We start from the raw sequence: 122,128 nt of genomic DNA, 5'->3' as shown, positions 1-122,128 counted from the left end.
CTGTATCCTCATTGCAGAGATATAGAATCAGATTCAGAGTGGTCAGGGAGATGTGCTTTACCCAGGCTGAGAAAAGGGTCAGAGGGGACTTAGGCCTAGGAGGGAATGTTGGGAGAGGAAGAAGCTGAGGCTGGAGTCTCCAGAGAAAGAAGGGGCCAGAAAGAAGTTTTACCTGTAGTGCAACTTTGCTCAGGGTCAGCCCTGCTCTGAAGATGAAGCAAAGCAGGTGGCCATGGTCATACCCGACTCTTCCACCTCGGGCTGATGGTCAGCCATCACTGTGGTGATCATAATTTTATTATACAATAGTCTTGATGATGCCTTTACTGTTATTGTGGTTTTGTAGAGGAGCACAGCCCACTCTGACACACAGCAGAGGTTCTGGGGAGGCTCCCTACTTTCCCTCTCTTGACCTTGGGATCTGCTAAACCCCATGCAACACCCCCACTTCAAGTGCACATTGTCCCCAGAGTATGTCCTGTCCCCAGAGCCACCCTATGCTGGCCACTCTGGCATCTCAGGACGTGGGCACAGCCCTCTGCAAGACCTTGCAATGGGACAGAAGCCTAGCACAGGGTTTGAAGCCAGGAAAACACCTACTTCTGAGCGGGTAACAGGCAGAAAGGCTAGGGGTCCCCAAGCGGAGGAAATAGACTGCAAGTGTTAGAATTTTTAAAAAATATCTCTCTTAAGTGGCAGGAGGGAACAGACTACAAGTGTCAGACTTTTTTTTCCTTCTCTATACAAAATTAAAAGATTGCTTTTAAAATTCTGTGTTGCCATGATGACATCTGGTTTCACCTGAACTTAACATTTCTCAAACCTTGAGCTAACCAATGAATTTTTCTTATGGAAATGTTTTTCTTAGGCTATGTTAATGAACTATATATTTGTTTGGAAATCTGCCTTTCTTCAAGATTCATGTCAATTGTTTTATGGCCCGGGATGACTCACGTTGTGCCAATGCTATCTCAAAAGACATGTTGTGGGTGAGGGGCCTGGTGCCACTTTCTCAGTTTTGAGGCTATTCCTTTCTCAAATTAGCATCAATAAACTGTGGAAAATCCTCAAAGAGATGGGAATACCAGACCACCTGACCTGCCTCTTGAGAAACCTGTATGCAGTTCAGGAAGCAACAGTTAGAACTGGACATGGAACAACAGACTGGTTCCAAATAGGAAAAGGAGTACGTCAAGGCTGTATATTGTCACCCTGCTTATTTAGCTTATATGCAGAATACATCATGAGAAATGCTGGGCTGGAGGAAGGACAAGCAGAAATCAAGATTGCCAGGAGAAATATCAATAACCTCAGATATGCAGATGACACCCCCTTATGGCAGAAAGTGAAGAAGAACTAAAGAGACTCTTGATGAAAGTGAAAGAGGAGAGTGGAAAAGTTGGCTTAAAGCTTAACATGCAGAAAACTAAAATCATGGCATCCGTTCCCATCACTTCATGGCAAATAGATGGGGAAACAGTGGAAACAGTGGCTGACTTTATTTTTCTGGGCTCCAAAATCACTGCAGATGGTGATTGCAGCCATGAAATTAAAAGACGCTTGCTCCTTGGAAGGAAAGTTATGACCAATCTAGACAGCATATTAAAAAGCAGAGACTACTTTGTCCACAAAAGTCCGTCTAGTCAAGGCTATGGTTTTTCCAGTAGTCATGTATGGATGTGAGAGTTGGACTATAAAGAAATCTGAGCGCTGAAGAATTGATGCTTTTGAACTGTGGTGTTGGAGAAGACTCTTGAGAGTCCCTTGGACTGTAAGGAGATCCAACCAGTCCATCCTAAAGGAGATCAGTCCTGGGTGTTCATTGGAAGGACTGATGTTGAAGCTGAAACTCCAATATTTTGGCCACCTGATGCGAAGAGCTGACTCATTAGAAAAGACCCTGATGCTGGGAAAGATTGAGGGCAGGTGGAAAAGGGGATGACAGAGGATGAGATGGTTGGGTGGTATTACCGACTCAATGGACATGGGTTTGGGTAGACCCCGGCAGTTGGTGCTGGACAGGGAGGCCTGGCGTGCTGTGGTTCATGGGGTCACAAAGAGTCGGACACGACTGAGCGACTGAACTGAACTGAACTGAACTGAACTGATAGATAAATAACTTCTTGCTTCAAACTAGCAAGGGGGCAGTCTTTCTGCCCCCTTCTGAGCTCTATGTCAGAAGCTTTCTCTATCTCTTTCATACTTTATTACGCAAAAGCACTGAGCGATCAAGCCTCGTCACTGACCCTGGACCGAATTCCTCGTCTCTGGAGGCCAAGAATCCCAGCATTACTCACTGTTCATAGCTGCAAACTTTCCCTTCCATGACAGTTTGGATGGGGCAGGTCATGCTGATTTCCACAGTGCAGTGGCTTGAAGTGGGATCTTAGTTTCCTGACCAGGAATCAAATCCAGGCTGTGGCAGTGAAAGCACTGAATCCTAGCCACTAGACCATAAGGGCTGCTGGGCTTGAAACAGGAGCTGGGCCTTTGTCTTCTTTGTATAAAAAATTCAGCAGAGAGACAGAAGGTGGTGAAGCAGGTACAACTTATTAGAAGAAAAGTACATGTGGAAGGCTAGAGTCACATTTTTGAGATGGCTTAAATTGCCTACATGGGGGCAGTTTTCCAAGTTCCCTCTAGCCAGTCATCTTGCTTTGTTGTGCTTTTTGCTCATATTTGGTCTGACTCAGGGTTCTCCCCAGTGTGCCCAAACATCTTTTAACCAAAATGGATTCCAGCCCGAGTGTGACTGTGGTTATATAAGTCTGCATGGATGGACCTGTATGTCTGAGTTTCTGTGTCTGTGAGGATATTGATTGTGAATGTGAATTTTCCACTGCACAGGTATTATTGAGTGTCTCTCTGTTTTTCTCTCTATGTACTTGTGTGTCTGCATCTTTGTCACTAACTGAGTGTACATTGGTTGTGTAAATCTGTGTGTGTCTGTGACTCGGGCCTTACATGTTAGATATGTGTGTATGTGTCTCAGGGCATATGTGTCCTTGGAGTTGTGTTTGTTTTTAATATGTATGAGAGTGTGTTGTATGTGAAGCTGTTGTTCATTTGGATGTTCCTTTTTGTATCTATTTGTCTTCTTCATATCTACTTGCATGTGTCTATGTTCTGTGTTTGCATCTGTCTCCGCCTGCATGTTTCTGTTTGTGCCTCCATAAAATATGTGTGGGTCTGTCCTATGAGATTGTTTCCCATGGCCCTGAGTATTGCACCTGTGTGTGTGTGTTCCCCTCAGAGTGTCATTCATTGCCTTTGTTAATCTGCATGTGACCCGTACATGAGCCCACCACCTGAGTCCCCAGCGGAGGCTGGGGGGATTCCGTGCCTGAGTGTCTCCATGTTTGTGGTGTCTGTATATTTCCTCGTGAGTCTGTATTATCTGTGCACCTCAAAAGAGGGCAGCTGCAGAGGGGACCCCCTCTGCCTATTGGTAACCCCCAGGAATGGGTGAGAAGGGTGACAGTGTGTCCTTCTCTCCGTCTCAGATTCAACCTTTTCTGCCTCCTGCTTGCTCCTTGAAAGAAAAGCTATGGCCAACCTACACGGAATATTAAAAAGCAGAGACATTACTTTGCCGACAAAGGTCTGTCTTGTCAAAGCTATGGTTTTCCCAGGAGTCATGTATGGATATGAGAGTTGGACTATAAAGAAAGCTGTGTGCGAAGAATTGATGCTTTTGAATTGTGGTGTTGGAGAACTCTTGAGAGTCCCTTGGACTGCAAGGAGATCAAACCAGTCAACCCTAAAGGAAATCAGTCCTGAAGCTGAAACTCCAATACTTTGCCCATCTGATGCGAAGAACTGACTCATTAGAAAAGATTCTGATGCTGGGAAAGATTGAAGGTGGGAGGAGAAGGGGATGACAGAGGATGAGATGGTTGGGTGGCATCACCAACTTGATGGACATGAGTTTGAGCAAGCTCCATGTGTTGGTGATGGACACGGAAGCCTAGTGTGCTGCAGTCCATGGGGTCGCAAAGAGTTGGACACAACTGAGCGACTGAACTGAACTTCCTCCCCTCCTTCCAGTCTCTGGTGATTCCATCTCAGTCTGCATGGATGAATGACGTGAAGGATTAGTTCACAGAATCACAGGCCAGGGGGATCAGAGGGCCCTGGATGGCACAATAAGGAGCAGTGTCTGGGGAGGACTCTGGGCCCCTGGGAAGAGGCTGGGGAACAAAGCTCCTGTGTCCCTTGGAAGAACTGGTGGAGTCCTGCAGGACTCCTGGGTCCCCAGAGGGTAGGACTCTCACTAACCTGTGCTGACCCCAGCTGAACCTGCAAGCACCAGCATCAGCGTTATTAGTGGGAGGAGAGGCAGTGGATCCACTGGGTGGTGGAAGGAGAGAGATGGTCTGGCAAGCAAGTGTGGTCACCAGGCTGGGCTGCCCTCCCCTCTGCTCCATTCCTGAGACACCACAGATGCCCTGCCTCCTGCCCACCCTCCAGATGGGGAGAGGCAAGCCAGATGCCTGGGGCCCCACAGACTGTCCTCCTAGACCTCCAGCTCCTGGTCATTGAGCCAGTGTGAGGGGTCACCCAGAGTCTCTGGAACCAGGAGTGAGAATCAGGCCCTGGGGCAATCTTTGATGCGGATTCTGGGAGTTACAGAGGGCCAGCATTTAGCTGTGGTATTGGAGAAGACTCTTGTTGAGTCCCTTGGACTGCAAGGAGATCAAACCAGTCAATCCTAATGGAAATCAGTCCTGAATATTCATTGGAAGGACTGATGCTGAGGCTGAAGCCACCTGATGCAAAGAACTGACTCCTTGAAAAAGACCCTGATGCTGGGAAAGATTGAAGGCAGGAGAACAGGATGACAGAGGATGAGATGGTTGGATGGCATCACTGACTTGATGGACATGAGTTTGAGCCAGCTCAGGGAGTTGGTGTTGGACAGGGGAGCCTGGCGTGCTGCCGTCCATGGGTCGCAAAGAGTGGGACATGACTGAGCAACTGAACTGAACTGAACTGAACATTTAGCACCAGATCTCTCACAAAATAAACACACAACAGAGTCACTGTTGACGCTAACTCAAATATTTTATTTCCTTTAGCCCCATTCTGCCCACTCACCTGGGCAATCTTAGAGGAACAGGGAACTTGAAGAAAGGACAGTGACTGATATTAATTTGAAAGTACCAAAATGCTGGAATGTTGTCCCTCCTGGTTCTCTTTCAAGTCATCTCTCTCAACATTCCTCTCCTCATCCTCACCATCATGAGGAAACTGAGGCAGTTAGGAATTTGGCCAAGATCGCAGGACGGCTTCTGAGTTTTTTGCCAACTACTTCTGAAACTCCTTCTTCCGAAGCTCACTTCTTTTTATCTTGCCAGTGATGGTTTTGGGCAGCTCTGAGACAAACTCCACCTGGATGAAGATAAAGCAAACCCATTCCAGTTGAGTTCCCCTGACCCCCGTCATTTTCTATCAACTCCCAGCAGCTCTCCTCCTTAGCCCCTTCATAGACCCCCAGACAGGTTGACACTATGGGACAGTCTGGTGCCACCATTTTGGGGGTCCACCATTTGTTAAATTCTTCTCCTACCCTCTGAAGTTGGATGCAGCCCTTTGATGTACTTTGACCAATGAAATATGAGGAGTGAAGTATGCCACCTCTAATAAAAAAGTTGGGAATCACTGAGACAGGCCACCTTCTCTGTCCATCTCTTCTAGTACTCTGGTAGGTACCTACAAGGCAGTTGTTCCTTTATCCTGGTCCCAAGGTGAGGAGATGTGGAACAAAGGCCCCAGGAAAGCCATGGTGGACAAGTGGCATGAGCAAGAAAGACATCTTCCTTGTTACAACCCACTACAAATTTGTTATCCACAATAACATCAAACCCTTCTTAACTGCTATGCACCCTATATTCTGCTCTTGAAAAAGCATCAGATCCTAATCTTAGTAGCACGAACTCTGTTGTCAGATACACATGGCTTTTTTATTTTTTTAAATTTTTTTTTATTTTTTATTAGTTGGAGGCTAGTTACTTCACAACATTTCAGTGGGTACACATGGTTTTAAATTCCACCTTTTATTTATTCTAATCTCAGGCAATTTACTTTGAGTGTTTGAGCCTCAGCTTCCTCTTTGTAGACTGGGAAGATTATCTCAGGTTATGGAGAGGATTAAATAAAATAAAAATGCACGTAAAGCATTTAGTCTAGGGTCTGGTACACATAGTAAATGCTCAATAAATGTTAAATATATAGCTTTATAATATGTATGGATTATAAGCATTCAGACAATGCAGCAAAGTATTATTACAAAAGAAGGAAATATTAACTTTTTGTTTTAAACAAATAGTATAGTATTACATATATTCTTTTATAACCTGCATTATTATCTCAATAATATATTGTCATGATATTTTTGTGTTAAAAATAAAAATCACATTTTAAGTTACAGAATAATATTAGATTTCTTGAATAATTTAATCCTTTCTCTATTGTTGAACATTTTTTGTAAGTTATTCATGGAGTTTAAAACAAATGAAGTTGAATAAAAAGAATCAGAATGTATTACACATTGTTAGGATAAATATCATTTTGCTAATTTTTGTTTGTTATGTATGTATATGTATACTGGATTGCAATATAAAATGTATTAGTTAGTTAAGTCACTCAGTCGTGTCCGACTCTTTGTGACCCTGTGGACTGTAGCTCACCAGGGTCCTCTGTCCATGGGATTCTCCAGGCAAGAATACTGGAGTGGGTTGCCATTTCCTTTTCCAGGGGATCTTCCCAACCCAGGGATCGAATCCAGGTCTCCCGCATTGCAGGCAGATGCTTTAACCTCTGAGCCACCAGGGAAGCCCTAATAAAATGTATATCTCACTGCAAATAATGTTTTTTAAAAGTTTGGAAGTTGCTGATTTGGATGTCGTTTTCAAATTTTGAAAGATTATAAATAACTTACGTGGATATCTTTGGACAACTAATATTTTTTCTTGAGGTTGACATGCCAGCAATGGATGAGTTTCTGACACAGGGTAGAGGTTCTATCCAATTAAGTGGGCTCCCCTACACCCATAAGCTGAAAAGCTTCTTCTGGAGACAAAAATTTTAGTTCTCTTGGGTACTAATGCTTCACCCCAGCTACATTACATCCTATGGGACTTCAGGCATTGGAATTCCCAGAACCACTCAAAAAGACCAGACCCCATCCATCTGCTCTCACTCACTTTCCTCGGGTACTTGTAAGGGGCCGTCACTGACTTCACATGCTGCTGCAGCTCTTTGATGAGCTCATCTTGGTCACGGCACAAGAATTCTGGGTTCAGGACAATAAATGCCTTCACTACCTGTAGTGATGAACCAGAGGGGAGACTCAGGCAAGAGTTCCAAAAGTAAATGCTTGGCACTTCCGATGGTTAAGACTCTCCTCTGCAGCAGAGGGCGCTGTTCCATCCCTGGTCAGGAAACTAAGATCCCACATACCATACCGCACTGTGTGGCCAAAAATAAAATAAAGGGTAAATGCTCATTAAATTAATGGAAAAACAAATTGACAGTTGAGCTTTTAGAAATCCGAATACTTCTGATTTCCACTTTTTGCCTCGGAAAAAATCACAACTTCCCTTAATCTCAATTTCCTTTCCTGTGAAATGGGGAGAGAAGAGGTTCATTCTTCATCAGGTTTAGGTAAAGATGCCATGAGATAATGCATATAAAACATGAAGCTAGTTTAAATTTGTCTGCATTCCTATCATTGTTATCACCACCATTTTCACTATTATTGTAGATAGAGTTCTATGGACATTTAATAATTGTTAAAACTTGGCATTTAATAAATGTTGGTAATCTATTAGTTTCATATTATTACTTATGTCTTCATTTAATTTCACAGGGATTGTACACAGAAGGTGTTCAATGAACACTTGTTGAATCAATGAATGTATCCTCTGGACCCAGAGTCCTCAATTTCCCTTTTGACTCTACCACTCATTAGCGGCGTAATCCAGACAAGTTATTTAACCTCTTCATGCCTCTGTTTCCTTCTCTGTAAAAAGGTATAAAAAGAGTCCTTAATTCATTGTGCTCTGTGAGGGATAAATGAACTGGTGCATAGAAAGCGTTCATTAACTCCTGGATGGCATCAGCCGCGGCATTCCCAATCAGCATCATTTCAGTCACAGAAGCGGCCACAGTGCCCCCTGCTGACCACATAGTCTAAGTGCACATTACACTGACGGCCCTCCCTCCACCCAAGGCTGGGTCGGTATGGGCCTGGACCATACATGGACGAGTCTTCCCAGTCCCACACCCAGCCACGATGACCCCCATGTCCTCCTCCTCACCTCTCCTCGAACCGGGTCCGGGCTGCTCACCACAGCAGACTCGGCCACCGCTGGGTGCTCTGCCAGGGCATTCTCTACTTCTGCTGGCCCAATGCGGTACCTGCAGGACCAATGGTTCCTTCTGAGCAAATTCCAGGGCTAGGGTGACCCAGGCCCTCAGATCTCACCTTTTGGAGAGACATCTTCCCCTGGCACAGAGGGAAACGGTCACAGGGAGCCAGAGGCTTGTGCAAAGGCTGTGTAAGAGGACTGAAATGTGAATTCCTGAAGTCAAGCAGCTTCCTCTGGCATGAAAATTCTTTCTCTTTAACATTTGTTGAAATTTTATGTCCTGTTCCTAAACTATGTAATGTGTCATTTTATTTTCTTTATAAATTATTTAAGAGTTAGGAACAACAGAATTGGAGTCAGACCGTTTTTGTTAAAATCTGGGCTGCACCCTCTACTGCCTTTGAAACTTCAGGCAAGTTTTTTTCCACTGGTCACTGGCTCTGTTTCCTCATGTAAAATGGGCATAATCAAGGGAATTCCTTGGTGGTTCAGTGGTTAGGACTCTGCTTCCACTGCCGAGGGCATGGGTTCAATCCCCACTCAGGGAACTAAGATCCCTCATGCTGCACAGTGTGGGCCCCCTTCCCTACAATTTAAAAAAAAAACAAAAATAGAATGGGCATAATCACATCTACCTTCTAGCACTGAGAAGTGGATTGTATAAAACACTGCACAGAGCGCTGTCACATAATACATCTTCCATAAAGGTGAATTTTATTAATGTTATTGTTATGTTTTTTTGTGGTGTGTGCTTCATCAGAGGAGCACACAGAATAAGCTCCCTTGACAAAGAGGGACCAAAGTTAAGTTTTCCTTCCCAGTCCCTTTAAATTGCATGATGTCTTACCATGGCTCAGATCTAGTCTGAGAGTCTATCACCAATGCATGAAGGAATGTCTGGGCAAGCTAGATCCCACTAGGCATATGGGAGTGATACCTTCTGGCTCAGGGTCAGCTACACCTACCCGGATGCATTGATGACATCATCACTCCTCCCAAGGAACCAGAAGTAGCCCTCTTCATCAATAGTTGCTTTGTCCCCAGTGTTATAAAAGTCCCCACATTCCACTTCAGCTGTTTTCTCTGGGTTATTCTGCAAAGAGAACAGCACTCCCTTGTTGAAAGCAGTGAGTTTAGAGATGATGAGCCTCAACACAGGGTTCAGATACTGGCTTCAAATCCTGCTCTACCTGACTTGGGCAGTTTTTATCTCTCTCTATTTTCATTGCATGCAAGCACTCAATGCATGCTATTGGTAAAATAATGAACAATACTAAGCAAATTTTAAGAGCATTAAAAAAAAATAACAACTCAATTTTGTGTGGTACTCCAGTAGAATAAAATTTCTACTAGAGTATAACTCCATTTATTTTATTCTCTCTTCTAAGCTCAGCATTCACACAGTGCCTGGACAGATGGGAGGTGTCAATAAATGTTTGCTGAATGAATTTTCTTCTCAAAATATTACCTATTTGAGCCTCACACAAAGACTATGAAAATGGTGTTTTAATTAAACTTTTAAGATAATTGTATATTTGCATGCAGTTATGAGAAATAACTGGGCTTCTCTCGTGGCTCAGATGGTAGAGAATCCCCTTGCGAAGTGAGAGAGGTGGGTTCGACCCCTGGGTTGGGAATATCCCCTGGAGGAGGAAATGGCAACCAACTCCAGTATTTTTGCCTGGAGAAACCCCATGAGCAGAGGAGCCTGGTGGCCTACAGTACATGGGGTTGCAAAGAGTTGGACACAATAAACGACTAAACACAGCATAATAAAGAATATGGGTTTCCTTGGTGGCTCAGATGATAAAGAATCTGCCTGCAATGCCTAGGTTCAATCCCTGGGTTGGGAAGATTCTCTGGAGAAGGAAATGGCAACCAACTCAAGTATTCTTGCCTGAAGAATTCCATGGACAGAGGAGCCTGGCAGGCTACAGTCTATGGGGTCCCAAAGAGTTGGACATGACGGAGCAACTAACACTTCCAGTTTCATATGAAATAATAAGAGCGATCTTACCTACCTTTTACACAGTTTCTCCCCATAGTAACATCTTGCAAAAATAATGTTCAATATCACAACTAGGACATTGACATTGATACCATCCACAAATCTTACTCAGATTTCCCTAGTTTTTTATCTGCACTCATATGTGTGGAAAAAGATATTCCCTTCAATTAGGAGCCAAAAGAGAGCTGAGGTAGCTATCTAATAACATTAGACAAAGTAAACTTGAAGTTAAATCTGTTACAAGTGATAAGAAAAGGATATTACATATTGAAAAAAGGGTTAACTCACCAAGACAATATAACGTTTAGAAGCAAGTACACATTTAATAGCCTAGTACCAAATATTTGATGCAAACACCGACAGAATTAAACGGAGAAATCAGAATTATATAAAATAAACATTGACAGAATTCAAGGGAGAAATACACAGTTCTATATAAAAATTGAAGAGTTCAATATATTACTTTCAATAATGGACGGAACAACCCCATGGAAGGGGAGTAGGGAGCTACAGTTCAATGGGAACAGAATTTCTTCCGGGGGTGGTGAAATTTTTCTGCAGATGCATAGTGGTGATGGTTATGCAATATTATAAATTTTACTCAGTGCTACTGAATTGTATGCTCAAGAATAGTGAAAAGAGTAAGCTTTATGTTACATATATATAAATATATATTTTACTTCAAGAAAAAGGAAATGAAAGAACAGAATATAAACCAACAAATCTTAATGGAACAGTGATGTCTCTTTGCCACGAGAGCATGTGAAATGGGAGAAATCGATGTGGCCATATGTGAAGACACTTTTGCAAAATAAAATACGTCATGTACAATTTTTTTTAAGTCATTTCTCTTGACTACCCCAATTCAATTCAACAAAAATCTCTGTGGTTGGATCCTACCATTTAAAAAAATATTTCCTCAAATAATTCTAACTTGTAAGCAGGATTAAGAACTGATGATCTGTATGCCTGTTACTCTGTGTGTATTTCTCTTTTATCCAACCTTTAAATTGTGCTACTGAGAATGAAGGCTAAGACTTGCATAATTGCTTCTCAACATAGCACCACAAGAGAACCAGGATTCCCTTCCCACTCCAGGCCACAGTGTGAGGACAACAGTGACACCAATGGCTGTGACCTTATAGAAACGGGATGGAGTCTGAGATCAGTTTCAGGGCTTGTCTACACTTCCACAGTCAAGCTTGGAAGCTGAGAATTTCCTTTTCGTGACCACTGCTAGCTAGAGTTTGTCTGATGAAGAGTTATAGCAGGTTTCCTTATATTTTTTGTAGATTCCTTTATTGTAGATTTCTCTAATCACTGAATTTCTCATTTAGAGTTTGGGGCCTAAAACACATCACTTTGAACCCTAATCCTGCCATTTAATTGTCTTGGGGAAGACAGGTCAAGCTTTCAATCTGCAGTTTCTTCCTCTGAAATAGGGGATAATGACACCCCTGGAGGCTCAGCAGGATTTAATAGATTCGTGTGCATTCTGTTGGCAGTAGGTTGGTATGATTTGGACCCATTCAAAGCCAACATTCTTAACCAGAAGAGACAGTTGGACTTCAAGTCTGTTGGTTCTGAAGTTAAGCTGTTATCTACTCCATTAGCCATCCTGTAAGTGTCAGATGGGTTATGATAAAAAGGGATGTAGGACCACATTATGAGCTTTGAGATTAATTAAAGCAGATTTCATTGACTTGGCATGAATAAAGGAAGACGGAAGAAGTTTCAGGATGCAGAGTTGAGCCCAGTCTGTTATCACCTACACAACTCCCTGTGAGGATTCTTGGAGCCTGTTTGGCAGCAGATGGTGTGTTCTTACCTCATAGTACATGAAGAGGCCAATGGGCCTGGTGGGCTTGATCCTGATGCCAATGTTTCCTTCCGTGTTGGGAGGCTGGATATTGCCCTTGTCATCAATGATCTGGAGCAAGAGATCTATGAATCCCACCCTGCAAGGATCCCCAACATTCCTGCCCCACCCAAATATTGCCTGGCTTATTGATGTGACACAGTAGAGGTAACTGGGGAAAGGGTTTGGGATAGAGGAGCCATCTCAGAAAATAATAAAACTGTCAGAAGTCTTTGAAGCCAGCAAATGGTGAAATCCAAGTCATGGGTGAATCTATTTGTTTCATAGATAAACACACATCCCAAATGTGTCTTCAAGCTAGAAAACATGGATCAGGAAAGACTAATAGCACCAGTAGTGGAGACAGCCTCCAGTGCTGCTGTAAGTACTCTTTCTCCAGACTGGGTGAGCGAGGCCTCTTGCGTCCTGGCAAACTGCACTCGTGCCCAGGACATTGCAGTTCTCAACAGAAACCTCCCCAGGAAATTAGAGGAAATGTAGGCAGAAAAGTAGAAAGGACAACTGGGAGGCATGGCTGGTTCTGTCATCTCATGCCACACGATGGTCTAATCTTAGCCAAATACTAACTGCTCTCTGCCAATATCTTTCCCATCAAACCTGAATGTCAAAGGGTGGGATGGCCTTCCCCATGGAACCTGGCTTGATCTTCATCCCCCGGAGAGTGCCACAACCTATTCCCTGTTGACAAAAGAAGAGAACTGGGGTTGGCCAAGAGTCTAGGCTGATCACAAAGCCGCAAGAATCAAACACAGCATCCACGCTCACAAATGTCATTTAATGCTATGCAAAGAGCCCTTGTGGGGAAGCTGGAAGGCATTGACCCAACTCTAGTCAGCAGGCATTCACTGCATCTGACATGAACTGGGACTGAGCCTGATGCTGGGTCTGAGTCCAGTGGGAGAGGCCAAGAAGAAGCAGAGGAGTAAGCTCCAGGCTGGGGGCATGTAATGTAGGCTGTGGAGTTCACACTGTATACTGGACATGTGTCAGTGTGCCGGGAGAAGGCCATGAATCCATTTAACAAACATTTACTTGGAGCTGCCTCAACTACTTTTCAGAGTTATGTTGCAATTATTCACATTGTTCATGTTGTTCCCTTTGCACTGCCCTACTCCTTCAGTCTTCCTGATGAAGCTTTTTCCTTCTTAACAGTTCTCTAAAATATCATTCTTCCTAGAGTTAAGAGCTTTATACCCAGATAGACCACAGGATGAATCTTGACTCCACCCTTGGCTAGCCATGTACCAATTAATCCCCCTTGATTTCCTCTTCTGTCAAAGGAGGATAATTACAACATTTATCACTTTGAGTGCTTTTGAGTGTGTGCCAGGCACACACCAAGTATTCAATAAACAACTACTTCTAACTATCATTCAGGTCCCAAGAAAAGTAAGTTGGAAGATTCTCTTTCTGTAGTATTTTCCCACACACTTCCATTGTTGCCAATAGGGCATTATATTTGTTGTTGTTAGTCTGTTTCCCTCAGTAGATAATGAGCATTCAGAGAATAGAGATGTCCCACCCATCTCTGCACCCCCAGCATCTAAACACAATATCTACCTAAAAACCAACAATGAAAACCATAAATGCAGTAAGAGTTGGGCACTGTGCCCAGAGATGTGTATAGTTTCTTTCATTTACCTTATCACAACCTGGCAAGATTGGCATTGCATTTCCATTTTAGAGATGTGAAAGCTCTACTGTGCAAGACTCAGTAATATGCCTACAGTCTTGAAACCTATAACTGGAAGGCTGAGATCTGGACGGGGGTCTGAGCTCCTGGAAGAAGAAGCACTTTCTCCCCGGCTGTCACTGCTCATACTATAGGCACAGATGCGTGGACAGGTGTGAAAACTTTTGGTGAAATGAAGCACCATCTAGGTATCGGAGAGTATTCTGTTATGAGTCATTGAGAAAAAGGGTCAAGTGTCATGGGTGTAGTGTGTAGTTCTAACCTCATTCTCCTTGTCCGAATAAAAACTGTAAACCAGCAAGGACATACCTAGAGTCTTAACATTTCTCAGACCTGGAAGCAGACCCCAAAACTGATTATTTAATTTTTGTTTTGGAAAATAATGTCAGACAAGTGAATTGGGTCTAGAACATCTATTTTGCTCCAGGTCCTGAGATGACAGTCATCCCTCTGTTGCCTAAAGGGATGATAGGGAGGTAGGGGAAACTTGCTTGGTCCAGCATGGGAAATGGATTGAGAAAGTGTTGGAAGAAAAGTACCTGATCACAATATCATGGATAAAGCCCTTGTGGTTAAGACATGCATGATACTATGAATGCCCTGCCCAGCTGACTGGTCAGTGATCCTTTTGGGGATCACGCTGTGTGTATATGGGGGTGTATATAGAAGTCTCTCCCCGTGCTAGTGTCTCACAATCAAAGCTGTCTGTTCTCTAAACAGGCAGAAATAAACTAGTGAACTTCTAGTACCAGTTCCTGCCTGCTCCTCTAGGTGCTGCCTAGGAAGAGATGGTGAAGTGGACAGGATCTGGGGTGGTGGCCTGCATGTTTCTGGGGAATGCCGTCGATCCCACTGCCCCTCCTGGGCTCCCTTAAACCGATTATCACAGGTACAGTGGCATGTCCTTAGACCCTTTTCTAAGTTTTTTTCCCAGTAGTTTTCAGCATGTTGGTCTTTTGACAAATGGATGAGCTGCGAATTGTCTTTTCTGTCAATTTGTTTGGGATGAATTAGCTAAGAGCTCTGAGGCCTCCCATTGGCTTTGAGCAATGCTGTGCATACAGTGGTGCCTCTGCAAGTCCTCAGCATGATTCAGCTTATCTCCTGAGCTCAGTGATGAGCACATCTTGACTGGTCCAGAAGGGACATTTCACCTACCGTTTCCGACTGTCCGTAGGCTTGGTGGAGCAGAACCCCTGTCTGTCTGTTCCACTGTTCTTGCTCCTCGGGCAGCAGGGCTTCCCCACCAGTAAGGCAGTGTTCCAGAGTGGGGAACCTAAGACTGAGGGGAAGGCAAGGTGTCAACAGAGACTCAGATTAGGCTTGGGTGCTCTACTTGAGGCCCAGGATGTTAACAGCACTGTCATCTGGATCATTCATGCTTCTGCTTCTTCACTTTCTTACTTTGCCTTCTGGGCATTTTACTAACGGTCAGATCCAGGTGGAAGTCACTCATTTCCTTTTGGTCCCTGTTAACTCCTCTAGAAGAAGCTAAGTGGTGGTGGTGGTGAGTCTAAAGGGTTAAATCACAGAGATCAGAATTGAATTTGGATGTTGATCTAATGGAGGTGGGGAGTGTGCTTAGAACTCATTCTAAGCATTCTGTGTAGCTAAAAGGGATATTTCATAAACCATAAGAACTGAGGGATAAGACCCCAAGGTTATGCTAGGATGATAATAAAACTCTACTGCCTTCAGTGGATTTATATGAATTGAAGAGTTTTTGTTTATTCTCTGGCTGGAGAACACGAATTGGGGGTTGGAAATGAATTGCTCAGGACATCAGGAAGATTGAGTTTTCTGTAAGAAAAGAAAAGGATCACAGGTAGCAGCCCTGAAGGAATTCTGGACTGAACAGAAAAGTCTGCTGTGAACATTTGCAGTAGTTTGCCAGGTACATTGTGTGTGTAAATCCTCTCATCCATTTCTCCATGACAATGTCCATAAATAACACAGAAACTATCACAAAATGATGGATTCCCTGAAGGAAGTGGGTAAATGTGATTGAGGTCTTAGTAGCAGTTGGCATGATGCTGAGCTGGGACAGCTATCACTCTCTCTTGGTACAAACAGAGCCAGTAGTAATGGACAGGATGACTGGTTTCATTGAGAGCATGTTTCTCATTCTTACTGAGCTTTATCCGAAATACATAAAATGGGCAGAGTGTCCAGTGGAGTCAATAGTTAAGCCCTGGTTGAACTTTAACTAGGCTTGGTCACCTTCTCAGGGTTGTCACAACAAGAGACTGTAATATAAGATTTGAAGTAACGTTGGAAACATACTTCAACCAGATTGAGGGTTCCTGAATAAAATCAAGCTGTATTTCAGTTATCTTAATAAACTGAACTCCTTAATATTTTAACTCATGTCTAAAACATATTAGCTCTGATTTTGAACTAGCCATTTCACTTTCAGAGTTATGTAAGTTATATAAGAGTTATATAATCGACCATAAGGTTCAAAGAACAGATTTCAAGTTAGTTAAAAAATAATCCACAAACATGTGAAAATGCAAAAACAAAACCAGAGAATATAAACATATTAGGTTGGCAAAATTTAAAACTTTGACAATAACTAATACTACCTATGACCAACCTAGATAGCATATTGAAAAGCAGAGACATTACTTTGCCAACAAAGGTCCGTCTTAGTCAAGGTTATGGTTTTTCCAGTGGTCATGTATAGATGTGAGAGTTGGACTGTGAAGAAAGCTGAGCGCCAGAGAATTGATGCTTTGTACTGTGGTGTTGGAGAAGACACTTGAGAGTCCCTTGGACTCCAAGGAGATCCAACCAGCCTATCCTGAAGGAGATCAGTCCTGGGTGTTCATTGGAAGGACTGATGCTAAAGCTGAAACTCCAATACTCTGGCCACCTGATGTGAAGAGTTGCCTCAACGGAAAAGACCCTGATGCTGGGAGGGATTGGGGGCAGGAGGAGAAGGGGACGACACAGGATGAGATGGCTGGATGGCATCACCAACTCAATGGACATGAGTTTGAGTAAACTCTGGGAGTTGGTGATGGACACGGAGGCCTGGCATGCAGCGATTCATGGGGTTGCAAAGAGTCGGACACGACAGAGTGACTGAACTGAACTGAACTGAACTGAACTGAATACTACCAAACATATGGAACAATGGGAATTCTCCTACCCTCCTAGTGGAAGCATACATTGGTTGAATACTTTGGAAAACAAAGTAGTAGGGTGCAATGTCAGTGTGACCTAGCAATTCCTTTCCCAGAGAAGTTCTGCAGAAATGTGTGTTTATGCATCACTAGACATGTACAAGAATTTGATGTAGCATTAATCAATAGCCCCCAAATGTCCATTAATAGAATTCATTAAAAATGTGGTACTGTTATAAAATGTGATATTTTACAGTAATGGAAATTGACTCCAGTATCAGGTGACAATGCAGACACATCTTAGAAACATAAAGGTGAAAAACTAGGTCAGATACTATAGAACAATGTATAATTACATGAAGTTCAAAAGCAAGTAAAATAGAACAATTTTTCTGGGGATATTTCCTTAGGAAGTAAACTAAGGGAAAAATGAGGAAATGAACGCCATAAAAGCCAAGACAGTAGATTCCTTTAGGGGAGATGGAGAGGCATGAGAAGAGCTTTGGGGGGCTGGCAATATTCTCTTTTTGTGACTTCAGTGAGTAGTTACATAGATGTTTTTTTTTCAGCAACTCATTAATCTGTAAATGTGTATCTTATGCATTTTTCTGTATGTTTATTTCACAACAAAAATGCTTGAAAAATAAACAAAATGATGAAGGTTCACTGAATGTTTCATTTGGTTCTCCGAGTCTTGTGTACAGAACTAAGATTAGCTGCTAATTATCACCACCAACACTCAGCATACACACACACACACACACACACACACACACACACACACACACAGAGTATCCTCAAAGAACCATAGTTAAAAACAGACTTCAGTTTATCAGATTACTTAAAATGGTACCCAAATATTCTTGTTACCAGCCACAGCCACTTCTACCTTACCTGGTGAAATTATGCTGCAAAATCATTCGATATACAGAGGGTGCAGCAAGGCATTGGGTAATTGGATATTTGAACAATGTCTAGAAAGTGAGGAGAGAAGAAACCTTATTTTCACAATGAAGATTTAAAATACAAATCTGTTATTAGCATTTTAATTCTGATCTTTCCTCTAGGGGAGCCCATTTATTCATTTGTTAATTCTTTCAATATATAAACTGAGCATGAATTTAATACATGGCATGTGTCAGGTACTAGTGGGGGAACACAAGAAAGCCTAAGTTGAGGTGTTGGTCAGAGAATGGATTGAGGGAAAGTTTTGTTTTGTGAATTTGAATAGTAATTTTTTAATTTAACACTTTTCATTTTAGTCACTATCTCCCATCTTCAATAAGAGATTGAAACTATTAATAAGTCAATTCAAAAGCTTACTATTAAAAGTTCATGAAAGTAACAAGTATAAAATAGAGTGAACAAACTTTCAAATGCAGTTTGGAGTAAATTTGTAGAGATAATACTTTGAAATAATTCAAGCCTAAAATACACTGAGACTTTAGGGACACCCCTTGTAGGGAAAGGAGAGTTGGACCTGGCAGGGGAAGAGGAAAGGTAGCAGATTGAGGTCGTTTGTGCAGCTTTATGCCTCAGAGACTGGTAGAATGAAGGGGGGAAATAAAGAAGGAGAGGCAGATAGTGATATAGGATCAGGGAAGGAGAAATGGAAGGGGTAGTTTCAGGTGTTGAAGGGATGATCAGATAGACCTAACCAGCCAGCAGAAAGATGTGGTGAAACTATCTGGGAGAGGAAAGAGGAGATAATTTTGAGAGCCACCTGAGTAGATGCACCTGCTGGAGAAACTGAAGAGAAGGAAATTACTTGGAAGGGAGGGAAAGTTGAGGGCAGGGTCTTGGAAGAGTACAATGTTCAGGAGTAAGCTGGGTAAAGAGGCTGTGGCTGTCGCAAGTGGAGAATGTTCTATGGAACAATTTGACATTAAGGAAAGAAAGATGGGGCTGGTCCAATGTGTACCAAGGTGAAAGGAAGATATTTTTAGGATGAGGAACTTTGAATATGTTTATTGACTGAGGGAGTAGCATCAATGAAAAGTGAAAGATTGAAAATACAGGAGAAAAGGTTTAGTGAGTTTAAGAGTAATAGAGAGGGGCTCCAAACGGAGGGCAGGGAAAAGAACAAGACTGGCAGCAGGTGTCAAGTGGGAGCTGGACTTTGAGAGGTGAAGAGGCATGTCTGCCTCTGAGATTTAAAGCAGGGGAGTGAGTGGAGACACAATTTTCAGGTGAAGAGAAATACAGAGAAGGTGTTCATGCAGGTGACCTCAATTACTATCATAATGTATACTTAACAGCAACTGCTACCATTTATTACTTTCTATGTGCTACTTTCAGGGCTAAGCACTTCACACATAATCTCATTAATACTCCCAACAATTTTGGAGATAGCAACCACTAAAACTCCCATTTTACAGATAAGGAAACTGAAGCTCAGAGTGCCACTAATAAATGTCAAACATGGGATAAGTAACTAGCTCTGCCATATTCCAAGGCCTCTGTTTCTAAACACATCATTAAATTGAGTATACACACACACCCCCACACACCCCCATGCACACACACACATTTACACTCCAGCTACCTGGCCCTGGTAGAGCCAGGATCCATGAGACCTGAGCTTGCTTTCATTTCTCAGAAATTATATTCTGGTTCCCAAGTCCACAAAGTCTGATCCATAGGTCTAGGGAAAGGTTTGCCATGTGTGTTTTCTTCAAGGTTACATCTTGATGTAATTCTGATACAATGATTGGTTTAGTGCTTCACACTTTAAGAAACCCAGAGCCAGGGTTGTGTTAAGAGACTTCTTTGCTAAATAAAATATTTCTCAATTGGGTCCAACTTTTGAGCTTGAAATGACTTTCTTCTGGGAGTTTGTTGATGTTGAAAGGTTAATCTTCTTACCTCTATAATGACCTTAGGGTCAAACTGAGGCAGATGATGAGCAAAGACTGTAGACCCCGATGTCCATGGTTCAAGTAGGCACCCCAAGGTAGCCAGAATCCAGCCTGTGTCTGACAGGCACCAGAAGACATCAGACGTCTTCAGCTGCAACAATTTCCTGCTATCTCCAAAATACAGTTGGCCTCAGATACTATTGTGACTACTATCCTCCCCTTCTTTCCACCCTCATTCCTCAGGGTTTTGCTACTTAGTTTTTATCATTAGTACAGATATCAACTGTCTCCAAAAAGCCTTCTCCTCCCCTGGTTTGGTTGAAAAGTTAGAAAATATATAGAACATGGTTTGGTCTGAATATTATTATTTGGAAGAGGGGAAGAAGAGGGAGAAGAGTTTGGTTTAACATTGATTAAACAGTTATCCCAGCTTCAGCTCTATGTTTGTTTCACGATAGGGAAGTGGCTTAGTGTGGATTAGTTTCAGACATTATTTTCCCTAAGAGCTCATGATTGGGAAACTCCATGCCCAGTTTGTCCGCAGTTGAGGAGGGAGAGGATCTGTCACGTAAGGTCACACTGCTGGAGCATTTTCTCTTTCCCGCCAAACCCTGGAGCCACTGACAGGGACACAGAGGCTTGTCATTTGTGTGGTTTTCAGAATGCCTTCTGTTTCTACCCATCTCCTCTGAAGGTGCTTAGGTAGGACCCAAAGGTTCCTCTTTTGACATTCAGAGGTCTCTGTCAGCAAACACTTATACCTAGCCTATACTCACACCCTTAGGGGTCTGAACCAAAGACAGCAAAAAGAATAAACAGGATGGGGTCAATTCCACCCAGAGTTCCTTTCCCAGCACATACACATGCACACTCCACCCCATATCTGTGGCCCAGCTTCTAAGTTGGTGCCCTCTTTCCTACCATGCAGGGAAATAGGATCGTAAAGCAAATCCGTGGCTGTGCTTTGCCATCTTGGGGAAGCCTGTGGTCCCACTGGTGAAGAAGATGGCCATTGGGTCCAGGGTCTTTGACTTAATACAAATGTGATCTGGGGAGGCTGATCTGCAAAGGAATTCAATACAAAAGGACAGAAGTCATGTTTCTTACTTTTTCATTCTCTGGGGCAGCAAAAGAAACAATATGAGGCTTTGAGTTAGAAAAATGGGGTTTGTAACTCTCAGTATTAGGCATCAAACAAAGTTTATGGGAGGCTCAGATAGGCGACCTGACATTTCTTCCTTTTAAAAAATGGGGAAAATATGATGGATTATTTCTTAATTTAACAAACATTGAAATAGTATTTCCTATGATTCTGGACAAGGCTCTATATGATTTACAAGTAAGAATTCATTCAATATTCAGAACAACCCTAAGAGGTAAGTGATGCTTTTATGCACCTTTTGCAGATGAGGAAAAGGAGGCTCAGAGTGATTACGTAACTTACCTAAAGACGCATAGCCAGCAAGTTGCAGAGCCAGGGTTCAAACTCAGTCTGACCCATATACTGTACTCTTAGTCAAATTGCTAACCTTGTTTTTTACACAGACTAGCTTTGTTGTTGTTTAGTCGCTAAGGCCCATGTGTGCTCAGTCGTGTCTAATTATTGTGACCCCATGGACTACAGTCCACCAGGCTCCTCTGTCCATGGGATTTCTCAGGCAAGAATATTGAAGTCGGATGCCACTTCCTTCTCCAAGGGATCGTCCTGACCTAGAAATCTAACCCACATCTCCTACTTCGCAGGTGATTTCTTTACCACTGAGCCACCTGAAAAGCCCCACAGACTACCTTTATAGGAATTTAACCTCATAAACTTGGTGTTGAGGGGTGGGGAAGAAAAAGCTAGGGAGAATGGAAGTGATACATATATATGACCTGGCATGAGTTTGAGGTGGTTGGGGTTAGGGCTAGTTTTAAGGTAGGCAGAATCTGTGCTGTGTTTAGTTGCCCAGTAATGTCCGACTCTTTACAACCCTATGGACTGTAGCCTGCCAGGCTCCTCTGTCCATGGGGATTCTCCAGGCAAGAATACTGGAGTGGGTTGCCATGTCCTCCTCCAGGGGACCTTTCTGACCCAGGAAGCAAACTGGAGTCTCCTGCATTGCAGGTGAATTCTTTACTAGCCGAGCTACCAGGTTCCTTCATATCCCACATATCGCTGCTTTGATATGTGGGAGCTTCTCCTAGACTGAGGGTCTCTTTCTTGAGCCTATTTTGATGGTAAATGAAAGTTTCCTTGCAAGTATTCAATCAGAGAGACTGCAAGTAATGCTGGGGGAAGCACTGGCTGATGTGGAGAAATGATACCATACTGACTTTGGGCAATTTAGGGGAGTTCAAACGAATATTCTTTGTTTAAGCGATTTTCATTCAATTTTCTTTGTAATCTAGCATAAGATGTGATTTCACTGGTATATTTGCCTTTTGTAGTTGAAGTAAAGAGCTTCAAAAACTGTGGAGTTACTTTAAGAAAACAAATCCAGCATGATTTGTGTGTGATATGAAAAATGCCTGAAGGCTTGCAGAATCAGTTTTGAGGGAGTCTTTGTTACCTCCAACACTTCCCTGACTTTTCCTTCAAGGTGTCCCTCTTGGCACCTACCCTAAGAGACGGAAAGTGCTCCCAAAGCTGCCTGTCAGCCACAGCCTCATTCTTCACTGTCTCAAGTTTCACCTTAAAAATTCATCTTAACTTTTCATTCAACTCCTGTAAATGTTAATTTTTATATAAAAATAATGTTTCAGATTCTCCACCTATAAGGAAAATGAAATACAATAACCCTCTGACTCTATGTATCTCTTTGCACAAGGGTATATATTATTAGTATATATATATATTAGTGAGAGAGGCATAGAAGCTCAATTTTCCTATTTTATAGATAAAAACACTTGCAGCTAAGAGAGGAAAATGACCTAACTGAGGACTGCTTAGCAAATCAGTGACATATCTGGAGAGAGAAGCTCAGACCTGGTGAGTTTCCTCCCACTGGCTGATTCTCTCCCAGCACTTGGGAGTGAGTGGCCTTCTGCCATTCTTCAGAAAGTACACTTGTCAGAACAGAAACTCACTTAATCAGCGATCGGAAGTCCAGCCACCCTTCACGGCTGTGGTCAGACACCAGGAGCTTGGTTTTCAGAGAAGGACACTCAGGTGCCACAGAATCCACCTCTGGGGCAAGGGTATCTGTGGTCACGATGGCTTTGGCTTCAGACACTTGTAGTCGGTAGAGAATGTCCTTGGCCTTCATCTGGGTGGTCCCTGGCATGTAGATGACCCCTAGGTATGAGAAGGAAACTGCTTGTTTTTCTTTCGGTTTCACAGCTCCACAACCATGGGCTTCAGCCCTGGTTTATCTGCATAGAAATCCGCTAGCCTCTGTTATGCAAAGTACGGTCCAGAGCATCAGTACCACCTAGGACACAGAATCTGACCCCCCACCCCAAACTTACAAACTCAATCTGCATTCTAACAAGATCTCCAAGTGATTTCTATGCACATTAAAAGTTTGAAAAGCCTACCCTAAACTTTTCTACTGTGGATGGATCTAGCCAGTAGAGTCCTTTACACAACTATCCATGGGATCTGGGAAAGATACAAGTAGGACAGTGTCCCTGCTGCTGCATCTCTGCCCCCATTTTTTCTCCTCTCACTTCCTTCTCTATCCATCTCTTGTGTCACCTTGAATTTCTTCTGTTTCCTTTGCTCCTCATACCCTAAGTTAACCACACTGTCTTTTCAACTTTCCTACCTTCCTTCTCCCATCACCAACAATTAATTTAAGTTTTGTGTGCTTCTATTGGATTCTAATTTTCCCACCAGGTGCCCTTTTCTGAGTCTTCCTACTACTCACCTTCCATATTACTAGCCTGTTTATGTTCCACAGTGCACTGACTTTTTCTCCTTCACAATTCTTCTAAATTGTGTCTAAATTCTTCTAATTGTGTCCTTCCCAAAGCACAGGTTTTGCTAACACCTGTGCCCTCTCTCCAGGAAAACCCTCTTCTCGTCATCCTGACATTGGAGTGAGCACTGCACACTCTTCACCTTTCTCTCACACAACTCTATTCTCTATTTCAAAATGACCATTCTCCATCTAGGCTACTCCTGACTCAGAATTGTTTTCATGTACTATGTATCTTCTTAAAATTTTCATCCTTTACGTCTAGTCTTCTTTCATTCTTTTTATCCCAGAGGTCTCAACTCATGTCTTGGATTTCTCATGTGTGGGGAGAGAACAAATCAGCCAAGACGGTGTGTTCAGGCTCTCTCGCCCCACGTTTTGTAAATAATGACTGCGTAGCAGCTGAGGGCATTTATCTCACGGCGCATGCGCGTCACGAGGTTCCCGCTTGGTCAGGGGGCTCAGAGTTGCACGCAGATAGGAGTTCCACCTAAAAAGCAGCAGCATTCCTGCTGGATCACGGCTGTGTCCAGCTGGGTCAGCCATGAGAGGAGAGAAAATAACGTGTCTGCTGCTACAGCTGCTTGTGCCAGGCAGGACAGAGGTTGTGTTGTGTTAGGTTATGCTATGGCTGCTGCGTCAGCCAGGAGAGAATAAATGTTTCTGCAGTTCTTATGGCTCCGCGAGTCTCCTTCCAGCCTCAGCTCATGCCTTGCCTACCCTAGGTTCAAGGAACAGTGTGTAGAGTGTGAACAGGATTAGATATAAATCATGGAACATCTCTTAACGATACAGAGGCATGGCATCTCCATACTCACTCAGCCATTGCTGTTAATTCTTGATCTTAATGGATTAAACAACTGTTTGTGAGGAAATATGAGAGAGAATATATGAACAAGAACATGAATTACTGTATGAACATGCATGACAGAACTGAAGTTGATTCAAAAAAGAATCCATGAGTCTCGTACTGTTTATATAGGTTAATGCATAGACAAGCATTAAAGGGAAAGGAAAATCTCTACAGAAGAATGTCAGCTAGTAAGTGTGAAGGGTATGATATAAATAGAAATACCTAATATAAAACCACCATTAAAATATTTAATTCAGTCAAGACTCATCAATGAATTTTCAAGTCATAAAGTGAAAGACAGCTTGGGAAAGGATTTCCACACAGTCCCATAATATTACATGACAGATTACTTACTAACTACAAAGGGAAAATGCACCTTTACAAAGGTGGATACTACCTTTTAAAAGTGATAAAACAATGTCATTGATGTTAGGACAAACCAACTGTGTGTATCCCCAATGTGGTGCACCAAGAAAGGCACAAGTCCTTCTAGTACTTGTGCTAAGAATGTTCATCCTGAATATAATCATAAAGAAGGAGACAGAAATACAAATTTTGAGGGATATTCTGCAACACTGGCTTAGGCATTTCAAAACTGTCATTGCACTGTCACATAGACAATATAGAATGTAGAGAAACATTTTATATTAAAGAAGACTGCGGAGATACAACAACTAAATGCAACACATGATCCTCAATTGGATTTTATACAGTTGTTTAAAAAAAAACACCAAACAGTAGGTTGTGCAGTGTGGCACATGGGATCTTGGTTCCTAGAAGCCGTGACCCCTGCATTGGAAGCATGGGATCTTAACCATTGGATTGCCAGGGGAAATCCTGGGTTTTTTATTTAAGCACAAAAATAATCCTATAAAGGACATTACTGGGATATTTGAGGAATTTTGACTCTGGATGTACATCAGGTAACTATATTGAATCAGAGTGAGATTTCTTATGTGGTTATGAGAAAGAAATGTCATGAATCTTAGCAGATACATATTTCAGTATTTATCTGGTGTTTATGGGTGTCACAGTGTCTGCAACTGATTCTTAAATGACTCCCTGGGAGAGAGAGGATCCAATATGGCAAAATGTTAATAACTGATGGATCTTATGAAGAAGTAAGAATGTCTGAGACTGTGTAGGAGAAAGTGTGTGTGTGTGAGAGAGAGAGAGAGAGAGAGAGAGGAAGGGAGAATTATCACGTTGTGCTTGATGGGTGTGAGTATAAGGGAAAGAGTGAATGAGAAGGAGTAAACTAGTATTTAAAGGAATTTGACAGAAGGAAAGACTATTAAGAAGAAAAAAAATTAGTGGAAGAGGAAGCACCTAATATTTCAGGACCAATTAGCTCTAGGCCCATCCTAAGGTCTCTTTGGTCACTAACCTGTTCGGATGCAGCCCACAGACACAAGCCACCACTCAGGCACTCGAGGCAAAATCAAGGCTAGACGGTCTCCCGTCTGAAGGCCGCAGGCCTGTGTGAAGACGTTGGCTGTGCGACAGGTTAAGTCTGTCATCTCTTTGAAGCTCCACTTCACTTCATCGCCTTGATTATTCACCCACCACAGGGCTGGGTTTGGACTTCTCTTGCCCTCCTGGTTAAGATCATAAACCACATGTTAGGTCCTGCTTCAAAGGAAAGGGCACTAATTTGGTCAGTCCACTAGCACAGTCATATTCCTGTGAGTGTAGCTCAAGGTCCGAGATCCCATGTTAAAACATTTATAGAGCCAAGAGAAGTTGGGGGAACGTGTGATCCAGCCAACTCCTGGTCTACTGTAACCCTCTCCTCTTAAATCACATAAAACCATGAATAACCTTCATGTCACTTACTGAAGACTTAAAATTTTATTCTCCTGTGTGTCTGCCTTTTTTCCACATGGACAGCAGGTTATTTTCTGTGCCTCAGTTTTCTCTTCTATGGAAAGGGTAGAATAATACTACCCAGAATATAGTAAAGTTTATTTAATTATTTTAGAAGGAAAAGTGCCTGGCGCATAGTATGTGCTCAATAAAATTTGTTGTTTCTGTTTAGTCACTAAGTTATGTCCAACTCTTTGTGACCCCATGGACTGCAGGGTGCCAGGCCTCCCTGTCCTTTACTATTTCCCAGAGTTTGCCCAAGTTCATGTCCATTGAATTGGTGAGGCCATCCAACCAACCCTAAACTTCATTACCCCTAGACTTTCCCTATAAGTAATGCTAAGAGGAGTTTAAGTTGAGATGAAAGAACTTTAGAGAGTAACTTAAATACAAAAATATAAAATTATTTAATATAGATATACAGACAAATATAAAAGAAGTATTGTTATAATCTTGGTTCATAGCTTCACTTTTTATTCTTTCACCATATGTAAAACACAAAAGCATAAAAAATAATTATAAACTATGTTAATGGGTGCACAGTATGTAAAGATGTTTTTTGTGAAATCAGTAACATAATATGGGAAGGTGTAAGAGAACTGGAAAAGAGTAGGGTTTTGGATGTGAATAAAGTTAAGCTGCTATTAGTTTAAAATAAATTGTTAGAATTTAGAATGTTATATACAATCTCTATGGTAACCATAAATAAATTATCTACAGAATATACACAAAAGGAAATGAAAATCAAAACATATCACTACAAAAAAATCAACTAAACACAGAGGAAGGCAGCAATGATAAACTGAGGGACACGAAAGCTGTGATATCAAGGAAACAACAATATAACAATAGTAAGTCATCTTTATCTATAATTACTTTAAATGTAATGAATGAAATGCCCCAGTCAAAAGATCTAGGTTGGTAAACTGGATAAAAAAACAGAATTCAACTAAATACTGTTGACAAAACTGTTATTTCTATGTAATGGGATATGATAAAACCAATCAAAAATGCTTTCAGAATGTTTCTGCAGTAAAAATCATACAATATCAATTTAGAAAAGTAAAATCATATTTACATTGAGTCTTCAGTTCTATAATAGTATTCATCCATCCATTCATTCATTCATTTACTATATATCTGCTAAGTTCTCATTATTTTTTGGGCACTGTTCTTAAACCAACATGATACAATGGTGTACAAGATATCCATCTGCACATGTAAATGAATGGTTTTAAGTGTTTATGGATAATTTTCATTTTCTTATTTAAGTCAAATCTTTAATTTTACCTAAGTAAAATGATTTAAGTTTTTTTAAATTCCCCAAAGAAAACACATTTGGAGTAAAAGTTCAGGCAACACACAATTTTACTAACAGAAAAATTTCTTTAAATTCCTTATCACAATTTCAGTCTCTGAATGTCAACACTGAAAATTGCTTGATGTATAATCTTCCAGCAATTCTTCCCACATAAGTGCAAACGTGATCATATCAGCTTTGCCTCATATACTTGGAACACTAGAGTGTGGCTCACCTGATATACGATTTATATACATACATGCATACACACATACCTATATAAATTAATATGTGTGTGTGTGTATATATATATATATGGAGAAGGAAATGGCACCCCACTCCAATACTCTTGCTTGGAAAATCCCATGGACGGAGGAGGCAGGTAGGCTGCAGTCAATGCGGTCGCTAAGAGTCCGCACGACTGAGCGACTTCACTTTCACTTTTCACTTTCATGCATTGGAGAAGGAAATGGCAACCCACTCCAGTGTTCTTGCCTGGAGAATCCCAGGGATGGGGGAGCCTGGTGGGCTGCCGTCTATGGGGTCGCACAGAGTCAGACACGACTGAAGCAACTTAGCAGTAACATATATGTACAATACACACACACACACACACACACACACACACATATATATATGGAAAAATCAGTGCTAAAAAAAACCACTCTTGTCCATTGGATTAAGGAATGTTAGCAAATATAAATGACTAGTTGTGCATTCTCTGTATAAGGGGAACAGAGTATGTAACATTTCTGTAGGATTTTATAAAATAATAGAAATTCTGGGGTATCAAAGTGAAAACAATAGTTGCTTTAATTCAGACAGAAATTCAGACTGAATTCTAGCAACTTGAAGATCTTGATTAAACAGTTGTAGGTTTTTGTGCTCAGAATTAATCTGATAATATGATACTAAGATTAGCATGTTATGAAGAAGATAAAACACAACCTTTAAATTTTATATGAGATTTAAAGCTTTATGCAGTGAGATATGAAGCCAAGGGAAGTTGAGAAATAGATTTTTAAAAAACCTACTAACTCAGCAATAAAAATTAATGAAGAAGAAATACACAAAGCAATATAGATGAATCTGAAAACCACACTGAGCAAAAGAAACCAGACACAAAAGAGTATATTTTTTATTATTATTCCTATATTATTTTTATTCCTATATTATTCCTATATAATTATTCCTATATTATTCCATTTCTATGACATCCTAATAAAGAGAAATATAATGCTAGTGACAGAAAATCAATGGCTACCTGGGGCTCCAGGTAGGGGTGGGTGGATATTGATTAGAAAAGTACAAAAGGAAATGGTGGTGATAGAAATGTTCTAAAACTTATTAAAATCTCATTAAAAATGTTTGAATTATATTATAGGCAAATTATAGATTAAAAGAGTTGATTTAAATAAATAAAAACTTACTCTTTGTTAATCTCTAACTAGAATATAGTTTGAATACGAAAATTAGAAAGGTAGACCAATTACTCATGTGATTGATGAATGATATGATTCTCTCTGAATGTTAAAACATGTGAGTTTACTGACTATAAAAAGACTTGCCTCAGTTTTAATTAGAATAAAATAAAAGTAGATTTTCTATAAATTAATGGTGGAATATGATAGATTTCATAGAATTTGAATCCTAATTCACATAGATAATACATTTCCCCAACAATGATATACTTTACATTTTCTTAATTGCCTTTGGAATGTTTACTAACCACCAGAAATTTCAAAAGTTTGAGTATGTGGTTTGGCCACAATTAAACTAGAAATCATTAACAAGAGGAGAAGCTCATCTCAACTATCAGGAAACTAGCCAATAAAAAGGCAAATAAAAATAGTTACCTAATGGTAACAAAATATGCCATATCAAAATTTGTACCCCAAAAGAATGTGCTTAGTGGGAAATTTATATTTTTAATGTATATATTAGAAAAGGGGAAGGCTGAAGGGTAGGGACATAATCTTCCAACTCAATAAGCTAAAAAATGAAAAAAGGAATAGAAAATTATATCAAGGGAATGTACATGAAAAGAAATAATAAAGACAAGAGTAAGTATCAATGAAATGGAAAGCAAATACACAATACAGAATACCAGTAAAACAAAAACTGGTTTTGAAAAGATTAATAAAATTGGTAGATTCTTAGCAAGATGTGTCAAGAAAAGAAAGACAATAAAAATATCAAAATAACTAGGAATAAAAAGTGTACATTATAATACTTACAAGACATTAATATTTATAAACTCACATCTATTTTAAAAAGTTAAATCCATTACCAAAAGCTTTCCTACAATGAAAATCCCAGATTTTATGGCAAAATATTTTGCTATGCATGTTAGTGTGTTAAGAGTTTGACTTGAAAAACTGCTGCTTTTTGTTTTTTTAAAGAAAACAGTGATTATTATATTTCAATCTTATCTCAATAAAACAAAAAAAATTAGTGATAACTTTTAAATTCTTTATCAAAGCACTTAGAAGAGCATCTTGCATAAAACAAATGTATTGAATGAATACATTTTAAAAAATTCTGGAATATAAATAGCTAATAATGAGGAATTACAGGGTTAAATTAAATCTAAAGATGACCACAGTCACTAGTAGGCCAACACCAGCTCTAGATAGCCACTGTTGGGTACCTGGAGCTATCCCACGATCCAGGTTGACCCACCAGTGTGCCAAGATCAGCCCTGGAACACACTAGGTCACATGGCTAACACCACTAGGAACCAGCCTTGCCCACCAGCTGGCAACCACTACATGTTACAGACAATGTCAGCCAACAAGTCTAGGGGCCAACCTTGTCTACCAGCATGCCCACAGTAGTTTGCCATGCCTTAACAGAAGAGCCCACATAGCTCACAGAGGGGGGAACCATAGAACATATAACTCTAGCGACCAGAGGGGAGTGTGCTGCTGAGCCCATAGGTTTCCTACATTAGGTCACTTCACCAAGAGCAGAAACCATTTGTAAAGCTAGGAAGAAGGTTAAAAGGCAAAAGCAATAAAATCATCTATATTCACAATAAGCAGTTAAGAGATATGTAAAAGAAAAATATGTAAAATATGTCATAAAAAACAACAAACATGGGGGGAACAGTAAAAATGCAGGGTGGTTAGAAAGCATCTCACTTTAAGGGATCATCAACTTTATATATATTGATAACCACAAGCCAAAAACGTGCAATAGGTGCACACACAAAAGAGAAAGAAATTCAAACATAATACATCAAATCATAAGGGAATAGAGCAAAAAAAGAAGGAACAAAAAAGTCATTACAAAAACAAGCAGAAAACAACAAAATGTCAATAAGTACATACCTAGCAAAACTTACTTTAAATATGAATGGATTAATATTCCAATCAACTGGCATAGAGTAGCTAAATGGATTTAAAAAAAGCAAAATGAAAAACACAAGACTGAGTATATCCTGCCTACAAGAAGACTCACATCAGATCTAAAGTCACACACGGACTGAAAGTAAGGGGATGGAAAAATGTTTTCTATATAAATGCAAGTGAAAAAAAAGCTGGGATAACCATACACATATCAGGCAAAATAGACTTTAGAACAAAACATGTAACAAGAGACAAAGAAGAGACATCATTTCATAATGATTAAGGAATTGATGCAACAAGAAGATAAACATATATGTACCCAACATAAGAATATATAATTCATAAAGCAAATACAGTAGACCCTTCAGCAACACAACTTTGAACTCTATGGGTCCTGTTGCATTTCTATCCACTAATAACAAACTCTCAGAAAGACAGATTAAGAAAACAATCCTATTTACAACTGCATCAAAAAGAAGACCTGTAGGAATAAATCTAACCAAAGAGGTAAAAGACTTGTATCTTGAAAACTGTGGCTTATTGATGAAAGAAATTGATGACAACAAAAACAAATAGAAAGAAACTGTGAACATGGATTGGAAGAATTAACATTGTTAAAATGACCAGACTCCCCCCAGAATCCATAGATTTAATGCAATTCTTATCAAAACATCAGAACTTAAAAAAAAAAAAATTCTAAAATTTTCCAGATAGCCAAAACAATCTTGGGGAAAAAAAAAAAAAAAAAAGAACAAAGTTGTAAGTATCATACTCCTATGATTTAAAAGCATACTACAAAGCCATAGTAATCAAAACAATATGACACTGGCACAAAAACAGACACATAGATCAATGGAATAGGATACAGTCCAGAGACAAAACCACACTTACTTGGTCAACTAATCCACAGCAAAAGAGACAAAACTATGGAACGCAGAAAAGACAATCTGTTTAATACATGGTTTGAAAAAACAGGACTGTTAGGTGCCACAGAATCAAACTAGAGCAACTTCTCATGCAATATACAAAAATAAATAGCATGGAACTAAGACTTACATATAAGGCCTGAAACCAGAAAAGTCCTAGAAGAAAACACAGAACAGTATGCTCTGACATTGATCTGAGTAGTATTTATTTGAATATCCTTAGGCCCAGGGCAACAAAAGAAAAAGTAAATAAATGGAATTATATCAAAATAAAAACCTTTTGCATGTTGCAAGAAACTTTTAACAAAACAGATGGACAGCCTATTGAATGGGAAAATACTTTTGCCAGAGATAAATCTGAAAAGATTGATATCTAAAATATACAAAGGGCTTGTACAACTCAACAACAAAAAAGAAAATAATTAAAAGTGGGCAAATGACTTGAATAGATATTTTTAAAGAAAACATACAGATGATCAATAGATACATAAAAAGATGCTCCACATCAGTAATCACCTAGGAAATGAACATCAAAATCACAATGAAATATCAACTCACACCTGTCAGAATGGATATTATCAGAAAACAACAAATAACAAGTGTTGGCAAGGATGTGGAGAAAAAGGGACCCTCATGCACTGTTGATGGGAATGTAAATTTGTGAAATCACTATGGAAAACAGTATGGAAGTTTCTCAGAAAGTTAAATAGAATTACTGTACTATCTAGTAGTTATATTTCTGAGTGTTATCTGAAGGAAAAAACACTGAAAAGATATGTACATTACAGCACTATTAGCAATAGCCAAAACAAAGGAGTCACCCAGAGGTCCATCCAGAGATGAGTGGACAAATACATATATATATTGTCCTGGGTTCAATTCCTGCCTCAGGAAGATCCCCTGGAGAAGGGAACAGCTATCCATTCCAGTATTCTCGCCTGGAGACTCCCATGGACAGAGGAGCTTGGTGGCTATGGTCCATAGGGTCACAAAGAGTCAGACATGACTCAAGCGACTTAGCTCATGTGCATATGTAGATATAGATATATAGATGATATAGAAATAGAGATAGTTGTTATCTAGTCACCAAGTCATGTCCAATTCTTTGAGGCCCTATGGACATGCCAGGCTTTTCTGTCCTCCCCTATCTCCCAGAGTTTGCTCAAATTTATATCCACTGAGTTGGTGATGTTATCAAATCATCTCATCCTCTGCCACTCCCTTCTCCTTTTGCCCTCAATCTTTCCCAGCATCAGGGTCTTTTCCATGAGTGCATCAGATAGCCAAGGTATTGGAACTTCAGCTTCAGCATCAGTCCTTTCAATGAATATTCAGGGTTGATTTCCTTTAAAACTGACTTGTTTGATCTCCTTGCTGTCCAAGAGACTCTCAAGAGTCTTCACCAGCACCACAGTTCAAAAGCATCAGTTCCTCGGTACTCAGCCTTCTTTACGGTCCAACCCTCTCATCCATACATGACTCCTGGAAAAATCATAGCTTTGACTATGTGTGCCTTTGTTGGCACAGTCATGCCTCTGCTTTTTAATATGCTGTCTAGGTTTGCCATAGCTTTTCTTCCAAGGAGCAAGCATCTTTTAATGTCATGGCTTCAGTCACTGTCCACAGTGATATTGGAGTCCAAGAAAGTAAAATCTGTCACCGCTTCCAATTTTCCCTCTTCTATTTGGCATGAAGTGATGGGATCGGATGCCATAATCTTAGTTTTTTAATGTTGAGTTTCAAGCTAGCTTCCCACTCTTCTTTTTCACCCTCATCAAGAGGTTTTTTTTTTTTTCTTTTTTTTAGTTCCTCTTCACTTCTGTCATTGGAATGGTACCATCTTCATATCTGAGGTTGTTGATATTTCTCCCAGAAATCTTAATTCCAGCTTGTAATACATGCAGCACAGCATTTCACATGATGTATTCTGAATAGAAGTTAGATAAGCAGGGTGCCAATATAAGCAGGGTGTCATACTCCTTTCCCAATTTTGAACCAGTCGATTGTTCCATACCCAGTTCTAACTGCTGCTTCTTGTACTGCATACAGTTTTCTCGGGAGACAGGTAAGGTAGTCTAGTACTGTAATCTCTTTGAGAATTTTTCACAGTTTGTTGTGATCCACATAGTGAAAGGCTTTATCTACTAAAGCAGAAGTAGATATTTTTCTGGAATTCCCTTGATTTTTTCCATGATCCAATAAGTGAAGTGAAAGTCACTCAGTCATGTCCGACACTTTGCAACCCCATGAACTGTAGCCAACCAGGCTCCTCTGTCATGGAATTCTCCAAGCAAGAATACTGGATTGGGTAGCTGTTCCCTTCTCCAGGGTATCTTTCCAACCCAGGGTTTGAACCCAGGTCTCCCGCATTGCAGGGGAATTCTTTACCATCTAAGCCACCAGGGAAGCCTGTCATTGGATTCCATGATCCAATGAATGTTGACAATTTGATCTCTGGTTCCTCTGCCTTTTTTAAACCCAGCTATATGTCTGGAAGTTCTCGGTTCATGCTAAACTTGCTAGCATGTGAAATGAGCACAAGCGTATGGTAGTCTAAACATTTATTGGCATTGCCTTTCTTTGGGTTTGGAATGAAAACTGATCTTTTCAAGTCCTGTGGCCATTGCTGAGTTTTCAAATTTGCTGATGTTTTGAGTGCAACACTTTAACAGCACCATCTTTTAGGATTTGAAATAGTGCATTTGAAATTCCATCACCTCTCCTAGCTTTGTTCAAAGTAATGATTCCTAAAGCCTAGTTGACTTCACACTCCAGGACATCTGGCTCTAGTTGAGTGACCACACTATCATGGTTATCCAGGTCATTAAGATCTTTTTTGTATAGTTCTTCTGTGTATTTTTGCCACCTCTTCTTAATCTTTTATGCTTCTGTCCATATTATTTCTCTCCTTTATCATGTCTATCCTTGCATGAAATGTATAGATCTCTAGTCTTTCCTATTCTATTATTTTCCTTTAGCATTGTTCATCTAAGAAGACCTTCTTATCTCTCCATGTTATTCTCTGGAACTCTACGTTCAGTTGGGTGTATCTTTCCCTTTCTCCTTTGCCTTTCACTTCTCTTCTCAGCTACTTGTAAGGCTTCTTTAGACTACCACTTTGCTTTCTTGCATTTCTTTTTCTTTGGGATGGTTTGTCACTGCCTCTGTACAATGTTGCAAACCTCCATCCATAGCTCTTCAGGCCCTCTTTCTACCATATCTAATCCCTTGATTCTATTCATCAATACCACTGTGTAATATTAAGGGATTTGACTTAGGTCATATCTGAATGGCCTAATGGTTTTCAATACTTTCTTCAATTTAAGCCTGAATTTTGAAATAAAGAGCCATGGTCTGTGCCACAATGAGCTCCAGGTCTTGGTTTTACTGACTGTATAGAGTTTCTCCATCTTTGGATGCAAAGAACATAATCATTCTGATTTTGGTATTGGCCATCTGGTGATGTCCATGTGTAGAATAGTCTCTTGGGTTGTTTTGAAAATGGTGCTTGCTAGATTGTAGCATGTTTTCTTGACAAAATTCTCTTAAACTTTGCCTAGCTTCATTTTGTACTACAAGGCCAAACTTGCCTGTTATTCTGGGATACACACACAATTCACACACACACACAAACACACACTCACACATGGAATATTACTCACCTATAAAAAATAATGAAATCTTGACATTTTTGAAAAATAGATATCTAGGGTATCTTACAGTAGTCAGAGAAAGTAAATACCATATGATTTCTCTTGTGGAATCGTAAAAAAACAAGTAAATGGCCAAAAAATAACAAACATAAAAAAACTCACTGATAAAGAAAACAGATAGTTGCCAGTAGGGGGAGATGAATGAAATACTTGAAGGGGATTAAGGGGCACTAACTTCTAGCTATAAGATAAATGAGTCACAGGGATGAAATGTGCAGCATAGAGAATATAGTCTATAACATTGAAATAGCTACGTATTGTGACAGGTTGTAACTAGTCGTATCATGGAGATCATTTTGTAATGTATGAAAATGTTAAATCACCCATGCTGTACAGCTGAAACTAATATAGTATTGTAAGTCATCTATACTTCAATATAATATCTAAATATAAGATTAGACTTTATTTCTTTATATAAAACATGATTTGATTTTTTAAATTTCACAGCAATTAAATTTTCTGTAGCAAACTATTAATTTTAAATATTGTTACATATCAGATTGATTGTAATTTAATATACAAAGAAGGTGGTTTACGTATAATTTAAAATCTTAAGCGCCGTGTTATGCTTTTGTAAATTGTTGTTGACAATAGGTATGCAATGAGTATGCCCCTTACAGACTCATCAAATGATCAATATGTGATGTGATATGTCAAACTAGGAGACACAGTCATGGAGTATCAATTTCACATGCATTAACTAATTGATTGATATACAGACTTTAAACTAATTTATAAAAGAAGATTAAAGTTCTGGAATTTAAACTTTTTGCATTGTTTAATTTGGAAATAATATGTATTACACCAGTAATATTTAGGTAAGCTGAGACAATCATGTTTTTAATCCCAGAAGTTGTAAACTTAGAGTGTATAGAAACTAAACAAATTACACATGGGATAAGTCTGCCAGATTCCTCTGGGACAAACTGGAGAGCCATGTGTCTCCCAAAGAGGCAGTAACCATTACTTCTATGATTGTTGCCATATAGGAATGAAGATTTTGTATTGTTAAAAAAAAAAAAAATGAACAGCGCTTCAATTAAATAGAGTTAAGAAACCAGGTTTTGGGCTTCCTAGGTGGCACTAGTGGTAAAGAACCCACCTGCCAATGCAGGAGACATGAGATACAGGTTCCATCCCTGGGTCAAGAAGATACCCCTGCAGGAGGGCATGGCAACCCACTCCAGTATTCTTGCCTGGAGAATCCTTGGACAGAGGAGCCTGGTGAGCTACAGCCCACAGGGTCACAAAGAGTCAGACATGACTGAAGTGATTTAGCATACACACAGGTAGGAGATGAAACAGGGGAGCTCTCACATGTTGTAGTGATATGAGAGTCCAAAAGGGAAAAGAAAGACTCTTTTTTCTTCACAAGGACTCAGCTGAAGCCATGGACTCTTTTTGCTATAACCCTCCCAATATCCTTTTCCTCTCTAAAAAAAATTTTTCTTCCCTTGCTGTATGGGGGCTTGCACACAGAATTAAATTCAAGAGCCAGAAAACATGGACCTATTGGCTCAAAAACAAACAAAAAAAAGCCCCCCAAAAAACTAGGCAAACTTGACCATGGTATATTAAGAAATTTAGAAAGTTCTTGAACACTTAATTTATTTGGGGAGATATTATAGGATAAAGAGTCAGACATTATGTGGCAATGACAATCAGCTGTTGCTTTCTTAAGCTTTGTGGTTAATAGATATTTGAGTATATTTATTGAGCAATGTGCTTAGTCACTCAGTCATATCTTTGCATCGGGAGTTAGTAGGAAGAATTTGCTCCTGTCATGATTTTGCCCAAATAAACAGAAGTCAGTGTCATAAATGTTGTATTCATCTCTCCTGAGACATGATGTGGCGAGTCATACTATCAAAATAGGAATGATGGAGAGGTGTATGTTGTTTACTTTTCTATCTGAATACATGATTTTGGACATGAATGTGACCTCTTGTGAATAGATTTGGGAGGCTGCTCCAGCAATCAATCAGAATGTAATATCCTAGGAACCTAGAGAAAGATAGTAACATAAGGTTTAATTTCCAAGGATAGTCAGGAGTTATAAATGGTCTGAATGTGACTATATTCCATTCCTGGACCTATGTTGCCTGACTTAAGCTAAAAAAAAAAAAAAAAAAAATTGCATTAAAATGTTGGATTTCTAACAACATTTTTATAAATAAAATGTGTTGAAAATTGAGTCAAATTAAGTTCTGCTGAAGAATTGATGCTTTTGAATTGTGGTGTTGGAGAAGACTCTTGAGAGCCCCTTGGACTGCAAGGAGATCCAACCAGCCCATCCAGAGGAGATCAGTCCTGGGTCTTCATTGGAAGGACTGATGTTGAAGCTGAAACTCCAATACTTTGGCCACCTCATGCGAAGAGCTGACTCATTTGAAAAGACCCTGATGCCAGGAAGGAATGAGGGCAGGAGGAGAAGGGGATGACAGAGGATGAGATGGTCCACTGACTAGATGGACATGAGTTTGGGTAAACTCTGGGAATTGGTGCTGGACAGGGAGGCCTGGTGTGCTGCGGTTCATGGGGTCGCAGAGTCGGACACGACTGAGCAACTGAACTGAACTGAACTGAAGTTCTGTCAATTTGTTGTGGTTTGGGTTGTGTTGTCGATTAGGCTATGGGTCAGATTCTGAGTGATGCCTGTTAAATTGTAAAGGGAGGCCCAGGAAGCTAGAGTGAACTGTAGTGACATGCCCTCTGGAAGGTTTTTCATAGTAGTAACATCAGTCCCTACAGTGTTCTTTTAAGGCAAGTTTCAAAATTATTGTATTCCACAAATACATATTGAGAGATTGCTGGGTGACAGATACCACAGGCCACTAGAGAGCTATTCATCATGATCAAGGCAATTGGAAAACTAGAAACAGACAGATCACAACTGTTATGAGGATGACTTTTAATGGGATGGGGATGCTGGGGGTAGGAGAAATTTGGAGATATGGAGGAACGGACAGTGACTGATAATGATGGTATTGTGAAATGAAATATTTTCTGCTCTATGGTCTTCTAGTAAACAAGCCTTCCCAGATGCAAATTTCTGAGCCCAGGTGAAACAAAGCCAGCTATTTGGAAGCCAGCAGCTACTTCCTCTTTGGTAAGTGCTAAGGAGCTGGAGGATATGAGAGGTGGCCATCTGCCACATTTACCATCTCTTTTGGTACACAAGAAATTCATATGTGAACAATAACAAAGCAGGATTGGTCCCAGATAGTTAGATACATGTGAAAGAAATGATTTCAAGCAAGGCTGAATGCTTGCATCTTCCCATACATTGAAGATCACTAAATCTCTTCATGTGAGATATTTAGTATTCTCTTAAGCAAAAGTAATCTTTTCATATTCAGATTACCTGCCCCTTGCTGCAAACTTGTATATAGCTTGGCTCCTCCCCTACCTCCTTGGAGTCAGCTTTCTCAGGGTCACCAGAGATACTGTCCCCTGGGCTTGAGTCCTAACATTCCCACCAAATAAAACCTAACTCCCACTTTTAGGTTGAGTGTATTTTTTTAGTTGACAGTTTTGGCAACCACAAAGGAATCCAGAGCAGCTTTCTCCCCTCCACTTGAACTCTATGAGAAGGCAAACCTATGGTACCAGCACAGGCCCCTTGTGCCCATCTGCTTCCTTGGGAGTTTGGGACAGATTTGAGTAAGTCTCTCCTGGTCCTTGGATCTCTCATATTGGTTGAGATCCTGAAGTTTTATTTGGTGAGGTATAGTAGGTAAGTGACACCCTCTCAGTTGAAGAACTGGAGGGGACCTGGTTGAAAGACAATGGAACATACCACCCGGGTCTAGATACTGAGTGGAGCTTGGTTGAAAGACACCTAGAAAATACCCACCTGGTTGAAAGGCACTGGTGGGGAGGGGCTCAGTTGAAAGTTGCCAAGAAATATCTCTTTTGGAAGACACCAAGGTGACTCTATTGTAGAAAAACATAAGGAACAGATCTCATACTTGCCTGTAACTAGTTAACTGGAGAAATTAAATCTTGCCCTAAAAATTGAGGGGACTCTTTAATGAGTGCACAGTTAAAAATTAAAAAGCCAGCTTGTTAAAACCTTAAAACCTTAAACAAGGCCTTCTAGGGGAAGCTCAGATTTCTCCATGTCTTTGAGATGTAAATGTTCTATCTGATCTTTCTATGTTTTTCTGTTGTGTGTTTGTTTGTTCCTCTTAGGCCTATAAGAGGTCTCACTTTTTGCATCTCAATTGGTTGCATCTCTGTGGAGGTATAATTTATTGGTGGCCAAATGATGACTCCTTTCAAAATTAGAGAAACTACCAAAATTATTAAATCGAGAACTCTGTCATTGTAAACAATTGCTCTGTTGTATTTATAAAACAAAAGTGAAATTAAAATAATAACTTTTTTTTTTTTTTTTGTAATGAAAAACTGGTTTAGGAAGCTTTACTGTGACCTTCGTCTCAGTGGGCCTTACAGATACTGATAAGATTATACAGTGACCCAGAGAACCATGATGGTGTGATCACTCACCTAGAGCCAGACATCCTGGAATGCAAAGTCAAGTGGGCTTTAGGAAGCATCACTATGAAAAAAGCTAGTGGAGGTGATGCAATTCCAGTTGAGCTATTTCAAGTCCTAAAAGATGATGCTGTTAAATGCTGCACTCAATCTGCCAGCAAATTCGGAAAACTCAGCAGTGGTCACAGGACTGGAAAAGGTCAGTTTTCATTCCAATCCCAAAGAAAGACAATGTCAAAGAATGCTCAAACTACTGCACAATTGCATTCATCTCATATGCTAGCAAAGTAAAGCTCAAAATTCTCCAAGCAAGGCCTAAACAGTATGTGAACTGAGAACTTCCAGATGTTCAAGCTGGATTTAGAAAAGGCAGAGGAACCAGAGATCAAGTTGCCAAGATTGGATGGATCAGAGAAAAAGCAAGAAAGTTCCAGAAAAACATCTACTTCTGCTTTATTGACTTTGCCAAAGCCTTTGACTGTGTGCATCACAATAAACTGTGGGAAATTCTTAAAGAGATGGGAATACCAGACCACCTTACCTGCCTCTTGAGAAATCTGTATGCAGGTCAAGAAGCAACAGTTAGAACCAGACATGGAACAATGGACTGGCTCCAAATTGGGAAAGGAGTACATCAAGGTTGTATATTGTCACCCTGCTTATTTAACTTATATGCAGAGTACATCATGAGAAATGCCGGGCTGGATGAAGCTCAAGCTGGAAACAAGACTGCCAGGAGAAATGTCAATAACCTCAGATATACAGATGACACCAGCATAATGGCAGAAAGTGAAGAACAAAAGAGCCTCTTGATGAAAGTGAAATAGGCAAGTGAAAAAGTTGGCTTAAAGCTCAACATTCAGAAAACTAAGATCATGGCATCCAGTCCCATCACTTCTTGGCAAATAGATGGGGAAACGATGCAAACAATGACAGACTTTATTTTCTTGGGCTCCAAAATCACTGCAGATGGTGACTGCAGCCATGACATTAAAAGATGCTTGCTCCTTGGAAGAAAAACTATGACCAACCTAGACAGTATATTAAAAAGCAGAGACTTTACTTTGCCAACAAAGGTTCGTCTAGTTAAAACTGCAGTTTTCTCAGTAGTTATATATGGATGTGAGAGTTGGACTATAAAGAAAGCTGAGCGCCGAAGAATTGATGCTTTTGACCTGTGGTGTTGGAGAAGACTCTTGTGAGTCCCTTGGACTGCAAGGAGATCCAACCAGTCAATCCTAAAGGAAGTAAGTCCTGAATATTCATTGGAAGGACTGATGCTGAAGCTGAAGCTCCAATACTTTGGCCACCTGATGTGAAGAACTGACTCCTTAGAAAAGACCCTGATTTGGGGAAAAATTGAAGGAAGGAGGAGAAGGGAATGATAGAGGATGAGATGGTTGGATGACATCACCCACTCGATGGACATGAGTTTGAGCAAGTTCTGGAAGTTGGTGATGGACATGGAAGCCTATCATGCTGCAGTCCAGGGGGTCACAAAGAATCAGGCATGACTAAGCGACTGAACTGAACTGAAGAATATCAACAAAAAACTTGAAAAATATCTAAATATTATTTAAGTGAGGTAAAAAAAAATTTTTTTAAAGCAGTTACCTCAAATGAATAAAAAAATTCTTTCGATGGTTATTTTAAATGGGATAAATAAAATAGATCTTAATGTGATTAAACAATATTTGATATTACTACACTACCTAATTGAGCCAAGAGTAACCTCCTACTGATCCCCAACATTAAAAGCCAAACAAGTCTGTTCTGTTTAAAGTTCAAAGTTATATATTTAAGGGTTAGGAAAATTTAACCTGGGATAGCTGACCAACAGTTATATTTGGACAGTTAGGTCAAAGGGACTGACTTCCTCAACTCTACCCAAATCTGGGGATCTCAGAGTCTTTTATATAAAAGTAGGTAAAACAAACAGGGAAAAAAGAGAAAAAGCTTTCTAAACTCTTGAAGGAGTCTTTGGGCCTAGAAAAGAAAACAACAGTCTCAAAGGCCCTTGCTGAATCATCAGAGAAAACAAAACCGAACTTTAGGTCTCACCCTGATGCTCCAGGCCAGTTGTATCTATCTGGGACTTATCACTCCCTGCCCAGAAGGCTTATCACCCCCTGCCCAACTACAAATGCCATCTCAAGAATCCCCAAAACATCCCACCTGACTAATGTTTCCCTTCCACAAACCTCCCTTTAAATATGAAGCCTCCCTGATCCCTCTTGCCCTCAGCCTGGTCATTAGACTGACTGTCACCCCTCCTTGCCTAAATAAAGGTGACCTACTTCCCTTGATGCTTTCTAAGGCCCACTTGACTTCACATTCCAGGATGTCTGACTAGGTGAGTGATCACACCATTGTGATTATCTGGGTCATGAATATCTTTTTTGTACAGTTCTTCTGTGTATTCTTGCCACTCTTCTTAGTATCTTCTGCTTCTGTCAGGTCCATACCATTTCTGTCCTTTATCGAGCCCATCTTTGCATGAAATGTTCCCTTGGTATCTCTAATTTTCTTGAAGAGATCTCTAGTCTTTCCCATTCTGTTGTTTTCCTCTATTTCATTGCATTGATCACTGAGGAAGTCTTTCTTATCTCTCCTGGCTATTCTTTGGAACTCTGCATTCAAATGGGAATATCTTTCCTTTTCTCCTTTGCTTTTGGCTTCTCTTCTTTTCACAGCTATTTGTAAGGCCTCCTCAGACAACCATTTTGCCTTTTTGCATTTCTTTTCCATGGAGATGGTCTTGATCCCTGTCTCCTGTACAATGTCACAAACCTCCGTCCATAGTTCACCAGGCTCTCTGTCTATCAGATCTAGTCCCTTAAATCTATTTCTCACTTCCACTGTATAGTCATAAGGGATTTGATTTAGGTCATACCTGAATGGTCTAGCGGTTTTCCCTACTTTCTTCAGTTTAAGTCTGAATTTGGCAATAAGGAGTTCATGATCTGAGCCACAGTCAGCTCCCGGTCTTGTTTTTGCTGATTGTATAGAGCGTCTCCATCTTTGGCTGCAAAGAATATAATCAATCTGATTTTGGAGTTGACTATCTGGTGATGTCCATGTGTAGAGTCTTCTCTTGTGTTGTTGGAAGAGGGTGTTTGCTATGAGCAGTGCGTTCTCTTGGCAAAACTCTATTAGCCTTTGCCCTGCTTCATTCCATATTCCAAGGCCAAATTTGCCTGTTACTCCAGGTTTTTCTTGACTTCCTACTTTTGCATTCCAGTCCCCTATAATGAAAAGGACATCTTTTTTGGGTGTTAGTTCTAAAAGATGTTGTAGGTCTTCATAGAACTGTTCAACTTCAGCTTCTTCAGTGTTACTGGTTGGGGCATAGGCTTGGATTACCATGATATTGAATGGTTTGCCTTGGAAATGAACAGAGATAATTCTGTCGTTTTTGAGATTGCATCCAAGTACTGCATTTTGGACTCTTTTCTTGACTATGATGGCTACTCCATTTCTTCTAAGGGATTCCTGCCTACAATAGTAGATATAATGGTCATCTGAGTTAAATTCACCCATTCCAGTCCATTTTAGTTCGCTGATTCCTAGAATGTCAACATTCACTCTTGCCATCTCCTGTTTGAACACTTCCCATTTGCCTTGATTCATGGACCTAACATTCCAGGTTCCTATGCAATATTGCTCTTTACAGCATCGGATCAATCCGATGCTATCACCAATCCCATCCACAACTGGGTATTTTTTTTTTTTTTTTGCTTTGTCTCCATCCTTTCATTCTTTCTGGAGTTATTTCTCCACTGATCTCCAGCAGCATATTGGGCACCTACCGACTTGGGGAGTTCCTCTTTCAGTATCCTATCATTCTGCCTTCTCATACTGTTCATGGGGTTCTCAAGGGAAGAATACTGAAGTGGTTTGCCATTCCCTTCTCCAGTGGACCACATTCTGTCAGACCTCTCCACCATGACCCAACCGTCTTGGGTGGCCCCACACAGCATGGCTTAGTTTCATTGAGTTAGATAAGACTGTGGACCTGTGATCAGATTGACTAGTTTTCTGTGATTATGGTTTTAGTGTGTCTGCCCTCTGATGCCCTCTTGGAAGTTATTTGAGCTAATTCAAATCCTGAAAGATGATCCTGTGAAAGTGCTGCACTCAATATACCAGCAAATTTGGAAAACTCAGCAGTGGCCACAGGACTGGAAAAGGTCAGTTTTCATTCCAATCCCTAAGAAAGGCAATCCCAAAGAATGCTCAAACTACCACATGGTTGCACTCATCTCACACGCTAGTAAGTAATGCTCAAAATTCTCCCAGCCAGGCTTCAGCAGTACGTGAGCTGAGAACTTCCAGATGCTCAATCTGGTTTTAGAAAAGTCAGAGGAACCAGAGATCAAATTGCCAATATCTGCTGGATCATCGAAAAAGCAAGAGTTCCAGAAAAACATCTCTTTCTGCTTTATTGACTATGCCAAATCCTTCGACTGTGTGGATCACAATAAACTGTGGAAAATTCTGAAGGAGACTGGAATACCAGACCACCTGACCTTCCTCTTGAGAAATCTGTATGCAGGTCAGGAAGCAACAGTTAGAACTGGACATGGGACAACAGACTGGTTCCAAATAGGAAAAGGAGTATGTCAAGGCTGTATATTGTCACCCTGCTTATTTAACTTATATGCAGAGTACATCATGAGAAACGATGGGCTGGAAGAAGCACAAGCTGGAATCAAGGTTGCCAGGAGAAATATCAATAACCTCAGATATGCAGGTGACACCACCCTTATGGCAGAAAGTGAAGAGGAACTAAAAAGCCTCTTGATGAAAGTGAAAGAGGAGAGTGAAAAAGTTAGCTTAAAGCTTAACATTCAGAAAACTAATATCATGGCATCTGGTCCCATCACGTCATGGGAAATAGATGGGGAGACAGTGGAAACAGTGTCAGACTTTATTTTTTTGGGCTCCAAAATCACTGCAGATGGTGACTGCAGCCATGAAATTAAAAGATGCTTACTGCTTGGAAGGAAAGTTATGACCAACCTAGATAGTATATTAAAAAGCAGAGACATTACTTTGCCAACAAAGGTCCGTCTGGTCAAGGCTATGGTTTTTCTAGTGGTCGTGTATGGATGTGAGAGTTGGACTGTGAAGAAAGCTGAGCGCCAAAAAATTGATGCTTTTGAACTGTGGTGTTGGAGAAGACTCTTGAGAGTCCCTTGGACTCCAAGGAGATCCAACCAGTCCATCCTAAAGGAGATCAGTCCTGGGTGTTCATTGGAAGGACTGATGCTGAAGCTGAAATTCCAATACTTTGGCCACCTCATGTGAAGAGTTGGCTCATTGGAAAAGACCCTGATGCTGGGAGGGATTGGGGGCAGGAGGAGAAGGGGACGACAGAGGAGAGATGGCTGGATGGCATCACCGACTCGATGGGCATGAGTTTGAGTAAACTGCGGGAGTTGGTGACGGGCAGGGAGGCCTGGCGTGCCGCGATTCATGGGGTCGCAAAGACTGAGCGACTGAACTGAACTGAGTTCCGCTGAGGTCATCTCTCTTTTTCTGCCTCGGCCTGAACTATACCTTACAATTCTCCCATAAGATCAAAGCTTGTTGATTGGTCCTTAGGAAAACTAAAGTTAAAGGTAAAGAGGTTGGTGGAATTTAGATAAAGGTATATCAATTGATATTTTTAAATGGATTTTCTTTAAGGTGGTTACAATTCTTATTTAATTATACTGTGGGATAAACAAGGCATAGAGATTGCCACTAAGGAAATATTAACTAAATGTACTGAGGAAACCAATAATTACCCGAGTCATACAAAATAAGTGAACAGGGAACTAACATACAAAAGTTAATTAAAGAAAAATAGTGATTTTGCTTTGGTTTAACTTATAAACTCAGAAAAGTCTTTGCTAAGTGCCTTGTACAAATCTTTGAAGACATGATAGATTCAAACTTTAAAGTTACAAAACATAGAACTTTGTAAATTAAATTTCAGTTTGATTAAAAATCTTGCCACTGATTTTAGTAACTTTAGGTGAAAAAACTATTCTTTTAAAAACTGAGCAACTGCCTTTGTCTCACAAATGTCTATACCAGAATATGAATACAGGCCTTTAGGAGCTGAGACTAAGCCCAATTAAACAGGCAAGACCTGGGAAACCTAAAAATGAGGAGGGGGGAAAGTGGCAGTTTTAAATCAAAACTGCTGAGAATGTTCCCTCAGCCAAACTTTACAGACAGTAAGCCATAATCATCTGAACAAGCAACTTTATGGTATTCCAACTGTTTGTTAACTAGCATCAGTAACTTTATATCAATATTGTACTTCCTGGTTCATATCTAGTGAGTGAAAGTTGCTCAGTCTTGTCCGACTCTTTGCGACCCCATGGACTACACAGTCCACGGAATTCTCCAGGCCAGAATACTGGAGTGGGTAGCCCTTCCTTTCGCCAGGGAATCTTCCCAACCCAGGGATAGAACCCGGGACTCCCGCCTTGCAGGTAGACTCTTTACCAGCTGAGCCATGAGGGAAGCCCAAGAATACTGTAGTGGGTAGCCTATCTCTTCTCCAGCAGATCTTCAGGACCCAGGAATCAAAACGGGTTCTCAGGTTCATATTTAAACTTTTAGTAAAGCTGTTAGGGGAAGCACACTGATTGAAACCACCCACCCTAGCCAGGCACTATAGTAACCATTTGCATGAGTTGTTTTATGACAGGAGGTCCTAGTAAGGAACACGGAATTAGTAAGTCTCCACCAACAGGAAGAGTTTGGAAAAGGTCAAAAGGAGACACCACTTGTCTGACCAGCTCCCAGAATCCTTCTCTCTGACATCCATCTTGGCTGAACAAGGCGTGCACCACCAGGAAGGACTCTGAGTCAGAATGATTGGCTAAAGATAACCGGGAAACTAATCCCATCACCATAAAACCCAAGACTGCGAACCATGTGACAGAGCTGTTCTCCTGGGTTCCCTTAACCTACTGCTCTCCACTCGGGTGCCCTTTCCCAATAAAATCTCTTGCTTTGTTAGCACATGTGTCTCCTTGGACAATTCAATTCTGAGTGTTAGACAAGAGCCAATTTTGGGCCCTGGAAGATGTCCCCCTTCCTGCAACAAAGCCATGAGATCTCCAATTTGCTTATGTTTGTATACACATTATACATATGAGATATCTCTACTTCTAAAAGGTATCATTAGAATTGAATTTATAAAGAACTCTACTTAATTTTAATAAAAATCACTACATTTAAAGAAAACTGGCCAAGATAACTTTCAGGTTCAGGTGAATTGGAAAATATTCACTGTTAAGCTGATACCTGATATTAATGTTTAAGTTTGTGGATCTAAATTAATATATGTCATGGGCTTCCCTTGTAGCTCAGTCAGTAAAGAATCTGCAACCCATTCCAGTATTCTTGCCTGGAGAATTCCAGGGACAGAGGAGCCTGGCAGGCTACAGTCCACGAGGTCACAAGAGTCAGGCATGATTCAGTGACTCAATCACCAAGAGTCATCAAAATTAAGTATAATACTCTATGTTACCTAGGTTTAATAAAGACCTTACTAATCTCTTGCAAGAAAATAACTGGACATGATGAAGATTCAAGGTAAATATAAATGAGATTAAAAACTTTGGGACAAAAGTTTTGAAGTAATCATATTTTAGAAATGTTTACTTAAAATGATCTTTCCAGTTTCTAAAGCTGTGCTGATTTAAGCCATGTGATGAAAGTTTATTTAAAAAATACTGAGACATTAATTACTAGATAGAAAAATTAAAGGTATTTGAAAATATTATGAAAATGGTATTACCTAAGATGTTTTCTATAAAAAAGAAATGTTTTAAAAATTATTACTGATGTTTAAGCTCACCAATTTATAAAATGCCAATGTAAAGACAGTGCATAATTGCTTACTTCTTAGTTTTACTAAAATTAAGGTTTTAAGAGTTGAGCACTCTAATTTAAATTTGAAATTAAGGCTATTAGAAATAATACCATAACTTTTCAGGATACAGTAGGAAAGATAAGTTTTCAATAAAGAAGATATGAAAGATGGAATTACAATTTAGTGAGGAAAAAGAAAAATTGGGCTGGTTAATTTTATTTGGATGAAAAAGGAGAAACAAGTTGGATCCAAAAAGGGATGAGAGATTATGAAGAGAGCCCTGAGGAAAAAGCTTTACACACAGTCAAGAATTAATGACGTTTAGATTGACATTAACTAAGTGTTAGGTAGTTATAATAGGATAAAAGAGTCCAGAATGGCAGTGGCTAAAAGGCAAGGAAGAGGAAAGCCTGTGAAAATAGAACAAAGGAAGGTCCAAGGACCAGAGTGATGACCTCAGGTAGAACAAAAAGCACTCCTGGCTAGCCCAATTTACATAGGGCAGACCCAGGGTGGGGAGGAAAAAACATATAAAAAGAGGAGTCAAAAGGCAGGGGGTCTCTCTCCCACGCTCGCACGTGCTCTCTGTCTCTCTTTCTCCCTCTCTCTCTCTCTCTTCTCTTCGCATTTTTTGGGTCAGCACACCCTCACACCTTGAGGATGTATTTTCTAAATAAAACTGAGCTGTAACACGGAGCTGTAGCACTGATCTGTCTGAGAGCTATAACATGGTCTGTCTGAGAGCTGAGAGCTGAGAGCTGTAACATGAACTGTCTGAGAGCTGTGACTTGCCGAGGGCTTTAACATCGGTCGCTTCAAATTTTTGTTGTGACGAGACAGAACTGAGGAAATTACATGCTCCCCACACATTTATGTTGCCTTGACTCCGATTTAACCTGGCTGAAACAACCTCGGTGTGGCCCCCGCAAGGAGGAGGCCAAGCACAGCAGGAGCCCGACTTGGCAAAAGCTCCCATGGTGGAAGCGGAACGCGAAGAAAACCCAGCACAGGGGAAGTGACAAGAAGCCCATCACGCTGGAAATTGGGACAGTGAAAAACTAACTCAGTAGAAAGCTCATGGGGCTCAGTCTCAGATTTGAGATGACCTCCGGTCTAGGTAGGAGGTCCTCACTCTTATGGCTGGAGGGACATATGCCTCATGAAATTTTAATTCCTTTACAATCTCTCATTTCTTGTTTCCTTGAACACTCGGCGAAAAGGCTAGTGGCAGTGGGCACAACTGAGGGACTCTGGAAAGGTTACTCCTCGGTATGTCCCCAAAGCACTATCTGCTGAGCCCCAGTAGCTGTTGCCCAAGCTGGTGGGGGTTCTTCTGTCCTTAATCTTTGTGCCAAGGACCAGGCCAATGAAAACTGTGAGCACAGGTCAGGTATTTAGCAAATTTTCTGGAAGGCTATGAAGGGGATTCCTTGGCACGTTTTGCCCACTGCTTTTTCCTCCCGTCCTTCAGCTCCTCTCTCCTGGGACTTGAGCCCGGCCAAAACCCATGATGCCTGGCTTCAGGACCTAGTGAAGCTCAGGCTCTGATGTCTCATTGCAAAAATTCAGTGCGAGACACAGCGATAGGTAAGAGGTGGATTTGCTAGGATTCAGAGAGAAGCACACTCTGCAGGGTGTGGGCCATTGCAGAGGGCAAGGGCTTAGGCCATGGACTTAGGCCATGGAATGTGGTCTGGCTAGGTTTTGCGAGTGGGGAGGTGAATTCAATTGCTAAGGAGTGGGAGGATCATTTCAACCATTGGGGAACCACCTACTCCTCGTCTTTTTGACAGTGCCTTGGAGCAGTCCTGCCACCTCTGGGTGTGTCATTTAGCTTACAGATCAGAGATCAAGGTTTCCTCGAATCTGACTTGTCATCTTGGACCCAACTGATTTTAATTGGTTTATGTTATGCCTTTGTGCTGTGTCATTCTTTCAAAAGTTGTGCCCTGCCCCCTTCCCTCCTGTTTCATGCTCTTTTCCTGAGCCCCGTCCAGGTCCCCAGTATTGCCTCTACAATCTTCTGGAGGGACAATCAGAAAATAGCTGGCCCCTGGGAGGGAAATACTGTGTAATATCCAATCCCTTTAGATATTCAGGCCTTCATCTTCCATGTTTCCTACAACATGTGCAACATCAGCATCTCTCAGTGAACCCGCTAGGGACAGGCACACAGTGTCTGCTAGAAGTCCATAAGTTGGCACCCCTTCAAAGGCAATTGGTTTCTGGGGATAATATTTGCCACTTTGGGAGTTGGCCCTGCAGGCCGCTTGGGCCAAAACCTTTAGCACTCTTCTCTGAAGGTTACAAACATACCCCAGGATCAAATCTCACTCCACTTTTATAGAACATCTTATCTGTTGTCTCTTACCAATTTGTTCTTGAGACACTTACTAACTCCTACAACCAGGACCCTGCCCCCTTGTAGGCAACATTGCTCCACCCAGCCTATTAGTAAAACACTTTAATGCCCCTAACAGGGCCAGATAACCCACTCCTTTGCCATTGATTCTGTTATTACCTAAAGTGGGCCTATGACAATGAATTGTTTACCATTGGAGACACCCTAACCTGCTCTTATGGAGGACTAGGGGAGGATATCAGTAACTTACAATCCCTTAGAGCAGTAAGAGGATAAGGCTTATGACTGCTTCACCAGGTTCCCAGTCTCAGGGCACAGGCTTGGATTGCTTTACATCATGATATCTGTTCCCATCTGTGGTGAACAAACTGGCAATGAGTTGAAATTACAACCCCTTAATCTTACCCAGCACTGGTCATGCTGGAGACCTTGGGGACACCCAACTCCAGTCATGGGCTGCCTTGACCTGCCTAGGGATCTGGTCCTCTAGCGTTTGTCATGCCTCAACCTGCTCTGGGATCCACCAGTCCAGGGGTCCCAGAAGGTCGTCACGCCTCGACCTGCCCAGGGACCCAATTCTCGGGAGGACAACCTGCCTCGGCCTGCCTGACGATTCGATCTCCAGGAGGCTGTCACGCCTCAGCCTGCCTGGGGATCTGCACCCTGACCCTGGGACGCCTGACTCTCAGGTGGCAACAGTACTGGGTAGGATAAGCTCCAGAAAGACTCACCCTTGAGGAAGTCCACCCATGCAAATAGAAGGAAGCCTATTAGTTGTGGGACTGTGTCCAGTCTCAGCAGTAACTCAGGAGCCCAGTGAGAACCCCTTTGCCTTTCTGGAAAGGCCAAAAGAGTCCCTCCAAAATTTTACCAATCTGGACTTAGACTCTTAGGAGGGACAGGTGGTTTTAAAGGACAAATTCCTGTCCCAATGTGCATCAGATATCAGAATAAAGTTACAACAGCTACAGCAACGGGACCCTGCTTCCTCTTTAGATGAGATGGTCCAGACAGCCCCCAATACCTTTTATAACAGAGAACATGAGAAGGAGGCCAAGGCCCAGGAAAGGGAAAAAAGGAAAGAGACAAGGCATGACCAGATGCTGGCCACCCTCCAGGGAAGCCATATGGCAAACCCTGAGTCCTTGAAGGTCAAGGCACGAGCAAATGCCTAATCTGTAGACAGGTGGACATTGGGCCAAAGAGTGTCCAAACCGTGACAAGTCTCCTAAAATGGCTTGCTATAAATGCCATCAACTGGGACATCGGGTGGCACTCTGCCCTGGGGACCCAAAAGCCTCAAGGTCAAGAGCCAAACCTTCCCTCATGATGGTTCAACAGGACTGAAGCAACCCGCTCCAGCTAGACCGCCTGTCGCACATAACCATCACAGGGCTGGAGCCAAGGGTGCAACCGGATGTGGCAGGTAGGTCTGAAAATTTCTTGGTTGACACGGGGGCTACCTACTCTGTCTTGATCGCCTACTCCAGAGCCTTCTCCTCCCAAACCTGTACCATTTTGGGTGCTACAGGAAAAACAACTACTAAAAGATTCACCTGAGCGCTTCTTTGTTGCTGGGATGGACAACTATTTTCCCATCAGTTTCTGGTGGTCCTCAAGTGTCCTACTTCCTTATTGGGAAGAGATATACTCACTAAACTGGGGACCACCCTTGTGATGGGGAGCTTTTCAGCCCCTAGAGTCCTACAGCTTCTGGTTACTACTGAAAAATCCATTATACCCTCTCCAATAGAGAGGGGCCAAAAACTATGGGAGGACAAAATTAACCTCCAGGTGTGGGACCAGGGGACTCCTGGACGAGCCCACCAAGCTGAATCAGTCATCATTGTCCCCCGAGATCCCACTCAGTTTCCTAACCGGAAACAATATCCCCTTAGAAGAGAGGCTCAGGAGGGACTGCTGCTGCTAAGTCGCTTCAGTCTTGTCTGACTCTGTGAGACCCCATAGACGGCAGCCCACCAGGCTCCCCCGTCCCTGGGATTCTCCAGGCAAGAACACTGGAGTGGGTTGCCATTTCCTTATCCAATGCATGAAAGTGAAAAGTGAAAGTGAAGTCGTTCTGTCGTGTCCGACTCTTAGCGACCCCATGGACTGCAGCCTACCAGGCTCCTCCATCCATGGGATTTTCCAGGTAAGAGTACTGGAGTGGGGTGCCATTGCCTTCTCCTAGGAGGGACGACAGCCTTTAATAAATAAATTTCTTGCTGTGGGCTATTGGTCCCCACCAATTCACTGTGTAACACCCCAATCCTCTCAGTAAAGAAAAAGGACAGAATCTGGCAAATGGTTCAGGATCTCTGGATCATAAGTGAAACCGTAGACCCCCTCCATCCCACAGTACCCAATCCCTATGTAATCTTGGGAAAAATCCCACCCAGTGCCAAGTGGTTTACAGTCTTGGATCTCAAAGATGCATTCTTTTGCATACCACTGGCTAAAGAATCATAATATCTTTTTGCCTTCGAGTGGGAGGCCCCAGAAGAAAGACACCAACAGATGACTTGGACAGTATTACCTCAGGCGTTCAGAGATAACCCCCACCTGTTTGGACAGGCCCTTAGGCGGGATCTCCTAGATCTGGACCTGGGACCTAATGGGAAAATAGTACAATACGTAGTTCAGTTCAGTTCAGTTCAGTTCAGTCGCTCAGTATTGTCCAACTCTTTGCGACCCCATGAATTGCAGCACTGCAGGCCTCCCTGTCCATCACCAACTGCCGGAGCCTACCCAAGCCCATGTCCATTGAGTTGCTGATGCCATCTAACCAGCTCATCCTCTGTTGTCCCCTTCTCAATATGTAGATGACCTACTAATCTGATCTCCAGATGAGAAAAATGCCCAACAACATGCAATTCAGGTTCTAAACTTTTTGGCAGAGAAGGGATATAAAGTCTCCCATGCTAAGGCACAGATGGTTGAGACAAAGGTCACTTACCTGGGAGTTCAGATTACACATGGGTCCAGGGGGCTGTCCTCTGATCGGGTACAAGGAATCCTCCAGTTGCCCTCCCCCACGACTCAAAAACAATTGGGAGCTTTCCTGGGGCTAACTGGGTATTGTAGAATCTGGACACCCAACGTATGGTCTAATTGCCCAGCCCTTATATGAAAGGTTCAGAGAAGGCAATGGCACCCCGCTCCAGTACTCTTGCCTGGAAAATCCCATGGGCGGAGGAGCCTGGTAGGCTGCAGTCCATGGGGTCGCAAAGAGTCAGACATGACTGAGCGACTTCACTTTCACTTTTCACTTTTATGCATTGGAGAAGGAAATGGCAACCCACTCCAGTGTTCTAGCCTGGAGAATCCCAGGGATGGGGTTGCACAGAGTCGGACATGACTGAAGTGACTTAGCAGTAGCAGCAATATATGAAAGCTTAAAGGGACGGGATGATTCAACCCCACTGTTGTGGGGAACTCCTCAAAAGAAAGAAGAGGCTACACTGAAACAAGCCTTAACTCAAGCACCTGCCTTGATGTTGCCAGACCCAGAAAGAGCATTCCAACTTTATGTCCACGAAAGAGAGGGAATAGCCTTGGGAGTGTTAACTCAAAGGTTGGGATCTGAGCCCCACCCTGTAGCTCACTTATCCAAGAGGCTCGACCCAACCACCTGAGGCTGGCCTCCCTGCCTTCGAAATCTTGCAGCTATTGCAATCCTGATAGAAGATCTTTAAAGCTCTTTTTTGGGCGCAAACTAACTAATTTTTTACCAGCCTCCAAGTGAAACAACTCCTAAATGGGAGAGGCCATTTATGGATGTCTGATCAAAGAATTCTCAGGTATCAAGTAGTGTTGATGGAAAAATCCAGGCCTCACTATATCCCCTTGTGAGGTTCTTAACCCAGCCACCCTCCTGCCTACCCGCGAGGGCTCTCTCCCCTTTCATTCTTGCCTAGAAACCTTGGACCACTGGACAAATTCCCGAGAGTGATTGTTGGAATATCCTCTGACCAACCCTGAGGAAATCCAGTACACTGATGGAAGCAGCTTTGTCTCGGATGGAAAAAGAAGAGCCAGATATGCAGTAGCCTCCAATTTTGAGACCATAGAGGCTAAGCCTTTGCCACCAGGTACTTCAGCCCAATTAGCTGAGCTCATAGCCCTGACTTGAGCTTTAAGAGCTGGGAAAAGGAAAGAGAGTATCCATTTATACTGACTCCAAGTCTGCCTTACTGGTGCTACATGCACATGATGCTATTTGGAAAGAAAGGAGCCACTTGACCACCCAAGGGTCCCCAATCAAATATGGTGATCAAATCCTTAGACTCTAGGAGGCAGTCCATCTGCCCACTGAGGTTTCAGTCTCCCACTGTAAAGGACACCAGAAAGGGAGCACAGAAGTGGCACGAGGGAACCAAGCAGCCGAGCAGGCAGCTAAGAGAGCAGTGTTACAGAACAGTGACCTAATGGGGTTGCCACCTTAGTTCTACAGGCTAATTTGTCAGAAACGCCTTCATATACTGAAGGCGAGACTCTTAAAGCTAAGAGTGAGGGCTTTCAAGAAGATCATATGGGGTGGTTCCAAAAGAAGGGAACTCCTTTTTCTGCCTGGGAACCTCCAATGGAAGTTGGTTAACTCCTTACATGCCATCACTCATTTAGGGGAAAAGGCCCTCCAAAGATTACTAGAAAGGTCCTTCAGAGGAACAGGCCTCCAAACGACTATAAGGCAAGTGGTCTCCTCTTGTCCCACTTGCCATTTAAACAACCCCCAAGGAGCTCAAAGACCTCAGCTGGCCCAGCCTGTCCAACGATGTGGGACTTACCTAGGAGAGGACTGGTAGATGGACTTCACCAAGATACCAGTTTCTCAAGGGTATAAATACCTATTAGTCATGATAGATACATTCACAGGATGGATTGAAGGCTTTCCCATCCAGACCAAGAAGGCTGAGGAGGTGGTAAAACAAAACAAAACAAAAACCTGCTTCATGAAATCATTCTGAGATTTGGTCTGCTCAGGTCATTACAAAGTGACAATGGTATGTCATTTACTTCTAAGGTCACCCAAGGGGTCTCTAAAGCATTGGGCATTACTTATTATCTCCATTGTGCCTGGAGGCCTCAGTCTTCAGGAAAAGTAGAAAGAGCCACCCAATTCTTAAAATCATGGATAAAACAGATAACCCAGGAGACCTCCCTGGGATGGAAGGAGGCTTTACCAATAGCTCTCCTCTGCACCTGTATTTCCCCTAAGGAACAGGTTGGTCTTAGTCCTTATGAGATGCTATATGGGAGACCTTTTGTTTATGTCAATGACCTCTTCCTAGATTCAGAGGCTCAGACCCTCCAGTTTTATACCGTGGTCATTGGGCAGTTCCAACAAGATATATGCCTGTAGGGTATGAACCAGGACCCAAAAGATTCTAAGGGGTCACCACTGTATGATCCAGGGACTCAAGCCCTAATTAAAGTCTGGAAAGATGGATCCCCAAAGGCTCAACTCCAGTCCACATGGAAGGGCCCCTACCCTGTTAATACTTTCTATCCCCACACTGGTCATGGTACCAGGACATGACTCCTGGATTCACTACTCATGAGTCAAGCCATGGAAGAAAACAGAAGAGGACACTCAATACACCTGTGAGCCCCTGGGAGCTCTCAGATACCTATTCAGAAAAACAAATGAGTGCCATTCCAATGAACACCCCCAAAATATAGTTTCTGGGGATATTTCTCAGGATAGCTCTAAACAGCCAACACAGCTTGGCAGGGGTTGTACTCCAAAACAGACAGGAGATAGATCTTCTGATCCCTGAACAAGGAAGGACTTGAGCCATCCTGGCAAAGGGAATTTGGAGTTGGCTAATGCCCCTACTAGTCCTTGTTATGCCATATTGATGCTGCTTATGATTGCTCCATGTATTATCAATTGTCTAGCCCATTTTGTCTCTGCCCAGGTCAACAAACTACAACATGCAGTGCCAGTTCAAGCAAGGATATATAAAACTACAGCTGACCACAGAAAATAACACTCACCCTTAGATGGACACCACTATAGGGACTCTGTGGTCTGAGACTAGCAAGAGGGGGAGGCCCAATGCCCCTCGCCATCCCAGTTCAGTAAGAAGTAGCCAGAAAGACCTGGAAGACTCTATTCCCAGAGAATTGGGCCTCCCTTCTCTTGAGGAGGAAATGTTAGGTAGTTAGAATAGGAAAAAGGAGTCCAGAATGGTGGTGGCTAAAAGACAAGGAAGGGAAAAGTCCATGAAAATAGAACAAAGGAAGGTACAAGGACCAGAGTAATGACCTCAGGTAGAACAAACAGCACTCCTGCTAGCCCAGTTTACATAGGTCAGGCCCGCGGGGCGGGGGGGGGGGGGGCATTTAAAAAGAGGAGCCAAAGGGCCGGAGGTCTTTCTCCCTCACTCTCTCTCTCTTGCTCTTCTCTTTGCGTCTTTTGGGTCAGCATGCCCTCACACCTCGAGGATGTATTTTCCTCTTATTTTCTAAATAAAACTGAGCTGTAACACGGAGCTGTAACACTGATCTGTCTGAGAGATATAACACTGTCTGTCTGAGAACCAAGAGGTATAACACGGTCCGTCTGAGAGCCGAGAGCTGTCACATGGACTGTCCAAGAGCTGTGATGTGCCAAGGGATTTAGCATCTGTTGTTTCAAATTTTTGTTGTGACAAGACAGAACCGAAGAAATTACCCATTCCCCTGACAAAAGTAAATTGCTTTGTTAAGTGAGCTAATGCAAGACTGGAAATTTTATTCCTATTATAAATGTTCCTTTTGATAACAGGTTGTGTGAGTTTCTGTGCCCTTAAATGTTCTATATTTATTTTCTTTGTGACCTTCATTAAATGAATAGGTATTGTTTCAGTGATCTGTGATCCTGTGTTTTAATATCTTTTTTATATTTCTAACAAATTTCCCCAAATCAAAATATAACCATGCTTCTTAGCCTCTAGCTGACTCTGGGATGGATTCTTCAAAGGAACTTCTCTGAGGAACCTCAGAGATGAATGCTAAGCTAGCTTACTTGGTATTTTTGAGTGAAAAACATTGTCAAGTGATTAAAAATGAACTTTAGGCTACAATGTATAGATAAATATCACTAATACAGATATTCCAAAATTTTTATGGAATCCCTTACATCTGATATGTCCTGATATAATGTTATCAGTCGTAATTCTAGTGATTATACTGAAATGTTATATGTTACAGAAATTCCCAAGTTTCCTAATTACATTGTACTCAAATCTTTAACCATGCAGAAGGGCCATGGCACAATCAGTAGGGAAATTTAGAAACAGTGATTTTAGAATGAGTGATTCCCTTCTAGATAATCCCTTTTAAACTGCAGAGTGACAGAAGGACCAATTTTACTGGAAAAATTGTTAAGGAAATTTGGCTGATTATGCAACATTCCATTGTGCCTATCACCCCTAGTCTTCTGAGTTAGTGGAAAAAACAAATGGAACAATTAAAACTCAATTGGCTAAAATAACAGATGCTTCTTCCTTGGCCTAAGGTTCTTCCATTGGTTCTCCTCAGCATCAGATCCACTTCTTTTGGCAAACATCATTGTCTCCCTTACACGGAGACCAATGAGACTGGATAAATATCTATATGATCCTGTATTATTTAAAGGAGTCATATTATTGCAAGTGTTTAACCAAAGTATTGACAAGGCATTCTAAACTTGTTTCTGAAACATAACACAGTAAACTATCCTCAGATGAAGATCAGATGTCCCATGACTTACAACAAGGATATTCAGTTCAGTTCAGTTCAGTCACTCAGTCATGTCCGACTCTTTGCGACCCCATGAATCACAGCACACCAGGCCTCCCGGTCCATCACCAACTCCTGGAGTTTACTCAAACTCATGCCCATCGAGTCGGTGATGCCATCCAGCCATCTCATCCTGTGTCGTCCCCTTCTCCTCCTGCCCCCAATCCCTCCCAGCATCAGGGTCTTTTCCAATGAGCCAACTCTTCACATGAGGTGGTCAAAGTATTGGAATTTCAGCTTCAGCATCAGTCCTTCCAATGAACACCCAGGACTAATCTCCTTTAGGATGGACTGGCTGGATCTCCTTGCAGTCCAAGGGACTCTCAAGAGTCTTCTCCAACACCATAGTTCAAAAGCATCAATTTTTCGGTGCTCAGCTTTCTTCACAGTCCAACTCTCATGTCCATACCTGACCACTGGAAAAACCATAACCTTGACCAGATGGACCTTTGTTGGCAAAGTAATGTCTCTGCTTTTTAATATACTATCTAGGTTGGTCATAACTTTCCTTCCAAGCAGTAAGCATCTTTTAATTTCATGGCTGCAGTCACCATCTGCAGTGATTTTGGAGCCCAAAAAAATAAAGTCTGACACTGTTTCCACTGTCTCCCCATCTATTTCCCATGACGTGATGGGACCAGATGCCATGATATTAGTTTTCTGTATGTTAAGCTTTAAGCCAACTTTTTCACTCTCCTCTTTCACTTTCATCAAGAGGCTTTTTAGTTCTTCTTCACTTTCTGCCATAAGGGTGGTGTCATCTGCATATCTGAGGTTATTGATATTTCTCCCGGCAACCTTGATTCCAGCTTGTGCTTCTTCCAGCCCAGGTTTCTCATGATGTACTCTGCACATAAGTTAAATAAGCAGGGTGACAATATATAGCCTTGACATACTCCTTTTCCTATTTGGAACCAGTCTGTTGTTCCATGTCCAGTTCTAACTGTTGCTTCCTGACCTTGGAGTATGGAATGAAGCAAGGCAAAGGCTAATAGAGTTTTGCCAAGAGAACACACTGGTCATAGCAAACACCCTCTTCCAACAACACAAGAGAAGACTCTATACATGGACATCACCAGATGGTCAATACCAAAATCAGATTGATTATATTCTTTGCACCCAAAGATGGAGAAGCTCTATATAATCAGCAAAAACAAGACTGGGAGCTGACTGTGGCTCAGATCATGAACTCCTTATTGCCAAATTCAGACTTAAACTGAAGAAAGTAGGGGAAACCGCTAGACCATTCAGGTATGACCTAAATCAAATCCCTTATGACTATACAGTGGAAGTGAGAAATAGATTTAAGGGACTAGATCTGATAGACAGAGAACCTGATGACCTATGGACAGAGGTTTGTGACATTGTACAGGAGACAGGGATCAAGACCATCTCCATGGAAAAGAAATGCAAAAAGGCAAAATGGTTGTCTGAGGAGGCCTTACAAATAGCTGTGAAAAGAAGAGAAGCCAAAAGCAAAGGAGAAAAGGAAAGATATTCCCATTTGAATGCAGAGTTCCAAAGAATAGCCAGGAGAGATAAAAAAGACTTCCTCAGTGATCAATGCAAAGAAATAGAGGAAAACAACAGAATGGGAAAGACTAGAGATCTCTTCAAGAAAATTAGAGATACCAAGGGAACATTTCATGCAAAGATGGGCTCGATAAAGGACAGAAATGGTATGGACCTGACAGAAGCAGAAGATACTAAGAAGAGTGGCAAGAATACACAGAAGAACTGTACAAAAAAGATATTCATGACCCAGATAATCAGGATGGTGTGATCACTCTCCTAGAGCCAGACATCCTGGAATGTGAAGTCAAGTGGGCCTTAGAGAGCATCACTATGAACAAAGCTAGTGGAGGTGATGGAATTCCAGTTGAGCTATTTCAAATCCTGAAAGATGATGCTGTGAAAGTGCTGCACTCAATATGCCAACACATTTGGAAAACTCAGCAGTGGCCACAGGACTGGAAAATGCCTGTTTTCATTCCAATCCCTAAGAAAGGCAATCCCAAAGAATGTTCAAGCTACCGCACAGTTGCACTCATCTCACATGCTAGTGAAATAATGCTCAAAATTCTCCTAGCCAGGCTTCAGCAATACATGAACTGTGAACTTCCAGATGTTTAAGCTGGTTTTAGAAAAGGCAGAGGAACCAGAGATCAAATTGCCAACATGCGCTGGATCATTGAAAAAGCAAGAGAGTTCCAGAAAGACATCTATTTCTGCCTTATTGACTACGCCAAAGCCTTCGACTGTGTGGATCACAATAAACTGGAAAATTCTGAAGGGGATGGGAATACCAGACCATCTGACCTGCCTCTTGAGAAACAAGGATATTAGGTATATAGAAAAATGCATCACTTAAAGGACTCCCTCCAAGCTAGATGGAAGGGCCCTTATCAGGTACTTCTAGCAAGCTCATGTGTGGCAAAACTGAAGGGAATTGCCTCTTGGATTCATATTTCCAATTAAAAGCGGCTCCTACACCAGGCTGGAGCAGTTCTCTGCTGACCTCAAACTCACGTTAAAGCAATGCTCTGATAATAAGGAAACACCAACACCAGGATGAGAAGACACCATCAGAAGTCTGACCTAAGATACTAGACCTGAACCCATATGATTGTTCATAACATTTTCTTCTTGGTGTCTTAGACTCTTGCACATGAATCAAATATTTTTCTATCATGGGCAGGATCTTATGCAAATTTTAGAAATCAGTCAAATTGTTGGGTTTGTGGTCAATTACCTGCACCCAGTACCTCTGGTTGGAGAAGGAAATGGCAACCCACTCCAGTACTCTTGCCTGGAAACTCCCATGGACGGAGGAGTCTGATGGGCTACCGTCTATGGGGTTGCACATGACTGAAGCGACTTAGCAGCAGCAGAGGCAGCAACAGTACCTCTAGTTTACCTTTGTGGGTTTCTCCCCTCCAAGGCTCTGGCTTAATGGCTCTTAGAAAGTTTATGTATTTTAGAAGAAAGGAATTATAGTTCAGTCTGGGCTAGTACTGATGTCACTAGATGGGACCCACCTACCTGGTCAATCAAATATATTTATTCTAAACCTGGCCATAAATGTGAATTTTCCCTTAAGGTTACTCTAATGGAACAACAGGCTAAATTCTTGTTTAAAAAAAAAAAGTAAACTCCAGACTATTAGGAAGAATGTTTCCTCAGTTATGGGATGGATTTATCCGGCTAATACCAGGCTATGGTCATCTCAGCCTAAGCCCCCCAACCCCAACCCCACCATGCTGGGAACAATTAAATTACATCAAAGATAATCAACCTAATAACACTAAAAAATTAGGCTAAGTGTCTTATGAAAACTGCCAATATACCATTTCTCATAAAGACAGTGGTTAGTATGGAACAGATTGGGTCGGATGACCAGAAATATACTGGCTGGCACCTAATGGGACTCAATGGCTTTGTGGGTCCAGTCTATGGCCTTGGCTTCTGCTGAGATGGCTAGGAAAGTGAACTTCAGGATTCCCTTGGGCTCAAGGCTACTTTTGTACAAACAAACTTAGATCTGACTCCAGCAAATTTACCATCAATATAAGCCTGATGGACCAAGAGATCTGTACTTCACTGATATGATAACTTAGCAGCTATTTTGGGGCCTTCAATAAGATTGGAAAATATTATTTCTCACATTAAAGCTTTGACAAAATTCACTCAAAAGCCCTTAAGTGATAGCAACCAGGCGAATTCTGAGGTCTCTATGATATGAAAAGCTGAATTGCAAAATCATATGGCCCTTGATATCCTTACAGCATCTCAGGGGGGCAACTGTGCTATAATTCAAACTAAATGTTGTGTTTATATACAACAATCATCTAATGTTATGCATTTAACGACTCATATGAAAAACCAGATTTCTGCCTTAGATGATCCACTTCCTAGATTTGGTGATCTTTTAGAAAGATGATTTGGTTCGGAGAGGGTAACAGGCAGGAAGTCTAGAGGTCCCAAATAGAAGAAATAGGCTGCAAGTGTCAGATATTTTTTATCTCTCTCTTAAGCGGCAGGAGGAAACAAACTACAAGTGTCAGATTTTTTCCCCTTCTCTATACAAATTTAAAAGGAGGTTTCTTTTAAAATTCTGTGTTGCCTTGATGACACCTGGTTCCACCTGAACTTAACTTTTCTCAAAGTTTTCTCAAACCTTTAGCTAACCAATGTGTTTTTCTTATGGAAACGTTTCTCTTAAGCTATGTTAATGAACTATGTATTTACCCTATACTCTGTCTTTCTTCAAGTTGGTTCCACCTAAGACTCAAACAAATGTGTATGTTTTACTCATGCAAATAATCTCTTAAGCTATGTTAATGAGACTATGTCTTTGCTTAGAAACTTGCCTTTCTTCAAGATTCATGTCAATCATTTTTTGGCCCAGGACAACTCATCTTGTGCCAATGTTATCTCAAAAAGCATGTTGTGGGTGAGGAGCCTGGTGCCAGTCTTTGAGTTTTGAGACATTTCCTTTCTTTACTTAGCAGACTGCTAGTAGCTATATAACATCTGGCTAAAGACTAGCAGGGGGGCACCCTTTCTGCCCCCTTCTGATGTCTATGCCGGAAGCTTTCTCTATCTCTTATATTATTTATAGTTTTATTAACTATATTTATATAGTTAACTATATAAATTATTAACTATATTTATATAGTTAATAAATATAAATTATAAATTTATAATTATTATAAATTATAAATCATTATAAATTATTATTATTATTATTATTTATATTGTTTATTTAATAATTTTTAATTTATATTATATAAATTTATATATTAAATCTATATAATAATTTATTATATTATTATTATATAATAATTATAAATTATTATAAACTTAAATTATTATATAAATTATTAACTATATTTATAACTATATTAACTATATTTATAAATATATAAATAATATTTATATAATTAATAAAGTTAATAAAACTTTATTACACAAAAGCTCTGAGTGATCAAGCCTCGTCATTGGCCCCGGATTGAATTACTCTTCTTTGGAGGCCAAGAATCCCGGTGTCTTTTATGGCTCAGCAGCAACCTTTCAGTTCTGGAAGCTCATGGCTTAAGTCTCTATTGGTAACTTTAACATTATTAGCTGTATTGCTTGTAACTTGTTTATTTTATAAGATTGTTGTCTCTTGTGTTACATGATGTATAACCAGGCCCCTGGACAAATTAAAGACAGATAAATATCTTGAAGAAATAGATCACATTTATAACTTAGACTAATTGTAATAGTATGATTTTAGGTATGAGAAGAAGCAACAAGGGAAATATCTCCTGGATCCTATTAGGTTAGAAGATAGAAGATCCAGATCCATTTATTATCCATCAATGGGCCTACTCTGGAAATTAACACCTCCAGTGACATATCAATAAAGAACTTTCACCTGATCTGAGATGAGCATCCAGGCACCATGGGACAAAAAGAAACAATGGCCATGAAATGTCTCCCAATAAGGTTTAACTTCTGACCACAGGGAGGGAGTGTAAAATGAAATATTTCCTTCTCTGTGGTCTTCTAGTAAACAAGCCTTTTCCAAATGCAAATTTATGAGCCACAGTGAAACAAAGCCATCTATTTGGAAGCCATCAGATACTTTCTTCCTGGTAAGTGCCGAGGAGCTGGGGGATGTGAGAGGAAGCCATCTGCCACGTTCACCATCTCTTGTGGTAAACAAGAAATTTGTATGTTAACAATAAAGAAAACAGGATTGGCCCCAGAGAGTTAGATGTGTATGAAAGAAGTGATTTCAGCAAGTCTGGACACATAGAAGATTGCTAAATCTCTTTATGTGAGAGACTTAGTTTTTTCTGAATTAACATTAATTTTTTCATATTAAAACTTATGCAAATTTATTCAGACATATGCATATGTCTTGTATAGAGCCTGGCTCCTCCCCTGCCTCCTTGAAGTAAGCTCTTTCAGGGTCACCTGAGATACTGTCTCCTGGACTCGAGTCCTAAAATTCCCACCAAATAAAACCTAAAACTTTTAGGTGTGTGTATTTTTTTAGTTGACAATATAAAACCCAACAAAGATGTGGCATTCCCTGGGCAAATATTTACATGGTGATAATCTCCATGAGTTGATGTGTGAACTAACAAGGAACTTATGAAGATAAATGCAGAATAAAAACTATGACAATTCCAGCCCATCTTGTGATTCAAAAGATCTTAACCAGATTTTTGATCTGGGCAGTGATGAAAGTCAGTTTGTAGTCTGAAAGCAGAGATGTTTTGACATCATCATCTCATGAGGCCAGGTTAAAGATTGACTTACAGAATCAGACAGCCTGAACCCAAATCCTGCTCCTCCACTTATTAGATAAGCAAATTCCGTAGATTTTTGAACGATTGTAACTTCAGTTTCCTGATCTCAAAAATGGGGATGATTAAAGTGTCCATCTTATCAGAATAATAAGCACAAAGTGCTTGGCAAGGCACATAAACAAAAAGGGCTCTCCAAAAGTGAGGGCTCTATTTTCCTTGGAGTTTTTTGGAAATTCAGAAAAAGGAAAAAGATGGAGGTAGGATAAAAGTCCCCATAAAAGGCATATAAGTTCTGAATACTAACATATTGAGAGGGTTAACAGTCAGGTAGGAAGGCCAGAGCTCTCCAAGCAACAGGAGGAAATAAACCACAAGTGGCAGACTTTTTTTCTCTTCTAATCCTGTGTTGTCATGAGGACACTTGGTTCTGTCTGAAGGTAACATTAAGCTGCTAATGGCTCAGCAAACCAGTGCATTTTTCTTATATAAACAGTTTGCTTAAGCTATGTTAATGAAACCATGTATTTGCTTGGAAATCTGCCTTTCTTCAAGATTCATGTCAATTGTTTTATGGCTGGAGATCACTCCCCTTTTGCCATTCTATCTCAAAATGCATGTTGTGGGAGAGGGGACTTAACTCTCTCAGTAACTCTCTCAGTAACCATAACTCCCTCAGTCTTGAGGCATTTCTTTTATCAGATTAGCAGCTTGCTAACAGGTATATAATGCCTTGCTAAAAACTAGCAAGGGGGTATCTTTTCTGCCCCCTTCTGATGTCGATGCCAGAAGCTTTCTCTATCTCTTTTATACTTTAATAAAACTTTGCTACACAGAAAGTTCTGAGTGATCAAGCCTCATCTCCAGCCCCGGATCAAAATCCTCTCCTCTGGAGATCACAAATCCCGGCATCACTCACAGTAGCCTTAACCTTTGCAGCCTTAAGCTTTCAGTATGAATGTATGCCCATGGTAAATTAAAAATACATCAACTCCTTGACTCCATATCAGGTGAATTCTTTCTTCTGAACAAATACAGTGTTGAGTGGGCTTTCACAATGTGGAAAATGCCAGCTGGAACTTTGTAGATGAAACACCCCCCATTGTCTTTCCAACTCCTAGTGTCACCACTGTGCCTCTCTTGGGAAAAGAGAAACCAAGAATGCATTTTTTTGCAGAGAAAACTGGGATGGGTTTCTCTGGATATACCCTAAAGCCACGTTTAAGTAGGTAGTTGATAGGGAGGACTCCAGCTATACCTGCCATCCTCATAGGAAGATAGATGATATGATTGTTACATGTGTCAGATGTTCATGTGCACAATCAAGGTTACACCCTCCGTCTGGGTGTAACCTAAAGTCAAGCCCACATTTTATGAGATGAATTCTAGTTAGACTCACAGTCTCATTAGTTGAAGATGAGAATTCAGACCAACATCAACTTGCTGACCTGTGATTAGAATTTGACACTTGGTCATGATTACCTGACTGAGTACCAGATACTTTCACCTACTATCTTCTTTCTTAAATGAGATTATCCCCATTTCACAGGTAAAGCCACTGGGGCTTAGAGAATAGAGGAAGTGTCCAGGCTGAGAACTTAACCCCAAAACATAAGCTTTCCCCATGAAAACTGTAAGCTTAGTCAGAAGCCCTTAAAATTCTGTGCCCCTCTTCCTTTGGGAGAAGGAGGTGAATCCTGTTTTTGCACCCAACACAGAGACCTCCTTACCTTCTCCATTTGAGTCCAGTGGTCCAGTACATCACTTGCAAAGTTAAATTCCTCAGGTCTGTCGTAGTCATTCAATCTTAGGGCTCCAGCTCCTGATAAAGATTGGCAGCGCAGGTGCTGAGGGACATGGTGGAAGCCAGGGCAGGACATGTGGATGCCCCAGAGGACCCGAAACTTTATCAGCCTTTGCATAGTGGAGCAGTCCTTAGGAAACAGACAGAATTCTCAGGTCACTACCTGCCTTGAGAAGAGATGACTAATATGTTGGTCATTGGAGCAGAAATTCCTTCCACAAAATGAAGGCACATTGCTGGCTACTTACTAGAGTAATAGCTTTGTTTCAGTCCACTGGAATTTGGAAGGCACATCTAACAGCTCACTGAAATTTAAAGGCACAGCTAAACTGACTTAGCTGGGAATTTCTTTTCCCAAGTGAAGAATCACAAGGCAAAAATTATGAAGAGGGGCTATAGCTACTAGATGAGGTAGGCACATATTCCTGAGGGTCTTTTCCTTTTCTTTTAACCCCCAGGGATGGAGGCCATGTGGCCACCCTTTTTTGGTAGAAACAGTATTTTCAAAGTCCTGTATGTCATGCTATCCTTGCTCTGGAAACATCTCTTCCTATTGAACCCAAATATGTGGTTCTTATGAAAACTGTCATAGTTTCAGATGATCCCACCACATCCAAATTTGATTGGTCTATCATTTCCCATGATATATATATATATATATATATATATATATATATATATATATATATATAAACACAAACTGGGCTAATCATAATCCCTCTCCAAAATTCTGTGTGTGTGTGTGTGTGTGTGTGTGTGTTACCAAAGCCTTAGTGGAAGCCATGAAATATACACTTTGGAAACTGTCAGTGGCTATAATTCCTATAAAGTGGAGATAACTGCTCTGCATAAGAGAGGAAAACTTGGAAATTTTCAGAGACATGGAAACAAGGGGTAGAGAGAATCTTAGAGGCATGCAAGTCTCTGGTTCATAACTATTGCTCCTGAGGCATATCTGCACCTCTACCCCTCTCTTCTTAATATCCTGTCCTGAATTCTATGGATCAACAATTTTTCCTGTCTGAGATTGCATTTCTGTCACTTGGTATTATAAGAATATTGACAAATATGCACCACCACACTCAGACAGAGGAGGCTAATATCACAGCATTCTCCCTACTACACAGGTATCTGGCCTCAAGGTCTTCCCCAGGGCAGCATTCAGGTACCTATTACCAAGCCATCATTTGACCTATGAAATAAAAATTTTTTGCCACTCCAGATCCAACAAATGCTTCTGACATGGGGATAGAATGCTCATTTACTAGGATGCTTTTTGAAGTTTGATGGTGGAAATTGGCTTAAGCAAGAACTTCTGTTCTATGAGCAGAAACCCACTTCACAAATAGTTTTGAGGTTTAAGCAGTTTATCCCTACAAATAATTAAGCCTTCTCCCCCTCAGTTACAGCAACAAGATAATACTGTTAGATGATAGACCCATGAAAGAAATCAATAAAACTTTATTTTCAATATTTTGACTCTATTTTCAATCTGTTTAGACTTGTAGTAACCTAACCCCAATTAATTTTGGTGCTGCCCTCCGAACCCTGCTACTGTCTGCAGAGAAGAGTATTGACTTAAAAAATAATCACAAACTAAAAGTTGAGAGTTATGTGTTATTCAGTGGGAATTTTTAGGACTTCAATCTCAGGAGACAGCATCTCAAGTGACTCTGAGAGAATTGCTCTGAAGAAGTGAGAGGAGGAACCAGGTTAAAGTTTTGCAACAAAGGATAGATAGATTGAACATCAGAAGATTATTGTTAATTAAAGGAAGCAAGGTAAAGTTCACCTTCAATCACTTGCCAAATCTGAATGCCAAATAAACTTGGTTTAACATTCCTCTCTGAGATGTCTCAGAGGTTTTTCTTCAAAGCAACCCAAAGTCAGCAGGAAGCTAAAAGAGTTTTAGTTAGATTTTGATATTTGAGAAGTTTGTTAGAAAAATTAACAAAGATTTAAAACACAACAGGATCATAGGTTACTGAAACAATGCTTATTTACTTAACCAAAGTAAAAGAGAAATCAAATTCCAGTTTCGTATTAGCTTACTTAGCCAAATCCATTTAGTTAACGTCAATCTAAATTTAGTGAACCTTGATTATGCACAAAACTTTTTCCTCCTCAGGGTTCCTTTTCATAGTCTCTCATCACATTCTGTACCTAGTCTCATTTTTTATCCAAATAAAATCAACAAGCTCATTCCTTCTTTTTTCTCAATAAAGTGCAATTTTATTCCTTATACCTTCTTTACTGAAAACACACATTTTATTTCCTACTGTATACTAAAATGTTACTGTATTATTTCTAATAGCTTTAACTACATACTTAAATTAGAAATTTCAACTCTTAAAATCTTCAGTTCAGTTCAGTCACTCAGTCGTGTCCGACTCTGTGACCCCATGAATCGCAGCATGCCAGGCCTCCCTGTCCATCATTAACTCCCGGAGTTTACTCTTAGTAAAAGGTAAGAAGTAAGTAATTATGAGCTGCTTTTTACATTGGCATTCTATAGATTGGTGAGCATAAACAGCAGTGATAATTTCTGAAAGCACTTGTTTTCTTATAGAAAACATTTTGGGGTGACATCAAGCATTTTCATTAATATTCCTAAATACTTTTAGTTTTTCTATTTAGTAATTTATATCTCAGTATATCATTAGTGAAATTATCTAGTTTTATTCAATAAACTTTTATCATTTAACTTAAATTAGCCCAACTTTAGAATTTTAAGTTATCTGGAAAGATTATTTTAAATAGATTTTTCTAAAATAGAAAAGAGTTTACCTCTAAGCTCTTATCTCAGTAACATTTATTTTAAAGTTTCATTGTATCAATAAAATGTAAATCAATGGTGGTGGTTTAGTTGCTCAGTCGTGTCCAACTCTTGCAACCCCATGGACTGTATGTAGCCAAGCAGGCTCCTCTGTCCGTGTGATTCTCCAGGCCAGAATACTGGAGTGGGTTGCCAGTTCATTCTCCAGGGGATCTTCCTGATCCAGGAATCTAACTGAGGTCTCCTGCATTGCAGGAAGATTCCTTACAAACTGAGGTAGTAGGAAAGCCCAAATCTGTGAATCTGCCTGCAATGCAGGAGACCTGGGTTCGATCCCTGGATTGGAACAATCCCCTGGAGAAGGGAAAGGCTACCCACTCTAGTATTCTGGCCTGGAGAATTCCATGGGTCCATGGGGTCACAAAGAGTTGGACACGACTCAGTGACTTTCAATTTCACTTGTTGTCTAGTTCCCCTACTTCTTTCCTTATTTGGGGTTCCCTTGTGGCTCAGCTGGTATATTAATAGTGATTCAAATCATAAATATGCAAGAGCCTTCCCCATAAGAGAGTGGGGAAAGATGTAACCTAAATTTGGAGAAAGTGAAAGTTGCTCAGTTGTGTCCGACTCTTTGAAACCCTATGGACTATACAGTCCATGGAATTCTAGAGGCCAGAACACTGGAGTGGATAGCCTTTCACTTCTCCAGGGGATCTTCCCAACCTAGGGATTGAACCCAGCTCTCCTGCACTGCAGGCAGATTCTTTATCAGCTGAGCCACAAGGGAAGCCCAAGAATACTGGAGTGGATAGCCTATCCCCTTTCCAGAGGATCTTCCCAACAAGGAATTGAATGGGGTCTCCTGCATCGCAGGTGGATTCTTTAGCAACTGAGCTATCAGGGAAGCCCAAATTTGGAGAATTTACTAAGTCTTCCTCCAGTCTCTAACTGAGGATAGCCAACCACTCAGTATCCAAATTGAGTCTTCCCAGTACCTTTTACACTGAGGATAACCTTCCCAAACAAAATCTTCCCAGTGCATTTTACATCAAAGATAACCCACTAAGCACCTAAACTGAGTAAAATCTTCCCAGTCTTTTGACTGAGGATAACCCACTCAATGTCTAGACTGAGCAACCCAGGTACCTCTTCTTGAAACCAAGGATAACCTCTTCTCCCACCAAATAAAACTTAGGATCATCAACCAATAAACAGGAAATCCTAGAACCAGGAGGCACTCATTCAAATTTGTCTGGACTCCTCAGGAAAGTGAGTGGGCACAAGGGGCCTCTGATGCTACCAAGGCTCTGGATACTCACTGGGTTCAGGTGGAGAAGAAGAATTTGGTCAGGGTCCCTTCTTTGCAGTCACCATAACCATCAACATAAAAAATATTCACAACCTAAAAGTCAACAGGTATGTTTTATTTGGTGGGAAAATTTAAGACTTTGATTCCAGGAGCAGTTCTCTCAGGGTCACTTGAGATGCTGTCTCATGGACTGAAGTGCTAAAATTCTCCACCAGATAAAACGTAACACTCAACTTTTAGGTTGTGAATATTTTTTAAGTCAACAAGAGGATAGATATATGAAAGCTTCGTCTTGTAGAGTTTGTCAGTGTGGATCCTTGGGCCATATGAACTAAAGTATGTCCCCTTCCTTTTTGGTGTCTGTCAGTCAATAATACTTGCTGAGTCCTGTCCCCAGGCCACAGGTGCGAGAAGCAACAGGTCACCTCAGAGGCTAAATGAGCCCCTTTGTAATGTTGCCAAAGCCCCGCCCCCCCCATCATCACCATCAGGATTCCTGACCCATATTAGCCAAAAATGCCTACCCTAGTGCTCACCCTATACTGCCCTACCCAATTACCTAATGCCAACCTACATATTGGGGAACCAAGAAAAATGGCCTCTTAATGGCACAGTAAATTACATGATCTCTTTTGCTGTTCCCTATGGCACTCAGTCAGAATTTGGATCTAAGGGGCTTATGCTACATGTACCTTTCTGTTGTCACCTTATCCCCTGTCCTCCTATGGTTCTCCCTCCATTAGATGTCCTAGCCCATGACTTTCTCCCATAATCATAAACCTGAAAAGGGAAAAAAAACAACAACAACTCCAAAAAATTGTAAAGAATCCCCCTCTAACTTCTCCTATCTCTTGCAGGAGGTGGCAGGGGGGAGGGAAGAAATTTCCCCCATTCCTTCAGGTTCCCTTACTCCTTCAGATTCTTCTGACTGAACAAACACCCCATCTCCCCGAAGGAACAATCCCTACTAGGACGATATTTTATCAGTCAGTTTGCTCCTGTCATCAGAACCAATTTGAGCACTGTTTGGTCTATATTTTAGCTCTGAAATTCTGACTACAAAAAGGAGGATGACATTTTTGACACAAGATGGCCATGATATTCTTTAGATTCTGGATAAAACTGGTTAAAATGAAATCTTTTTGAAATGTCAAGATTTGTTCTTCTTGCACATGCAATTAGACAAAACTGGCTTGTTGAAACATGTTTCTTTTTGGAGCTCCAGTCTTGAGAGAAGCAAAAATATGCCTAGGAAAAATTCTGAAGTTAACTCTTACCATGTCCTTGAGATACAAAGCCCACTCTGCCTGAGATGTCAGCCTTATGTTAATTAGTAGAGCTTCAAGCCAAGGAAAAAAGAGGCAAAGAGACATTTTAAATCATAAGCAGAAAACTGTGAGATCTGTGTCTGTTTGGATATATATGTATATCTCAGTGTGTGTCTCTGTCTTTGGGTAATATTGCTAAGGTTAATTTGTAAATGAGCTCTAATTCAATTGGACTAAAGAAAAGTAACCACTTATAAATCAAACAGCTCTAAATAAAAGAGAAATGGTTCACATGAACTGGGGAAAAGTTCACTATTAACTGGTATTAATATTTATTAACCTAATTAACATAGGCATATCTTAAGAACGGCATCACCGATTCAGTGAACATGAACTTGGGCAAACTCCAGGAGATGGTGAAGGACAGGGAGGCCTGGTGTGCTGCGGGCGATGGGGTTGCAAAGAGTCAGACATGACTGGGCAACTGAACAACAGCAACATCTTAAGAACACACTGTGAAGAAACTTTTAAGAAAATGCAAATAAGATAAGAGCTTTGGGTGATTTATGTTTTCCAATCTACAGAATGCTGTTATAAAGGACAGTTCATGGTTGCTGAAGGAAAGTAGGATGCGTGTTTTTAATTAAAAAAAAAGGTATAAGGAATGGAATTACATTATTAAGGGAAAGGAAATAAGTTTGATTTATAGGTGGCAAACTTATACGCTTTGATTTATAGGGTCTCTGAATGGGCAAATAAAGTGATGAAAATAGTGAAAAGAAGATTTGTGAGATATGGACCCCAAGAAGAGAGTTTTGTGCATGGTACAAGTTTCTTAAGACATTGAATTGCCTTTGAAATCTTTTATTATTACTTTAGCTAAATGAATAACTTTTGTTTCACAGTGAATATAAGCTGGTACCAAACTGGAATTTGACTTTCTCTCCTTGTTAAAAGAACAAACTTTTCTTGGAATGCTGCTTTTGATAATGGACTGTGTGAATTTCTTTGCCTTTAAGTGATTTATTTTTTAAAACATTGTTACTGTGATAAAATAAATATTATTTCACAGTGATCTATGAAGGTTATGGCACACATAGACAAAGCTCATTCTGCTTCTTCAAAAATTAACCCCTCATCTACTCCTAAATCAGGGAATTTAAAATGGATAAACAATGACTGTAAGTCAAATAGTCAGAGTCATGGGAAATCCAAAATGGCTGCCTGACTTTTCCTGGCTCCTTGATAAACCTCATTTTTTCATTTAATGGGATAAAGCCTTTCCTGGCTGCAAGGTTGATGTTCTCACAATGGAGAAAAAAAATGTTTAAAATGTGTCTTCCACTTAGGTATATGTTTTACAATCTCCAGTGATCAAGGCACCCACTTCACTGAACAAATCATGCAAGTCTGAATAAAGGCTTCACAAACTTCTTAAAACTATCACTGTCACTATCATCCTCAATCATCAGGCAAGGACAGAAGAACAGAAATTAATTACATAGGATCAAATAAATAAATATAATTATAAGTTTCATGACCTTTTGTCTGACATACTACTTGGCTTCTAATCCTTGTTTTCAGATATAAAGAAGCTGTTCTCCTCAAGCTACTTATGGTTCAAAATAATTTGGTCATTTATACTTGTGGGTAAAATTAAAACATTTTTCCTTTCTCTCCGCCTTGTCCCTCCAGAAATTGGAGACACTTGGGTTCTGAACAGCCTTACTAGGTAAATAAAAAGACTGTGTCTTGAACGTACAGAAACCTCAAAGTATTTTGGGGACCTCCAAAAGAGAAAATAACCCACTGTAGCAAAATCTGATGACAGGCCAATGGCATCTATAGTCAATGGACCAAATTTATTTTAAAAACAAATTAGTCTTGGCTGTGTTTAATAAAAATCGGGGTAATTTCAAAAAATTATGTTTCAGTAAATGGTAAATACTAGTTCTGTTAATTAAGGTCTGTATTTACTAAGACTCATTTTCCAGTTAGTCCTTTGCTACAAGATGTTATTCTGCTACAAGATTTAACTGAATTAATAGGAAGATGCTCTAAGTTTGCTTCTGAAGACTAACTTTACAGTCAATCTTTGGATAAAGATCAGATGCTCCATGATCTACAACCAGGAGATTAACACCAGGCTACAGTCATTTAACACACTAAATCAGGCAACCTGGGATATACTGGACTGCATCTGATAAAAGTTCTTAAATTTTTACTTGTAAACTTACTATTACTGCTACCTATATTGTTTGTTATACTGCCTGTTTCAGAAAATTGCTGTCTCTTACACAAAATTGTTATCTCTTACATTACCAAATGTGTGACTGAGTCTCTAATAAAATGATATATAGTTCCATATGAGATCAATGATTATAACAATGTAACTCTAGATATGGGAAGAATCAACAAGAGGGAATGCTTTCCTGGACTATAAGAGACTACTAGTAAGGCAGGTATTGGCCAGAACTTTTACTATTTTCACGATCAAGTCCAACAATAGCATATTAAGTGACCTGTTAGAAAAATCTTCGCTAGACCTGGGAATAAGCATTCCTATCACTGTGGGATGAAATGCTCTTAAAAAGCCCCCAAACCAATGATCAAATTTATAGCCATGAAGGGCCCTGCTGACTGGAAACTGGCACTTGCCATCTGCCTCTACAAAGATTAAATCAGGAGCCATTGGAGCTGCGGATATTCACCACCGTCTGAAAGTTCAGGGTAGAAATTAAAAATAAGGCATTCTATACTCTGGGAAAAACTGACAGCACAGGCCTCAGATAGATATTTTCAAGAAAATATGCTCATGAACCCCAATTCTTGCATCATCTCATACCTAGAGAAACACTAACATCACAGACTAATGTCTTGTCCTGGTGCTCCTTACTATCCCTTCTTCTAGATCCCTTGGGACATGTAATCTTTGGGACATGTATCCCTAATCTTCTTGTTAAGTTTGTTTTCTTCTAGAATACAAATAAATCTCCAGATGATGCTACAATGATATCAGCTGGTTGGCACATGGACTACACTGGAAACAGTTGCCTTGTCATTCCATGGACTCTCATCTCCCTCAGCAGGTAAACCTTGACAGAGAGCAGGCATTGGGACCCAGGACCCCATGAAGCCCCTGTCCAGCAGAAAGAAGCCAGAGATGGTCTCCATCTCTTTCCCAATGACCTGTATCCTCATAACCTGAGAGCTGGATAGGCAGCTAGTTAGACATGAGCAGAGTGTTAAGGGGCTGAAGATGTGTCTTACTGATAAGAAGAGCAGGGAATGTTGAGTCCTGTCCCCAGGCCACAGGTGTGAGGCTGTGTACCAAGGCCACGGAAGTGGAGCCCAGAACCAAGGTCATCTCCAAAGCTGACTGAGCCCCTTTGTAACTTTGCCAAAGCCCCCCAATCATCACCAGCAGGCTTCTTGACTTATATTAGGCAAAAATACCCACCCCAGTGCTCATTTTACAGTGCCCTAACCAATCATTTAATACCAACCTTCCAGCAGGAATTTTTGTTGTTGTTGTTTTGAGGCATAAAAATTGGCTAATAACCCACAGAAACTGTTGACTCTCCCTAGTCTGTTAGGAGTTGTTGGCCCGATGTGCCTGCAGTGCCCACTTTATCTTTATTCTTAATAAACTCATGCCTGTGTGCAATACTCTGTGTCTAGAAATTCTTTTCCAGTCCGCACTTGTACTGCCTCAACAGCACTGCCTTTTTTTTTTTTTCCCCTTCTTTTTTAAACAGCACTGTCTTTTGCTTTATCAGAACACTTAAGCGAAGAAAGACCCAAAGATGTTTGACTCTCACCCTTTGGAGAAAAATAATTTGAATTGCCAATATGTAAACACAGAGAGATTTCCTTTAAAACATGAATTGAAGATTTCTCTTGAAAACTTAGAAGGCCTGGAAAGCTTTTATTTCAATCTGGCATCAACTGGTAGGAGCTGAAAATTGCCTGTGTGCATGCTAAGTCATTTCAGTCATATTCAACTCTTTGAGATCCTATGGACTGTAGCCTGCCAGGCTCCACTGTCCATGGGATTCTTCAGGCAAGAATACTGGAGTGCATTGCCATACCCTCCTCCAGGGGATCTTCTGTGCTGCCTGCACTGCAGGTGGATTATACCCACTGAGCCACCTGGGAAGCCTGAAAATTGCCTGCTTCATTAAATGAAATGTTCTCCAATTCAGCATAGCGTCCATCACTCTCTATTTTCCACAGCTACCTGCTTCTCCACTGACTCTACCTATCTAATATTTGTTGACACTTGAGCTTAAAATCTCTGCCATAGGGCCAGATTCCAAGATTTCCGCGAAGTTGCAAGGCAAATTTAGTAGCAGAGATAGTTCTAAAATCCTGCTCTTCCTTCCATTTTTTTTCCCAACACATACCTCTCTTCACATGTGTGAACCCATTGGAGCAAGAACACCAGACTCAGTTGCTAATTTTATACACAGGTGTTTACATGACCACAGGATTGTCCTTAAAATACTCAAGGACATTCCATACAACCCTTTAATAAGTGGCTAAAACTAAGACAACAGAAAGAGAAATAATGAGGAAATTAACTCTTTAATATAAGCTGAATTGTGCCCCATCAAAATTTATATGTTCAAGTCCTAACACTCAGTGCCTCAACATGTGACTATATTTAAGACAGAATCTTTAAAGAGGTAGTTCAGTTAAAATGAGGTCTTTAAAGAGGTAATTCAGTTAAAACGAACCTTAACCTCATATGACTTGTTCAGAGTGCCTTGATGAGTTCTTACAATAGAACTTTGATTTCACAAGCATTTGGACTGAAAAAGCTATTTCATGAGGCAACATTTTTAGTGCATTATAGAGGATCCCAGGTTTGGCTCCACTTGGTACCAGGTGAGTGATCTCGACCATCATTTATGTCTCCAGACTTGGAGGGCATAGTAATAATTCTCACTGTGTACAGTGAGTAAAAATACTCATTATGCTTTCATAAAGATTAGTGAGATAATCTATATAATCAATTTCCCAGTGCTATGTCTGATACAGAATAAGGGCTTAATAAGTGTTGAGGTGTCTTCTAACTCCCAGAAAATACTGAAGCCAATCCCTACCAACTTAGATATTTAAAAAATAGGCTGTTAATAAAAGGCATTCACCTTAAGTGATTTGAACAAATTTTCACATAATGGAGCTTTCTTCTCAATGTTTTAACTTCTAGGTCTTTTTTACTCCCCTCAGCACCCTCCTCCCACACCCTACCACATTCAAATATCTAACATTAAATCAATCACCTGTATACCAGTCATGGTGCTGGGCATACTATGTATTCCCTCTGATCCCTCTCTCAGTTTCACCATCCTCACTTTGCAACAAAGGAAATGAAGTGTCAGAGAATAGACTTGCCCCAGGTCGGTAAGGGGCATTGCTAGAATTTGAAATTGGGGCTTCAGATTTCATGTTCAGGGCTCTATATATACTTTGCTGCTCTGTGGCAGACAAACACACACAGACACACACACCCAAAGAAGCGGTCCCTTACCTGGTACTGTCTAGGAGATGCTTGGGTTACGTCTTGGATGGGGACTTTGCAAGTTCAGTTCTCTTCTGATTAGAAGTTCAGTTCTCTCTGTGTTTATACAACAGAACTTGGTTCCTGACTACAGCTGGGGTGGAGAACTTGGCAGGAATGGAATGATTTAAAAGGGGGAGGAGATTTGCACATGTAACAGGGCAGAAAGCAATCACAATCCCTCATGGAGAGAAAGCCAGTTAGAAAAACAAACTATATCACGTAATTTCCAATTATTGTCAGCCTGCCTTGTGGTTTGAATGAGCAAATAAAGCCAAATGGAGCGCTTTCACAAGTTCTCTGTGGATAACCTGTTCCCCTTTCCCAGTCTTATGTCTCCAGAGTTCTCATTTAAGTGAGAGACAGGTGGCAGCATCACCTAGTAGTTAAACCTGTGCTTGGTTAGGGGCAGGGGGAGTAAGACTCAAGATGGAAGGGATATATATAATTGTGACTGATTCGTGTTGATGTATGGCAGAAACCACCACAACATTGTAAAGCAATTATCCTCCAATAAAAGATATATACATTTTAAGAAAGCCTGTGCTTAGAGGCAGAGAGATTTGGGGTTAAGGGTCATGTCTGCCTCTTACCCTTTCTCTGACCTTTTTGGACATCCTTTTCCTACACTTCAGTTTCCTTTTCTGTGAAACGGGAGTGCTAACAGTGACACCTCTCTCCTATGGTTTCTCTTTGTGGTTATCATTGTTAGTATTAGATTAAATAATTCTTGAAATATACATAGCACAGTGCTTGGCATAATCAATGTTGACTGCTTTTATTAACTTAGGATTCTGAGAGAAACTGCTTGGTTAGTGTGGTAGCAAGACATAAGGTCTTTGGAACCCCAAAGTCTTGAGCTTAAATTCTGGCACAGCCACTTATAAGATGGCCCGTGGCAGCAATTTATCTCTTCTAAGATCTCAAAGGTAGAGGAGTCAGTGGTTGTCAGTAAGGTATATCCCATGAAATCTTTGAAAGTTTTGCACAATGTAAAGTGTGTAGAGTGCCTGGTCCAGGGATATAGACCCTGGGTTGATACTGATGTTGCACTGGATAAGCACGGATTGTCACAGGTAGTGTCTTGCTCTATTAGTTTTCCTCTAGAGCCATTTTGGGGTGTCATTAGGGAATGAGGGATGTCTAGTATCCTGGCCCAAATTTACCAGCACTTTTCCCCTCCCAACCTCCATTGAACCAGGGGGGAAAATACCTCTGCTCAAAGCCACCACCAAAGACTGCCAGAGACAGCTAGAACACCCTGATAGGCCTGAGGGGAAAGCCTGGCTTCTGTGAGGTGGGTCTCGCTCTTTCTGGCCGATGCATTGATGATGAATCCTTGCTCAGGATAAACTCTTATTTTATAGAGAGGAGCAAATAAGACTGGCCATAGTAAGCTAAATATTATGAAGTAAAAAATACCCTATTACTCAAACAGAAGAGGCAGTCACTTTTGAGGATAGAATGGGGACAGGAGGATCAGTGCACAAGGCAATCTCTGGATCTCAGTATATCTCCCCTGTGGAACTATAACACCAGTGTTGTGCTCAAAAAGACAGGTTCTGGGGCCAGGCAGTCTCAGTTTGAGTCTAGCTTTTATCAGTTACCAGCTCTGGGACACTGAGTGGGTTTATTAATCCATTTTTGCCTCAGTTTTCTCATCCTAACAATGGGTGAATGGCAGAGACAGTAGAATTCTCAAAAGATTCTGTGTGCACATTTCTCCTTCTCAAGTTTCTTCTGTAGTTAGGGTGAGGCGATTGAATTCCACTTTAGGACAATGAACTCCAAGTGGAAGTGACAAAAGTCACTTATGGTCTAGGGCATTTAAGAAATGGTTTGAGTTCTCTGTAAGCTTCTCCTGACTCACTAGTCCTGGGAACCATGTGGTAGATAGTATTAACAGCATCAAAATATGGCAGAAATTCTATCAGCCTAGCTCTCTGTAAGGTTCCTTCTGCATTACAGGTTTCAGATATTACATTCTCTCATACCTTCTGTGGGGCTTTTTCTGGGATATCTGGACTTCCCAAATCAATTGTGGGGCAGGCTCTAGATCCAGCTCACAGCCTCAGGGTCCGCCACTTACCCTCTTACTTACGTGCCTATTTCTCGTCTTTCAGGACCCTCTTACTTTCAGAGAACCTGGGCCCTGGAGGGACATGGACAGTAGACTAGTACTCATGAGAGTGTAGAGATGAATGACTGAAAAAAGTCATGACTTCATCAAAAAGCTAGATCTTACATTCTGAAAATAGTCTTGCTCTTCTGAGCAAATGTCCTTTCTCTGCTCTCTTCTTCCCTCTATCTCTTCTTCTGTAGGCAGACTGGTTCTTTTGGTGGACTGAAGATTAAGTTGCTGTTTAGTTGTGGAATCATGTCTGAATCTGTGACCCCAAGGGGTCACTAGGCTCCTCTGTCCATGGGATTGTCCTGGCAAGAATACTGGAGTGCACTGACAATTTCTCTAGGGCATCTTTCTGACCCAGAGATCAAACTCATGTCTCCTGCATTGCAGGTGGATTCTTTACCACTGAGCCACCTGGGAAGTCCAAAGATTTAGTTAAAGATAGTTAAAATTAAACACTAATGCTAATCAGATCTTGCGTTACTCTCTTCTACCTTTCTGTTATCACATCCTACCTTTTCTGAGTCTTCTTTCTCAATATTGATTACAGGATTCTCTACCTTTTCTTCTCTTAATATATTATTGTTCTCCAAGGACTCATCCACAGCTAATTGTTCTTCTCATTTTATTTGTTCTCTCTCTCTCGCTGTCTCTCAATAATTTCCTAAACACATTAAAAATGTTTACTTCCCCCTAGTTCAAATTTACATATCCAGCTGACTACTAAAATATGTCCTAACCTCAGTATTTCATAGATAGCATGGATAAATTAATATGACCACAACTGCATTCTGGGTCCCCACCTCCAAACCATTCCTCTCAGAAAACCTTACAAGCACCTACTCCAGTTTACTTAATCAAAAGCTTAGACATCATCCTTCTGTGCTCCCTTACCCTTAACCCTATCTGCCTTATTTAGTCACTAAGTTACCAAGTTCCACACAGAAGGAACTTTTCTTCTAAGCATTTCTCAAATTCTCCTTTGATACATTTACCATTCAGCTACCAAGGTAATCATTTAGAAATAACCTGCTGACTGAGTTCATTACTGGCAAGATAAAGTCCAAACTTTTTACCGTGTGATATAATGACCACCCCTTTTGATATTTTGCAACCTGAACCTGATGTTGAAATAATATTGAATTTAAGTGAGGTGACCCTATCTTTTTTCAGGTAAGTTCTTCCTTCTATCCACAGAAAAGATAATTGCAGCAATCCCTCCAGACCCTATCCCTCTGGGTTGTCCCAGAGCATGAACTTTGGGTGCCCTGCTTCATGCATTGAACTTGCACTGGTCATCTATTTTATATGTGGTAATGCACATGTCTCAATGCTATTCTATCAAATCATCCCACCCTTGCATTCTCCTGATGAGTCCAAAAGTCTATTTTTTACATCTGTGTCTCCTTTGCTGCCCTGTATGTAGTATCATCGGTACCATCTTTCTAAATTCCATATATATGGAGTTAATATACAGTATTTGTCTTTCTCTTTCTGACTTATTTCAGTCTGTATAAGAGGCTCCAGGTTCATCCACCTCATTAGAACTGACTCAAATGTGTTCCTTTTTATAGCTGAGTAATATTCCATTGTGTCAACATCCTTATCTATTTATCTGCTGGTGGACATCTAGGTTGCTTCCCTGTCCTAGCTATTGTAAATAGTGCTGCAATGAACATTGGGGTACATGTGTCTTTTCAATTCTGGTTTCTTCTGGGTGTATGCCCAACAGTAGAGTTGCCGGGTCATATGGCAGTTCTATTCCATTTCTTAAGGAATCTCCGCACTGCTCTCTATAGTGGCTGTACTAGTTTGCATTCCAACCAACATTGTAAAACAGGGTTCCCTTTTCTCCACAACCTCTCCAGCATTTATTGTTTGTAGATTTTTTGATGCTGGCCATTCTGACTGGTGTGAGATGATATCTCATCATGGTTTTGATTTGCATTTCCCTAGTAATGAGTGATGGTAAGAATCTTTTTATGAGTTTATTAGCCATCTGTATGTCTTCTTTGGAGAAACGTCTGTTTAGGTCTTTTACCCACTTTTTGATTGGGTTTGTTTTTTGATATTGAGTTGCATGAGCTGCTTGTATATTTTGGAGATTAAATCTTTGTCAGTTGTTTTGTTTGCTAGTATTTTTTTCCATTCTGAAAGCTGTCTTTTCACCTTGCTTCTAGTTTCCTTCATTGTGCAAAAGTTTTTAAGTTTAACTAGGTCCCATTTGTTTATTTTTGTTTTTATTTCCAATCCTCTGGGAGTTGGGTCATAGAGGATCTTGCTGTGATTTATGTCAGAGATTGTTCTACCTGTGTTTTGCTCTGAGAGTTTTATAGTTTCTGGTCTTATGTGTAGATCTTTAATCCATTTTGAGTTTATTTTTGTGTATGGTGTTAGAAAATGTTCTGGTTTCATTCTTTTACATGTAGTTGACCAGTTTTCCCAGAACCATATGTTGAAGACACTATCTTTTCTCCAAAGATAAGGTGTCCATAGATTTATCTCTGGACATTATGTTTTGTTCCACTGATCTATATTTCTGTCTTTGTACCAGCACTCTACTCTTGATGACTGTAGCTTTGTAGTATAGTTGGAAATCAGGTAGCTTGATTCTCCAGTTCCATTCTTTCTCAAGATTGCTTTGGCTATTTGGGGTCTTTTGTGTTTCCATACAGATTGTGAAATTATTTGTTGTAGTTGTGTGGAAAATACTGTTTGTTGTTTGGAAGGAATTGCTTTGTTTAGTATACTCATTTTCACTCTATTGATTCTTCCAATCCAAGAGCATAATATTTGTGTTCTCCATCATTTCTCTATCTGTGTCATCTTTGATTTCTTTCATCAGTGTTTTATAGTTTTGTGTATATAGTTCTTCTATTTCCTTTAGGCAAGTTTATTCGTAAGTATTTTATTCTTTTCATTGCCATGGTGAATGGGATTGTTTCTTTAATTTTGCTTTCTGATTTTTTATTGTTAATGTATAGGAATGCAAGGGATTTCTATGTATTAATTTTTATATCCTGCAACTTTACTATATTTATTGATTGATGACTATTCACTGATTAGTTCCAGTAATTTTCTGGTGGCATCTTTAGGGTTTTCTATATAGAGGATCATGTCATCTGCAGTGAGAGAGTTACTTCTTTTCCAATCTGGATTCCTTTTATTTTTCTTCTCTGACTGCTGTGGCTAGGACTTCCAAAACTATGTTGAATAGTAGTGGTGGGAGTGGGCATCCTTGTTTTGTTCTTTATTTTAGAGGAAATGCTTTCAATTTTTCACCATTGAGGATAATGTTTGCTGTGGGTTTGTTGTATATGGCTTTTATTACGTTGAGGCATGTTCCTTCTATGCCTACTTTCTGGAGTTTTTATCATAACTGGGTGTTGAAATTTGTCAATGGCTTTCTCGGCATCTATTGAAATAATCATATGGTTTTTATCTTTCAATTTGTTAATATGGTGTATCACATTGACTGATTTGCAAATATTGAGGAATCCTGGCATCCCTGGAATAAAACATACTTGATCATGATGTATAATCTTTTTAATATGTTGCTGGATTCTGTTTGCTAGAATTTTGTTGAGGATTTTTGTATCTGTCTTCTTGAATCAGTGTTGTTTTCTTCAGATAAATACCCAGAAGTGGAATTGTTGGGTTGCATGGTTGTTCTCCTGGAAATCTTGATTCCAGCTTGTGATTCACCCAGCCCAGAATTTTGCATGATGTACTCTGAATATAAGTTAAATAAGTAGGGTGACAATATACAGCCTTGATGTACTCCTTTCCCAATTTTGAACAAGTCATTTATTTGTTCTACGGTGAGTTCTGACTGTTGCTTTTTGACCTGCATACAGCTTTCTCAAGAAGCAGGTAAGGTGGTCTGGTATTCCCATCTCTTTAAGAATTTTCTACAGTTTGTTGTGATTCACACAGCCAAAGGCCTTAGCATAGTCAATGTAGCAGAAGTAAATGTTTTCCTGGAATTCCCTTGCTTTTTCTATGACCCAACGAATGTTGGATGCCAGGCTGGATGAATCACAAGCTAGAATCAAAATTGCCAGGAGAAATATCAATAATCTCAGATATGTAGATGATACCACCCTTATGGCAGAAAGTGAACAGGAACTATTAACAGCCTCTTCATGAGGGTGAAAGAGAAGAGTTAAAAAGCTGGCTTAAAATTCAACATTCAAAAGACGAAGGTCATGGCCTCTTGTCTCATCACTTACTGGCGAATAGACAGGAAAACAATAGAAACAGTGACAAACTTTATTTTCTTGGGCTCCAAAATCACTGTGAATGGTGGATGCAGCCATGAAATGAAAGGTCCTTGCTCCTTTGGGAAAAGCTATGACAAACCTAGACAGCATCTTAAAAAGCAGAGACATTACTTTGCTAACAAAGGTCTGTCTAGTCAAAGCTATGGTTTTTCCAGTAGTCAGTTATGGATGTGAGAATCGGGCCATAAAGAAGGCTGAGTGCTAGAGAACTGATGGTTTCAAACTGCGGTGTTGGAGGAGACCTTTAAGAGTCCCTTGGACTGCAAGGAGATCCTACCAGTCCATCCTAAAGGAAATCAGCCCTGAATATTCATTGAAAGGATTGATGCTGAAGCTGAAGCTCCAGTACTTGGCCACCTCATTCAAAGAGCTGACTCATTAGAAAAAACCCTGAAGCTGGAAAAGATTGAAGCAGGAGAAAAAGGGGATGACAGCAGATGAGGTGGTTGGATGGCATCACCAACTCAATGGACATGAGTTTGAGCGAGCTCTGGGAGACAGTGAAGCTCAGGGAAACCTAGAGTGCTTCAGTCCACGGGGTCCCAAAGAGTCAGACATAACTGAGCGACTGAACAAAATCAACAACAGTGGTCTTTCTATTTTTAGCTCGTTGGGGAACCACCATGTTGTTTCTCCATAGTGGCTCTATCAATTTACATTCCCACCAACAGTTCCTGAATGTACCCTTCTCTCCACGTTTTTTTTTGCCTGTTTCTTGTTTATTTGAAAACAGCCTTTCTAACAGGTGTTAGGTGATGTTTCATTGGAGAATTCGTTTTTATTTCCCTGATGATTAGTGATATTGAGTACCGTTGAACATCTTTAAGTCTTCTTTGAAAAGAAGGTTAGATGTATATTAAAGTCTTCATCCCATTATTAAATCAGGTTTAAACTTTTTTATGCTGAGTTTTATGAGTTCTTTATATATTTTGCTTGTTAACCCTTTACTGCATATATCATTTGCAAATATTTTCTCCCATTCAGTAAATTGCCTTTCTAATTTTGCTGGTGGTTCCCTTTCCTGTGCAAAAGTTTTATAGTTTGATGTAGTCCCAATTGTTTGTTTTTGCTTCTATTGCACTTGCCTGAGGAGAGAGGTTCTAAAAACATTGCTAAGGCCAAAGTCAGGCTACTGCCTCTGTTTTCTTCTAAGAGTTTTATGGTTTCTGATCTTACATTTGAGTCTTTAATATATTTTGAGTATATTTTTCTATTATGGTGTAGGAAAGCTATTGAGTTTATTCTTTTGTTCTGTTCAGCTTTCCCAATGTCATTTATTGAAGATTGTCTTTTCCTGTATTGTATATTCTTGCCTCCTTTGTCATAGATTAATTGACCACATGACAGTGACTTTATTTCTTGACTCTATGCTCTTCCATTGACCTCTTTTTTTGTGCCAGTATCATACTATCTTAATTACTGTAGCTTTGCAATAAAGTTTCAAGTCTTGGAATATAATGTCTGTAGCAACTTTTTTTCCTCAAGATTGCTCTGGCTAGTTGGGGTCTTTTGTGTTTCCATAAACATTTTAACTTATTTATTCTAGTTCTGTGAAAAATGCCATTGGTATTTTGTTAAGGATTGTATTGAATCTGTAGATTGCTCTGGATAGTATAGAGTTTTTAACAACACTAATACTTTCAATCAATGAACATGGCATATCTTTCTATTTTTTTCAGACATCTTTAATTTCTTTGTCAAATATAGTTTTCAGAAAACAGGTCTTTCACTTCCTTTATTAAATTTATTAAGTAAATTTAATAGAATTTAATGAATTTGTTATATTTATAAATACATATAATAAATATTATAATATAAATTCATGAAATTATAAGAAAGAGTGCTCTTTTTTTTGCTGAAACTTTGTTACTAGTGTATAGAAAATCAAGAGATTTTGGTGTATTGTTTGTATGTTGTAACTTTACTGAATTCATTGATTAGTTCTAATAGTTTTTTGATGGCATCTTTGAAGTTTTCTACATTCAGTTTCATCATCCACAACTGGTTAAATTTTATCTGTTCCTTTCCAGTTTGGATATTTTTATTCCTTTTATTTTCCTAATTGTTGCAGCTAGGATTTCCAATACTATGTTGAATACAAGTGGTGGGTATATGTATGTTTGGCTTGTTCCTGATCTTGTTTTTCCTTTAAAGGAAACGCTTTCAGATTTTCACCATTGCATCGTATATTAGCTGTGAACCTCATATGGCCTTTATTATGTTAAGGTATGCTCCTTCTGATAGGTAGGAAGTTCAGTTCACTTCAATTCAGTTGCTCAGTCGTGTTCAACTCTTTGTGACCCCATGAATCGCAGCACGCCAGGCCTCCCTGTCCATCACCAATTCCCGGAGTTTACTCAAACTCATGTCCATCAAGTCGGTGATGCCACCCAACCATCTCATCTTCTGTCGTCCCCTTCTCCTCCTGCCCCCAATCTGTCCCAGCATCAGGGTCTTTTCCATTGAGGCAACTCTTCACATGAGGTGGCCAAAGTACTGGAGTTTCAGCTTCAGCATCAGTCCTTGCAATGAACACCCAGGACTGATGTTCTTTAGGATGGACTGGTTGGATCTCCTTGCAGTCCAAGGGATTCTCAAGAGTCTTCTCCAACACCCCAGCTCAAAAGCACCAATTTTTCGGTGCTCAGCTTTCTTCACAGTCCAACTCTCACATCCATACATGACCACTGGAAAAACTATATAGCCTTGACTAGATGGACCTTTGTTGGCAAAGTAATTTCTCTGCTTTTAGTATGTTATCTAGGTTGGTCATAACTTTCCTTCCAAGGAGTAAGCATCTTTTAATTTCATGGCTGCAATCACCATCTGCAGTGATTTTGGAGTCCAAAAAAATAAAGTGTGGTAGAAAGTTAGGTATGAGCAATGAGGGGTACCCTAGCTGAAAGGAATGCAAACTGATCTCTAAAACCCATTCCAGACACACCTGGGAGAGATCACAGATATGCTACAAAGTAACCAGAGACTTTTCCAAATCCTGCACATGCACCTAGGCACACAGTAGATACAAAATAACCACAGGTCCTTCTCCAAGCAACTTTAGGCATCTAGGAGCCCATTTCAGTTCAGTTCAGTTCAGTTCAGTTCAGTCCAGTCGTTCAGCTGTGTCCGATTCTGTGACTCCATGGACTGCAGCACGCCATGCCTCCCTGTCCATCACCAACTCCCAGGATTTACTCAAACTCATGTCCATATGGGTTGGTGATGCCATCCAATCATCTCATCTTCTGTTTTCCCCTTCTCCTGCCTTCAACCTTTCCCAGAATCAGGGTCTTTTCCAGTCAGTCAGTTCTTTGCAACAGGTGACCAAAGTACTGGAGTTTCAGCTTCAGCATCAGCCCTTCCAATGAATTTTCAGGACTGATCTCCTTTAGGATGGACTGGTTGGATCTCCTTGCTGTCCAAGGACTCTCAAGAGTCTTCTCCAACACCACAGTTCAAAGGCATCAATTCTACAGCACTCAGCTTTCCTTACAGTCCAACTCTCTTATCCATGTATGACTACTGGAAAAACCATAGCTTTGACTAGAGGGACCTTTGTTGTAATGTCCCTGCTTTTTAAGATGCTGTCTAGGTTGGTCATAGCTTTTTCCCAAGGAGCAAGGACCTTTAATTTCATGGCTGCATTCACCATTCAAAGTGATTTTGGAGCGCCAAATAATAAAGTCTGTCACTGTTTCCACTGTTTCCCCATCTATTTGCCATGAAGTGATGGGACCTGATGCCATGATCTTAGTTTTCTGAATGTTGAGCTTTGAGCCAATTTTTCACTCTCCTTTTTCACTTTCTTCAAGAAGCTCTTTAGTTCTTCACTTTCTTCCATAAGGGTGGTGTCATCTGCATATCTGAGGTTATTGATATAATTTCTCCTGGCAATCTTGACTCCAGCTTGTGCTTCATCCAGTCCAGCATTTCTCATGACACACTCTGCATTTAAGTTAAATAAGCAGGATGACAATATACAGACTTAAAGTACTCCTTTCCTTATTTGGAAGCAGTCTGTTGTTCCATGTCCAGTTCTATCTGTTGCTTCCTGACCTGCACACAGATTTCTCAGGAGGCAAGTCAGGTGTTCTGGTATTCCCATCTCTTTAAGAATTTTCCACAGTTTGCTGTGATCCACACAGTCAAAGGCTTTGGCATAGTCAATAAAGCAAAAGTAGATGTTTTTCTGGAACTCTTTTGCTTTTTTGATGATCCAGTGGATGTTGGCAATTTGATCTCTGGTCCACTGCCTTTTCTAAATCCAGCTCAAACATCTGGAAGTTCACGGTTCACATACTGTTGAAGCCTGGCTTGGAGAATTTTGAGCATTACTTTGCTAGCCTGTGAGATGTGTGCAATTGTGTGGTAGTGTAAGCATTCTTTGCATTGCCTTTCTTAGGGACTGGAATGAAAACTGACCTTTTCCAGCCCCACCCATCAACAGAAAATTGAATTAGAGATTTACTGAGCATGGATCCACCCATCAGAACAAGACCCAGTTTCCTCCTCAGTCAGCATTTCCCATCTGGAAGCTTCCATAAGCCTCTTATCCTTCTTCATCAGGGGGCAGACAGACTGAAAAACCACAGTCACAGGAGCCCATTAAGGGTTCACAAATATTCTACATCTGATTATAACAGACCAAATTATGGGAAGACATAAACAACACAGCCTGCTGTTATATGGCTTGTCAATCAGCCTTGAGCCTATGCCCGTTTACTTTCTTTTTTATTGATTGGTGGTGGGTACAAGCCCTATTTTGCACAGGACATAACCAAAAGGAGGATACTGGAAATATAAAAAGGGGAAAACCAAGAGAGAGAGGGAGGACTTCTTTGGGGTCAGCCTGCTCCCATGTCTTGGGGGTATCAGTCTAATAAAAGATGTTTGCTTGAGCTGAGCTGAGCTGTATCTTATCTGTTGTTTTAAACCCTTTATTCCATCACTCCAAATTTTTATTGTGATGAGACAAGAACTGAGGAAGAGAAGTAAACCAACCTGGGACTTCTATATCCACTTTCTGAAAAGTTTTTTTTTTTAAAAATTATAAATGAATGTTGAATTTTGTGGATGCCTTTTTTGCATCTATTGAGATAATTATATATTTTTTATTCTCAATTCATTAACATGTTTTATCACATGGATGGACTTATGCATGTTAACCTACCTTTGCATGTGGAATGACCCTTGCTTGATCATGGCATGTGATCCTTATAATGGGCTATTGAATTTTACTCACTAATATTTTGTTGAGGATTTTGTGTTTCTGTTTATCAGGGATTTGGGCCTGTAATTTTCTTTTTCTTTCAGATATATATATATATATATATGTATATATATATATATATATATTTCAAAAGAATTTTACTTTTATTTTTTGGCTGTGCTGGGTCTTCATTGCTGCATGGGCTTTTTTCTAGTTGGGGCAAGAGCGGGGGCTACTCGCTAGTTACAATGCATGGGTTTCTTGTTGCGATGGCTTCCCTTCTTGTGCAGCATGGGCTGTAGTGTGCACAGGCTTCAGTAGTTGTGGCATGGTGGTTCAGTAGTTGCAGCTCCCAGGCTCTTAGAGCACAGGTTCAATAGTTATATAGTTGCATGCAGACTTAGTTGCTCAAGCAAGTGGGATCTTCCCAGACCAGGGGTTGAACCTGTGTTTTCTGCATTGGCAGATGGATTCCTTACCATTGAGTAAACGGGGGAAGTCCTCTTTGCCAGGTTTTTGTTTTAGGGTAATGTTGGCTTCATAAAATGAGCTTGGAATTATGCCTTCCTCTTCAATTTTTTGCAATAATATGAGAAAGGTAGGCTTTAACCCTTCTTTAAAGAGTTTATAGAATTCCCCTTGAAGTCATCTACATCTGAACTTTTGTTTCTGGATTTTTAAAAAATTACTAATTCAATTTTGTTATTAATAACCAGCCTAGTCAGTTTTTTCTATTTCATCATGATTTAATCCTGGAAAACTGAGTGTTTCTAGGAATTTATCCATTTCTTCTAGACTGTCTAATCTGTCTAGATTGGCATATAATTATTTTAGCATTCTTTTATGATCCTTTGTATTTCTGTGGTGTCAGGTGTAATTTCTCCTCTTTCATTTCTAATATTATTTATTTGGGCTCTCTTTCTTTTTTTCTTAATAAGTCTGGCTAAATATTTTTTTAGTTTGTTTATCTTATCCAAGAATCAACTTGTAGTTTCATTGACCATTTCTATTGTGTTTTTAGTCTCTGTTGGATTTATTGCTAGTCTAATCTTTCTTAATTCTTTCCTTCTATTGACTTTGGTCTTTGTTTCTTATCTTTCTATTCCTTCGAAAGTATATTTACATTCCTTAGTCAGCATTTTTATTTCTTGAAAAAGTCCAGTATCACTATGAACTTCTTTTACTCTTTCTATTTTCATTTATCTCCAGGTGTTTTTAGTTCCTTTAGATCTCTTCATTAACACATTGATTGTTTATAAGCATGTCATTTATTGTCTGTGTGGTTATGTTTTTTTTTTCCAATATTTTCTGTAGTTGGTATCTAGTTTCATACATTTATAGCCAAAAAATATGCTTGATATGATCTAAATCTTCTTAAAAGTAGTGCGATATTGTGTGTGTGTGTGTGTGTGGTCTGTCATGTCCTTGAGAATGTTCCATGTGCACTTGAATATGTATTTTTCTGGCTTTAGAAGGAATGTTTTATATAAATATATGTGTGTGTGTGTGTATATATATATACACACATATCAAGGTCTAATGTGTCATTTAAAACCAGTATTTACTTACTTATTTTCTTTCAGAATGATCTATCAATTGAGGTATGTTGGATATTAAAATCCCCACTATTATTGCATTGTTATCTATTTCTCCCTTATTGCTATTAATATTTTTTATTTATTAATCACAATATTGTGATGGTTTTTGCCATACATCAACATAAATTGTCATAAGCATACATGTGTCCCCTCCCTTCTGAATGTCCCTCCCCCTTCTTCCCCCCACCTCATCCCTCTAGGTTGCCACAGGGCACCAGTTTTGGGTACCCTGTGTCATACATCAAACTCCCACTGGCTATCTATTTTACATACAGAAGTGTATATGCTTCAGTGCTATTCTCTCAAATCATCCCACCCTCTCCTTGTCCCACTGAGTCCAGAAGCCTGTTCATTACGTCTCAGTGTTCCCATGTTAGGTGCCTGAAGATTTCTAAAGGTTACATCCTTTTGTTGGACTGATCTCTTTATCATCATGTGATGCCCTTTCTTGTTCCTTATTACAGTCTTGTTTTAAAGTCTATTTCATTTAACCTGAGTATTGCTATCCCAGTTTCCTTTTATTTTCCATGTACATAGAATATCTTTTTCCATACCTTCACTTTCATTCTATGTGTATCTTTATATCTGAGAGGTGAGGTTCTCATAGGCAGTATATACACGGCTCTCATTTTTTGTTTTTGTTTGTTTTTAATATCCTTCCAGCTGTCCTATGTCTTTTGATTAGAGCATTTAGTCTATTTACATTTAAAGTAAATATTGATAGATACGTACTTATTGCCATTTTGCTAATTGTCTCTCAGTTGTTTTGTAGTTCCTGTTTCTCTCTTTTGGTCTCTTCCTTGTGGTTTGATGGATTCCTTTAGTCTTCTGTTTGGATTCCTTTCTGTTTATTTTTGTATATCCATTGTAGGTTTTTTTTGGTTTGTGGTTACCATAAGATTCATCTATATCAACCTGCATATTTAACCATCTGTTTTAAGCTGACAGTTGGTTAAATTCAAAAGGATTCTAAAAGCACTACATTTTTATCCCCCTCCCATACTTTATGTTTTTGATGTCATATTTTACATCTTTTTATTTTGTGTATCCCTGAATTACTTACTGTAGTTATAGTTGATTATACTACATTTTTGTCTTTTAAACTTTGTACTAGATTTTTAAGTGGCTGATCCATTGCTTTTACTATATATTTGCCTTTACCAGTAAATCTTTTCCTTTTACATATTTTCTTATTTCTAGTTGTGATCTTTCTTTTCTGTTTATAGAAAACCTTTTAACACTTTTATAAGGCCAGTTTAGTGGTAATAAGCTTCTTTAGTTTTTGCTTCTCTGGAAAACTGTTTAACTCTCCTTTAAACTTTAGTGCCAACCTTGCCAGATAGAGTATGCTAGGTTGAGTTTTTCCCTTTCAGTACTTTAAATATATCTTGTCTGTAAAGTTTCTTCTGAAAAAATCCAACGATAGTCATGGGGTTTCCTTGTACGTGATTAGTCATTTTTCTTTCACTTTATTCTTTCTTTATGCTTGATTTTTGTCATTTTATTATGTCTTGCTATGGATCTTTTTGGATTCATTTTGTTTGGGACTCTCTGTTCTTCCTATATCTGGATGTATATTTCCTTCCCCAGGTTATGAAAGCTTTCAGTCATTATCTTTTCACGTAAGTTTTCTGTCCCTTTCTCTTTCTTTTCTTCTGGGGCCCCTATAAAACAAATGTTAGAATGCTTGAAGCTATCTCAGAGATCCCTTAAACTCTCATCATTTAAAATTTTTCTTTCTTCTTTTTCATGTTCTAATTGAGGAATTTCCACTATTCCATCTTCCTGATTTTTTATTCATTCTTTTGTATCATCTACTTTGCTATTGATTACCTCTAGTGTATTTTAAATTTAAATTATTGTATTCTTTGTTTCTGATTGATTCTTTCTTATATTTTCTAAGTCTTTGTTGAAGTTCTCACTGAGGTTCTGCAATCTTTCCTAAGTTCAGTGAGCATCCTCATGATGATTTCTTTGAACACTTTATCAGGTAAATAACTCGTCTCTGTTTTTTTTTTTTTTTTCGTCTCTGTTTTATTTAAGTTTTTCTGGGGTTTTATTTTGTTCTTTCATTTGGGACATATTCCTCTGTCTCCTCATTTTGTTTGACTTTTGCTTCTGTGAGTTAAACAAAAGACATACCTCTCTTGTTCTTTAAGGAGTGGCCTCATGTGGGAATACCCCTTATGTAGACTACTTTCACCTGGCACCTTTCACAGGCCAGCTGGAGCTATATTAGACCTATGCCAGAAAAGTCACTGGGGAATGCTAAACCCAAGGTCACCTTGGTAGGGTGACTAGAGCTGTGGCAGAGTCTGGTTAAGTATAGTTCCTGAGTCAAGGCTGCCTTGGCAAGTGGCTGGAGCTGGAGCAGGCATGGGTCACAGGGGGTCATAAGAGCAGTGGTGCTTATCAGCACCTCTGACCCTGGAGAGGGCTCCAGCTGTTTCCTGTCATTTTGGCTGGTGGCTCAGATGGTTAAAGAATCCACCTGCAATAAAGGAGACTCAGGTTTAATCCCTGGATCAGGAAGATCCCCTGGAGAAGGGAACGGCTACCCACTCCAGTATTCTTGCCTGGAGAATTCCATGAACAGAGGAGCCTGGTGGGCTACATTTCATGGGGTCACTAAGAGTCAGACATGACTGAGATACTAACACTTTCACTTTTCACTAGGGTTAGCAAATGGGTTTTCTTCTTGTATGATCTAGGGGTCCTTTAAACTATTTTCGCTGTGTCCCAGGGTGGATAAGTTTGTACTCAGACCCTTCAGCAATATTGCTTCCTACTGAAGCTTGCTGTGATAGGGGTGGGATTTTCGTGTATACCATGTCTCCATCTCTCTTATCTATTTTTTGTGGTCCGCCTATGTGCAGTAGTTATTCAATCAGTCCTGAAGTATTCTTCAAGAGGAATTGTTATATATGTAGGTATATATTTGGTGTGTCCCAGGGAGGATGTGAGCTCAAGATCTTCCTACACTGCTACCCCCTCTATCTAGGGAATATTTAAAAGATTAGAGAAGTAAGGGTTAGAGAAGAAGGCAAGCAAAGGGATGCACAGACATTGTAAGCAGACAGGCCCGTGTTTCAACCTGATGCTGTCATTTACTAGCTATGTGACTTTGGAGAATATCACTGAATCTCTCCAAGTCTTAGGCTTTTTCCACTGTAAAATGGGAAAAAATAATTGAACTTGAATTGAAAAGTGAGATTAATATGTGTATCTTGCCACAGGACCTGACACTTAGCAAGTACTTTATAAATAATTGATATTATTATTACTGTTGTTGTTATTATTACTAAGTATTCTTAAGAAGAAGAGTCATAGACTTTCAGAGACCCTTTGTTTTCTTCTTAAACTCACTTTAAACTTTAAATCTGCTAGGAAGATTCACCTTCTATCTCTTGGTTGTAGGTAAAGCCCTCACAGTCCTTACCCCTCTCCTGGATCCCTGGCTCTGGGATCCAGAAGTCTCAGGAACTGACTCTGTGGTTTATTCTTCAACAACACTTCTTTGTTTTCCCCAAAGATAATCTTTGGGGTCTTAACTTTAAAATGATTTTATTATTGATTCTAAGAAGAGTAGATAACAAAAAAAGAGAGACAAAAGCCATGGGAGAAGGGCCACCTTTTTGAGGTGCCTGCACTATTCTCATAGCCGTGATCTGAAATCTGTAGATGCCATGTAGAGATAAGACATGATAGTATTTATGAAATGGCTTGCATGGACAGTGCTTTGCATGTGGCAAATGCTCAATAAATTGTGTTTCCCCTCATCTGGTCATGATTGCTCCCAAATTTGAAGTTACTTGTGGGTGATTCTAATTTTCCAACCACACTCACAAGCCTCTCTGTATGGAGATTTTGTCCTGGGAGTGCAATGGGGGTGTCATAGCCTTTTGTTTCTTAGCTAAGATCCAGTTTTCTTCATGATTCTTGTCACTATCTATTTGTGGGAGAAAACTAAAAGTTTCCTTCTCTCCTCCCTTTCTCCCATTCTTCTTGTCTCTCATCATTTTTCTTTATCATTTTCTCCTACTATTAATATTTTCTTGAGTTGTGTCTTTTCTTTTTTCCCCTTTCTACCTTTCCACCTTATTTCTTTCCTTCATTTCTTCCTTCTCTTTCTTTTTTTCTTCTTCCCTCTAATTATTTCCATCTTTCCTCCTGGCCTCCATCTTACGATCCCTCCCTCCTTTTCTTATTTCTCAGTTTCTTTTTATTGCTATTTTAATTTCTCTTTCTTCTTTCCCCACCTTTTCCTCTGTTCTCCTCTCCTTTCCTCTCTTTCTCATTCCTCCTTTCTTTTTCTTTTTTCAATATCTAACATGGCAAGATTTTGAAATAATAACCAAGGAAAGACAAAAATCAGATCATGTTTTGTCATAAAGAATCTTATATCCCCAGAGGAAGGCAGATGACCCAAATGGAATTAAAGGGGAAGAAGGGCAGGATCCGAAGTAAAGCACCTTGCAGGTATCACTAGACTCCGGCCTGCTCAGACTTTTTCCACTCCTTGTCTCGAAGCTTTGCCCGCTGAATTTTCCCTGTGTCAGTCTTGGGCAGATCTAAGACGAACTCTATCTGTTGAGAAAAAATCGGTCCAAAGTGGGTTATTTGTGACCCCAATGGGTTGGATTTTTCAGAGGAATTGCTGTAGAGTGAGAGGAAACTCTTGAGGCTGAAGGCTCCAGGTGAGTGAGGACAGATCCTAAGTCCCTTGGGAAATCCCTTGTGTGATAAAAATCTTCAGAACGTGTTCTGAGACAAGGACAAGAGATTAAACATAAAGACTAGTCAGCTGGTCTCTGACATTCTCTGGAAGAGTGAAGACGCAGCATGATGAACGTAACACGACACAGGAAACAGCTGTCTGAGTTTTTACCTCAGACTCTGGGCTCCAGCCTTTCCTTTACCACGTGCCTGGCTTTGGTCAGGTCACTTAGTTTTTCTGAGACTCAGTATTCCCACTGAGTAGACTGAACGATAACAACTTCTTTGTTGTAATAATAATAATAAAAAAAAGTGCAATTACACAGACTAAATTCTTGCAAGAGGTTGTAGAGGAAGAAAATTTGCCAACTCAAAATGTGCCTCTTGGGTGTGAGGGTTAATTTAGGCTGATTATTTTTAAGAAATAGGAGACTCAGGATGCTTTTCTTGTTACTTACCCCTTCACTGCTTAAGTTTTTTAAATAGTTTGTTCCCCAGATATGTCTACAAAGAATATGGTCTAGGGTGTGGGGAAGATTCAGCAGGGCCTAGACATCAATGTCCATCTGTGACCCATTGTATCTGAACAGCTGAGAAAATATTTATTTACCAAATATTTGCTTTTCCATTTCCATTAGAATTGCCTAATACCCTTTTGAGGTCCCAAAACCACTACCCCCAACAGCATGTTTGCTGCACATGGTATTTAAGGTGAAGGTTCTGACTCTCTTGGTGAGTTATTGAGTTTTCCTGAGTCTCTCCCAAGAAGACATGACTAAACTTGTGTTTGATTTCTCCTATTAATTTGTCTCATACTGATTTAATACTTAGACCAGCAGGAAGAACCTGGAAAGGTAGAGGAAAATTTCTTCCTCTCTAACTGGGTAAACACTCAAAAATATTAGGTATGTCTATTGTGTAGAAGGCAATGGCAACCCACTCCAGTACTCTTGCCTGGAAAATCCCATGGACGGAGGAGCCTGGTAGGCTGCAGTTCATGGGGTCGGGAAGAGTCAGACATGAGCGACTTCACTTTCACTTTTCACTTTCATGCATTGGAGAAGGAAATGGCAACCCATTCCAGTGTTCTTGCCTGGAGAATCCCAGGGATGGTAGAGCCTGGTGGGCTGCTGTCTATGGGGTCGCACAGAGTCAGACATGACTGAATCTACTTAGCAGCAGCAGCAGCAGCATTGTGTAGATCAGAGAGAACAGGTATCTAAGAGTTACAAGGTCTGGTTTTGAATTCCATCTCAGTCATTTCCTATTTGTCTGTCCCTGGAAAAGGCAAAATGGTTGTCTGAGGAGGCCTTACAGATAGCTGTGAATAGAAGAGATGCAAAAGGCAAAGGAGGAAAGGAAAGATATTCCCATTTGAATGCAGAGTTACAAAGAATAGCAAGGAGAGATAAGAAAGCCTTCCTCAGTGATCAATGCAAAGAAATAGAGGAAAACAATAGAATGGGAAAGTCTAGAGATCTCTTCAAAAAATTAGAGATACCAAAGGAATATTTCATGCAAAGATGGATGCAATAAAGGACAGAAATGATATGGATCTAACAGAAGCAGAAGATATTAAGAGGTAGCAAGAATACACAGAAGGACTGTACAAAAAAGATCTTCACAACCCAGATAATGCTAGTAAAGTAATGCTCAAAATTCTCCAAACCAGACTTCAACAGATGTTCAACTTCAACAGATGTTCAACAGAACTTCCAGATGTTCAAGCTGGATTTAGAAAAGGCAGAGGAGCCAGAGATCAAATTGCCAACATCCATTGGATCATCAAAAAAGCAAGAGAGTTCCAGAAAACATCTACTTCTGTTTTATTGACTATGCCAAAGTCTTTGACTGTATGGACCACAACAAACTCTGGAAAATTCTAAAAGAGATGGGAATACCAGACCACTTGACATGCCTCCTGAGAAATCTGTATGCAGGTCAAGAAGCAACAGTTAGAACTGGACATGGAACAATGGACTGATTCCAAATTGGGAAAGGAGTAGGTCAAGGCTATATATTGTCACCCTGCTTATTTAACTTATATGCATAGTACATCATGTGAAATGCCAGGTTGGATGAAGAACAAGCTGAAATCATGATTGCCAGGAGAAATATAAATAACCTCAGATATATAGGTGACAATACCATATTGGCAGAAAGCAAATAAGAACAAAAGAGCCTCTTGATAAAAGTGAAAGAGGAGAGTGAAAAAGTTGGCTTAAAGTTCAACATTCAGAAAACTAAGATCATGTCATCTGGTCCCATTACTTCATGGCAAACAGATGGGGAAACAATGGAAACAGTGAGAGACTTTATTTTCTTGGGCTCCAAAATCACTGCAGCTGGTGACTGCAGCTATGAAATTAAAAGATGCTTGCTCCTTGGAAGAAAGTTATGACCAACCTAGACAGCATATTAAAACCAGAGCCATTACTTTGCCAACGAAGGTCCATCTAGTCAAAGCTATGGTTTTTCCAATAGTCATGTATGGCTATAAGAGTTGAACCATAAAGAAAGCTGAGCACTGAAGAATTGTTGCTTTTGAACTGTGGTGATGGAGAAAACTCTTTAGAGTCCCTTGGACTGCAAGAAGATCAAACCAGTCAACCCTAAAGTAGATCATTCCTGAATATTCATTGGAAGGACTGATGCTGAAGCTGAAGCTCCAACACTTTGGCCACCTGATGCGAAGAACTGACTCATTGGAAAATACCCTGATTGTGGGAAAGATTGAAAGCAAGAGGAGAAGGGGATATCAGAGGATGAGATGGTTGGATGGCATCACCGACTCAATGGACGTGAGTTTGAGCAAACTCTGGGAGATGGTGAAGGACAGGGAAGCCAGGTGTGCTGTAGTCCATGGGGTCATAAAGAGTCGGACATGACTGAGCGACTGAACACAGCAAACTCTCTCTTCCCTTCTGTTTCCTTCCCCTTGTTGATCCCAAAGCACTCCCTAATAAACCTCTGCATGCTAATTTCCTTCCCAGAGTTTGCCTCTCAGACAACCCACCCATGATAATTAGCCTGTGTTGACAAAGCATCAGTGAAAATCTGGGTTACCTAAGAATCTGAGGTGTGTAAGGCTTACCACTTAAAAAGTATAGTGTCTTTGTGTGTGTGTGTGTGTGTGAGTGTGTCTACCCCAGACACAAAAATGCTTTTTTCATTCCCTCCAGCAAGCTTCTATCTTGTACTCAGCTCCAAAACCTGGGATACCTACTTCTACATTAATCTCCATGCCTTAGTTTCTTGCCCCAGTCTAAAAATAGCTGAAAACAGGGAGAGTATATTCTATGTCTTTTACCTTTTCTGGTAAGAGCAGTTCCTTTTTATTGTGGTGAGCTCACTGAGTCCATGTCAGGGGTGTAGGGCAGCCCTCTCTCCCATCCTTCCTGTCCTTGCTCAGGGCTGATTACATGACTCAGACCTGGCAAATCAGAGTGCCCATTCCCCTGGTTACAAAGATTGGTTTAATCATGGGCACATGACCTAAACTGGTCCGAGGAGAATGAACTTGAAGACTTTTGCTGGTGCCTTTGAGGGAAAAGATGCTTTTTTTTTTTTCTACTGAGATTATCTAAGCTGCTAAAACTGTTTGTTTGGAGCTCCTGGGGACTATCTCACAGGGAGCACAATTCAAGAAATGAAGCCAATACAGAAAGAAGGAGAGTTAAGGGATGAAAAAAGACATCCCTGACCACACCATCTGAATGATTGGTATCAGCCACAACAAAGCTTCCCCAACCTTGGACTTTTCAACTGTGTGAGCAATACACCTCAGATTGAATATCTGTCACTTGCAAATGAGAGAATCTTGAGTAATAGCAATACCTGAATGCCAAGAGTGGGGATATGGGCCAGATATTGTCTAGAACTTGTTCCCATGGGAGAATCTGAGTTTCAATTCAGGGTGAATTAAAGGCCAGTCTTCAGGCACCTAGGCAGTTACTGGATTGTCTTTTTGGATTTTCTTGGTCATAATCAGGCAGAACTTTAGAGTAAAGGCTTGGTCTTCACCATGAAAAAGAGAACTGCAAGAGGAAAACCATATCTCCATCCCTAAGTAGAGGGGGAAGGATATGGGAATTCAGAGGTCTTACCTTCCTTGGATACTTGTATGGGGCTGTCACTGACTTCACATGCTGCTGCAGCTCCTTGGTAAGCTCATCTGGGTCATGGGACAGAAAGTGTGGGGCCAAGACCACAAATGCCTTCACTACCTACAGCAAGGAGGAGGGCCCAGAGAGAATGATCAGAGTGCATCGTCATCCCCTGGGATAATCAGTGTCAAGACTTCTACCATAGCCACCACCTTTAAATCCCCTCATTTGCACCTTCAGATATCTGAGGCAAGGAAAAAGTAGGACCTGGGGACAATTATTGCCAAGATTCCAACTTTCTCTCAAGTTGTTTATTGATGAGTGTATAGGACTATAGATTGAGACCAGGATTACCTCATATCCCAGGGACCATAGAGTGTGATGGGAAAAAACTAGTTAGAAGAGAGGAAAATAAAGGCTGGGAACAGTGAACCTAAAAGATTTGCTTAACCTCTCCAAACTAGTTTGCCAACCTATAAAAGAGAGATCCAACTTCCATATTTAGTTCATGGGAAATAAAAAGAAATCATATACAGTATGGCTTAGCTCAGTGCTTGGCACCCAGGGTTTTGAGCCTATGATATTTCCCACACCTGCCATGTGTATGATATTATTAATTTTCACCCTAGACATCAACCCACGTCTTTCCACCTTAAATTTTCCTTCACATACACAAGCTCTTCTAGATTTCATCTGGGCTTATTTCATTAACCTTGACATTATAGGGGTCTTTCTTCCTCTCTTCCTCTCACTAAAAACCGCATGCCTCAAAGGCTTTATCTTGGCTTAAATTCCTCCTCTGTTCTAGTCAGGGAATAGATTCTGATTCAAATGCCAAACAGGTTAGAATATCTGCAGCCCCAAGTGATAGACTTTGTGTAGTACTTATTACAGGTCAGACTTTGTTTCAAGCACTTTACAAATATTAATACATTTAATCCTCACAACAGCTTTGCATCTTGCATATGGTTAAACTAAGACAGAAAGGCTAAATAACTTGTGCAGGGACACACAGCTAGTAAGCAGCAGGGCTAAGGTTTGGGGCCAGACTGTCTAGCCCCAGAGTTCATGCTCTTAACTACCATCTGTACACCCCCCAGGCTACAGTTCCGCCATCACCTCTCCTCGAATGGGATCCGGGCTGCTTACTACAGCTGTCTCAACCACAGCAGGGTGCTCCATCAGTGCGTTCTCCACTTCTGAGGGCCCAATCCGGTACCTGTAGAAAAACCTGTCTTTCAGAGAAGACTGGACACTCCACGTCTAGCTCAGCTCAGAAGTCTAGAATCAGACAGAATAAAGAACTGGATTACCTTTTTCCTGCCCAGAAACCAAGCTTACCCACTGGAGTTAATGATATCATCTGTTCTTCCCATGAATTGGAAATATCCATCTTGATCCTTGATTGCCCGGTCTCCCAGGACCCAAAAATCCCCTCTGATGTTGGCTTCTGTCTTCTCAAGATTGTCCTGGTGATCACAGAAAGACAGTCATTATACCTGCAAAGCCTAAATCCTCTCCCCTAGGCTTGCCATCTCCAGATGTGCAGATTGTTCATTTTATAGCTTGAATTACTACTCATGGTAAGACTTCCCTGAAGAGGTGGAATTGGCACTTCCCCTTTTATTTATTCTACCCAGAGTCTCTCACTTACTCCTCTGGGGTCAAGTTTGATGGATAATATCAATGAATTCATTCACCCATTCTCTAGGGCCTTTGCCCCAATGGATTCAACCTTTCCTTTACTGGTCAACCTAACTTCTGCTCCACCCCATGACACTGTTCAAAGGCACCAAGATTTATTAGACATTTTTCTTGGGTCCAGATTGTTAGATATGAAAGTTCTAGAGATACACCAGCAAGCTGCCTGGGCTTGGGTCAATGTGCATATTTCTGTAATGGCTGAACCCCTCTGTTCAGTTGAAGTACTTGTTTATGAGCAGAGAGAAGGATTGAGGTTTGCCCCTTGTCAGAGCATCTCTATATTTTGTTCAAGGGTAGGAGTGTGAGCTTTAGAGTAGATGTTACATCTCTGGGTTAAAAGGTGGTATAGGGAATTCGTAGCCTAGCTCTTTCATTTGGAAGTTATGAGTCTTGAAGATCTGAAAAAGCAAGAGGAATCTGAGAAACTGAGGTGTGAGAGAGGAAACTGAGATATGAGAGATCAGTAACTAGCCCAAGATCACACAACAATTAGTAGAGCAGGGCTTTAAACTCAAGTAATTTGGGCCCAAGGACTTCAAGCGGTAATTGAAAGGATTAGACAAGTTTAAAGTATACAAACTGCTTTAGGAAAGTTCTTGCCATGTGGTAAGCTTGCAATAAATGGCAGCACCTATCACTATTGGGTTTATTATTTACTTTATTATTTAATCATCTTGGTGTCAGAAGGTATGTGTTTGAGGTCTTCCCTGCCCATTGTTCACTGTGGTGGACTTAAATGAATCTTGTAAACTCTGACTTTACCATTCTCACCCATATAGTGGGGCAGTTGGATTTGAGGGTCACCTATTTTTAGTATTCCAAGATCTGAAGATAGGAATGCTTCTACCTTATGGTGAAGTCTTAGTGTAAAGCATCTTGCATGGCTCTAGAGGAGATCAGTGGCATAGAGCAGGGGCATGGTACTTGAGAGAGGGAGCAGTATTGCCCTTGGAAGAATGCTGCTCTGTATAATTCAGGGGCAATAAACTTTCTGTCATAAAACAGCTCTTGGGAGTGGAAAAGGGTTACTGTGAGAAAGACAGTTCATCAAGTGGAATCTTAACCATAGGCTAAGAAAAGCAGGAGTGAATGACCAGGCTTTTTGCTAGGCAAAGTGCCCATTCCTAGACACTTTCTGTCCTTTGTCCCTTTGTCCCAATTTCTTACCAATGCCTCTTGGGAGGTGGGAACTTGCCTTATGCCCCTCAGTACCCACTATTTCCACTAGGAGACAGAGGGGGATGAGCAAGCTGTCCTCACCACATAGCCAGAAAAGACGCCTATAGGTCTGATGGGTTTGACTCTGACGCCCATGTCTCCTTCTGTGCCAGGTGGCAGGACATTGCCCTTCTCATCTATTACCTGGAGGAAGAAGCAGATTGGAAGACTGGTCTGCATAACAGTAGACAGCTTGAATGGCAACATGAAAGAGCTGATCAAATACAAGATCCTCTTATTCTAGGGGTGACTGAAAAGAATTGGAAACCAAGAGAAGCCAAGAGCTTTAAGCCCAAATCTTTAATCCATTTGTCTGAAATGGTTTAGGTGCAACCCCTTAGTGAGACTGGATCAGATGATCTTGGGAAGATTCTTGTAGTTTTAGGACTTCATGAAGTATAATAGCACCCCATTATTTCTTAGGCTCACAGACTTGGACATCAGATAGATTAAAGTTCAAATTATGACTCTGATACTTTATTAGTTGACTTTAGGTTACCTAAGTTCTATGTCTCAGTGTCTTCATCTGTGAAACAGAGTTAATAATAGCTTATTTCACCAAATTGTGTGAGAATTAATTAGTATACTAAAAAGCAGTCTTCATAAATGATTATCATAGATATCAGGGATCAGGTAATTACACATAGCACTGACTAGAATGTAAATCACTATACTTTAAATACATATATATGTATATATATATATGTGTGTATATATATATATATATATATACATAGACACATACAGGTAAGTTCTATATCTTGGAACTTAGCCCAAAGAAATAATAAAAGGACAGGAGCAAAATTTTAGCTATGGCATATTCATTGTAGTGTTGATTTTACTGGTGAAAATTTTAGAAATCATCTATTAACTAACAAAAGGCATAAAGAGTGGTGGAACCATACTATCTATTGCAATGTAGTAATTAAAAATTATGCTGTGGGTAGGTATTAATTGACCTGAAAAGATGGCCACCCAAGATTACTCAGTGATAAAATTAAGTTACAAAATGGTATGTCAAAATTCACCCCTATTTTTGTTTTAAAATGTGTATATTTATATAACTAACTAACTAGCTAACTAATTTTCCAGCTATTCAAAGTGGTTTTTCCACTTTGAATATGAGTAAGTTCCTTTCTCCCCCATCCCTCCCTTCCTCCCTCCTCCCACCCTCCTTTTAAAATATTATTTTAATATCTTTATACTCTATTATTTTTGGACAATGTAATAAATAAATTGCTGGAAATATATATATATATATATATATTTATTTATTTACCCTCCCTCCTTAATACCCCTAACAAACCTGCACATCATAATGGGGAATTGCAGTTCCCAGGTAGCCAGGTTTGATTTTCATTGTCTTGGAAACTCTGCAAGTAAGTCCCTGTGGAAAGTAGTAGACAGATTGGTAAAAAAGATTCAGCAGAGCAGGTCCTGACACAGTACTGTAGTTGGTTCATGTTTGGTAGCTCCCTCTCTCCCTTTTCCCTGGCTTGTTCCCTTTTCCTGGAACCTCCATCCTAGAGGTTTCACTAAAGTGTTTGAAAAGCTTCTGATTGACCTTGCCCCAGGGAAGAGGAACTAACAACTATTAATTAATGCATTGCAATCTCTTTAGAGGGGCCATACTTTAACAAGGAACTATGGATGCCAAAAGTCCTTTAATACAGTGTGGAATTGAATTCTCTCCCATAAGAAGGAGAGCTCTGCTTGAATCCTGAGATGAATTCTCCTATGGAGATCTTGGTGTCCAAAGGAGCATCCCTAGACATGGTCTCCTGTGAATGGCTAGAAGCCCAGCCATAACTCCTTTGTCCTCACCCACCCTTGCAATGTTCTTCCACATCACAGTGCTGCCATGAGCCCTCTCAGGAGCTCTGTTGGGTCAGGGGACCCACTAACCATAAAAGGATGTGGATAGAAGAGTATAGAGGAGAAGGCAATAAGTACTGAGAGTCAAAGTAAAAACATTGGGGAAAAGAGTTGGGGGAAGTATTTCCCTGTTTATTTGATAAGTGGCATAGTATGGAGCAATATGAGTCCACATTGTGGTCAAGGAACCCCAAAAGTTCCAAGAAGATATCTCAGCAGATGAGGTGGGGTGGGGGGCTTAGTGGGTTCTCTTCTCCATCCCTTACTTCAGTCTGAGCAGTTTGACATGTGCCTGACACATGTAGTAAACTCAGGTCTCTGCCAAAACATTCCCCCACTACAGAGGACTCTCCTGATGACACCACCTGAAACACTAGGCCATTATCCCACCTCTCTTCACCGTACCTGCTTCACTTGTCTCTGTAGAACTTTTCCTCTTCTGGTATGTCATTTATTTGTTTATATCTTTCTCCCCCATGACCACTAGAATGTGATCTCCATGAGAGCAGGAGCTTTGTTTGTTTTATTTCTGCTGAATTGCCAATATCTCCCCCATAGTAGGTGCTTAATAAATATTTATATTTATTGAATAAGTATATGATAAATGGTGGCTCATATCTTTACTATCAAAGAGCCTTTGAAACCCACGAGTTTCACCAGCCCATGCTTTCCTAGAGTAAGTTTCCTACCGTTTCTGTCTGGCCATAAAATTCCAGGATGTCCAGTCCTGTTTGAGCCTTCCATTTTTCCAGAGTGTCTGGAAGGAGGGACTCCCCACCACTGAAGCAACACTTTAGATGTGGGAACTTGTAACTGAGGAAGAGAAGAGAGATCAGTGTTCTCCTGAGCCTCCCTTGAACCAGACTCTGCCTAAGCCTAGAGTTGGATTCTAGGTGCTTCGACAATGAGATTGACTTTATGGGGGTTATGCATGCTCAGAGGGTCACATAAATAAGCACACGTGTATGTCACAGAGGCAAGGCATGGCCAATAGACCAGAGGCTCTTAACCCCCAAATCCCCATCACCTGGAAAAGTCCTGTAGTAGCAACATCCGGTAAACAATGGGTGCGCCTACCATGTAGTTAATTGGATAGCTGGACAGAACCTGGAAGAAGAGAGTTGAAATTAATCAATAGCACAGTGATTATGGGTATGGGTATGAAGCTGCAGACTTAAACCTTAGCTTCTTTACTGGGTCTACTTCAGGCCAAATGATCCCAATTTTCATGAACCCTCAAACCAAAAATGACAGATAAATGATTGCAGTTTTTATTACAGAAAAAAGGTCGAGGACAGTTGTTTCTTTTTTTTTTTTTTGTCACGTCAGGCTGTTTCTTCCTGCCAATTGACTGACTTGTCCCTATGAATTCACCTTTTGATTTATATAAACCTCCAGTCACCAATGAGAGATCAGCTGGTATTGTAAACCAACTGTGTGGTTTTAACTGGTGGAGCTTAAGTCTTTAACCTGCTTAGACCAGTTTTACAATAGGTTAATGATCTCTGTTTGTTTCCAAGGTAAACCATTAAATATCACAGTAATCCAAGTCTATGCCCCAACCAGTCATGCAGAAGAAGCTGAAGTTGAATGATTCTATGAAGATCCACAAGACCTTCTAGAATTAACATCCAGAAAAACATGCCCTTTTGGTTATAGGGGACTGGAATGCAAAAGTAGGAAGTCAAGAAACACCTGGAGTAACAGGCAAATTTGGCCTTGGCGTACAGAATGAAGCAGGGCAAAGGCAAATAGAGTGCTGCCAAGAGATGCACTGGTCATAGCAAACACTCTCTTCCAACAACACAAGAGAAGACTCTACACATGGACATCACCAGATGGTCAACTCCAAAATCAGATTGATTATATTCTTTGCAGCCAAAGATGGAGAAGCTCTATACAGTCAATGAAAACAAAACTGGGAGCGACTGTGGCTCAGATCATGAACTCCTATTGCCAAATTCAGACTTAAATTGAAGGAAGTAGGGAAAACCACTAGGCCATTCAGTATGACCTAAATCAAATCCCTTACAATTATACAGTGGAAGTGAGAAATAGATTTAAGGGACTAGATCTGATAGACAGAGTGTCTGATGAACTATGGAAGGAGTTTCGTGACATTGTACAGGAGACAGGGAGCAAGACTATCCCCAAGAAAAAGAAATGTAAAAAAAGCAAAATGGCTGTCTGAGGAGGCCTTATGAATAATTGTGAAAAGAAGAGAAGCCAAAAGCAAAGGAGAAAAGGAAAGATATTCCCATTTGAATGCAGAGTTCCAAAGGATAGCCAGGAGCGATAAGAAAGCCTTCCTCAGTGATCAGTGCAAAGAAATAGAGGAAAACAATAGAATGGGAAAGACTAAAGATCTCTTCAATAAAATCAGGGATACCAAGAGAGCATTTCATGCTAAGATGGGCACAATAAAGGACAGAAATGGTATGGACCTAACAGAAGCAGAAGATGTTAAGAAGAGGTGGCAAGAATACACAGAAGAACTGTACAAAAAAGATTTTCACGACCCAGATAATCACGATGGTGTGATCACTCACCTAGAGCCAGACATCCTGGAATGTGAAGTCAAGTGGGCCTTAGGAAGCATCACTACGAACAAAGCTAGTGGAGGTGATGGAATTCCAGTTGAGCTATTTCAAATCCTAAAAGATGATGCTGTGAAAGTGCTGCACTCAATATGCCAACACATTTGGGAAACTCAGCAGTGGTCACAGGACTGGAAAAGGTCAGTTTTCATTCCAATCCCTAAGAAAGGCAATGCCAAAGAATGCTCAAACTACCGCACAGTTGCACTCATCTCACACGCTAGCTAAGTAATACTCAAAATTCTCCAAGCCAGGCTTCAGCATTACATGAACTGTGAACTTCCAGATGTTCAAGCTGGTTTTAGAAAAGGCAGAGATCAAGTTGCCAACATCTGCTGTATCATCAAAAAAGCAAGAGAGTTCCAGAAAAACATCTATTTCTACTTTATTGACTATGCCAAAACCTTTGACTCTGTGGATCACAATAAACTGGAAAATTCTGAAGGGGATGGGAATACCAGACCACCTGACCTGCCTCTTGAGAAATCTGTATGCAGGTCAGAAAGCAACAGTTAGAACTGGACATGGAACAACAGACTAATTCCAAATAGGAAAAGGGGTACATCAAGGCTATATATTGTCACCCTGTTTATTTAACTTATATACAGAATACATCATGAGAAATGCTGGGCTGGATGAAGTACAAGCTGGAATCAAGATTGCCGGGAGAAATATCAATAACCTCAGATATGCAAATGACACCACCCTTATGGCAGAAAGTGAAGAAGAACTAGAGAGCCTCTTGATGAAAGTGAAGGAGGAGAGTGAAAAAGTTGGCTTAAAGCTCAACATGCAGAAAACTAAGATCATGGCATCCAGTCCCATCACTTCATGGCAAATAGATGGGGAAACAGTAGAAACAGTGGCAGACTTAATTTTGGGGGGCTCTAAAATTACTGCAGATGGTGATTGCAGCCATGAAATAAAAAGAGGCTTACTCCTTCAAAGAAAAGTTATGACCAACCTAAACAGCATAGTCAAAAGCAGAGATATTACTTTGCCAACAAAGGTCCATCTAGTCAAGGCTATGGTTTTTCCAGTGGTCATGTATGGATGTGAGAGTTGGACTATAAAGAAAGCTGAGCACTGAAGAATTGATGCGTTGAACTGTGGTGTTGGAGAACACTGTTGAGAGTCCCTTGGACAGCAAGGAGATCCAACCAGTCCATCCTAAAGGAAATCAGTCCTGAATATTCACTGGAAGGACTGATGTTGAAGCTGAGACTCCAGTACTTTGGCCACCTGATGCGAAGAGTTGACTCATTTGAAAAGACCCTGATACTGGGAAAGATTGAAGGCAGGAGGAGAAGGGGATGACAGAAAATGAGGTGGTTGGATGTCATCACTGGCTCATTGGACATAATTTTGAGTAAACTCCAGGAGTTGGTGATGGGCAGGGAAGCTGTCCATCTGGCGTGCTGCAGTCCATGAGGTCGCAAACAGTCGGACACGACTGAGCGACTGAACTGAACTGAACTGAATCCAAGCCTTATTTTCCCCAAAATATTTTTGGGACATAATTCAGGTAGAAAGTGCTTTTAATGGAATTCTGTATAGCAGCATGAGTGACTAATAAAATGTCTAACACAGATAAATAATTTTCAAGCTACACACTTAAAATGGTTACACTCTAGGCACACACATATACACATGCACAAAGATGGCATCATCTCTAGTAGTCCATCCCTCTGTTTTACACTCAGTTCACGGTCGTCTATCTGATACTTGATACCAGAGCAAGGGCCCATTAAATATGTGTTAAATGAAGGAGTGACCCATGATGCTTGTCTCCTGAATATAGTCCTTTTAATTGTGTATGTGTCTGTCTCCTTTCCCAGACCATGAATTGCATGCGGGCAGGAACCATTTCCATCTTGCTTACTGAACACTTTGTATCCGCATGGCCAAGCTTAGTAAAAATTAGATGAATTGAAATAAACTTCAGAATGGGCTCACTCTGACCATCCGGTGCAAATTGGATCTTCTTTTACCTTTAGAATGATCACTGGATCAAACTTTGGCAAGAGATGGATAAATGTGCATGCTCCTGATGTCCAGGGTTCCAGAAGTGAGCCCAAAATGTTCACTATCCAAGCTGTGTCCGATATAGGCCATATTATGTCAGAGGCTTGCAGGTCTGTCCATTTTCTGAGAACATAGAGGAAAAACATATGTGAGTGCACGTGGGTGTGAATGGAGCATGAGTATGTGTATACATTGGTAGAGGTAGGTATGTGTGCAGAGGAGTGTGTGTACCTGAATGCTTGTGTATGTGTGAAGGTATGTTAAGGTAGAAGCAAGCAGGGGAAAGGAGAGTTGTTCTATCTCAAGAGCAGGTGCCTATTCAGAAGCTGTGACTCCAGCTCCCATGACTGAACAGCAAATTGGGTCTCTTTTCCATTTTAACTCCAGTATTGAGTACAGCTTTTGGCCTGTGGTAACCACTTAGGAAATGTTTACTAAGAAAAGACACCTAAGTGGGTATTCTAAAAAGTGGCCTTGCCTGCAAGTTGAACTTTGGCTGCATAGACCTTGGTTGGTTCTTTTTTTTTTGAGCATCATGAATTACCTGAGCACAGCTGAGGGTCTCACATAGAGTGACACTTGTACCCTTTCTCTTTTTAGGCCAGAATTTAAAGTATTAAGCTTGTCTTAAAGCAAAAATAATTTAAGCTGCATAGAAAGAACTTCCTTGTGTCTGAGAATTATCATAGAATATGTCCCATCCTAAAGTTGATTGCTACTTTCACCCATAGCCAGCTATGTAGAGAAATTAGGTCTTAGCCAAATGGAATCAAATTTTGGAGGGTAAGTGGGAATTTAATATATTGACTACATTTATTTATCTTTCCATCTTTTGAAACTATGTTTTACTTACCATAGCTCTTCTATTAAATAATTTCCATGAAATTTAATTTTCTGATGCCATAGGCTCATAGATAGGACATATAAGTTTTTGAGGTTTTTTGCATTAAAGCATTTTTCTAGTTCTAATAATAAGATTAACATGGCAAACAGGATCTACTGAAAAAACCCAGATCTCTTGTTATCATTGCATGACAATCTTAGCACACAATTTTCTGACTTCACTGATGGGATTGATGTAGAGTGAAAGAAAAGCCTAAATTATGAGATCTGAGATACAGAAATTCTGAGATCTCAGTTCATCTTATCAATCCAATTACAGATCCTTATGTAATGAATTTGAAAAGTAATTTGCTACTGACAAAAACAACCTCTTAGAATGTGGACAGCATCAAAGAAAATTACTAACATTCCAAAGGACAAGATAAAGATCTGTCTCGGGGAAAATGCATATAAACCTTGTGCTAAGCACTCAAGCTAGTAGATACACTGCTCAAAGCACTGAAGAGGTTTTGTGATCCCTTGTTATCTATGACAGAAATGTTCTATCACAGGTCACTGAATACCCAGCTTGCTAAGCCATGTTCCCTCTTGCCCCCCTTCCCAACTCTGTTTCTCAGAAGTGCCACATGGTAACCTATTTATTCCAAGAGAACTGAACTTGAGATCAGAAAAATCTCAAGGCCTGGTCATGTAGTTTCCAGAGAGAAAGGACTCTTCTTACCCAGCATCCATCTTGGCCTTTATTCCCAGGCTTGAGTGGGAGTGTTCCGCCATCTTAGGAAGGCCACTAGTTCCACTGGTGAAGTAGATGGCAGCTGCTTCTTGGCTCCCAGTCTCCACAGAGCAATGGGTAGTAGATGCTTTCCTGACAACAGTGACACAGATTGTCACCTAATAAGATCTTCCCTGGACCCCAGATGTCCTGGTGACTCATGTCTTCCCATCTTCCCTCATACTGGAGAGGCAAGTCAGCTGACCCACTCTAGAAGGGAGGCTTATGAGTGGATAAGATTGTGAGACTTTGAGTCAGTCAGACTTAGGTTTGAACACCACTCAAGTTTGATACTTTGTTAACCATGTCACTCTAGGTGATTTATTTAACTTCTCTGAGTCTCATTTCTCATATCTGAGATACAGGATCAACATAACACCCATCTCAGAGTTATTGAGAAAGTTAACTTTAACACAAAGGAAATGGCAACTTGCTTTGAGAACTCAGTGAATGTTAATTTGCTTGTTGTTGGAAGCCACAGCATGACAGCAAGTACACAAGAGATGCTCAATTAGGGTGAATTTTCCCAATCTACCCTCTTCTATTCCCTAGAAGCATTTACTCCTCCTTGGAGTCTCTCAAAGCTGCTGTTACGTTGTCTATTTCCCTGACAGTTATATTAAAGACTATAACATTAGAAAGAAAAAGCTTACACTCTCCCTAGGAATTTCCTAAGGTATTGCCTTTAGTGTGGAGATTTCAGACATACGAAAGGGAGACCCATTCTCCTGGCCAATCATGTTATAGACTTCTGGCAGCCTCACTTAGGGAGGCAGAAGATGGGAAAAGGAGTCTGGAAACCCTGTGTATTAGCCATCTCCTGTGTTTTACCACATACCCTCTCAGCTTTACCTCTTATTCCACACAGCCAAAAGCTCTGGGTGAGTTCCAACCCACTTGCTGTTGCTTCTACTGTGAGCCACAGGTGAGGCACCCTGTGACTCTGGCCTTCATTCTCTGACACCACCATGGCATGGGACTGTGAGCCTATCCTGCATGCATGTATGTACAGCCCGGAGTGTGGGGTAAATAACATCCCTGGGCAGCCCTCTGTACATGGAGGTTAAGGGCTGATGGGTCAATGTTTGTCAGTCTGTTAGTAGACAATCCTGGGAGACATTCTGTGTGTTCCTCAAAAGGTCCCTGCAGATCAAGGCCCACTTATGCTGTACAATGACTCAATAATAAAGATAACGAACTCTGTATTAACTCTTACTTCTTTCCTGCTTAACTCTCCCACATCTTACACACTGCTCCTCAGACTTCCCAAATAAAGAACCTGCACATAAGTGCTTGGTTCAGTTTCCATCTTTGGTAAAAGCTCAGGCTAAGACATGTTGATGGCCTTCCTTTGTGACTCAGTGGTACAGAATCCACCTGCCAATGCAGGAGATGTGGGTTCGATCCCTGGGCTGGGAAGATTCCCTGGAGAAGGAAATGGCAACCCACTCCTGTGTTCTTGCCTGGGAAATCCAGTGGACAGAGGAACCTGGTAAGCTACAGTCCATGGGGTCACAAAAGAATTGGACACAACTTAGTGACTAAACAATAAGACATGTAGATACTCACCACAGTAGTGTCTTGAAGTCCAGCCACCCATCCCGGCTTTCCTCAGACACCAGTAGCTTCGTTTTCAGAGAAGGGCACTCAGGTGCCACAGAGTCCACTATCTCGGCCACCTCATCCCCAGCCACAATGGCCCTGGCCTTAGACACCTGCAGCCTATAGAGAATGTCTTTGGCTTTCATCTGGATGGTCCCGGGCATGAAGACAAGGCCTGGAAAATGTCAAATGGCTTAGAGAGAGAACTGGAAGGGATGGTTGATTTCTCCCCTAGAGAATCCTGATATGAACAGTCAGTGGGGAGCAGCTAGGTTAGGGGTGGTTGGGGTGGTGATGACCAATGGGGAGTATCAGTAATAAAGGAACTGGGGGCCAGAGAGTGATTTAAACACAGATGTCCCTGGGGTTGTCAGAGTTGTAAGGAGTCTACTGAGACTGAGAGAAACCGAACTGCCTGATGCTACACCATTGGTAGTCTAAGGCCACTAACACACACACACACACACACACACACACTGCACTATAGAAGTTTGCTACATCCAAACACTCATATATAGTAACTAAAATAATAGGGCCTTAAAAGAACTTGGAATTGTCCATGCGATACCATGGTGCTCAAGGTCCTGACTATCTCAAGCATGGGACACTGAATTTTCTTTGGGAAGAGCACTCTTAGGTTTTTGTTTTCTGTCTTGATGATACTTTTATGACTTTGCTTTATTCTTCTGGAGAATAAGTAGATGATTTCTCACCTTTCGTAAAGCTGCTCTCACATGCTCTTCCTGGTCATTAGTTTCCACCTCTGGCTTACTCTCTCCCACTCTCAACACTTCAGGATCCACACTGCAGACCTGTGACCACCTCAACTGTCCCTCCATCTCCCGCTCTGAGTTCACCTTCCCTTCAGACCATTATCTCTCAGCATGTCACTTCGTGTCACTTTTCTCTCATGGCCTGCTCACTCCTCCCATGGGCTACCTGCTTCTACAGTTGCGTTCAGATTCCTCTGATAACTCTTACTTCTTTACCGCAATCACATTTTCCTCCTTACTGATGAGAATGCTTGTGTGTATGAAGAAGGCCAGGAAAGGTAAGTTGTAAATGAGGGATACTGGTGTTTCTTGAGGCTCTTTCACTTCTCATCTCTTATATCTAAAAATTGATGATTCTTAAATTTCTATCTGCATCTCAGATGTTATGCCCTTAAATCCCAGCTAGTCACTTCTCATCCCTTCTTTTTATCCATATTTTTAAAAAATTGAGATATAACTGACATACAATAATTTATTTGAAGTATACAACTTGATGATTTGATATACCTATATACTAGAAATGAATACCACAATAAATAAATAATAATAAATAAAAACAAATAATCAATAAATATGACCTTATGTCATCTATCACTATACATGATTATACTTATTTTTTATCTTGTGATGAGAATGTTTAGAATCTACTCTCTACAATACATATTATTAACTACAGTGATCATGTTTTACATTATATACCTAGGACATGTTTATCTTATAACTAGAACTTCTCCCCCCTTCTTGAACATTACTTGGGTACCCCTAACTCAACAGCTCACAAATTGAACTTGTCATCTTTCCCTGATACCCCATAGTTGCTTCTCACTGTGAAAAAGACCACTGCATCCACCCAGTTGCCTGAGTGACTCTGATTTCTCCATCTCCCAGGACTTCTTCCTCTACCTTATGTCATTCATCAAAAAAACTTGTGACCAGTTTTCTCAAATCCAACCACTTAACTCCATTTCTACGTCCCCATCCAAATTGAAATCATTATCATTCTTTGTCTCTTATTTGAATTTCCCAACCCCATTCTATCCCTCCTTCATCCCATTCTCCATGTACCATCCAGAGTCACCATCTATACACAGAAAACAATCATTTCATGCAATCAGTTTATGATTTCCATTCCTCGCTGCATAAGGACCTGGTAGCCTTCCCTTGCCATGGCTTACAAGGTTCTGCCAGTTTAGCACCTGTCCATCTCTCCAGACCCATTTGCCATTACTTTCTCTTTGCTGCCTGGTCTATAGGCACACAAATCATCATTCTAGGTTCTTTCATAATTTTAAGGCTTCCCTCCCCTCTACTGTTCCCTCTGCTTGGAGCACTCCTCTCTTCCTCCTTTCCTGGTCAAATCCTACTTGTCCTTCAGCTCTCAGACTAAATACTACTTTTACTAAGACTCCTGTAAACCCCTCAGATTAGTCTGTTTGGGTCTCCTTTTATAGCAAAGATCAGCAATTTTTTTCTACAAAAGGCCAAGCAAATATCAAATATCTTAGGCTTTATGTGCCAGAGGCTCTCTTGCCAAACTATATTAGTCTGTTATTATAGTGCCAAAACAATCACAGATAATATACAAACAGGGCATGACTGGGTTCCAATAAAACTTCTTATTTATAAAAACAAGCTGTGGGCTGGATTCACCCAATAGGTCATAGTTTGACAAATATTTTGTATAGGTTCTTATAGAACCTCATGCCACTTATCAAAACTATGATTCAATAATTATATATGTGATTAATAATTTAAAGCAGCTGTCTTTCTCCAGAGACCTGTGAGTCCCATACATAGACTCAGTTTCATTTACCCTGTACTAGCAACCTCTTAGCATAGTGCTTAGGGCATAGTTTGCTTCAATAAATGGAAGAAGCGTGGTGTCTCTTTATGAGGAGGGACCACGTGATAGGTGAAGGGGGCATCTTTTGGGAGGAGTGGTTGCATTTCTTGGCCGCCAGTTTCTTTCACAAGGAGCCGTTGCCCAGCTCGGGTGGTCAATCACCAACCTGCCCGCATGCAGCCAAGGATCACCAGCCACCACTCAGGCACTCGGGGCAGCACCACTGTCACACGGTCCCCACGCTGCAGCCCACATGGCCCTGAGAAGACGTTGGCTGTTCGTTGACTGAGTTCACTCAGTTGGCCAAAGTTCCACTTTACCTCATCCCCAGTGCCACTCACCCACCACAGGGCTGGGTCAGGAGGTCGCTTGCCAGCCTGAAGAAAGAGAAAGCCTAATGACTAAGGTGGGCTGGTACACAAGCATGTAGAATAAATTCCCATCTTGGAACTGCCACAGCGGTGCTTAATAGGCTTTTTGATCCCAGGACTCCTATACACTCTTACAAAGTATTACAATCCTAAAGAGCTTTATTTAGAAGCACTTTATTAATATCTCTCAATGTTTATTATGTTAGAAATTAAACTGAGAAATTATATATGTGTGTGAATAAATCCATTATTGTTGTTGTTGTTGCTCAGTCGCTAAGTCATGTCCAACTCTTTGCGACCCCATGGACTGCAGCAAGCCCGGCTTCCCTGTCCTTCATTATCTCCTGGAGTTTGCTCAAAGTCATGTGCAGAGTTGGTGATGCCATCCAACCATCTCACCTGCTGTCATCCCCTTCTCCTTCTGCCCTCAATCTTTTCCTGTACCAAGATCTTTTCCAATGAATTGGCTCTTCACATTTGGTGGCCAAAGTATTGGAGCTTCAGTTTTAAATGTAACAGCAATAAGTCCATCATATATTAACACAAATCAGATATGTTTTATTGAAGAAGTAAGTATACTTTCTGAAACAAACAAAATATAATGAGAAGAGTGGCATCATTTTATATTTTTTCAAATCTTTGTAATATCTTCCCTAATAGAAGACATTTGGATTCCTTAATTTTTCTGTATTTACTTCATTGTAGCCTCTGGAAAATGACTCAGTATACTTATGACAGAATGAGAATTAAAAAGGCAAACATTATCTTATATTTATTTATCTATCTTTGTGTACTTGTTTATTTTTTATTGTGGTAAAATGTGCTGTGCTGAGTTGCTCAGTCATGTCCAACCCTTGCAACCGCATAGACTGTAGCCTGCCAGGCTCTTCTGTCCATGGGGCTCTCTAGGCAAGAATACTGGAGTGAGTTGCTATGCCCTCCTCCAGGGGATCTTCCCGACCCAGGAATCCAACTGGGGTCTTCTACATTGCAGGTGGATTCTTTACCAACTGAGCTACCAGGGAAGCCCATGGTAAAATATACATAACATAAAATTTACCATTTTTAAAGTACACAATTTGGTGGCATGCTTTTATACTGCTGTGTAATCACAACCATCATTTGTCTGTAGAACTTTTTCATCGTCTAAAACTGAATCTGTGTATTCATTATACAATGACTCCCCAGTCCCTCATCTCCCAAGTCCCTGGTAGCTACTATTCTACTTTTTGTCTCTGAATTTGACTACTGTAGGTACCTCATATAAATGGAATCACACAATATTTTTCCTTTTGTATCTGGCTTATTTCACTTAATGTGATTTCTATAATGTTCATCTATGGTGTATCATATATCAGAATTTCTTTCTTTTTAAAAAATGTTGTGTAGATATGCCAATTTTATTTATCTACTAGTCCATTGATAGACATTGGATTGTTCCTACATTTTGGCTACTGTAAATAATACTACTATGAACATGGGTATATAAATATCTCTTCAAAACTCTGCTTCTGATTCTTTGGGGGTACATACACAACAATGGGAAAACTGGATGATACAGTAACTGTATTTTTAATTTTTTGAGGAAATATATTGTTTTTCACAAAGGCTGGACCATTTTACATTCCCACCAGTGTTGCACAAGAGTTCTGATTTGTCTTAGTTTTGTTTTGAATTGTTTTTGTTTTACATATTCCCCTGGGAAAAGTCTCAGGCATCCTCAGGGTCTGCATATCATAGTTTGAAAGCACTAATGTCAAGTCAAAGAGAAAATTTATTTGTAATTGTATTAGATATTTCAAAATTCCTTTTTGTAAGAGTTGACTCATTTTACACTTTGATCAGTACCTGTGTCTATTTCCTCATAGCTTTGTCAACAGAGTATGTTGACAAAATTTTTACATAACTAGTAGATAAGATATATTATTTCAGTGAAGTTTTCTTTTGTGTAACTATTACTATGAGTGAGGTTGAGCATTTTTTCGTATATTTAAGGGCCTTGTGAGTTCACTTTTATGTGAACTGTTTATATATTTGCCCATATCTATTTTTGATTGCGTCTTTTTATTCTTGATTTCTAGGAGTTCTTTTTGCATTAGAGATATTAACTCCTGGCTGTTTTATGAATTGCATATCTTTACTCTGATTGTCATTATTTTAAAATGTTGCTGACAGTGTTGTTTGTCAATGGAAATTTGTTTTTCTGAAATGTTTGTATATTTAGTAAATCACTTATTTTATGAATTCAGGATTTTGAGTCATGGTAGTAAAGGCCTCCTTCATTATTCTAAAGAAGTATAACTTTAAAAGAAAAGCCAGAAATCTAAATTTTTATTTGAAAATTTTCAACTTTAAAATGTTTACCAAATTTTTTTTTTTTAAGAAAGCCCTGCACCATGGGCCATGTTTAGCCTAGAGGCCTGGCATTTGCCATTTCTGTACTAAAGTTATGTCATGGTGTTGAAACAATCCAACATCACAGCTATGATTCTCTTTGATCATCATTCTTTTAAGCCCATGCTAACAGATCCACGTCTTCTGCTACCCTGACCAGGATGAATCCTTTCATCTCCCATAAAAGTACACTGAACTCAGGTAAAGTCATCACAGTGTCATCAATGAATGGAACAGAATTCTGGAAGTCCAGGCTAGGAAAGAAAATTTAGGAATTTTCGCATCACCCTCTTCTCTGATGTCTCATGTTGGAATCCTTTTGACACTCCCTGCCTAATAATCATTCTACTTGTGTATCCATAATGACAAGGACACATAGCTTTCTGAGAAGACCGACTCAGTCTTTGGTTGATGCTGGTTTAACAAGAGAATGCTGATTTTTCATTTATCAAATACAAATTTACTTCCTCTATGACTCCAACTCACTAGTCCTTGTTTCACCCTGGGAGGTCACAAGAGAGAATGTGCAGTATGTTCATGTCTACTGTGAGTATCAGCTGCCTAAGGTGTGGCGGTTCCCAGACTGCTCCACCCTGCATCAGATTCCTGAACCCTTCTTTCTGCCAAGCTCACGTTCTCTTGTTCCTACCCTATACACCTTCATGGAAGATGGACATCTTGTTCACAGCTCATCATAATGCCTTACACATAATAAGTACTCAACAAATACTTATTGAATGAATGGATGAACTAGTGAACTCAGCCAAGTTTTCCAACTCTGTGCCTCTTCTCCACCTCATTACCTTCTCCATACCAGCCCAGTGATCTATCACATCAGTAGCAAAGTTAAATTTGGCAGGAACTTCCTGGTGTCCCCATTGCAGGGATGCCAGTTGCCTGGTATGAATGCGGATGGTGTGATTGGACATCTGAGACCTCCATAGGATGCAAAGTGCCTGGAGTTGCCGCCGCCAATGCATGTTCAAACCTATGAAGGAAAGAAAAGACAGAGGTGAGTCTTTCTGTACAGCCAGCAGTTGCTTAAGGAGCCCCATTTCAACCTTACAGGGTTCTTCCAGAAATTAAATTGCTATGGTTATGAGTGAACGGGAAGTCAGCATCTAGCTCAGTCACCTTCTGATGTACCATTCTCCGAAAACACAGCACCTGATTAAATCCTGTTTCTCCAGCACCTCTGACAGTTTTGTGAACACCCAATTCCACATAATAAATCCTTTTGTGCTTAAAACACAGCAGTGTGGTAGATTGGATTGTTGTTACCAGCAACTCCAGGTGCATTCTGGAGAAGAGTGTGTATGCACCTCTTGGCTTGTTCACAGGGTATGCTTTGGAGAATGAGATATGAGTGGATGTGCTTGTGTACTTGGTCAGAGACTCTTGCATTTCTGCCCCCTGCCATGAAAATGGCTTCCCTGGTAGCTCAGACAGTAAAGAATCCTCCTGCCAATGCCACGAGAACAGCATACCCCAAGTGAGCCTACCTCCAGCCTGGGTTCCAGAACGCATATGGACTTGAGCTGAGCCTAAAAGAGTCACAGATAATTCCCAGACTCACAGGAAAGTATGTATGGATATGAGCATCTGAGATGTTCAGGATGATTGCTATCATGGCAAAAACTGACTAACACAAGCAGCATTTGTTTTCTTTAACTGATTCTTGACTGAGATATCTTGAGTACTATGTATTCAGCACACAGGACCTGACAAACAGAATCACTTTAGAAATTATAACTGTTGTGATTTTCATTTCTGTCTCTGCATTGGCTCCAGGCAAAGTAGTTCAAAAGCTACTGGCCTCTGATTTCCAACATGTGCACCTTGATGAGGATTGCAGAATTTAAGTGTAATGAACTTTGATGCAAGGAATCTAGCCAGTATTTCCTCCAGCTGGCCAGATTCCCACTTCCTGTTGTTTGGGCAGTAGCAGTCAGAATGTTAAGGTCTCTTAAGAGACCGTCCTCTCTTATTTTCTAAAAGAAAAAAAAAGTGCAGATTTCCTTACCAGCTCCTAGGCAGGAAATTTTTTTGCCTTTCTACCTGCTGATTCCTCTTTCTTTCCATATCTGACTCATTCTCATTCTTCCGGCCTCACCTTCTCTTAGAGGTCTCCTTCCCTGACTACCACCCAACTCCCATCCCATGTTGACCATCCTTCTCCCAGCCACCCCAGTCCTTCCCTTTGCTGTGCTAAACACTCCCTTTTCCTTTGCCCACTGCTGCCTCCTCACTAAGACCTGGCAGACCTTTCTTGGTCGCTAGAGATTGCAGACTATTTTTCCCTGTGGATTGTTATTCTCCTCACCAGTCGTGACTTCTAAAGATTGGCTAGTGCCATCATGAAGCATGACCCCATCTGTTCATTCCTCACAACGTGCTCACCTGCCGAGTCCTTTCAAGGAAGTCTCTCTGGAGATCTCTTGGTCTACTCCCTCCTGAATAGACAGCACCAGAACCCCTGTCACCTTGGAGGATGGCACAGCTAATCAGGCAGATGGCACAAGAATCCCTACAGCCTTCAAAGAGGGCACAGCTAAACATTAACTGAGGCTAACTTGGGATAACACCAGTCCTCCTAGTTATGTGTACGGATTTCACAGTTCTACAGCCTTGGAGCCAGCCAGAAACTAGTCTTTCATTCCAGGAGATCAAAAAGAGATTTATGCACAAGACTGGCAGCAGGTTCATGCTCCAACATGAACAGGAGCTCCCGACAGGAAGGCAGGAGCAGAATTCACACAGAGTTGATGTACATCCCGTGCTCTCATTTCTTCTAGTCCTTTCCTTCACCTGACTTTCCTCTTATTTTTGGTCTCTATTAATGATTCCTCCTCATCTCCTTTATTCACACTTGGTACATGATTCCATCTGCTATCATAGCTTGAAACCCAATTGCCTTGCTGATGACCATTCATGTGTCTCCAGCCTAGATCTCTCTCCTGCACACTAATCAGCTTGACCTGTCTCCTCAGCTGTGTAACAGGCCTGTCAAACATGCTTTGTTCAGAGCTGAGCACCTCATCTTCTCTGTCTCAGTGAAGTATCCCACTCTGCCTGCTACCTTGTTCGTCTCAGTGAATGTTAGTGCTTATGCAGCTCTGTTTGAGTCAGAGGGTCAGAAAAGCAAAGACCTTCCCAGATCATTGAATAGATAATATAAAAACTCAGAGTGGAACAGTAGCTTGCTTAAAGCTATGCCGAAAATCAGTCTCAGGCACAGGTCTGGAAACTTAAACTCAGACACACACAGGCTGCTGACTCACAGTGAATCCTCAGGCCCTGAGATTAGACCTGGAAATCAGGGGGCTCTGAGATGCTGAGACAGACTGTTTTCCAGGAATACCCACCAAAGGAAAAGTATCTCCAGCCACCTTGGTTTCTGAATCTTCTCAGATCTTCCCTGATGCCACAGAGCTTTCTCAATTGCTCCCTGTATCCTATGCCCACTCTGAGTTATTCCTCCAATGTGCTGGCCACCAGCCACTCATCTACTAAAAGAACCCTGTGACAGGCAGGGATGGGAGTTCCCTAAATACAGATGTCTCTGTTGGAGGCTAACAGGCCAGGGGCAAGACTAGGGTGCCAGTTACCTGGCAATGTTGAGGGCACAAGTGACAGAGATCCAAATCAGGGGACAACTAGGAGAGCCAGAGGGGCTTAAATACCTTCGAAGCTAAGGTATAGAGTCTGGGGAGCATTGTGTGCTGTGTTTAGTTGCTGTCATGTCCAACTCTTTACCACCTTATGGACTATAGCCCACCAGGCTCCTCTGTCCATAGGGATTCTCCAGGCAAGAATGCTGGAGTGGGTTGTCATGCCCTTTTCCAGGGGATCTTCCCAACATAGGGAAGGTCGAACCCAGGTCTCCCACATTGAGGGCAGATTCTTTACTCTCTGGGCCACCAGGGGAGTGTTAGGGAAATCAAATAGAAGTAGTCTTGTTCAGGCTTCAGAGGCAAAAGAGCTGAGCAGGCCTCTGACCTTGTTTCTGACTTACCTGGCCACGGCCCTGACTACTGCTGTGGGTGTCAGCCACATCTGCTGTGAGTGTCAGAAGAGAGGCACAATAGATAGATAGGAAGTGGATCATGCAATTTGTTAAGTTCCTGGAGGAGGTCTGGCCAACCATTCCCTGGATTTAGCAACATTCCAAGATTTATAGAACAAAACAAATAGCATTAACATGAAACTAGAGCTGAAATTTGCTCACAGATTGATGATGTTACCAGTTTGCATCCTGAGATTATACATGGGAAAACAGAACTACAATCTTTGAGATCTCACCCAGGGACCAGACACGCTGCCTGGGACCTTTGCTCAACTGGGATTCTAGACGTGCTGTGACACGGGATTTCCCAGTACTGTTTCAGTCTGAATGTTGTCAAAACCCAATTTGGTGATGTGTCCCCTGCTGTTTCTGTTTCTCTTTCCTTTTAATGCTAGTATATTGCAAGTAAGCTAGATAAGTCTCTAATAAATATTGGTATTGTTTATTTGTCTATAACAAATGGCTTATTTTGTTAACAAATTCTTTGAACCTGAGATGAATGTGAAAACTTTCAGCAAAACAGGGAGAGAAGAGGAGGTATACCTTGAGAGGATACCCAAAGCAATTTGCTTTTCTCTCAGAAAGCCTAGAAATAATTCACGTACAAAACCCTGCTGATGTAGA

At 40.6% G+C, this 122,128-nt stretch overlaps 2 protein-coding genes across 2 annotated transcripts; both read right to left on the bottom strand.

Moving 5' to 3' along the window:
- Positions 1-5,045: 5,045 nt before the first annotated feature.
- ACSM1 (acyl-CoA synthetase medium chain family member 1) lies at positions 5,046-77,486 on the bottom strand. The gene is made up of 14 exons (XM_043914451.1): positions 77,352-77,486; positions 66,389-66,592; positions 26,081-26,291; positions 23,008-23,215; positions 20,860-21,000; positions 19,946-20,105; positions 17,975-18,054; positions 15,111-15,234; positions 12,857-12,937; positions 12,209-12,310; positions 9,338-9,465; positions 8,322-8,421; positions 7,206-7,325; positions 5,046-5,391 (listed from the first exon to the last, which is right to left on the bottom strand). Exons 2-14 carry the CDS (start codon positions 66,578-66,580, stop codon positions 5,308-5,310), a joined length of 1,731 nt encoding a protein of 576 aa, XP_043770386.1. The 5' UTR covers positions 66,581-66,592; positions 77,352-77,486; the 3' UTR covers positions 5,046-5,307.
- A 16,629-nt stretch (positions 77,487-94,115) lies between these two features.
- ACSM2B (acyl-CoA synthetase medium chain family member 2B) lies at positions 94,116-119,959 on the bottom strand. The gene is made up of 14 exons (XM_043914450.1): positions 119,839-119,959; positions 118,242-118,426; positions 114,840-115,050; positions 112,025-112,232; positions 110,405-110,548; positions 108,807-108,963; positions 105,246-105,325; positions 104,908-105,031; positions 103,650-103,730; positions 102,386-102,487; positions 100,763-100,890; positions 100,541-100,640; positions 99,422-99,541; positions 94,116-95,186 (listed from the first exon to the last, which is right to left on the bottom strand). The coding sequence occupies exons 2-14, from the start codon at positions 118,416-118,418 to the stop codon at positions 95,085-95,087; spliced, it is 1,734 nt and encodes a 577-aa protein (XP_043770385.1). The 5' UTR covers positions 118,419-118,426; positions 119,839-119,959; the 3' UTR covers positions 94,116-95,084.
- Between the last annotated feature and the right edge of the window lie 2,169 nt (positions 119,960-122,128).

Source organism: Cervus elaphus, chromosome 10 (genome assembly GCF_910594005.1).
Source record: "Cervus elaphus chromosome 10, mCerEla1.1, whole genome shotgun sequence".
Classification (NCBI taxonomy): Eukaryota; Metazoa; Chordata; class Mammalia; order Artiodactyla; family Cervidae; genus Cervus; species Cervus elaphus.
Note: the sequence above shows the minus strand (reverse complement) of the source record. Positions and strands in the feature narration are given on the sequence as shown.

Excerpts from the sequence above, each read along its gene's own strand:
- ACSM2B (XM_043914450.1), bottom strand. The coding sequence starts at position 118,418 with ATGCATTGGCGGCGGCAACTCCAGGCACTTTGCATCCTATGGAGGTCT. Across the intron at positions 105,032-105,245 it reads CTACTACAGGACTTTTCCAG|TTACAAGTTCCCACATCTAA; the intron begins GTGATGGGGATT and ends TCTCTTCCTCAG. Across the intron at positions 103,731-104,907 it reads TTTATGGCCAGACAGAAACG|GGACTTACTTGCAGAGTTTC; the intron begins GTAGGAAACTTA and ends TACTTTCCACAG.
- ACSM1 (XM_043914451.1), bottom strand. The coding sequence starts at position 66,580 with ATGCAAAGGCTGATAAAGTTTCGGGTCCTCTGGGGCATCCACATGTCC. Across the intron at positions 23,216-26,080 it reads TGTGGGCTGCATCCGAACAG|GGGTCATCTACATGCCAGGG; the intron begins GTTAGTGACCAA and ends TCTCATACCTAG. Across the intron at positions 15,235-17,974 it reads TTGCAGCATAATTTCACCAG|TCTTAGGTTCCCCACTCTGG; the intron begins GTAAGGTAGAAG and ends CCTTCCCCTCAG.